The 143777-nt window shown below is 44.5% G+C and overlaps 4 protein-coding genes across 7 annotated transcripts in view; 1 reads left to right on the top strand and 3 right to left on the bottom strand.

The window, feature by feature from the left end:
* LOC117044439 (isovaleryl-CoA dehydrogenase, mitochondrial-like) overlaps nt 1-13007 on the bottom strand; it is a 21168-nt gene extending 8161 nt beyond the window's left edge. Inside the window, exons 1-5 of the mRNA XM_033145217.1 lie at nt 12846-13007; nt 9705-9794; nt 4185-4236; nt 2803-2972; nt 379-472 (exon numbers count right to left, since the gene is read on the bottom strand). Of these exons, the coding sequence (XP_033001108.1) occupies nt 379-472; nt 2803-2972; nt 4185-4236; nt 9705-9794; nt 12846-12992 (553 nt within the window). The 5' untranslated portion in view covers nt 12993-13007. The remainder of the gene's footprint in view (nt 1-378; nt 473-2802; nt 2973-4184; nt 4237-9704; nt 9795-12845) is intronic.
* Nucleotides 13008-14446: 1439 nt separating this feature from the next.
* Nucleotides 14447-22092, bottom strand: LOC117044431 (small kinetochore-associated protein-like). 2 transcript variants are annotated; one of them, XM_033145194.1, is made up of 9 exons: nt 22072-22092; nt 20599-20677; nt 19926-20043; nt 18225-18284; nt 17213-17312; nt 16515-16629; nt 15527-15588; nt 15155-15229; nt 14447-14736 (listed from the first exon to the last, which is right to left on the bottom strand). In XM_033145194.1, the coding sequence occupies exons 2-9, from the start codon at nt 20666-20668 to the stop codon at nt 14602-14604; spliced, it is 735 nt and encodes a 244-aa protein (XP_033001085.1). In that variant the 5' UTR covers nt 20669-20677; nt 22072-22092; the 3' UTR covers nt 14447-14601. The 2 variants fall into 2 exon arrangements, with proteins under 2 accessions (XP_033001085.1, XP_033001095.1); XM_033145204.1 differs by lacking the exon at nt 22072-22092 and adding an exon at nt 21758-21772.
* Nucleotides 22093-24457: 2365 nt separating this feature from the next.
* On the bottom strand, nt 24458-53034 carry LOC117044408 (protein dispatched homolog 2-like). 2 transcript variants are annotated; one of them, XM_033145151.1, is made up of 8 exons: nt 52760-53034; nt 41598-42050; nt 37951-37980; nt 34925-35048; nt 33640-33752; nt 30233-30351; nt 29530-29627; nt 24458-28545 (listed from the first exon to the last, which is right to left on the bottom strand). In XM_033145151.1, the coding sequence occupies exons 1-8, from the start codon at nt 52855-52857 to the stop codon at nt 25135-25137; spliced, it is 4446 nt and encodes a 1481-aa protein (XP_033001042.1). In that variant the 5' UTR covers nt 52858-53034; the 3' UTR covers nt 24458-25134. The 2 variants fall into 2 exon arrangements, with proteins under 2 accessions (XP_033001042.1, XP_033001050.1); XM_033145159.1 differs by lacking the exon at nt 37951-37980.
* A 23612-nt stretch (nt 53035-76646) lies between these two features.
* CCDC9B (coiled-coil domain containing 9B) lies at nt 76647-136655 on the top strand. Of its 2 annotated transcripts, none has more exons than XM_033145172.1 (13): nt 76647-76813; nt 84339-84452; nt 86063-86167; nt 87207-87371; nt 90250-90402; nt 108588-108662; nt 115856-116040; nt 117530-117585; nt 119165-119218; nt 120519-120624; nt 125772-125829; nt 128571-129329; nt 136559-136655. In XM_033145172.1, the coding sequence occupies exons 1-12, from the start codon at nt 76775-76777 to the stop codon at nt 129294-129296; spliced, it is 1836 nt and encodes a 611-aa protein (XP_033001063.1). In that variant the 5' UTR covers nt 76647-76774; the 3' UTR covers nt 129297-129329; nt 136559-136655. The 2 variants fall into 2 exon arrangements, with proteins under 2 accessions (XP_033001063.1, XP_033001073.1); XM_033145182.1 differs by having other exon boundaries at nt 76647-76795; nt 136559-136654.
* The last annotated feature ends 7122 nt before the right edge of the window (nt 136656-143777 follow it).

Here is a 143777-nt window from a genome sequence, read left to right as displayed (position 1 = left end):
CCATCTTGCACCTGGATTATCCCTTTCCATTTCCTGCTATTTAATTTATTGATTCATCACATTTTATATCCCATCTTTTTCTCCAGGGAGCTCAAGGTGGTGTACACAGTTTTCCCTCTCCTCACTTAATCCCCATACAACCCTGTGACATAGGTTAGACAGCGACTGGCCCAAAATGAGCTTCATGGCCATGTGGAGTTTTGAACCTTGGTCTCCATTAGACCACACTGGCTATTCTGTTTGGGAGGATGCAAACACACACACAGATTTGTGTTGGAAGTGAATGGACAAAACAAAATGCATAGAGGATCAGAAATTCTTAAATAGCAATGTCCAAAGGCCACTGTAGGTGGCAAATTCCAAATCGGTGGCATTTACCTTTTCTGTCTGCCCTCAGCCTCATAGAGACAACATCAGAACCAGCATTGGATTCACTCATTGCTAGTGCTCCAACATGCTCCCCGCTGATCAGCTGAAGGGACGAGAGGTGACAAGAAAGGTATAAAATGAATTGTTTCCCTGCAGTCGTTCCCACTCTTGCCTTAAAAAACAGATCACAATAAACCTGAAAGTGTTTTCATGCTATGGTGGGGACACTACCTTTGGCAGAATTCTCCAATGAGGTCTACTATTTAAGAAATGGCACAAAAATCAAGACATTGCTGTTTCACGAGGACGTGGCAAACTAAAACCTACAGTTTTAGTTGGATTCCTTAGGTAGGAGAGAATGCCAAGCAAACCGTGCTAGGGGACAGAGGTGTCCCTCTTAATTCCCTATCCTGTGCTGTCCTTTGAAAATGGATGACTGGACGGGGTAGACAGTTTGAAGACACTTGGAAAAAGGGCAATTCACAAAGAACAAGAATCTCCAGTGTATGGAATAAATCAGGGGAATGGGACGAGACGCCAGAATGGTAGGCAATAAACTAAAAGTCTTTGACCCTTGCAATGGAATAGCAGGTGGTGATCCTTCTTTTGGGCTCTCGTACGCCACCCTCTGGCACAGCAGCTGCTGCCTTCTCCCCCCACCCCATCAATTTCCTCCTGTCCACCTCTCTCCCCCCAAGTCTATTCCCTTTCAAACTTCTTTGGTTTACACGTGAAATAGATTTCATAACCAATCACTTGTGAGATAATGGCCAACTGCAACACCCCTCTACTAATATTGATTTATGATTTCAAATATATAATGGGATGTCGAATACAAGTGTCTCAGGTTACCGAGATTCAAACCACACAAGTTTCATCCTGCGCTCAGATGGGCAAAGGCTGTTTATAAGATATAGAAGTGGAAACTGTTCATTCATTTGGGTGATGGTAGTAGATTAAGAAAAAGGAATGTATTATAAAATAAAAAATCGGGTTCCATCGTAATTCACCCCAAACTAAATAAAAACCCTGTTTCAGGTGGCCCCTGTAGACACTTTATAAAGAACAACAGTTGGAGAACCCTACCTTTCCTAGTCATCAGTCTTCTTATACACATCCCCCTGGCAGGTGAAGACTGTTTATTCCAGCAGGCCTTTGGGAACTGACTGCTCTTAAGGAAAGGTCTTTTAATAGTGCTGTGCTGTTTTTAGTGTTTTTACTATCGCACTGGAAATTGATCATGGGGGGGGGGGCGGGGAGTTTTCTTGCGTGACAAACAGCAAGGAGAGATTGAGTTAGCCTTGAAGTTTTGGTTTGTTCTCAAGGGCACAACAGAGGATGATGCTGTCAGGGCCTTTTCCCAACCTGTTTTCTGCCAGCAGAAGCATCCTATGACTCTCGAGTGCTTCCTCTTCTTCCCGAAACTAGCCACAGACCATCCATGGCAGCAAAGGACAAGCTGCAGGACGAGCTGGTTAAATACCCTTGTGTGCAGAGCATGTCAGAACAGTCTGAAGTTTTGAATTTCTAGAAAGCAAATTAGGACTCACTACAGGGGACCAAAGTGCGTCTGGTGCTATATGACAGATATGACAACAGCTTCTCCTGCTCCCAATGAAACACATAAGGCAGTTTCGAACAGTGATGACTCAGAGCTGGGTACGTGAACCGACTCCACTGAAAAGCATCATGTTTGACAGGAGGACAGACAAGTTTATGAATATGAAACGTTCACAATGTTTGCTCTGTGACAGATCATCCACCAAGTGATCAACTTGCATGTGTTACTCAACCTTATGGAAATCCAGATGCCGTTCCTGCCTCTACTTAATAGCCTGTGTGTTAACTATTCTAAACTAAATTCTGAAAAAGGCAGAGGGATACCAAAGCCAAGAATGCAGACTTTTCCAGCTTGCACCTTCCAAGCCGAAGGTGGGAGGAGGATGCCAGTCTGGTTCAACAGAATGCAATTCTAAATATGTCCGATGAAACTCAGTGGAACTTGCTGTGGAGTAAATGAACTTAGGCTTTCATTGCACAATTGGATTTCAAACCAAAGATACGTGACTTTTATTTGCAGCAACAAAACAGAAGATTTCTTTTTTAAAAAGATATAGAGTTGTTTTTTTAAAAAATTGACTTTTCATTAATGTTTTAGATGGTTTTTATATATGTTTTCTTATTTTTAACTATATTATTTAATCTTTTTTATATCTGCCACCCCAGGGGAGGAAGGGCAAAATAGAAATTTAATAATAAATAAATAAAATGCTTGGAAATATAAAATTATATTTTAAATAAAATGATGGGGGCAAAGTGTCCAATTTTGGAGCATTATTTTTCTTTGCTCTAAGAAACATGTTCTGTAATTGAAGCTGTTACCCAGCATGCTTCCAGTTCCCTGGATACATCAAACCCCACAATTCCACATACCTTGGGCAAGTACTTCTCTTTCTGTGCTTCGTTGCCGTTCCTCACCATCTGATTGATGCAAAGGTTAGAGTGGGCGCCGTAGCTCAGCCCAACAGCTGCGGAAGCCCGAGAAATCTCTTCCATCACCAACACGTGGTCCAGGTATCCCATCGCAGAGCCACCATATTCAGCTGGTAAGGAGAAGAAAATATTTATAGATTTACCTAGACCACGGTCGAAAAGCAATGACAAACCTAGACAGCATCTTAAAAAGCAAAGACATCACCTTGCCAACAAAGGTCCGTATAGTTAAAGCTATGGTTTTCCCAGTAGTAATGTACGGAAGTGAGAGCTGGACCATCAAGAAGGCTGATCGCCGAAGAATTGATGCTTTTGAATTATGGTGCTGGAGGAGACTCTTGAGAGTCCCATGGACTGCAAGAAGATCAAACCTATCCATTCTTAAGAAATCAGCCCTGAGTGCTCACTAGAAGGACAGATCCTGAAGTTGAGGCTCCAGTAATTCGGCCACCTCATGAGAAGAGAAGACTCCCTAGATGTTGGGAAAGATGGAGGGCACAAGGAGAAGGGGATGGCAGAGGATGAGATGGTTGGACAGTGTTCTCGAAGCGACTGGCATGAGTTTGGCCAAACTGCGGGAGGCAGTGGAGGATAGGGGTGCCTGCCGTGCTCTGGTCCATGGGGTCACGAAGAGTCGGACATGACTGAATGACTGAACAACAACAGACCACGGTCAAAGAGCCTTGTGACACAGTTAAGATTTAAAATCTTAACTGTTTCCTGCTTGGCAGGGGGTTGGACTAGATGGCCCTTGTGGTCTCTTCCAACTCTATGATTCTATGAAAATGGCATAGGCTTCCTTGTACTACACTCCACTCATCAGATGCGTAAAGTGTAATCCCAAACTGGCAGGCATATATGCACATACCATCAGGAGGTGGGGCAGAAGTGAGGTCAGAGGGAAGCAAACAACAAAGAGCAGGCAGTGATGAATGAATTACACAGTTACAACTTTAGGAAATGGTGGGAGATATTTCATACGACTAACTCCTAGGGGCACACGCAACATGCGTCAACTAGGGCTCCCTGTGTGTGCATGCTCCATCATAGGCACGTATATGTTTGTCACATGTAACAAAAGTACACATTTCTTCCAAACAAAGGCAATATCCATATAGAAAACATGTCATACATAAGGTGTTCTTTTAGACCTCAACAGCCTTGGCCTTTGACAAACTGCCAGTGAGCTAATCGGGTCTGTTTTTCCCTCAAGCCCTTGCTCTCCAATTATTCATTCACACAGATTACTAACTGCAGCATTTCCCACTTAAATATACCATATTTCGTCAGAATGAGGAAGGCAGGGCTAGCTACACACTCACCTGGAGCAGTTATTCCTAGAACACCTAGATCACCCAGCTTCTTCCAGAATGCCTATAAAGAGCAGAGCAAAGCTGTTAGAGAGGCTCTGACCTTTCACAAGACCAGGAACCAGGTTTTTTATCATCTCCCTGAACATATCATTTTAATTTCTCCCCACAGAAGCAAAAAGCTGGGCAAAATATTGGTTGTCATGTATTCACAGCCACCTTGAATACTTCACATCCACTAAAGATTTGTTCCATAAAAATTAAGAAATACTAAAAAAACCAACAACGAACTTCTTCCATGCTGCTACCCAGCTAGAGCCACCAGAACGATGCACTCTGTAATCCTAAATAAATTAACGTATTAACTTGCATTACATGAATGCGATGAACATTATAAGCATTTATTTATATAGCACCATCAATGTACATGGCTCCAGACATCTGGCTCTTCTGCAACCCAATCTGATGGCATTTCTGGTGCAAGCTCAAAACAAGCACTCTGCCATCATTTTGCAGACAATCATTAGCTCACCAAGATCAAAGGAGTCTATACAACATTATTTTCCACAAGGTGATCCCAGGTAGTGAAAACATGTGTCACATATCCGCTATAAAAGTCTCTGTGGGATGGGGCACACAAGACACAGGAGGAGGAATGAAGGGACAGGATTATACAGTAAGCTCACAACTTATGTGGCAGACAGTTATGTTCCATGGATCACACCTAAAGTCAAAATTGCATGTAGTTAAAACCCACTGGGTTTATTATTATTATTATTATTATTATTTCCCCGCCCATCTGGCTGGGTTTCCCCAGCCACTCTAGGCAGCTCCCAACAGAATATTAAAAACATGATAAAACATCAAACATTATAAACTTCCCTAAACAGTTACAGGTAGTTAGCCGTGTTGGTCTGCCATAGTCAAAACTATGGTTTTGACTATGAGAAGGTTAAGGGGTGATATGATAGCCATGTTCAAATATATAAAAGGATGTCATATAGAGGAGGGAGAAAGGTGGTTTTCTGCTGCTCCAGAGAAGCGGACACGGAGCAATGGATTCAAACTACAAGAAAGAAGATTCCACCTAAACATTAGGAAGGACTTCCTGACATTAAGAGCTGTTCGACAGTGGAATTTGCTGCCAAGGAGTGTGGTGGATTCTCCTTTGGAGGTCTTTAAGCGGAGGCTTGACAGCCATCTGTCAGGAATGCTTTGATGATGTTTCCTGCTTGGCAGGGGGTTGGACTGGATGGCCCTTGTGGTCTCTTCCAACTCTATGATTCTATGAAAACAAAATAAAAAATAAAATCCTTCCAGTAGCACCTTAGAGACCAACTAAGTTTGTTCTTGGTATGAGCTTTTGTGTGCATGCACACAAAAGCTCATACCAAGAACAAACTTAGTTGGTCTCTATGGTGCTACTGGAATGATTTTTTTATTTTTTATTTTGTTTTTTTCCTAAACAGGGCAGCTAAGATTGCCAACAACATTTTTCCTGGAACCCTGCCCACTTTTTAATATATTCCCATGTGCATAAAGTTGAATGTACACCAAGGTAAATGGGCATAAGTTGTTGGCTTACTGTACAACACAGATAGCCAGAGGGGATGTAACTGTAGAAACCAAAACATTTGCAAACTTTGGAGCAAAGCAGATTTCTCCTCCTGCTCCCTTCCCTGGTTAGCTAACTGGTTTTAGAAAGGAATCTTGTGCTGCCCTATTATAATCTTCCTTTAATGCCAATGTTGGATCAATCCACACATCCTTCCTTGTGCAGCATTGAACCACAGACCTGTGGCTGCTAGAAGGAAGGATTTGGTGCATTTGCTGGCTGAAGAGGTGGCTCAGGGGTTTGGAGAAGCACAGTAGTTTTGTACAGAAGCAAGAGTTCAAAAAGTTTGATGAACATTATCTTTAGTGCATCTTGCTCCAAGCAGACGTGCCTACAGTCCAATAAAACCAGCACTATTTCCCCCCACTTAGTGTAGCTCTACATGCACATCACCATTTAGATCAACCTTTGCTTATGAGTCACCACCACCAATTAAATAGCAACGTTCATCTCCCAGAACTGACACACTGTCCGCCGAGCACTGTCTCTTCTGCAGTGATGCTTCATCTTCCCAAGACATTCCTGACACAATGGAAAATATGACAGGTTGCCAATCACCAGCAGGTTTTCCTCACTGGCAGGGTGACAGGGAATCATGGCAGTATTAAGCCGAACCATTTCAAATTAGGAGCCACCCACTTATAACCAGGAGATCAGCTCAGAAACAAGAACACTTTGTTTTTTTTTAGAAAAGCTTCTGGGATCTCTCAGTATTTGACACTCCTCTGTCACGTCAGCTCGAATCCAGGAAGAGTTTCTTCCACCTGCACATCTCACAATGATTTCCTCCTAGTTCTGCCTGTCCAGCCAGAATCTGAAACAGCAAAGGACAGGTCTTTTGGTAGTGTGGGATATGCCCAACTGAACTTCACACAAAGCTGCTGTTGGTCCACCCAGTCAAATAATGTTTACTCTGACTTCCGGCGGCGGACGCCATTGCGGGTGGTCGTGGGTTGCTTCGGCTGCGAAGCACCCAGTCCATCCCGGGGGTTAGGAGCCCTGCTACCGCAAAGCGGGGCTCCGGTTGGGGTGCGGGAAGAGCGTCCCGCACTCTGGGCTCCCCGGCTGTGCCCGTTGTGGCTCCGAACCCTTCCCCCGCTCCCCCTGTAAAGGGGGAGTGGGGGTGAAGGGACGACGGAGCCGGGCTACAGGGGAAATGCCCCAACCGGGATGCAAATGCGGCGGCTAAGCCTGTGATGAGCGTCTAAGTTCTACCTGTCATTAAGGAGCTGATAAGAACCCAGAGGCTGTGAGTAATTGATTGACTCTTTGTTTCTTTGGAATGCTCTGGGGGAAAGAAGAAAGGCAGCCCGCCTCCCTCCCTTCGGCTGGCGAAAGAAATTAACTCTTTAAGTGACTGCTGCCACAACAATCAACAGAAAGTATTTGGAATTTGAAAACTGAGTCTGTTGAGATCTCCCTTAGGGGGTTAATTGGGGGAAAAATATCTCCGCTTGAAGTTTTGGCCTTTATACTCCTGCTTCGGAGAAATGGCGGCGACTTGGTATGTCGTAGGAAAAATTTGAAACAAAGGAAGGAAGAGACAGGAACTGAAATCTGACACTCACCCTCTCTCTTAAAATGCTGGACTTCGCGCTTACACTGGCATCGAACTCATATTTAAAGGATGAGGAAAAGCTCACTATTTTGCAGATGGAACTGCTTGATCGGAAACTACAAGTCTTGAGTGGAATTATCCATAAAAAAGATCTATTTTCCACAGAGGAGGCTTTTCAAAAGTTCTACACAATGGAATCATGCCTTGGCATAGAGCTGGGAGGGGCGCTTGAAAGATGGTCTGAGATGGCTGGGCAAATCCGGGAAAAGCAACTGGAAATGGGAAAATTTACAATATCCAGACCCCGAGGTGGCAGCTCGGGGGCAAGGGACATGGAATCAGAATTTTTACAAGAAGAAGAAGCAAGAGAAACGGAGGTGCCCAGAATGCAGATGAGAAACGCCCTGAGGCTCGATGCGGGGTTTGCTGTGGATGCAGCCTGGATCTGTGGACACTTGGAGGAAGACAATGGGAGATTTGGCGCTGGAGAAAGACAGGGGAAGACAATGGACAGAGGGGGTGTGGGTTGAAGAATTAAATGTATAATCTAAATGGTCTGCCATGGTATCCGAAGTCGGAGTGTGAAGTCTGTTAATGATAAGTTTATTTTAAATAAGTAAGGAGATGTTGAATTTTAAGTTAAAAGCAGCATGATAAAGGACAGAAGAAACAAGTTTAGCTATAAGAATATTTGGTTACGATTTAAGGTATAATGCAAAGATTGAGATAAGTATGTTTTCTTTTTCTTTTTTAAGTAAAGTTAAATTTTCTACAGAGAAAAGTGGTTAAGGAAATAGTATATTGAATTAAAACCGAAGGTGAAAAGGCGGGGGAAGTCAAGCGTCAAGATTCAGAACTAGAATTTTTTTTTCTTTGTAAGGTTACAAATAAGAAGAAGAATCCTGACTTTATGTGTATTTGTATTTGTTTTTGTATTTGTAGGTGTGGGGTTGGGTTTGTGTTATATTATGAAAATGTTAATAAATTCTGTTTAAAAAAACAAAACAAAAACAAATAATGTTTACTCTGACTGGCAGCAGCTATACAAGATCACAGGTAAAGCTTTGTCCCAACCTTGGATGTTTTAGCAGCTGAAGCTTAGTGGGAGGCACCAGGGATTGAAACCAAGAGCTTCTGCATGAAAACATGTGCTCTGCCACTGAGTTACTGTCCTTCCCTTTGGAGGGACTCATTGGATGGCTTTTGCTTGTATATACAAGGCAAGGAAGGAATTGATGTCTCATAAATGTCCCAGCTGCCCTGGGAAGATGGAGGCACATGGAGAAGGGGAACTGACTTCCCCTGCCTTAAGATACGTTGACACTGCAGTAGTCCTCAAGTGGTTTTCTAGACGAACACTTTACTGCAGCACAGCTGCTCTCTGGGCCTGGAACATTGTCAGGACGGATGGCCCTGATTTCTGGAGGTGTCACCCTTTAATCTACGCTTTTCAAGTTTCTGTCTCCAGGAGAAGTTACATAATTATGTTAGAGGACAGATAGGAGACCTGCCCTTTCTCTGTGCCCAGACTAGAAGGCAAGTGGGCTGCCAGAAAACGGACAGAGCCATTTTCCAGACTCCAACAGCACATTACAATTCCCCTCCGGGGGGGGGGGGTTCCTAACTTTTGTGGGCTTAATTACAAAGTGACTTACTGGTAATGGTTATTTTGCATGACTGACCTTCTGGAAATGGTACAATTGCCAATAACTGTAGTCATTTTGTTTACTTTCTGTACTTCTGAGAACTGGTTACCTTTCCAAGCTATCCTGGTGAAGGACACCATATAATTCAACTGCAAGGTCCCACAGCACTCAAAAATCAGTTCCATAAAAGGCTATTGCAAACATTTTAAAGTAATTCTCTGTGAAGCACAGCAGGTATAAAAGTTCTAGTACATATGAACTTTCCAAGTACTGAAAGGCTTATAAAAGCAACAGTGAGAAGCAGGAAGTCCCATAAAAATATCTCTAGCTCATTAACAATTAACACAAGAAGGAATCTGTTAAATCCCACATTCTAGAAACCCAACATCTGGAACAGTTAACTCTTTACAACCTGAAGAAGGTTCCAAGAAAAGATTTATATGCTCAGGAGAGGCTACACACTCTTTTAGGTGACGGAGACAGAAAACTTTGAAAAATAAGACAGAAACAATACCAAACATGTATATTTTATTCATTCTTGCTGAATAGCATACATGTCCTTTTCCCTCATGGATTTAGTTGTTTATTCTTTCTAATGGGTAGGCATTTTGTAACTTTCTCAAACCCTTCATATTTGCATCCTTTAAATTATATTCACGCATCTCCCAAAGTCATGTTATATAATAAGTAGATCACAGTACTAAAGCACTTACCCTCATGCCTTCAAATTCATTCTGCTGATCAATTTCTTGGGCCTTTGGAGCCAAGTGCTCCTGACAGAATTTGAACATAGTTTGCCGAAGCTGTTAGAAATGAAAATGTAAAAGTGCACATTATAAATCACAATTGCTAAGTTCCTTCCTTTGAATGCTATCAAAAAGGTTCCCTAGCTGTTTTTCTTCGATATATCAAGCCCAGAATAGAATATTCTATTAAATTCCCACTTATGGTCAATAAAACCGTTTAGCGCTAACTATGGTGGCAGCTGAAACCTGTGAAGTTACTGACAAAGCACTTTCCATCTAGTCTACAATGTATATCTCTTGATAGTTTAAAACAGGTTTAATCTGGTTTTTAAACAGTTATCCCCTACCTAGTAACATGAAGAAGTTTGTTGGCTCTGTTTAAAATATTTTATACTAAAATATACCAAAAGAACTTGGGTGTGTGGATGGGTAGAAAAAAGTTCACACTAATTCCCAACTACCCGTGGGCCTATCTATGCATCATGCCAACACTGAAAAAGTAATGTTCAACTAAGCAAGCAACGTGACATTTCAAAGTCCCAAAGCCAGCAAAACCAAACCAAACCCACAGAGCCATTCTAAAGAATGCTGCATGCAATACATGGCCCAAGACTGCTGATTGAGCCGAACTGATGGATGGGATCCTGGGGTCTCTCAGGAAAATGGAGAGGCCTCAGAAGCAGAAGGCCTTGGCTGTCACTGGCCCTGAAACCCCGTTTTGAGGTCTTCCACGGAGGGGAGATTTACATTCATAAAGCCTTCTGCAAATATACTAGGGCCCGCTGATAGAGGAACATCTCAGCCTCTTTTTAACTGATGTGGGAGTTAGGACTTGCTCTGTAATACTACTATTGGATGAGATGCTTTAGCATGTACATAACAAGAATCTATCATTTGGGCACAACCAAGACTTCTTCTTTTTTAAAAAAAGTCTCACTTAAAAACCTGTATGATCAAGTATCATTAGCCCCACTTTTTACAGGAGAAACAAACCACTAAAATGGATGGACGCAGCATGAGAGGTTTACAGCCAAATCACTGCTTGATAAGCTATAAAAGGTTTCACTACATCACTGCTACACACACTGTATACTATAAAGATTACACTGGAGCTAGTACCGGTATATACTACATCACATCAGCTTTCTATCTTGCCCAAACCCGCCTCTCTGAACTGGTAGTGGCCCTCCAGATATAATTCCAGCACAGGAAACCGAAATCACAGATGGCACTCTGCACCCCGCAAAACGTACGTTCTACAACTGAGCAGTAATCCCAAAACGTAAGGGACAATCCACCTGATCTTAAAACACATCTGTGGAATTCCCTCCCCCACAAATTCAAGTCTGACTCACTTCTGCAGGCCTTCAAAACAGACCCTAAATGTTCCCCCTAACGAACTTTTTATTGATTTCATTGCCGAGTCCTTTTGTCTTTGTATCAGATGCTACTTTTGATCTATATTGTTTATTGTATTGGTTTTAAGTCATTGCAAACGTATTTACTTGGAAATCCTACTGGTTCCAGTACAATTTAATTTGCCAAGAAATCATTCTTAGAATTGCATCTGAAGAGAGCGGTGCCGCAAGAGCCTAACTGAAACTTAGACACTCCCTCCCTTGACTTGCCATTGTGTCACGAGGACAGTAAGCAGCTACCAGTTGCTGACTAAGATTTAGAAAACACCTTCTTTTCCAAGGCTAGCAGCACACTCTTTCAAAGAGACACAAAGGAAGAAAATGAACTGGTGGAAACTGACACCCACCCTTAAAGGCACTTTTATTTATTCTTTGGTGCTTTTGAAAGGATAGGGATAGTGGAAATATCCTCCTTTATATAGAAAATTACTGATAGAATGCTGGTAAGCTCTGTTATCTTATTCACTGACTGAAAAAACCTGGGAGAGCTATCTGGCTTACACCATCCTAGAAGAAAATCTAGTTCCCTGAGCCATTTTGAAATCTAGTAGCTTTAACAGGTTTCTCCAGATAGAGCTGAGCAAAACATATACCCCCTAACTTTTGAACTAAACTACATGTGACTTTGCCACCCAAAGGTATTTCATGTGTGAATCGACCTGCAATCTAAAGCAGAGGACTGTCACAAGGTGTGTGTGTGGGGTGTGTGTGTGTGTGTTGTTGACTCCTTCCTATCTGGTGGCTTTGTTATTGCTGTTGGTTGTTAACTGTCACCCCCTTAACCAAAGTTTGGGGGGGGCAGGAGAGAGAGAAAAGAGTGGGTGGGAAGCACTTGTTTTAACAGGAAACCCAGAAGAGGAGAAAAGCTCAATCACAACCTCCACAGCTGCATTTTTGGTATCTGAAGAAGTGTGCATGCACACGAAAGCTCATACCAGGAACAAACTCAGTTGGTCTCTAAGGTGCTACTAGAAAGAATTTTCGATTTTGTTTTAGCTGCATTTTTGTAAGAGAAAGAAAACCAATTCACTACATTTAGTCTGGTCATTAAAAGAGTGACCTTTTATGACCCTTCCTAGTACACTTAGGAGAGGAGTAGAGACATTAATCTGCAGTGGTGACTGTAACTAAGGAAGGGCAGCTACTCCGAATTAACTGCTGTGCTAAGGGTGCAAATCTGTGTCCACATCAAAATGAGATCTCACACTGGGACCCTTTCATTTGCTCCAGAGCCCAGGCCGACTTACAGCTGTGGAAATATAAAGGGCAGCCCTGCAAAATAACAGAAGGAAAGTTGCTGCGCTGGGAAGAAGAGGGGATCAGGGCTGCCTACGAGTTGCCCTTTCAAACTCGGAAGTCGTCCTCCACCGTATTAGAAATTTGGAGACACGATAACCCAATGCCGAGGCTAGAGGGGTGGAGTGGGCACTCTGCAGATGCTCAGAGGCGCTCGCGTCTTTCCGACCACTGCTCCCTATGGTCCAGAGCAAAGCTGTTATTGAGAACTGGCCGTCGCGGGAGAAGGCCCTGCGCGAGCACCCCAAGGGGCGGAACCCTTCGAGGCCAACAGGAGCGCAGCTCTGAAGCGCGACTCCTGCGCGGGGTCTGGGCGGAGCAGGCGCAGACGGGGCGTCGGGGAGAGAAAGGCTCCTGGCGAGCGACCTTCAGCCCAGCAAGGGCTCCGCTGTACCTGCTGCTGCTCCTCGCTCAACCCATTAACCGTATCATCCAGTGGGGCTCCGGCGCAGCCTCGCCGCCCCTGCGACAGTCCTCCCAAGAAGCGGCGCCGGGCCCAGCCGGCCACCCCTCGCCTCAGCGCTGCAGCCGCCGCCGCCATCTCTGTTCCTTGTGCGACTCGCCAGGCCCGTGGATCCTGGCTCCGCCCCAGAGGCCTTCTCTACCAACCAGCGCTAGCGGGTGGGGACTGGTTGCCCAATGAGAGGGGTGGGAGGGAGAAACAAGAGCCAATCGCTGCGAGGACGCTGCCTTTAATCAAAGCCAAGGAATCGGCTTTGGGTGGGCCCGTGGCAGGCGGCGGCAGCAGCTTCGCTCCCGCGCTATCCCACAACCCTTTTGATGTGAAATCTCAAAAGTACTTTCCCGGTGTGCGGGCAAAAAGGCAAATTCCATGGTGGGGATCGTTGGGAAGACGATCGAAAATAAAAGATGAAGCTCTGGACACCATGCCTCATGAAACGATATTATAGAGCTAGAGAAGCAGCAGGAAAGGGCAACCGAAATTACCAAGGAGACTGGAATAACTGCCCCTGCAAGTAAATGTTGTAACATTTCAGGCTTTTTAATTTAGAAAAATGGCAAGTCGGGGGGGGGGGGGTATGAGTATGCTAATTATTATTCCACAAAATGTGGAACTCATCTGGTATGGTTTTTATTTCATGTCGTGTGGATTGGTCGTGTACATGACAATTTTTTGCACAACCTTGTTTCCTTTCCTCTAGGCTTTGCCACCTGAGTCTTTCCTATTTTTAATTACTTTGCCAATAGCAAGTTTGCATCTTATACACCCACTGTACTTGATAGCTCATGAGCAGCTAAACTTGAGTACTTGAAATAAGGCTTGAAATAAGGACCCCTCCCCTTTAAAAAGTCAAGCATCAGGACGAGAATAAACAGGTGCAATTGTGTAAATTCGGTTTTTAAGGAAACAAGGCCTCACAAGTCTGCAGTTGCATTACTATTGTCTTTCATCGCCCTGATACTAAAGTGAAACCAAGTACAATCGTGCCTTGATTCTCGGCCGTTTTGGCTCCTGAACTTCGCAAACCTGGAAGTCAGTGTAACCCAAACATTCTTGCTGCAGCCAATCAGAAGCCGCACTTTGGTTTCTGAATGTTTTGGAAGTTGAACGGATTTCCCAAACAGATTCCGTTAGACTTCTAAGGTATGACTGTACAGTAATACTAGTGTTGTAAACAGTATTGAAATAAACAGGAATATTTTCATTTATTCCAAGCAGAAAGGAGTGAATTCATTGAATAGATACAGAATAAATCCTGTTTTTAATTTGACCAAAGTATTCCCCCTCCTAAAGGAGGGAACTACTGCACTGATTCCCAAACTTCCCCAAGAACTACTTGAAAACTGCTGATGGCCTTGACAGACCACTTAATGCTTTCTATATTTGATGTAGCAATTGTAATATGTTGTGCTAGATGCTGTGTTTTAAAATTGTATTTATATTGCTTCTTTCATTTATTTCATTGTAATACAAAAAAGAAATCCTACGTATGATTCTGATTTGCTTTTATTTTATTCAATTAATTACCCCCAAAAATTAATTACAAAAAAAGAGAAAAGGAAAAAAACCAAAGGGTTTCAAAGACAAACCTTATTAAAACTATAAAGTTCCAAGGGATACCCCTGCTCTATATATTGGAGTCCAATAAGGAAGCAGATCAGCACAAGATTACATGGCTCAGTTCTTGTTACGATGAATTAACAAGTTCCTCTGCCTGATCCAAGATGGCAAACAAATCTTCCATTTCTCTATGAAAACACTGCTCCTGCTCTAAGAAATGGGCCTGTTCCTCCTCCACCTGCTTCCATTTGATGTGTGTCTTCTACAAGGAAAGAAAATTAATAGTTAATGTACACACAACTTGTATTTTCAGTTTTCATAAAGGCAGCAAAAACGTTAAATACTGAAACCCATGAAGCTTATGCCATAATAAATTTGCTAGCCTTCAAGGTTTACATGGCTTGTATTCAGTTAGCAGGTACAAGATCACTCTGCAAAGTGACTTGCTTGCAGTGCGAAGTTGTCAGGTCTTTCCCCTCTTGCCAAACGGAAGTAAGAGGTTTGCATATATATATGGAGGTGTGGTTAGCGTCAAGTGAGCAGAGAAGAAAAAAACATTTAGAAGAAAGTAATTTGTGTGGTGTTGCTGTGTGTCTGGAGACCTAGCAGTGGTGGTGGTCAGGCTTAAATGCTCTGCATGTTGGCAGTAATGGAGAAGGAAGAAAATTCATATTTTATACCTGAAGATTCTCTTTTTGCTCTTTTGCCATCTGGGTGAATAGTTCAAGGTCACTAGTCAGCTTCTCCATCAAATCCTGAAAGAAAAGGCACAAGAAGGGATTGACAAGGTGGGGTCCAGCCAGCATGACCAATGGTCAGGGATGATTACAGTCGCCTAGCAACATGTAGTGGTCATCACACTGACTGCCATGCATCAGGGACAGCAGTTCTGTCAAATCCTGTCCAGGAGATATTCAGAAGGTATCTCCCTAGTTATTTAGGACCCATGACAGCTGGAACTCAGCAAAATGCATAGAAGAAACTTTGCAGGTGGAGGGAGAGAGACAGGCAAGCAGTTTCCTAGGGAAGAGGAAACAGGTTCATTCTCTCACCATTATTTCAGCCTGTGTCTTCTGGTTCTCCTCATCCTCTTCCAAAATTTTGTCACCTGTAGCTAATTGGCATGAAAAGAAACATTTACAAGTCAGAACCATACATTTGCCGTTAATTTACCAGAAGCATGGCCTCCAGTCCCATAGTTCTGGGACTACCCTTAATAAGCAACTCAAAATTTATTATTAAATTTATACACTGCCATTCATTCATAGATCTCAGGGCAGTTCATGACATAAAAATACAAGATAAAAGTAAGATACATAATAAAAACAAGAACACCTCCCCACACAAACCAATAACCCCCTCCTCCATCTAAAACACCAAATTAAGAATTTAAAAGATTCTGCAGATCACTGTGTGATCGCATGGGGAGGGACTATAAGTTCAGCAGTGAAACATATGCATTCCATGCACAAGATTCAAGCCCTGGTATCTCCACTTAAAGCCACACTACTGGGAAAGATTTTTGCTCTAGGCCTTGGAGTGTGGTTGCCCATCAGTAGATAAGCTTGTGCTCAATTGACCAATGGTCCAAATTAACCTTAAAACAGTTTCATACATTCACTCTGATTTTTAACCTGTACTGAAACCCAGCTCATAGTCCTTTTTGCACATTCCTCCATGAATACATGAAGGCAAATGTGGGGCACTGGGGTCCCAATATCAGCACATCCCCCTGACCCTGCTTCCAGCACTGCCACGCACTCAGTGGGATAACCAAAAAGAAGCCCCTAGAAGTGTACAGGTGTTCCTGTGTATGTGTTCCATGCAATCATGACCCCTGATCACAGGAGGCCCCAAAAGGCCCCGCAACCTCCTTGCATCCAGTGTAAGAAGAAAGAAAGAAGGAAAGATAGATAGATAGATATCACAGGGAACTTTATCCAAGGAATTTCAATTCCATTAAGACATTTGGGAAAGTGATGGTATACTGCAGATGTATACATACAGGAGAGCGAGCAGAGAAGCAACTTTATTTTATACCCGGGTCACAATTCCTAGCTGCCAAGATCAACATGCAGCTCTCCTGAAATTTCTTCAGCTTCTGGTTTTCTTTTTCCAGACTATCGCACTGCTCCTTCACATTCTTCAGATCTTTCTGCAAGTACAGATAACAAAACCAAACAGCAGAGCACCAGTTTTTATTAGGCCTTCAAGCATTTAAGATTTGCTTGCCTGGTGCAGGAGGGATGAAAAACTGCACACTAGAGGGAAGCAAGCCTGCCCTCCACCCTGCATAGACCGCTGGCATGAGCAGGCATTAACAATACTGTATTTCTACAAGCCAATTTCTTGGATGGCCTTTTCAAAACCTGTTTAAATCTGGTAACATATTTTTAAATTACCTCACACACACAGTGTGACCCACTGGGCAGGTACAGTCCAATGAGCCAATGCCGGGACAAGATTGCATCTGCTCAACCAGATTCCTATACAAAGTCCACAAAGAGGACATGAGTGCATCAGCCCTCTCCCACTGTTCTTCTCTAGTTACTAGTATGTAGAGGCAACATGCCTCTGATCTTGGGAGGTAGCATACAGTCACCATGGCTGGTAGCCATCCATGGCCTTATTCTCCATGAATTTGCCTAATCTTCTTAGAAGGGTGTTAGAAATCTGGGGGGAACCCAGCACAGAGTTGAGATCATTTTAGGATAATCAGAATCAAGTTTGCTTCCTACCTCTGCTTCCATCAGCTTTGAGCTCACTTCCCATTTAGCAGACTCCAACTGCTTGTTCTTGTTTCTGAGCTCAGCCTCCCGTCTGTATCTGCTCATAGGGCTATAGGATCAAAAACATATCACTGATGCATCGTGGATGAGCAGTTTGTCTGCATTTAACATTCAGACTAAGGTCACACACAACACCATAGATGGAAAGAGGTAAATATACATGAGTTGTCATTTAAGACATAGGCAGAGGGGAGAAAGGTAGATCCAGGTGTACCAGATCTTTGGGTAATGTACCCAGGTAAGGATTTCTGACTCCCAACTATTTATCAATAGCAGCAACAAAACGACTCCCTCCCAGCATCCCTGCCCTAAGTTACACAGCTGAAATGAAGAAAGCTTGGGTGTAATTAGGGGTGCATTTTTGCATGCAAGGACTGGGCTCCGAAATCTTTTTAACCTTTAAATGTATGAAAAATGAAGATCCAGCAAACCTGCAGTTCCTAGTTTAGAACCCTATGTGATGAATATTCTAACCAAGAAGCACTTTCTGACCAGCCTATGATAACAGCATTCACAGCTTTGCTATTTACTACTCTTGGACATTTCAGTGTTCACCGTGGATTCAGAAGTATATACAGTCGTACCTTGGAAGTCGAACGGAATCCGTTCCGGAAGTCCGTTTGACTTCCAAAACATCTGGAAACCAAAGTGCAGCTTCGGATTGGCTGCAGGAAGCTCTTGCAGCCAATCGGAAGCCCCGTCGGACATTTGGCTTCCAAAAATAGTTTGCAAACTGGAACAGTCACTTCCAGGTTTGCGGCGTTCAGGAGCTAAAATGTTCGAGAACTAAGCTGTCCGAAAACCAAGGTACGAATGTATATAGCTGCACACTGAAGCTGCAGGGTGACTTTAAAAAAAAATCACATAATACAAAACTATATACAGATATATTCATGTTGTGAACAAGTAGGAAGCAGAGAAAGAAAAAGCGTAAAAAACAGCTTTGCTTTGGGGCACTCACGTTCGAGCATTTGACGTTGCTGCTTTCTTAGGTGGTGGCTGTGTTGCCTTCTTCATGAACCTTAACAGAGTTAAATAATGATATTTGTAGCTTTTATTATTATTATTATTACAAAACCAAACCAACTAGCAGCTTGATCCTCTGAACATTTGCCGTTATTTAAATCCAAAAATCCTTCATACCATTTGGTACATTTCATCAAGTGTAGAAATTGCAAGGAAGTAGCTTTTGGCTAAACATTATGAGAAACCTATTATTACTGTATGATTATGATTATGATTATGTTTAATTAAACCTTCCAAACCACCATATCCAGTTGTTTTTACACATAAAATAATTTCAAACAATTCAGAACACAAAAAAGGAAATACATTTAAAACAAGGCTAATCATCCCAACAAGTGGGCATTCAGGGTACAGATCCATTATGAAGAGTTTGGATTTGATATCCCGCTTTATCACTACCCTAGGAGTCTCAAAGCGGCTAACATTCTCCTTTCCCTTCCTCCCCCACAACAAACACTCTGTGAGGTGAGTGGGGCTGAGAGACTTCAAAGAAGTGTGACTAGCCCAAGGTCACCCAGCAGCTGCATGTGGAGGAGTGGAGACACAAACCCGGTTCACCAGATTACGAGTCTACTGCTTTTAACCACTACACCACACTGGCTCTCCAGCAGCTGGTAAAGTATGTCAGAACATAACCTTCAACTGTTTCCAGAAAGTGCAGATAGAAATGCTGTTGACAGAAATGCTATTTCACAGAACAGGGGCAGCCACACTAAAAGTTTTGCTCCGAGCTATTATGGAGCAGGCTTCAGATATCTTTGGAACTTGCAGGAGAAACTTGCAGACTGCAACAATCTACTAGATGCATAAGGGATAAGGCAGTCTCTCAAGTAACCTGGTCCTGAGCTGTAAAAGAACTTAGAAAAATACAGGCTCCATCAGGTGATGGGCTCACATTCACTTAGGGCAGGCATTTCCAAAGTCCATTTTGGGGGTCCAATCCAGCTCGCCAGTTGGTGTAACCTGGCTCCTGTGGCAGTTTATTTCCTGGGGTAAAATCCTAAAAAAACCTCAACAACTTTGGGGGGGGGGAATCCTGAAAAAAGGTCAACCTTGGTCGGCCCCCACGGCCCTTCACTTCATCAAATCTGGCCCTCTTTGAAAAAAGTTTGGACACCACTGGGACATTAAACCAGAAGCTGGTTGGCAGAGGCTGCATAGCAATCTGTCAGGAATACTGTACTTGCAGCTTGCATCAAGCAGGGGATGGACAATGTGACCTCCAAGCTTCCTGTTAGTGCTGTTAGTTCTACTGATTCTAGGATAAAGCAGCACATTTGCTGAGAAATGTCAAGCAGTCAGGTTTGTTGTTAAATACCAATGATTACAAGCTTTGTTCGCTTTTTAAAAGGTATTTTACAACACCTTTGCATTAAAAGAAATGCTCAGATCACTCTGCACATCTAAATATGTTTTTTATAAAATAGCGGGGACAAGAAGGCAGGACTATCAATAATAAAATAGAGAAGAGACAATAATGTCAACAGATCAGCTGGTAGAAGAGAGGCCTTAATGGGTAAGGAGTTCCAAAAACTAGCCATGGCTTTGAAGAAAGCTGTCTATTTCTTCATATCCCAGTCAAGTGCAACTCAGGTGTCTAGGGCACGTTCAGTAGGTAGTATACACTTATACTTACCTTTGATTTGTGTCTTTGAGGGCAGCACGCACAGGAACATTTTCACCAAAAGTGAAATCAGGAGCTTTCAGGGGGCCCAGGTCAGGTTTGACAAAACAATGCTCTTTTGAATGTGGATCTGCAAATAAGGAATCCATTTAAAAACAAAAGGAAACTCAATAACTCACACTATTGACAGCACCTCCCTCAGTCTCCACATTTAAACAGCATTTGAAGACCCACTTTTTTTCTCCCTAAAAACTCACAACTACACCAGGCATTTAGAAAGGTAAATAGTTTGGCCCTTGTTTTACCTAGATGATATTTCAATGCAGATTCAGTGAAGGTCTGGGCACATGGTGCCAACTTAAGGTTTGATCACACGGTAGAGCTCAACTCAGGGCAAGCAGCTTATTAGAAAATTCTAGACAGGGCAGGGAACTTGTGGGCCTCTAAAAATTGCTGGACTCCAGCTCTCATCACTACTGACTATTGGCCAATGGGAGCTGGAGTGCTGCAACATCTGGAGGACCACAAGCTCTCCAGCCATCCTCTAGCCTGGGAGATTCATCCTGGCTGCCACAGCTGTTAGGATGAGCACTTGAAGATGAGCAACATGGGGACACACACACACACACACACACACACAGATATACAGTAACAATACAGTAGTTCTCTCAAGAGCCTAACAGACCTGTTGGCATACTGATCACTTTGGGCTGTTGGAAGCTGTAGATGGGAATCCTGGACATCTCATTCTGCATATTGAAAGCCTATGAGAACAGGAAAGAAGCATTCCATGTTTGTTAGTCAAACTGCTGCAACCTATAGGATGCATGAAGTGCAGGGACCACCTCAGGCACAAGGAATGAAACAAACCAGAGGAAAACAGCACTACAACATCTAGCAGTGGATGAAGAATAAAGAACCCAGCAGGAAGTCACCTCCCTTGTTTCAATCATGCTCCTTGCATACTACACAGAGGGCTGATTTGAAAAAAGGGCATGCCCATACAATATGGCATCTGTTTTGAATGTGCTGGCTCATCTCTCAAATTTGGAAACGTCAGTCCCATTTCAAGATGCACAAACACATCAACCCCATCACTAGGTTTTCACTGATAGCCTAGAATTTAAAGTCATCATTTCCCAACAAGTTTGATCCACAGCACCTCTTTTATAAGTTTTATCATGACTGACTGATTTTAATCATTTTATTTGCAGGCCAGCTTCATCTTCAAGAGCTGCATTATCAACCAGCTGACAGCATACGAATCAATCTGGCTAACCTGATCCAAAAATACACATACACTCACACACGAAAACAAATCTCACTACAGCCAACCAAAGACAACAAACCACATCCTAGGCCACCCCCAACCTCTCTCAACACCAAGGAAATACAACAAGCAAATAGTAAGAGAACCTATACAAGTGACGCTGACATATACACTAAGTACAATAGAAACATAACCACCTGACCCCATCCCACTCACCATTCCCTCCCTCCCTTTCCTTCCTAACCTAATACTGTACTGTACGCAACACTAATGTCTCACAACAAATGAAACATCTGTAGAAAACGCAACTTGAAAAAAGAGACGATGCATGGATTTTTGTAAACTAAGAAATCTTTAATAAAAATATAACAACAAACAACAACAACAACATTTTAAAAGAGCTGTGTTATCCAAGGCAGGGAAGCAGAGACACAGCAGGCTCGACCTTTCCAAATGTTGGGGAAAGCAACATGGACGAGGCCAGAACATATGTCTTGCCCACTTCCCCGCAAGGGAATAGCTCCGTACACATCACAGGCAAAGTGCAGCTTACAAGGAAAATACCCATACCGACCAGTATTGCAGCTGTGGGCAGCTGTGGGAGGCCGTCAACAAACTGGAAGGTGTCTAGAGGGGGAGACAAAAGATGTTGAGGAGCCTGGAGACCAGATCCTACGAGGAAAGGTTGAAGGAGCTGGTTATACCTTGCCTACAGAAGAGACAAAACAGCAGCCTACCAGCTCAATGCAAAGGTTGGGGTGGGGAAAAGCCCTGCTGGGGACAGAGCTGGTCTCCCCGAGGGTCAAGAGGGAGCCATGGCCTTTGCGGGGTAGTGTCGTTTAATGCTGCACCCCCAGCCACGTATTTGCAAATACAACGCACACATACCGTTAAGTCTCCGGAGGCCTCCAAACCACCAAGGAAGAGCAGCACCCCGGGAGCTTCCCACGGCTCAGTGGATAACAAGCGTCAATGAGGTTAAGTATTTCTCCTGGGCATGTACAGAGCGCACCGCGTATTAGCGGGCAAAGGCCGCAGCACAATAGTTCCCTCCGCCTAATTGGACAATGCCCTCTCAACACAACGGGACAACCGGCTCCCCTCCTCCTGCTGCGCTTTATCGGGACCGGCGCCGCCCAACTCCCGCCAGCGTTTGAACGGAAACCGACTCCAGTCACCGCGATATCACGCGAGAGTTCGAGCGAGCCGAAGAAGGAGCCCGCTGCGCAGGCGCCGAATTAATCGGCTTCTCCGGCTCCCCGCTGCTTTCTCCCCACCACACCAACCCGACGAAGCGGCGCCTGCGCAGGATGAAAAGTGAAGCCTCTTCCGACTCCGGCGCTGAAGGAGGATCTTGCCCTGCGCTGCTGTGGGAAGCGGTCGAGGAGAGGCTTAATAAAGGTTTTGCACGACAGGGCGTGTTATCGTTTAGGGGATGTTTTGGTTGCTGTTGCTCTGCTTTGAAGCGATGCGTAGTGAGGCTTATATCGGACAGATTTCCATGGGGCTTGCTCCGAAGGAAGTGCCCCTCGGGTTGCAGACTTGGGTGGACTACTCACTAGCCTATATATTTATTTCTAGGACACACCCGGCGTCGGGCGTTTTGTACCTTCAGCGCTGCTGAGAAAGCAGATGTGCCAGCAAGTGTCGCTTCTTCCGTCGCTGCCGGGCTTTAAGGTTAGGGGAATGCAGCCCTGCTGAGACGTGTCCTGCTTTGCAAAGGTGACAATACACGTGTCCCTCAGCTAGGATGACAAGTGGACAGAACAAGGCAGCCTGTAGTAGTGACTGACACTTAGCAATGCCGGCTACTCTCCACTCTACTCGCACCTTCCCGGTAGTTAGACAATGATCGTGTACACGCCATAAAATTAAAGCACGAACTACCTCCCACAAGAATCCAGGGATTTACCCCTTAAAGAGCTATAGTTTCCAGTTTAATAAAATATAGCTCCCTCCCGTGATTCTTTGGTGGAGCTAGGGGTTAAGTGTTTGGTGTATACTCCTGTCGTGCAGCTTTTTTTTTTTTAGCCGAGAAACAAAAAGTCAACAACCTGATTATTTCCTGCCTTGGTTTGGCTTGTTGCACTCTAGCCTGAGATTCATATATGGCCAGGCAGTGCATGCCCAACAGCTTCCTGGTGAAATCCTGTAACGTTTCATGCCACAGATGTTCTGTGGGGGTATGTCCTGCTTTTGTGCAAGTGTACCCCTTCAAACAGCCAGAGAGCAATATTGTGGCAACATTGGATTGTGTGAAGCCGACATCCCCTCTCTAGTGTACTCTAGATGTACTCTAGTGTACTCATAATCCCTGACTGTTGATCATGCTGTCTGGGGTTGATGGGAGTTGGAGTTCAAAGCATGTGGAGCACCAGCTTGTGGGAGGCTGGTGTCAAGGGAAACCTACAGCCTTGCCCCCTTTCTAATTTAATTCAGTAAGCAAAAATGTTTAGCAAGAGCTTCCTTTACATTTTTAGTACATCTGTTCAACTAATGCACACTTCTGTCTGCTTACAGGATAGGACTGGCCTGCTGAGAAAATGCATGTGAACCCTCAGGGAAGAGCACAGTGGTACTTAAATAGTGATGGAGGGACTGGGGTGTGTGTGTGAAAGTACAGAGAGCCCTGGATCTTGGTGTGGGTGGTGGGTGGAAGGAACTCTGTCCATGTATGAATAATATAAATCACACGATTAGCTGTGCAAACAAAAATAATTAAGATTCTGAGCCCAGTTTAGGAAACATGTTTATTTTTTACGCTGGGATATCACTTTGACAAGTAAATGTAAAAATATTGTGATGGTTGAGAGGGCCAGGGCAGGGTGTGACATGGCCAGTGGAGAGAGAGAGAAAGTAAATTGCAGGATTCCATAAATATGCAAACTTAGACATCTCTGTACAGCTTTGAATGAAATACTAGCAGCTAAGGTGAAACACAAATTACCCATATCAGAAAATGAAGAATTACAAGAAAAATGTCTGATGAACTTTAAGCACACTGTCAGTGGGAAAGAGAAAAATATGCTTAATTTCTGATTTAGGGATCTTATATGTTAGTAACAAACTTGTTCTCTGCGTGCCAGGTCTCTCCTGCAGCCAAAACTTCACCATCCACGCACAAGAGGAAGTTATCAGTAGGGGGACTAAGGTTTGCAGAAGGGCACAAAATAAGTAGGAGGAGCAGACTCAATGAGGACTGAGCATGCTCAGTGGCCACAGAATCCTGACTGGCAGGGAGGTGGAAAACTGGTGTGTGTGTGTGTGTGTAATGAAACAGTATATCTAGGGAAAGGCATGGCTGGCTGGACCCCAGAACAGAAATGTTCCACGCTGCAAAACAATTTCTTGCAGGTTCCACTTGTAAATTACATTGTAGGGGGAAATTGTAGGGGAGAGCAACCACCATTGTTTTTGAAGGGCTACTGGTTAGTCTTCTCTGAAAGAAAGTACCCCAGATAATATTACTTTCAGCTATCTGAATACAATTTCCCCAAGGAGATTTGTTTGACTGATGGTGAAAAGAGCGATGACTGAGCTAAAATACACTTTTTGTGTCACGCCATCAATATTCAGTCGGTTAGTAGCAATGATGTTTTAGAAAAGGGTTTTCCTTTGTCTTTAAAATATCCTTTGAGCCATTTACTTCACACTTATTCCACTCATCATCATGCCTCTCCGTTTACTCCAAAACGAATTGCACTGGAGAGAATGACAAAGAACTCTTGCTTAATAAACCTGCAGTATAATAGAGAATATGGCACTGTATTGAGCAGGCAGTTGAACAGCTGACACTGCAATAACATCTGCCTCTAATCCGCACCAGGTTTGCTGGCTTTGTAAAAATGCAGCCTGTTCTTGTTTTTGGAAAAGTTTTATACTCACTACTCAAAATGGAAATTAATTATCCTTGCCCCTGAAATAGCAATTATTTCCTCTGAGATGTTCATTTCAGTATCCAGAGTTTTGGGCGCCAGAACGCTTGATCCAAACATCAGGCATATCTGGTTTGCTGTTTGGCAAGACAACTGGATCCTCGCCCCCTACTCCTAACCTTTGAGTTTTCCTCAATCCGCTGTTTTGCTGGGATGCTGAAGCAGATGTGTCAAAGACAGTCTCCCTCAGGTCCAGCCTCAGGGTGTCTCTCTTTCCATTCAGGTGACCTCTTTGAGTTGGACAGCAAGAACCGGCTACATCTAAATGACCTGGGCAATAACTGGCGGATTCCATGAGTTTTACGCTTGGTTCAAAGTCACTCAGGGATGTCTCACTGGAGACATTCTGAGCACTGAAAGAGCTGCCAGTGGAATAAAGGCATCTGTGGAGTTCGTACATTTCAGTTTCTGGTACATTACTATTTTCTGAGGTATAATCTGATTTTTGTTGATCGGTGTTGCTTGAGGAGTGAGATTTATTCAGCAGTTTGTCATCAACTGTGCTGGCTGACTGAAGATGGTCCCAAGCTTTATGGCCATATTTTTTACATCTGCAGTCTCTGCAAGGCCTGTCCCTATGACTTTCTGCTTCATTTCCTGAGCTGCTTCCAGGTTTGTAAGGAGAAGATGTTTGCAGGGCTGGACATTGGCAAAGGGTTACATGACGCCCTGCACTCTGTTCCAGCTTCTGTCTGTCCTTTTCAGAGGAAGGATGAATTTCCATTCCAGAGCACTTGCTATCTTGGAGCTGAATGTCTTCAGATAAGACAGATGGACGATTGGACAACTTGCTTGTAGAGGTGCTGTTGTCAAAGCTGTCACTAAGCTTCCTGGCCAAAGGCTGGAGCTCGTACTGTTCATTTGCACTGTTGGATTCCTGACCTTTTTGTAACCTACTCTGCTTCTCATTTCCTCCACAGGTAAACGTTCTGTTGGAAGAGCTCGGGTCGTCCGAATAGTTTTTCAGAGCACGAGTGCAAGGCCAAATTATTTGTCCACAATTCTTCTCCGGGCCAAAGAAACAGCAGAGAGACTGGAAGAAGAAGCTCGCAAAGCCGCAACTGACACACTTGATCATCATCACAAAAATGCCCAGCTTCCTGTAGGCCAGCACGGTGGCAGGCAGCATGATGACACCTGCCGAAAACAAAGCCGAAGTCCCCATGACAGTGGCACAGCTCATCTGCTTCAGGGAGAAGGCTACACGGCTCAGGCGATCAGGATGCGGACACAAGTGGTAGGATATGCAGTAGTTGACCGTGAAGTCAACGGAGAGACCCACTGCTACCGAAATGAATAGAGACTCCACCGCGTTGAGCTGCCACTCCAGGAGGACCAACAGGCCGACAGTTACCAGAACGGTGCCTGTAATAGCTGCGGCGGAGAACAAGCTAAGAAGGACATTCCAAGTTGTGAGCAAAAGAACCATGAATGAGATGGCTATTGATAAGCCCAGCACTACCATACTCTCTGTGTCCACACTGTGCTGGAGATTGTAGAGCTCCAGCTTGCTGGTGAACCAGCCGTTCTGAAGCCCCATGGGGGCTGCCTTCATCTCTTCTCTTATCCAGAGGCCAATTTCATCATAGAAATGCTTGGCCTTGCTATAGTTGAAGCTGTAGTGGTAAATGGTTTGAAACTGTAGCACCAAAGCAACCAGGTTGCCTCTTTCATCAAATCTGAGGCCTAGGTCCTGAGTCTCAGCCTCGTCTCTGTTTTGTTCCATGATCATCATCTTGATGCAATGAAGGAAGACTTCTCTGCTGTATGGGAAGGAGAAGTGATTACAGCAGAGGTTGAAGCTGTGATCTCTCTTAGAGCACTGGCGGCTATCCATCCACCGGTGGAATTCTTCCATGAAGCAAACGGTGGGTTTTTGTTCCAGTTCAGAGTAGTAAAAAGTTTGGTTTTTAACTTTTTGGCAAAAGTCCAGCAGCCATAGCTGAGCTTCAGAATTTTCGATGGTAAATGCTGGGTCCATCACCAGAGTACCATTGCTCTTGGGGTTAAAGTGATCCCCATTGTCCACTGGGAGTACACCCCATATAATAGTGACGGGCATGTGCAGGTCTTCTCCTCTCTCCAGCCTTTCGAACATAAACTCGTTACAATATTCAGCATCATACCTCTCAAAGGGGTGGCTTAGCCTGAAAACCTGCACAGATGACATCTCTAGAGAAGGCAGTTTGAGCCTAGGGTTCAGACAGGAAATGTAGGCACCCCCTATAGCCAAGGCAGTAAACCAGCAGATCCATATATAGCGGAACTTTATCACCCCACAAGGAAGAACTTTCTCAAATAATAACTTGGCCGTTTCGTGCCAGGTTTTCTGGATATGCCTGAGAATGTGGTGGAGAGAGAGAATGACACTCTTGTGCCCACTGTTATTCCAATAGCCCTCTGGTTTATAGACACAGTTCCTTGCTAGGTAACGTTCATACAGCACAACGGTTGAAGGAAGCCAGGTCAGCATGAAGACCAAGTTCACCAGGACAGAGGTGCCCATGTAGATGGCAAAGCATCGAATGGCGGTTATGTAACTCATGTAGCTGGCGTAGAAAGCAGCACCAGTCGTCAGGCAAGATGCTAGCATGAGATACCCAAAGTGATGCATGGTTAGTCTTACCCACTGCAGTAGCCCAGCGGATGGGTTCTGGCTCTTGCTCAGGTTCCAGAGGTCGAAAAAGACAAAGGTGTGGTTGGCACAAAGACTGCTGAGAATGACTACCGCTGTTAGGTTTACAAAAGGGAAGTAGGAGAATCTGAAGGCCACCTTGTACAAGAAATAGGAAATCATCAAGGTACCAAAGACAATAATTAAGGTGATAAAAGTAATAAAGACCGAGCGCAAATAAAAAAATATGCTTAGAAATATGGCCAGTATCGCCAAGACTGCATACACGGTATCCAGTAATAGGTAGTGCTGGAATAATGTCTGCTTAAGGCCCAGGTCCATCCCAGTAATGGAGGTGTAATTATCAAACAAGTCCCACGACTCAAGGTTGTTCAGGTAGATGCCCATCATGGATGCTCCCTTCATCATAGGCAAGAACAGCAGGCTGTATTTCAGGGTTGGCACTTGGTATCCCACTGTCTGTGGACTGAGAAAATCTCGGTCGACGAGGAAATGAAGAAGCTGGTAAACAGCATGGAAGCGAGTGCATTTCTCAGGGATTTTGGAGCACTGGGCGTGCTTGTCTCTTTCAGTCTTGGGACCGATGCAAGGAGGGACGAGGACACCTTTGTGATAGTCGGGGGCACACGAACGAAGGAGCACGAGGGTGTGGGAAACATCAGCTTCGGTAACCTCTAAACAAGAAGACCGGTTGTACAGGGCTGCGATAAAGTTTCCAAGAGACCAACTTGGACAGCATTCGTTGGCTTCAGTACGCTGGCAGAGATTCCCAAACTCTGCATGAGAACGGATCTGGAAAAGCCAAAGGGGAAAAGAATGAATTAGACCTGCCCCACTGCCACATCCTTTTCTGTTTTATCCTTTTGACAAATGTCTTGTTCTGAGGATGGGGAGTTTTAAAGATTTTGTTCACACACGTCCCCTGTTTCAGTCATCTTTTAAAGCATAGTGTTGTGTTTCAGGATGTAGTGCTCTACGGAATTTGTGGGGAAGGCTTGTAGCTCAGTGGTAGAGCAGAAAGTCTCAGGTTCAATCCCCAAGATCTCCAGGTAGGGCTGGAATATCCCCAATCTGAAACCCTGGAGAGCCTCTGCCAGCCTATGGAGACAATATTGAGCGAGATGGGCCAATGGTCCGACTAAGGCACCTCCTATGTGCCTCTCTGTGTGTATGAGAGAGAGAGAGATAAACTATATCTGTAAGTAAGGATTTCACCAGGGCCGTCTCATAATAGGGGCTGAGTGGTGCGGTGCACCAGGGCGCCCCCGCGAGCCCGCCGGCATACCGGGCGCTCCCTCCCCAACCCGCGCCTGCCCGCCAGCGGGCAAGCTACAAGCCGGCTGCCCTCCGGAGCCCCAGCTGGAGTGCTGGGAAGGGCGCGTAAAGCCCCGCGCCGCTCCAGCGCACGCCCCTCACCCCCCGCTCGCCCACCTCCCTCCCGCGCTGGCCGCCCCTCGGGGGATGAGGGGCGTGGCACTGGAGCGGCGGGGCTTTGCGCACCCTTCCCAACGCTCCAGCTGGGGCTCCGGAGGGCGGGCGGCTTGCAGCGCCACGCCCCTCATCCCCCGCTCGGCCACCCCCCCTCCCGAGGGGCGGCCAGCGCAGGAGGGATGTGGGCGGAGAGGCGGCCCACCTGGGGCGCCGAGGGATCGTCGCACCAGGCCGCCCGATCCCTTTAAGACGGCGCTGGATTTCACCCTGATTCAATAGCATTAACCTGAAGTTGAAACAATCCAGGAGTATAAGTGTGTGCATATTCCTTACAGCAATACCAACCTTGTCCTGTTCCATTTGACACATGGATTGTATTGCTTTCAAGTTCCATAAGCTTCCAGCAGTTGTGGACATAAATACCAGCTGAGAATAACTTTTCCCTAAGGGCCAAAATAGTAGGTACAGTTATGTAACAGAAAAGATACCTGACAACCTACTTGGAACAAGCTCTAGACATGTGGGGTGGGGTGGGGGGATGATGCTATAGGCTGCTTCCACTGTCCTTGTATAACTCTGCTTTCCAAAGAAGTAGCCATACAAGACTTACCCTGTTTGCTAAACCATTGGTTTCTTCACTCACTTAAACTTGGTCTATGCCACAGCTATCTAGTCTTTATTTTATTTTCCTGTTAACTTGGCACCTGGTCATTTATTTAATTTATTTATTGTTTTATTTCATAAAATCTATACACTGCTTCATTTTATTTTATTTTAAAACTCTCAAAGCAGCAAATCATTCCAGTTTCTACCCATGTCCTTGGATTACCAGTGCTGTAACTTGTGGGTTTTTGAGGCTGGGGGATAAGAAGCATCTCTGAGTCCTTTCACTAATACTAATGCGCGCGCACACACACACACCACACAATATTGGCCAACTCTAAGCTGATTAAGATTCTGCAGCCTTTAAATGTGTCTGTGGGAAGTGGGGGGGGGGTTGTTTTCTTGCCTTGGTCAGTTCTGCGGGGCAATCTCAAACAAAACTTACCTGGGGGTCCACAAAAGAAGCCATCCTTTTCATAGTCTGGCTCCACCATCCTCCTTATTCTTGCTTCTCGTTCGCCTTGTATGGATCTCTGCCCTCTGTTCATGCCTATGTCCCCGTAGCTAGCAAAAAAAAAGAAAAGAAACGACATTGTCCTGAACTGAGCATTGTTCTGCAACTCATCTGCATGGCTTTTACGATACAGAGCTGTAAGAAAGGCTTCTCTTTCTCCCTCCTCTCTTGCCCTTGCCCTTTGCCAGGCTTGGATCCTACCAGGGCTGTCTTAAGCACATCCAGTGCCATGGTGCAAAACTCCCTCCGGCACCCCCCCCCATTTCCCAGAGTGTTTTATGGAGGATGGCGCTGCCGGCGGGGCTGGAGGAGGTGGGCAGCAGCTGGAGGGCAGCTCCCCCGGCAGGGAAGAGGCGGAGGCTGGACGTGGCGCCTCCCAGCTCAGCTGGCTGCTTCGTGCCGCGGTGGCCATGGCAGACGGAGACTCCAGACATGGCACGGCATGGCGGAGGCGGGTGAGGGCGGCGAGCTGATGCCGGGAGGTGCCATGTCCAGCCTCCGCCTCTTCCCTGGCACCCTCCAGAACTTGGTGCCCTGGTTCCCCGCGTCACTAGCCTCTATGGGTAAGACGCCCCTGGATCCTACAATATGTTTGGAGGGAACGTAAACAACAGTGTAACTTAAATAAGTTCCTGCCCCCTCCTTCTTCCTAGAAATATGTCACCTCACCCCACATTGTTCTTCCCCACAGAGAGGTTTTCTTTTTTGTGGCGAGGGGGGGGGGGAGGAAATTTCCTTCTGTGATGCTCCTTAATTTCACCTAAACCTATGCTCACCCAACTTCTTCAAGCAGCGGAAATTCCAGGGACGCAGCACTTACCGAGTGCCGACATTGTTTTATTTGGAAGCAGCCCATGGTGCGTCATGTTTTTATTTATTTACAAATATAAAGGCTGGCCGTAGGCGGTGGGATAGTCTGAGCACTCCAAGGCGCAGCCAAATCCACTGCCCCACATCAGAGAGAGGGTGGGGGTGAGAAGAGAGGTGTGTGGCATGGCCTGTACTGCACCCTTTAAACTCGCCTGTTTGTCTCAGGGGTGAAGGGCAGTGCCCCATTGCCAGTGATGAAGTAAGAGCTAACTACCACTGCGCAAGAAGGGTGGGTAACATGGGCATAGCCAGTGCTTTTTTCCCTGGGGGTACGCATACCCCTAAACATTTTGTGAATCTTAGTACTTTTCTCCATTTACTGTATTTATTTTCCCCGATTTGAATTATAAAATGGTGATTTTTTTTTTTTTATAGTCAAAATGAGAGTACCCCTAAACATATTTTTAAGGAGAAAAAAAAGCACTGGGCATAGCCCATGTGAAATCCTCATAAAATTTAAATCCTCAAAAATTATTGAAAAGCATTAAAAATAATTCACTGAGGTTCTGCACCCTCAACAGAAGCCTGTCCCCCGCAATGTCCTTTTATTGAGGGGATTTTTTACCTGTGGTCTCCCCCCCAAAAAGCTCAATAACCCCTCCCCCCGAAAAAAACAACTCCTGGCCATAATGTCTTGCTCTTTCCTCTAAATAAAATGCCTTAGGCCAGCCCTACAGACACCTTGATCACATCTATGTTTTATATATGCTGTAAGCTGCCCAGATAGGTGGGGTATAAACAATAAAATGGTGGTGGTGATGGTTAGCATCATCATCATCATCCTTGGGGGAGGGGAGGCCAGCTTTTGCACCATTCAGAAGACCTAAGGAAGACTGGCTAATGATTAGTTTCCATGGAAACACCTTGCCTGAATATCTGACTCACAGAAATATGGTAGGAAACCCATTACATTAACATCTAGGAGACAAGCCTCTGTGCCTCTTGTTTGTTATCCCTGTGCTTCCTGCCCCCCCATATTGTTGCCTCCTCCAGTGTGGAAATATAGAGTACAGTCTTTTTTCAGTTCCTATTTTATGCTGTTAAGCACCATGTATATTGATGGTTCCACAATACATAACATAATAAGAAATGGGCCATTGTTCTTTCTAGAGCAGGGATGTCAACAACTTTGGTTAATCCAATGGGTAGATCAGTGCCCGTGTTTTTATAGTTTTTATAGAAATCTATTTATGTATGCTACTACAGCAGCAAGAATGTTACTTGCCCCCAAATGGAAAGAAACAGAAGTCCCAGTAAAGGAAGAATGGATACAAAAACTTAAGGAATATGCAGAAATGGCAAAACTTACCAGAATACTAAGAAATCAAGATAACAAACTCTTTATAAAAGAATGGAAATGGTTTACTGAATATTTACAGATAAATTGTAAACAGATAAAAACATTAGCAGAGTTATTTTAATAACCTGCAGTTTTATAAGAGTATATACCGGTATTTACAATAGATAATTACATGGGTAAATTAAATGAATTTGGATATGCAGAAGATATGAAAAAATACATTTTAGGAACCACAGAAAGAGGGGGAAGGAAGTCCAATTTTGAAATGTTCAATGGATTGTAAAAATTAATGAAATGTATATATTTGAAAAGTATATTTAAAAAAGAGTTGTTAAGGGCTTGGTATACTAATAGTAACTTGAGCCTGTAGCAAATCAGCAACCAGTGCAGATCTCTGAGCACAGGTGCTATATGCTGACAAGGCCTTACTCCTGTCAGCAATCGGACTGCAGCATTATGCGCTAAATGCAGCTTCCGGATCCGGCATGAGCACCACTGCGGTAATCCAGTCTGGAAGTAACCAACCCATGAACTACTATGGCATGGCTTACAATAATTAACTATTTTTACAAACATGCTATAGACCACCTGAAGGAAGCCAGTGGCCCGTGGACCAGAGTTTGGGAGCCCCTTGATCTAGAGCAGGCGTGGGGAACCTTGGCTCCTCCAGATGTTGCTGAACTACAACTTCCATAATCTCAAGCCATTGGCTATGCTTGCTAGAGCTGATGGAAGTTGTAGTTCAGCAACCTCTGGAGGACCAAAGGTTCCACACTCCTGCTCTAGAGATGCTAATTATAATGGGCAGAATTGAAAGTCCTGCAAAGGCATTCCCTCTCTCCTTGCCCCACGCGCTGTTCTGGGGCATCTCTTGAACCTCTCAAGCAGATTTGGCAAAGGTGTGTGGAGGGAACAAAGAGGGGGAAATCCTATTGCTCGTGTTGGCTCCCACTAGTGAAACTATTTAGTTGAATTTGGCCCACTGTTTGTTAGGCTTTTCAGTTTTGGGGCAACTGGGTTTGGCTAGATCACAATGCAATAATACAATAGATTATATTAAATTCCCCAATGCTCTTTTTGATATTCAGCCATCTGTTTTTGCAGTAAAACAATCTCATTGTCGTAATCGAAGATCTGTAATCCATATCCCTGCCCCCAAAACATGTACCTGTTGTCATTGTGAGGGGAAAGAGAGAGAATCTTCTTATAGCCTGTGTGGCTTTTCATATTCTTCCAGACGGTGAGCTTTCTGCCTATGTCGGTGTCTCGTGGCTCAAATCCCTATTTATAAATATAAAAATGTACACATTTCAAGATGTTATACAAGGACATTTCTATTTACAATACACCATTGGCTGCAGCACTAATCTAACGTGTATGTTCAGATGAGTCCTTTTTTCTGAAACATGTACAAATTTAAGATTTCAAGACTGGATAACCAGAATTAATCCTGAGCAAACCAAGTCTGGACCCATTTTAATGAAGTGTTTCAATAGGTAAGATCTCCCATTAATTTCAATGGGATTGAAGAAATTCCAGTTCATTTCAATTCAATGCAAATCTCTTGTGCAGCTCCCATCCATGTCAATAGGACTTTTGCTACGAGGATTTTGCCAAATATGCAAAGTCTGGATTTAGCCTCCCCACACCAGAAAAGGCCATAATTTACACCAGGACTTTATTAAGGTTATTTAATGAGTTCTGAAAATCTACAAGAGTGGTTTAAAAAGACAACACTTATCATGTTCTCTTTGTAGTGGAAATTCTACTCAACATTGATCCAGAGCAGAACTCCAATGTAGAGTTAGCAGAGTAAAAACTTAAACACGTTGCAGGATTCCCAAAAAAATAGACCAGAGGCAATTAATATTTCATCCAGCAGAGCTTCACTGCTACTGAAGGCAAATGAGCATAATGGTGACAAATCCAGTATGTTCAGGATTGGCATTGTCCATAAGAAGTCCAGCTGCAGCAGACTTAACTGAAACTTACAATAACTTATAATAAGTCTAAACCTTAACACTATATACAGAATACCACACCAGAAGGAAGAGAGATAGAAAGAGAAAGTGAAACTCAGGCTCCTTCTGGCCTATTCTTATAGTCAGCATGATCTGGACAGAAGAGATAACAGAACCAGCTGTACTCAGCTTCTCTGAAGGAATAACCCAAACATCATGAACCTTCTGCTTGTTTCACACAGAGAAGCTTCCGGAACCTTCTTGAGCTAATTAGAATAGGAAAGATCTCTACACATCAGATCAATACTTTCTGTACGAAGAAATGCAAACTGACACTCTTTACATATTTTATTGGAAGTATGTGGGGAGAAGAAATCTCATTAGGCACCTACAAGTATTAGCCAGGGCAACTCTAAAGCATGGGAAAGGTAACCAACCTTTACATGGAAGGATACTGTATGTCCCTGAGGCAGATCATCTGCAGGAACTTACCATCAAGGGTTCAGAAAAATCAGGCAAATTTCCCACTAACACGCTCACCAGCGTACAGACCAACACGGTCACCGAACAGAGCACTAAGACAGCGACTGGCCACTCAGCAATCACTTGGGACAAACTGGAAAGGAGCAAAAGGAAAACAAGAAGCTGCCATTTCATTTCATTTGCTGTTTCATTCATTTCTCTCTCCCTCTCCCTCTCTCTCTTTCTCTCTCGTGGGTAAAGGGGGGGGGTTCTTTCTTTTGACGTTACCAGTGAAAACCCACACTGGTTACTGGTGTGATCTGGCACCAGGTTTCAGGGTGGGTGCTGGTGGGAGCGGGTCACTGGCTCATGCTCTGGGTTCACAAGTTATTGGTTCAGATTACCTAAGCGCATGGCGACATACTAAGCTGTACCTGTAACTATTCCCCAAGTCTTCATAGCTGGAGAACAGGCCACCTACCTGCCTCACTCTGTCCTGAAATTAGGCTCTTCCTTTAATCCCCCAAATAAATAAGTGGCTAAAATGTGCCTTATTTATCCCAGAATGGTTAGGGAAATGACATTAGCATGCATGCTTGGGGGGGCTCTTGTGGCACAGTCCTGCAGCTGGGGACCTGTATTCTTTGCTCCTTGGGGGTATCTTGTTTGTCATGTCCCCTCTCCATTTTCAAAGATGGAGAGGAGGTGTATACTGTGTGGTAATGGAGCTCAGTTTTTAGCACTATGCATGACCAAATTATTCCATTCCTCTTGGGGTGGAATAAGGAGAAGCTGAGAGGGAAACCCTATCAAGTTATTTTAGAGGAGAGGTCCAGCCAAACTAGCGGTTGCCTTGAAGTCTCAGCATTTAACCTCCAGACCAAAAAGGCCATACATATTAGACATCCCTGCTCCCTCTCTGATGTGAAAATGGGGCTTGAAATGCAGGGGGAAGGGGGTGACCTTGCTATGTTTCAAGCTACTAATGTGAACATACCCTAAGACAGCCTAATGGTTGGTCTTTCTCACTGCAGTAAGAGATAAAACAGAAGTCACCATCTCTCAGCTTCCTCTTTAAAGCAGGGGTGAAGCCTGCAATTTTGATTGGAGCAGTGGGGCTAGAGAAGGGGAGATGCTGTGCTATTTCTGGATTGAAATCTCTCTCTCTCTCTCTCTCTCTCTCTCTCTCTCTCTCTCACACACACACACACACACACACACACACACACACACACACACTGCATTTAGTCCTCTTGCTGGAAGGAAAGAGATGCATAATATAAGTAAGTACCTGCCTATTATTCACCAGCAGGACTAGTGTAACAACTTGGGAGTGATTTCTCTTTGGGAGAAATGACTCAGGAGGGAAACGTTAGACACTCCCTTCCCCAGCAGTACTGCTCCAATCAAAATTAGAACCTCCTCATTTTATAGTTCTGGGGTGGTCAAAAAGAATGTTATCAAATGTTTCTCGAAATTCTCTTCTGATAAATTTTGGCTCCATACACACCATCCATTTAAAGCAGGGGCTGTCAACCTTTTTATACCTACCGCCCACTAATGCATCTTTCTTGATGGTAAAAATTTCCTTACCGCCCACCAGTGCTCAATGGAAGGAGGATTCAGCTTGTGCCACAGAACCCCCTACCGCCCACCTAGAATCCTGAAATGCCCACTAGTGGGCGGTAGGGACCAGGATGACAACTCCTGATTTAAAGTATGTAGTTGCCATCAAAGAATCCCAGGAACTGTAGTTTACCCCTCACAAAGCTACAATTCCCAGCACCCTTAATGATCTACAGTGCCCCAGATTCTTCGGGGGCAAGTCATGGTTTGTACACAGCCTTTGGCTCAGGTAATACTGAACGGAGCTAGATTAGTGGATGAAAGAAGCAACGAGCTGAGAAGGTAAGACTGAAAGGGTCAGGTGCCAAGACTGCTGCTTCCTTCCCTACGATGAAAATGGTATTAGGCAGTTATTAAACTAGATCTACAGCTGCGCCAGTCAGCCCCCATTTTCATTCATGGCCAGAGACATTTGGGGTGGTTTTTCACTGAGTATTCTTTGGGCCAGGCTAACATTCTCCAATAGGTTGGCGGTGAAGCTCCCAAAAGGAAACATTTCAAAATCCGATCTGAAAATTCTTGTCAAAGAAATGTTGGCCCTCCATCCAGTCCCTCTACCTTTCCCTGAATTTCCCTATTAACATTTTATTTGCATTATGCTGCATCTGTCAGAGGAGCAGCTTGGTAGCAGATCTCTAGCTGAGGCAAATAAACAGTGTCATCACTTGGAAGATGAAGAGGCTGTAGCATGCAGAAGTGAAGAGATGAGACCGATATCATGCAGTGAGTCAAGATGCTCAACCCAGCATGCTCAGCTGAATGAAAGCACTTTTTTTTTTTTTTTTTGGAAGGCCAGTCCCTAGGTTCCTGTTTCCGAATGCCTTTAGCTACTAATGTTAGCTTCAGGGCACTAAATCCATTTCAGTATAGGCACAAATGAAGAAGTTAGCATACGCCTGCTTCACAACACAGAAAGTACTACATATCTTACACGCACACCATATTTACACGGTAGAAACACCACGGGGAGCCACTACTGTCTCCAACTACCTGATTATGTTCGTGTGAAACACTTGTGATGTGAAGGGGAAAAAATGTTGACACTTCACGTGTTATGTTGAGCATAATGGGGCATGCTAAATGTCGAACGTGCAAAACAGTGCAACGTGCAAAGGAAGGCCATACATGCAGAACAACACAGCAATACCTGGTTCGAGTGTGATATGGGGAAAGCTCTCTGGAAGGCTAGCTTTTCCTTAAAGCTGCGGAGTACATCTCTTGCAAAGAGGGTTGGGTTGGGTTGGGGGGAGTGGGGGACTCGAAACAGATGGGAAGCCCTTAATGAGGAGCTGTGAACCTACTAATGTAGCTGCAGCTCTTTGCCTGCCTGGGATGTCACCAGGAATAATACATTGCCTCGTTCCTAATAGCAGGGTGTGAGGAGGAGGAGAAGACATGATGATAGGGTAGAGAGATTGATTGTAACCTACCTCTTTGGCATCCTGAACACTTTGTCATGTCTGTAGGGAGAAAGATATTCATTGGCTTATTAATTTCAGCCCAGGCAGAAGTCTCCATTCATGAGAGTGTTAACCCTTCCAGGCAGGCAAAGGACAAAGGCAGAGGTCTTGGATGCAGTATGAGACAATGAACCCTAAATAGCATGGTTGGGGAGTGTTATGTACTGAGTTGAATAGGATCCAAAATGCAGCAGTCTGATTGGTCCTAGAACGATAGGATCCAGAATGCAGCAGTCTGACTGGTCCGCAGGAGCCACCCAATCCAGCTCCAGGTGGAAGTGAATCCGCAACCTGATTGGCCTACAGGAGAATCCCGGAATTAGCCAATCACGTGGGGCCCATTGTGTAAATAATGTATATAAAGCAGATGTTTTGGGGGAACTACCATTCCTCGCTACTATGAGCTGAATAAAGAGTATGAAATCCACATTTGACTCCAAATATATTTCAGGGAGGTTGGCAGTTTGGGTGATGATGGACTTGGCTGTCCCTGCAGCTTACAGGGGTCCTCTGTTGACTTGGTTTGTTAAACCAGCAACCAGGCTGAAGCATCTAATACAGCGGGAGGGAACCTATGGCTCTCCAGGCAGCTTCGGACAACAACTTCCACCAGGGTCAACCAGCACAGCAAGGGATGGTGGGAGTTTGTGTCCTTTGGCGAAAGACTTGGACTGTCAGCTGGGGAATCCCTGAAAGTTTCCTTGAGGAATTCAGGGCACAATCCCCACATCCGCTCGGAATATAGGTTATAAGTTTCAAAAGGCACAATGGCAGAATCTAGGAGTGAGAGCCTTTGTGGTGTAACTGCCTTGGTCGCGCTGGTTGATGACCTCCGGCGGGCTAGGGACAAAGGTGGAAGCTGTTTCCTAGTTCTGCTGGATCTCTCAGTGGCTTTTGATACAATCGATCATAACATCCTTCTGGATCATCTAGAGGAGCTGGGGGCACTGTTATACAGTGGTTCCGCTCCTTCCTCCTGGGCCGTGTCCAGAAAATGGTGTTGGGGGATGAGTGTTCAGACTCCTGGGCCTTCACTTGTGGGGTGCCTCAGGGTTCTGTCCTCTCCCACATGCTTTATAACAGCTACATGAAGCCACTGAGAAAGATCATCAGGGGGTTTGGGCTAGGTGTCCATCAATATGCAGATGATACCCAGCTCTACCTCTCTTTTAAATCAGAACCAGTGAAGGCAGTGAAGGTCCTATGTGAGTGTCTGGAGGCAGTTGGGCTGTTGTGGGATTTAAACGAGGAAGGGGGGAATTGTGTTCGCTGCCTTGAGCTCCATGGAAGAAAGGTGGGGTATAAATGTAATAAAATAAGTAAATAAGCAAAGAGGTTGTACACACCCCTCCCACTGTACTTTTAAAGATGCAGGGAAGGGCCCATCATTCACGCACTTGCCATCCTAAGTGAGAAGACGCTGCTCGCAATCAAGTTCTCCTATAAGTTCAGTGTCATGCCTCCGCTGACACTGGCACAACCTCGGTGATGCTACCCAATTCCAACCCATATAGATCAGGTGAAGTACGACAAGGTTGTTGTACAGGTGAGTGAGCTTGTACTGCCAAGGAGACCTCTCATAATGGTGGGAGAGAGGCACGATCAGGAAGGGCAAAGAATTTGCAAAGCCAGACTACAGCCATTAAGCTAGAGCAGGAATGAATTTGTTCAGCCATTTAGAATTCAAATGCAACTTAATTTTAAATGATCACATTTTGCTTTTGATCTTAAAGTGCAGAGCGCAAATCAGTCCATACCCGCTGCGGAGCAATGCACTAGGAACAGAGCTCTTGCACAAATGCCGCTCTAAGTGTAGGAGAAGGACCTATGGGAAGCAAAGGTCAATGGCAGAGGACACATGCGGAACAGAGCATGCGGGAGGAAAAGCAAAAGAAGCTGCAAGGCGCTGGATTGTCATCTTAGGTCCTAACTTTCCTTGAGGATGAATTTTAAGGCGAGAATGCTAAGTACAGTCATACCTCGGGTTGCTATTTTTCGGGTTACGAACTGTAACCTGGAACCAATTATGTACGCAACCCGGGGTACCACTGTATTCTTGGTAGCACCAAGGGGAGGGAGTAAATAAATAAATAAATATTACTTTTCCAGATATGATTTCCAGTACAGACTAAGAGCAACAACCAAAACCAAATCCGATAGTATCCAAAACTTGAGAATAGTGAAAACAAGATTCAAATCGGGAGGCTCATTCATTAGAAATTGAGCAAGTAAATTTGAATTGGAAGAATTTGCTTCAGAATTTTGTTAAGGAACACACATGGATGCACACACACAGGAATAGCAAAATCCATTCAATGAAATTTAAAAGCAGAATCCTGCTGTTTGAGGACTGGGTGGGGGGGGGGAATGTATTAGGCTCTAGAGTGGCCACTTGCACATTACCCAAAAAGGAGGAAATGCAAAATGCATCACTACAGAATTATAAGAGAATGTATGGATCTACCTATGCTACTTTATATGTAGAGATTCAAATTCAGGCATAATTACTATAATTTATATGGAAATGTAACACACCCCACTATTGTGAGGAAGGCTGCCACCAGGTGATCTCAGGTGACTCAGTCCTCAGTTCAGGTGCTGATCGTTGCTGCTCTTCCTTCTTTTAAGTTGGACTAGGACTGGGCAGCCCTTCAGAGAGAGGAGTTCTTCCAACTGAGAGCTTCCCTGTGCAAACCATCACACATGCCTACCCTAAGACTCGCATTTCACACCATGTCTGAAAAACCAGGGCGAACTTTCTGGAGTTGTTTCTGCCTCTGCAACGTTATGAAAAAATTAATTGTTAAACTAAAACACAATGGCTTGTCTGTTTGTTTTCTTGAAGGAAAAAAAAACACACAAAGTGCAAAACCGCAGAAACAGCTCACAAGAGAGAGAGAGCTGCATAAATTTATAATAGAAGCACGACATTTTCATGGCGATTTAGAGGGAGGTTTAACTCCCAAGAGCGTCTTCAGATCTTAAAAGTAAGGCAGCAAACAGCCCTTAGACTGGCCTGGAGCCAGAACGAAGATCGTTAAGTTTCAGCTTGTAAAGGAGTATTAGCATCAAAATTAAGTGACTATTGCTTTTATGTTACTAGGTGCCTCCGAGAAATGAGCAAAGGGTGAAGTGTTTTAAAAACATGGGAGTAAGGCAAGCCCACAAACCCACTTTACCCCCTCCCCAAAACTATGCTCGGGTTTGCCACTGAATCTGCACCCAACTAGGGAGCCATAACCAATCCTGGTTGCCTAATGAGTGTACCTGTAAAACTGAGGCGTGTTTGTTGCATTCACTGTTCTAGGTACACATAGAAATAAATGAAGCTGCTTTGCATTTGTCCATCTAGGCTAGCATTGTCTGTTCTGGCTGGCAGAAACTTTCTGGGCTTTTCCTTCACCTGCTACCTAGTCCTTTTGTGAGCTGAAGATACAGGAGGGCCGGGGGGGGGGGGTTTGCATGCAAAGCACATGCTCCACTGCTAAGAAGATGGCCTAAAGTGCCCACTGAAAAACAAAATGCTTGAAGAGAATTTCAGAGGCACATAGTGCTCTCCATCTCCTTATCCCTTGATGAAGGAGGCAGTGTAACCCGTTACAGTCATCCGTCCTCACCTGACCGTGACGACATGGTGTTGCACTGGCCGTAACTGCTGCTGGTCGTGGGGCCACTGTTTCCATCTCATGTCCGCAGCCTCGTGCTGGGGAGTTGACGACGAATCCCCACTGGAGTGATGGGAGCACAAGGTCGCCCTCTCCCCGTGCCCTGGCAGGGGAGGCAAGGCGTAGCTGTTTCTGGCTTCTTGCTGGTTGCAGTGGTAATACAGGTGAGGCTGGAAGGAGTCCTGGGAGCCAGAGGGCACCTGCCCGTTGGATCGAGTGGAGATTGGGGCGTGCATATGGCTGGAAGAGGCCTGATGGTATCTCGCTGAGCTGGGAGAAGCATCAATCGGGCAGTGATGGACAGGGCATCTCCGTTCCCAGGAGCCTCCATTGGAGCTCGGCTCCGTCTTTCTGATCTCCGGCACATTATGACAACTTTGACAAAGCTTTGGCTTTACTTTTTCCCTGTGAGAAGAAATGGGTTTGCTTTTCTTTATTGCATTCCTATGTAAAATGTATGCCAAGAGGCATTCATTGTCTCGGCAATCACAGAGAGGAAGTTCCTTACGTGAACAGTAACCAATAAAACACTGAAATGGCAACAGAAGAACAGAAGGAGCATAAAAGATTTTTAACACCAGCAAAAAGATTATCCCTCAAAACGACTGCCTGTATCGGAAGGTTTTACGCCGACGATATTGTGGCATGCCACCCCAATCTCTGAGCAGTGCGAGATCCCGGTGGCTCCCGGCGCTTACCCAAGGCCTGTGTTTTCTTTTGGAATTAGGCACAGTAGAGACTGTGATGTCTTTAGGATATATGGGTTATTTACACATAATATACAACCTGAACCTACGATGGAGGGGTTCAGAGCATTAACACCCCAAAAGGGTCTTGTTTCTTCCATAGCCACAAACCTTGGATTCAAACAGAAATCAAACATGACCCCATCTCTGTTTGCTGCTTCGCTTCTGGCCCACATCACCATAATTCAACTCTAAACTCTGCTTCATCTATCTAATTATTTGCCCCACCTATAAAGGAGTCCCACCCATTTGCCATCTCACACAGAGCCCCTTTCCTTTGTTTCTCTTAATGGCCCATCACCCAGTGATCACCTCAACACAAAAAGCTAGCCTGGCATATATGTTAACAGTTGCTGGATCCAGGAATTAGAAGGATTACACATACAACCTACTTCCCCCCCAACACCCCCCCCCCCTTATAACAATATGCAGTTAAGAGATGGTACAAAGAAAATAGGAAATTTTATGACCACTGAGCAGGGACATCTTAGCCATTGAGGCTACTGGCGCAAGGCACCATGGCGCCACAGCCTGAGGAGAGCGCCTGTGCCCTCCAGCCCCGCCAGCAGCGCCGCTCTCGCCCACCTCTTTTTGGGATGCAGACGCGGGGAGGCCTTCGGCGAGTTTGGCGTCCCCGCCCGCCGCGCCGCACCCTCCGTCTGCCCGCTGTGCCTGGCCCTGCCCGGCGGAGCGCGAGGGGCGCCGGAGAGATCTTTGTGCCAGGGTGCCGGATTTATTTAAGACAGCCCTGACACTGAGTATTATCTACAGATTAGATGGAGAATGGACAGAGGTTGGCTATTCATCACTACAATCCATTACAATGAATATAAAAGAGAGAACTGTAACACACTGATAGGAGTAGGCATCTTGCAGATTAATGAATTTGTAGGCACTTTTTAAAGCCCTTTATTGCACTTTAGAATAATTGAGAGGAAGTGTACACATGGCTGTGCGTAAGTTTTTACTATGTACTCAGTGGCGAACGGAGCCACTTGGCTGCCCAGGGCACCAAATGCGGAGGCACCCCCCGGGGGCAGGGCGCCGCTCCACAGCGTGCATGCGTTGTGACCTCACGACACACGGGCATGACGCCCCTTGCTGGCCCGCCCCTTGCCTTCGCGACTCCGCCCAGGGCCCGCCAGCAGCAGGAAGGGAGAACTTCGCAAAGCGCCGACCGAGCAAGTGAGCGAGCCCGGCCGCGCCGACCGAGGTTTTTGCCGGGCGGAGGGGCTCAGCTTGGGAGTCGCCAGTCGCTGGGTCGGGGCCCCAAGTGTCACCCCCTCCAGGGTGTAAAACAGGGCGAACTGCCCCCAACGCCCCACCCTTGCTCCATCCCTGTATGTACTGTACTTACTGTTAGATTGTCTAAATTATTGTTAGCTTTTCTTAAAATAAATTGAAGATGCTTTGACAGCAATGGGCCAAAGAACAGGGCTTCCCAGGCTGATTATAAAGCTTGGGCATTTTCATAAAGTGGGGAATGAACCTTAAGGAAGCCTCCTTGTCAGGGGTGGCAGTCCTGCTTTACCACCTGAGGAATGGTGCCCCCTCTCTATGCTATCCCCCACATTTGCTGCCACTGGGATGCCTCCCCTCTCTCTGAACTTGGCGAGAGCAGGGGCAGCAATGCTGCATAACAGAACGCCTCCCTCTTTAAAACCTGACTGGTTGTTTAAACCAACAATAGGTAAAGGTAAAGGGACCCCTGACAGTTAAATACAGTCGCAAATGACTCTAGGATTGCGGTGCTCATCTCGCTTTACTAACCGAGGGAGGTAGCATTTGTCCACAGACAGCTTCCGGGTCATGTGGGCAGCATGACTAAGCTGCTTCTGGCGAACCAGAGCAGCGCACAGAAACACCGTTTACCTTCCCGCCAGAGCGGTACCTATTTATCTACTTGCACTTTGACGTGCTTTCGAACTGCTAGGTTGGCAGGAGCAGGGACTGAGCAACGGGAGCTCACCCCGTCGTGGGAATTTGAACCGCCGACCTTCTGATCAGCAAGCCCTAGGCTCTGTGGTTTAACCAACAGTGCCACCAGCGTCCCAAAACCAACAATAACCGCTAGTTATTTTCAGACAAAAAAAATCCTGCATTTCATTCTGGGTGCGAGGCAGGAGAGGGACCACAACCCCTCCTGATCATGCAGGGGTCCTGGTTGCATGGGTCACCTATATACCTGCAGCTGCTTGGGTGCAGCCCCACCCCCCTTTGCTGATGTCTATACTCAACAGGTGAAAATCAGGAGTGGGGCATTGGGGCACTCAACATTGTGGCAAGGTTGCCCCACTTTCAGATCACCTTTTGAGAAAATGTGAGCTCTTTGCCTGGAAATCTGCATATAAGCCTTGAAGCATTTTTAGTGATTTTTCAGGGCCTATTTTTGTTTCCTTAATGCAAGTTTCTAGTTCCCACGGTGGCACAGCAATGCTAAGTTATTTTGGTATGTAAAAAGTAGCCCAAATGCTTTTAAATGTCAGGGTATCAGTTCTTTTAAGAGTCCACATGTGAGTGTAAACGTTTAAGAATAAAAACATTATAGAGTAAGTGAAAAGTCCACATTTACTAACAGTACTCCCACACCTGCCTGATGGAAAATGGCAAGCCAATTTTCTTAACTGTGTGCTAAGGAAACTCACAGACTCATAAACATTTTTTGCTGTGTCCTTCAATGATGAACAGGAAGGCCAGCACTATTTGTTAACAGGGATCCAAGTTATCCCTTCATTTGGACGGCACATCAAGATGATGCCAGACATATTTAATCAAGAGAAATTGGTATTTTCGTTACACTGCGATACTGTCAAATTTATGGTCATCCATCAATTCACTGATGGTGATCCAAGGACAAAGCAACAAAAGGAGAGATCTGGATGGGCAGTGAGATTCCCAGTCATGGTACAAATGTATATTCAGAACTGTTGAGGCTACAGTGGGAGCAGAAATGTTCTCCCATCCACGGAACAGTAAAAGCCTGCAGCTTCAAAGTTATGGTCTGACAGCTCCGTTTTTGTCTAGACCAGCTGGATGCAACAAAGAAAGAAACAAAAGAGATATTCAGCAAAGCAGACAGCAAGGAAGAAAAGGTGGGAGCCAACAGCTCTAATTGTGTATCACAGCTGCTTGACTGCCACCCCTTATTTGTCTCTCCTATCCCTTTCATAAGCCATTGTAGAGAAGATACCTGAACTTGACCATAATCCAGCAGTGATAATTGGAGAGGGGAGAAGAAAAGGGATGCAATCAAACATACAATAATCAGAGTAGTGGGGCTGATGTGGAAGCATTCGCTTGTTATTTGTTCTTCTTCCGAGGATTGAGCTCAAGGCAAACCAGTGGCCGACTGTGCAAAGCACTGATTGGCTGCCACCTGTGACATCATAAGCCCCCCAGTCTTCCAAAGTACAGAATATCAAAGCACCTGATCATGACAATATATTAGACATGACTGGGATGAACATTCCATAAAGTATGCACCTCTGCTGAGATCGTCCTCCTTCCCCATCAACTTCCTTACTTCAGAAAAAACATTTTTTTTTTAGGATCTTTGTGTACCAGTCTGTGAGTGCATGTGGAGGGCACTCACCCAGAAGAATGTATGGTATGCAGCCTGTTTAGACTTTTTGGTTTTTAAAGGTTAGGGCCAACACTTAAACAGTGCCCTAAACAAACTGGAAAAGAATGCATTTCCCCCCACGTCACTTGGGAAGGCAGGCGAACTAATATCAGTGTACTGGAAGAAGCAAAGATCACCAGTGTTGAAGCAATGATTCTTCAACATCATCTTTGTTGGACTGGTCATGTTGTGTGGATGCCTGATTATTGTCTTCCAAAGCAACTACTCTATTCTGAACTTAAAAATGGAAAGCGTAATGTTGGTGGTCGACAAAAGAGGTTTAAAGACTCCCTCAAGGCAAATCTAAAAAAAAAAGTAGTATAAACACTGACAACTGGGAAACACTGACCTGTAAGCACTCCAATTGGAGAACAACCTTTACCAATTACAGGTAGGTAGCCGTGTTGGTCTGCCATAGTCAAAACAAAATAAAAAATAAAAAAATTCCTTCCAGTAGCACCTTAGAGACAAACTAAATTTGTTCTTGGGATGAGCTTTCGTGTGCATGAAGAAGTGTGCATGCACACGAAAGCTCATACCAAGAACAAACTTAGTTGGTCTCTAAGTTGCTACTGGAAGGAATTTTTTTATTTTTTATTTTGTATTTTGTGCTAACCTTTACCAAAGCAGTGGCGGAGCTTCATGCTCCGGCACCGGGGTCGAGGGGGTGGAGAGCAGGCGGGGGCAGGACTGGCGCGCGTCCTGGGGACGTGGTAACCGCGATGGCACCCCACCGGGACCACGCTGCTGAGGCGGTGCACTCCCCCCCCCACACTCCTCTTCCTCCGCCAGTGTACCAAAGGTGTCACAGGCTTTGAAGACACTCCAACTCAGGACTAAAGGGAGAAACCTGCTAAGAGGAAGACATGCTTGGCAAACCTTCACCATGATCAACTCCCACCTGGAAACCTATGTTCCCACTGTGGAAGGTTGTGTGGATCCAGAATTGGCCTCCATAGTCACTTACGGACTCACTGTTAAGACTGTGTTCATGGAAGACAATCTTACTCAGCTATGAGTGATCACAGAAGAAGAAGAAGAAGAGAAGAAGAAGAAGAAGAAGAAGAAGAAGAGAGAAGAAGAAGGTGTCCCCCACCCCTGCCAGATGGCCAGGAGGCCTCAATAACTAAAGATAGCAAAAACATCAGAAAGGTTCAGGAGAATGAACAGGTTCTCACTCTCCTGCCAATCAACCAGTCTAGGTCATCCACCCAAACTAGGCTTAAAGGCGGCCTAATAAGAACCAAGGTAACTGTCATCCAGGGGTTTCTAGATCTGTACCACCATGGGCTGCTCAGTCACATGACCAAGAAATGGTAAACTAGAGACTGGCACCGCAATAGTAAATTGTTCAGTTTTAGGGGTTCCAGTGATTGCATTTGTTTGTTCATTTCACACGAGTATTTGTTTGTCTCATAAAATGTATGTTGAAAAAAACAATTGGAAGCAGTTTAAAATCAAAAGTCTGACAAAACACCCCACAGGGAAATAGGTTCCTCATCCAGTATCTGCCTATCTCACCCAGGTATTATGATTTTAATTATGATCATGATTAATTTCAATTTTTTACCCAGCCTCCACCACAAGGCCCCACACAATATTACACAGTTTGCTTTCTTTATTAGATTTATATGCCGCCCTTCATCATAAAATCTCAAGGCGGTTCACAGCATTTTAAATCACAGCCACAATAATAGGGTGTGTCCTAAATGTATATATCCCAGGCCACAGCAAAGAGCTGCATCTTCAGCATTTTTGATTGTAGAAGCTCAAAAAGGGTGAAACCTCTGGCTCATTCCTGAACCCCTTGATTAGCATTTGCTTGCAGCCCACAAAGCTGCTATTATAACCAGAAAGGGGGTGGGTGGGGGGCTAGAATCATGCCAGCCAGTAATACAAAGGGATCCTGTGGCTATATTGTAAGACAACACTAAAAGGTGGCAAACTTTTTATGCCACAACAGCAGCAAGAATTTTATTAGCAAAAAACTGGAAGACAGAGGAGATACCAACGATCGAAGAATGGCAGATGAAAGTAATAGACTACCGGTATATGGAGCTTGCTGAACTGACCGGGAAACCCCGAGACCAGAGGGAAGATATGGTGGAGAAAGATTGGAAAAAAAATTAAACTATATTTGAAGAAGTATGCTAAAATTAGTATATAAAACAAACAGGAGGAAATAGTCAGGTTTCAGATTACGAAGATAGATAAAATGGAGATTAGAGGAAGCAATGTTAAGATTATTAATAAGATAAGAGGATTAGAGTGTTAATATGAGAATAGAAAAAGGTAAAGAAATTACTAAAGATGATTTACAAGGAAAGCAGACGGAGAGGACGAGAGGAAGTCAATCTACAATGTTATAAAGAAGGATAGATAGGTTTAAATACCAGAAGTGTTTCTGTTTTGTATTTTGTTATATTGTTTTTTATTGTATGTAGTGTTCTGTAGTGTTTTGTTTGTGTTACACTAAAATCAATTTAAAAAAAAATGGGGGGGGGGGAATAAAAGCTTGCAAACCTTTTTGACTAGTTTTTCCTTTTCCTTCAAACTGGCTTCCCTCTGCAGTGAGACTCTAAATCAAATATTAAGGTTAGCAATTATTTCCTCTAAACAAACAAACAAACACCCTCTCTCTGCTGATCGATGATTTTGCATTGTTTGCAAAGTTTCTAAATAGGCTTTACATATTTTATTTCATTTTTTTAAAAAAAGAAAAACTGGGATTCACAGTAAAAGCTTTCTTAATGGAATCTTGCAATGGGATTTTAATAAAAGGTTAGACTTCTGGAGTCAAGAGAGTACAATGCCTAAGACAGGAAGGGTAGAACATGGATTGAGAAAATGTGATTTCTTTCCATTCACACACTCAAGATACGGTGGCTATAGTTTTGATAAAGAATTCCAGGCTGCATCTGTTCTGGAAGAGACATAAGCAGGAAGTCACTGCATCTTTAAAATGCGTCTGCCACCCACAAAAAAGCTGATCATTCTCATTTTCTATATAAACAGATGCTTCAAATGTACGAAATACCATAGTAAAGCAGCTAAAGACATAGTATAAGATAGTTATAGTACAATGCTAAACTATGGTACATGTATTTTTATCCCCCCACAACTCTTGTCAATAATGCCTCTTTGTGAGGGACCATTTTCATCTCGCACAGAGACCTGTCAGTATGCAAATAATGGTGAGATCAGGCAGGACCCAACTAAGTCACTGAGGAAAGGTGAGTGTCAGAAAACCTCTGAATTTTGTTTTTGCTGAGCATTCCACAAACAAGTCTGTAGCTGTAAATCAGCAAGCAGAAAATCTGAGGAGAGTGCTGGAGGCTGAGCCAGCAATGACATCATTTTGGAATGAGTTCACAATGACATAGCTTTGGACATGTTGAGATTTAGGGTTCTATACTGGCCAGCCATAAATGCGTAGTTCAGAGGCAATGTGTTTTATTGAACCTATTTGTACAGAGTGAGAATGAAGCAAATGTTTGTGTTCCACAAAACTCTTTACTAGGCTACAAAGTTATATATAAAGACAGCAATAGAATATAGAACCCAGTTTGAGGGAAGTGGATAGCAAAAAGGCCATGGGCACAATCTTATTTGACTAGAAAATTACTTAAATAGTCAATGAGATATGCAGAAAGCAAATTCTGGAGCCTTACTTTTGTTTTGTTGTCCGTTATCCTTTATCCTTCATCGATTATTGTAGGTTTGTTGCTTTGAATCAATTGGTGTTAAAACCTTCATTGTAAACCACTTAAAAACCACTTTGTTATTGCAATTGGGAGTTAGAAACCATTGCTGAGCTGATGCAAATCACCAAGAGATCTACCGGTGGAGCCTGATCCATCTTCTGCCCACCTGCCAACTGCTTAAGCCTATCTACTCAACTAGGTGTATGATCTCTAATGCTCCAGAGAGAGGAAAATAGTTTTTGAGAAGTTATGGAACATAGTTTGGGAATCCTTCCTGTTTCCAGCTAGTTGAAGTACCAGTCTAAAAACGTAAAATGCCTTTAGCATGTTTTGCTGACAACCCCGTGTATATGCAAATTCCATTAGGCTATAACGTCCTCTCACTAGAGCTCTCAACTAATTGCACTGGTTTTCAAACAAGCCACCCATCCATTAACTTTAAATACAGTTGTGAGTTGCAAAACCACAATGCAGGTGCTTTCATGGGCATCCTGAAAGAACAGGTGTTTCTCTTCACTGTGGTTTGACCAAGAAGAGCTGCTAGGCTTTGTTAAAGCAAAAGCCGCCTTTAATTACTGTATTTTCCCATGTATAAGATGCCCTCTATTTTGGGGAACTCAGAATTAAGAAAATGAGGGGAGATTGCCCCTGTGAATAAGACTACCCCCCTTTTAACATTTTTTTTAGTAAAAAAAAAAAAGCTAGTTTGATACACGGAAAAGTATGGTATGTCTTTTTCAACCAATGTGGGAATGCCTTGAAAAACAACAAGTTCAAGGGCTATTAGTGTTGCAGAAGATCCACATATATGGCTACTGAACACAAGAAGGGCCCTGCTGGGCCAAACCAAAAGTCATCTGGTCCATCCAACATGCCGTTTCCATATCTGGGTAGGAGTTTTTTCCCCAGCCCAGCCTAGCAATGTCAAGAATTTAACCTGGGACCTTCTGCAAGCAAAGCAGATGCTCTACCACTGAGCTGTGACCCTTCCCCATTAGATAATTTTCAGTTGGAGAAATAGAATTTGAATGACTAAGAGTCATCACTTGATCCATCCTTCCTGAATTTTGAGATCACACTGAGCTCAGCTCAAATGCTGTAATGGGCATGGGTGGCATCAGCTGCCCATGGTTCATACCGTTAGAAGGAAAGCCATTATTGCTCCACTTGGAAGACCAGTTTGGGTTGCAAGCCAGTTAATTCCTCTGCATGCTTTCATTTCATTAAATCCATTGTGGAAAGCTGGGTGTAGAACATCTGCTTTACAGATGGGTGTAGCCAAGGGAAGGCAGCTGCTCCCCCAATAAAGTAAATCAACACAAAATACTTGATTAACTGAAGTTCTGCCACCCAAACATAAATCCTGGCTACGCCCATGGCTTTACATCCAAAAGGTTACACCCAGGTTCAACCTCCTGCATCTCCCAGTAGAGCCAGGAAAGGCTCCAGTCTAAAACCCTGGAGAGCTGCTGCCAGTCCTTGTAGTCAACACTAGGCTAGATGGACCAGTGCTCTAGCTCAGTAGAAGGCATCTTCCTATGTTCCTAAATAATGGAGGGAGCAGGCTGGTCAGGCCCTACCTGCCTTCAGACCTTTGATTAATTGGGGTGGGGCGAAGTTAATCTGCAATTCAGACTGTTTCAGTCCATGAAGGAATTGATCAGAGTTTGCATCCCTCCCTTCGAGTGTAAACCTATCCGTGTTGATTATAAACACACACCTACCTCCATGGCCCGTGAAGGGAATCCAAGACGAAGCTCTCCTTAAAGAGAGCTTCCTTAAAGCAATGTTTCCTGAACCCACGTCCCAGCACCCTACTGATTTCTCCCTCTAAGGCTGTAGTTAGGACCTCTTCTTAAGGCTGTAGTTAGGACCTCTTCTTCTGATAGCGCTTGGTTTCATTCCATTGCACCCTGCGGGGGTGGCGGCAACTTGAATAAAATATTTGGGGACCCCAGGCAAGTCCCGCCCCGCATAATCGATCACAAGACACGGTACACACACACTATTTGAATGGCATTGCCCATCAACTTTGGGGCGGGGGTTTGGCCCTAGGAGTTGGCTCCAATTTCAAAGACACCCCCCCCTTACGCGGCAGATATATTTCTAGATCACAGCATTTGCCATTGTTACATATCCGGCACCCTCTGATCAGCCGGTTATCAAAGACACAATGTATTTTAGAGAGGGCGAGAGATCGAAGGCAGCCCAGCCCAGCCTTGGCTCCGCCTTCTTGGAAACTGCGGAGCGAGGAAAGCTGGGCGAAATCTTGCCCTGTCGTCCCTTTTGTTCGTGGCGCCCCAGCAGAGGGCTCCTCGTAGTCGTTGCTTTCCCTCGATCCCGGGCTGCTGGGCGGAGGAATCCTCTCCCGGACAGAAACGACAGCTCCTCTTCGCGGATCGAGGGCGACACGAATCGAGGATCAATAGGCGCCCCGCAGCGTGGCGATATTTGCGCCGACGGGGATCCTTTGCCTGCGCGGGCATAGCAGGCAGACAGGCGCGTCAGCCCCCCTGGCCCAGTGTGAAGGCGCCTGGCTCGGGTGGGTATGGTTTCTCGGAGCATCGCGAGGGAGATTCGAGGGAACCGCCAAGCCGTCGCAGAGCAACGCCTTCCCGCGGCGGATCCCAGAACAATAGGGTTGGACCTCGGGGACACTGCCGCGCGCCTTCCACCACCCCTCGCTCTGCAAGGCCAACTTTTCGAGGAAGGAGGACCAGGGGCAATGTGGCCTGCGGCGGCGATGCAAACCGAGTGGGGTCGGGTGCTGGAAAAGCAGAAAGTCCCTCTCTCGTCTCTCCCTACCCCCCCCCCCACCGCTCCACTCCGCCGCCCTTCTCCCACCTCCCATCGCCCAGGGGAAATCGGCTCCATTGTCTGGGAAAGCAGCGGGAGGTGCGGGGGACGGAGCGTGTGGTGGTGGTGTGGCGGCGGGGAAATTAGCGATGCACCTCAAGGACACCCCCGAAGGGTCAGGGAAGGAGGAGATGGGCATGCGGCGTTTCCCCGGCCGATGGGCAGCCCCCTGGAGGCTCGCCTTACCTGGAGGTGCAGCCCGCTGTCTCCGGGCGCCTCGCCTCTGCTCTCTGGCCGGCAGCCGCCTCCCCGTCCAGCGACTGGGAGCCCGCCGCGCCCTCCATGGTCTTCGTCGGCGTCGTGGCCTCCTGACCGCAAAAGCGCCGCCTTGGTGGGGAGGGCGGAAGGCGCTGTCCGCAGTTCCGCGGTGCTGAAAGCGGCTGTTCCCTCGGCCGAGAAAGCGCGTGCGCTAATCCTGGGAGAATCGGCTGGGGAGGGGACCGGGCCGAGCCGGACACGTGGTCCAATAGCAGCGAAGGGAGAGGGGAGGGGAGACATGCTTTGGAGCGGGGGCTGGGGCTGCTGGCCAGTTGGGCTGGTCGACCTCATTATGGCCGAGATCATATCCACGAAGGTGATAATGGGCCTATGGTCCTCGGTGCTTTCGAAGTATCGGTGCCTTTCCAGTCTGGATTTATTTCCACAAATTCTGTAACTTTGTAGACCTCAAATCCATCCAGAAAAGAAAAGCAACTTGCATTTGAATAAATGTAGTTTCTGAGCCAAACTTCTTGACCAGATGTTCCGATAATGGAGCAGGAGCAGTAAACATTACCTGAGCTTGACATGCCAGTCACTTCTTAATTTCTGCTTTAAACATTAATTCCTGGTTTTTGAGAAGGGGTCGGGGTTCCTACCTATGATTAAAAAGTTGTGTGTTCAAAATAAATAAGTTCCCATCTTGGTTAAAAAGACCTGTCCCTTCACAGGCTTAACACTCGATTCCGTGTGAATGATGTGACAAGGAAGATTTAAGTGGAAATTGACTTTAAAAGAAAACCAATTTCAGGTGTTGTGCATTCAGTGATGATTATTGTTTGAATGTTTTTAATTTAAGTTGGATGGATTTGTTTTGTTTTTTGCATGTTGGAAGCTGCAATAAAAATCAGGGAATGAAGATAAACAAAACGTAATACAATCCAAGCTGAGGTCTGGCCACAAAACAGTGATTTTACATTAAAGGGAGTTAAATTTAGCTTACACAATTGCAAGCAGTTTCCTCACAACGCAATTTATATCCTTTCAGGAATGAATAGCAGAATTGTCTGTGATTGTAGTGGCTTTGGGCTAACCTCTGACACTGACTCTTGTATCATTGGCCTTTTCAATATAATGACATCTTCTTTGTGTCACCCTCATTGAAAACTGAGGACAATAAATAAATAATAGGAATCGTTAAGAGTGGTGGAAACTCAGTAATCCACCTTCTGTTTAGAATACTGTAAGCCCTTCCTCTTTTAATGCCATAGCAGTCTTAAGACAGCATAAAGACCATATAAGCTGTTCCATGATACAAGTTTGGAGAGACCTTCTCTTAGCCAGAGATAATGAGATTTAGAAGCCTAGAAGAGTCCTAAGAACAGGATATGGGGAAACAGAATGGTCTCTGTAATAATGGCAGTCTCAACCAACAGTGTGAAAGATGCTGAGTGAGGAAGCAGCCCCTCTTCCTGAATTCAGGCAACAGAAGTTGTCTGATTCATTTAAGCAGTAGGCTTGATGATTAACACTACAGCGATGGCAGCTGACAGATCCAAGATTGTTTATGTGTCCCAGCAAAACGAAATGAACTGCTCGACAAAAAGATAGTACAGGATTTATTTGAAGTTGAAAAGCTCTGCTTACCAATTCTTCTTCTCCCCCAGCCTTCTGATGCTTAAAAAAAGTTAGCAAGAATTAAGAAAGCAACTGAAATGTATAGATGAATTGACTTGACAGGCTTTTGTAAACATGTCACTACATTTTCCACTTAGCAGTTTTATGGAGGCTGCAATCTAGCAGGATGGCTTTATTCCAAAGGATGATGCTGGACTTTGTCACTTCCTGATTCGGAGTTCTTAATTGGTGCAGTGCAGCTCTTTAACACTCTAGCTGAAAGGAGGGACGGTGCTGTGGCCAAAGCAATGGTTGGAAATCCCCGAGTTTATATCTGCAACATCTCCTAGGCCAGTCTCCTCCAAGCTGGTGCTTTCCAGATTCTTTGAACCACAACTCTCATCCGGTCTCAGGAAGAGGCATTTTCACACGGTGCTGCTTGAGATCATTTCACTGGAGATGGCAGGAGCTGAACCTGGACTTTTTGCATGCTCTGGGCTCTGCACTCCTCCCATAGGGTGGTATATGGGTGGAATTTAAATTTATGGTGCCTAGTTTATTTTAATAAATGCAAATCAAATGCATCATATTGATTTGCTGAGCTCTCAGGATAGGGAAGGGGTAAAATAAATTCCATGGCCATGTTGGTTGCAACCGATGGGGGTTGAAGTCCAAAACATCTGGAAGGCATCAGGTTAGAGAAGGAAGTTCTTGTTGTTGTTCAGTCGTTCAGTCGTGTCCGACTCTTCGTGACCCCATGGACCAGAGCACGCCAGGCACGCCTATCCTCCACTGCCTCCCGCAGTTTGGCCAAACTCATGCCAGTCGCTTCGAGAACACTGTCCAACCATCTCATCCTCTGTCGTCCCCTTCTCCTTGTGCCCTCCATCTTTCCCAGCATCAGGGTCTTTTCTAGGGAGTCTTCTCTTCTCATGAGGTGGCCAAAGTACTGGAGCCTCAGCTTCAGGATCTGTCCTTCTAGTGAGCACTCAGGGCTGATTTCTTTGAGAATGGATAGGTTTGATCTTCTTGCAGTCCATGGGACTCTCAAGAGTCTCCTCCAGCACCATAATTCAAAAGCATCAATTCTTCGGCGATCAGCCTTCTTGATGGTCCAGCTCTCACTTCCGTACATTACTACTGGGAAAACCATAGCTTTAACTATACGGACCTTTGTCGGCAAGGTGATGTCTTTGCTTTTTAGATGCTGTCTAGGTTTGTCATTGCTTTTCTCCCAAGAAGCAGGCGTCTTCTAATTTCGTGACTGCTGTCACCATCTGCAGTGATCATGGAACCCAAGAAAGTGAAATCCTCACTGCCTCCATTTCTTCCCCCTTCTATTTGCCAGGAGGTGATGGGACCAGTGGCCATTGATCTTAGTTTTTTTTGATGTTGAGCTTCAAACCTATTTTGCGCTCTCCTCTTTCACCCTCATTAAAGGTTCTTTAATTCCTCCTCACTTTCGGCCATCAAGGTAGTATCATCAGCGTATCTGAGGTTGTTGATATTTTTTCCGGCAATCTTAATTCCTGTTGGGATTCATCCAGTCCAGCCTTTTCGCATTATGAATTCTGCATCTAAGTTAAATAGCAGGGAGGGAGACAATATACAGCCTGCATACTCCTTTCCAATTTTGAACCAATCAGTTGTTCCATATCCAGTTCTAACTGTAGCTTCTTGTCCCACTAGAGATTTCTCAGGAGACAAATGAGGTGATCCGGCACTCCCATTTCTTTAAGAACTTGCCATAATTTTTCTGTGGTCGAAACAGTCAAATGCTTTGGCATAGTCAATGAAGCAGAAGTAGATGTTTTCTGGAACTCTCTAGCTTTCTCCATAATCCAGCGCCATGTTTGCAATTGGTCTCTGGTTCCTCTGCCCCTTCGAAATCCAGCTTGCACTTCTGGGAGTTCTCGGTCCACATATGCTTAAGCCTGCCTTGTAGAATTTTAAGCATAACCTTGCTAGCGTTTGAAATGAGTGCAATTGTGCGGTAGTTGGAGCATTCTTTGGCACTGCCCTTCTTTGCGATTGGGATGTAGACTGATCTTCTCCACTCCTCTGGCCATTGCTGAGTTTCCAAACTTGCTGGCATATTGAGTGTAGCACCTTAACCGCATCATCTTTTAAAATTTTAAATAGTTCAGCTGGAATATCATCACTTCCACTGGCCTGTTGTTAGCAAGGGCTTTCTAAGGAAGTTCTAGGCCTTCAATAATCAAGATGAAGGCTTACAGAGAATGGAGTTACATTGCTTCCAAGTAAACCCTATGCTACAAGGTGGAGGAATGCAAGGCATTCTCCTTCACACATTTTATCAATCCAGTGGCAGCCACAAGCATAATGTTATAAGTTTTGGGTGCCCAAGTTTAATCTAGATTTAGTAGCTGCTAGAATTAAATCAAGGTTTGGGGAATGAAACAACAATAAGTGAACTCCCAGATCCAGCAGCGATTCAAGATGAAAATAATACAGGCCAGTTTCCTAATGAGGTAATCACCTTATGATGGCCGAGTCATTAACCTGACACAAGATGAGCCCTCAAGTCATTCATTGCCAACAGCAAGAGGGGTGGAGCCCCTCCTCCAGCTGTGTGTTAGTGGGCAGAGACAAAAAAGGTTTAGGATTTCAGTTTGGATGATGTAGGCTGGGGGGAAATTCTTTTCAGTCTGTTAGCAGCAACAAGAAAGAGGAAGAGAGTGAGGAAGCGCAATGTGGGCTGATTGTGACAGACTGTAGCAAAGAGACAGAAACCATGGCAGATTTCTCTGTTCTTAAACCCAAGCCTACTGTGCCAGTGGGAGAAGCAAGAGGCTCTCCTGGAATAAATTGCTTTGAACCTGTGTCCAGTTCTGGGCACTACAGTTCAAGAAGGATACTGACAAGCTGGAACGTGTCCAGAAGAGGGCAACCAAAATGGTCAAAGGCCTGGAAACGATGCCTTATGAGGAACGGCTTAGGGAGCTGGGTATATTAGCCTGGAGAAGAGAAGGTTAAGGGTGATATGATAGCCATGTTCAAATATATAAAAGGATGTCATATAGAGGAGGGTGAAAGGTTGTTTTCTGCTGCTCCAGAGAAGCGGACACGGGGCAATGGATTCAAACTACAAGAAAGAAGATTCCACCTAAACATTAGGAAGAACTTCCTGACAGTGAGAGCTGTTCGGCAGTGGAATTTGCTACCAAGGAGTGTGGTGGAGTCTCCTTCTTTGGAGGTCTTTTAAGCCGGAGGCTTGACAGCCATCTATCAGGAATGCTTTGATGGTGTTTCCTGCTTGGCAGGGGGTTGGACTGGATGGCCCTTGTGGTCTCTTCCAGCTCTATGATTCTATGATTCTATGAACCCCTCCATCTAGACTCAGATTGTATATATGTGGAAACAGACCACCGTGACAGAAGCCATAGGGCATGGAAATGGCAGAAGCAGTTTAGTCATGCTTGCCACATGACCCAGAAAGCTATCTGTGGACAAACGCTGGCTCCCTTGGCCTGCAAAGCGAGATGAGCACCACACCCCATAGTTGCCTTCAACTGGACTTAACCATCCAGGGGTCCTTTACCAAATAGACCATAATATATCATAAAGACACCATGGTCTCAGCTGTGTCTCATTTCCGAAAGGAAACATGAACCCTGGCTAAGAGCCTAGGACCCCTGGAATTTCACACACTGTTGGTTACTGTTATGCATTTTTGTGCTTTTATATCGCAATCCACCCTCTGATCCTTGGAAGAAGGGTGGTATAGAAATTTAATACATGTAAATATAATTTTGAAAAATAAACATGGCTAGGATTGCACGGGAAGCCCTGCTCACAAGAGAGATTTGGGCATAGGCAATCTATCCTAACAGGAAGTAGATTCCAACTGACATTAGGCAGGCAGCCTCACTATATTGCCTTAGATGCCTGCTGAAAACTTTTTAATGTTGGGAAACCTACCCAGACATATGACTTAGTCATGCACTGAGTATTTTAATTCACCAGTATTTTAAACTTTTGTTTTAATGCTTCTGTTGTGATAGCTTATGGGTTGTTTTCAATATAGCATAGAATTATAGAATCTTAGAGTTGGAAGGACCCAAGGGTCATCTAGTCCAACACCCTACCAATGCAGAAACCTCTGCTTAAAAAACTCCAAGTAAGGAGAGTCCACCTCCTCTTGTGGAAGTCTGTTCCACTGCTGAACAGCTCTTACTCTCAGAAAGTTTTTCCGAATGTTTAGCCGGAATCTCCTTTCCTGCAACTTGAAGCCATTGAGTCCTGCCTTCCAGAACAGGAGGAAACAAGCATGCTCCCTTCTCCATGTGACAGTCCTTAAGATATTTGAAGATGGCTATCATATCTCCTCTCTGGCTCCTCTTTTCCAGGCTAAACATACCCAGCTCCTTCAAGCACTCCTCATAAGGCAGTGGTGTCCAAACTTTTTTCAAAGAGGGCCAGATTTGATTACGTGAAGGGCTGTGAGGGCTGGCCAAAGGGCCAACCGTAGTTGGTGAGCTTTTTAAAAATGATTTTACCCCCAAAGTTGTTGAACTTTTTTTAGGGTTGAAGTTGTTGAGCTTTTCTTAGGATTGAAGTTCTTGATTTTTTATATATATATTTTTTTAGTATTTTACCCCATGAAATAAACTGCCGCAGGGGCTGGATTAAACTGACTGGTGGGCTGGATTAGGCCCCTGAAATAGACTATGGACATGCCTGTCATAAGGCTTAGTTTCCATACCCTTGATCATCTTGGTTGCCCTCCTCTCCACACGTCCCAGCTTGTCAACATCCTTCTTAAACTGTGGTGCCCAGAATTGGACACAGTATTCCAAGTGTGGTCTGACTAAGGCAGAATAGAATGGTACTATTACTCCCCTTGATCTCAACACTATACTTCTCTTGATGCAGCCTACAATAGCGTTAGCCTTTTTTGCTGCTGCATCACACTGTTGACTCATGTTAAGCTTGTGGTCCACCAAGACCCCTAGATCCTTTTCACATGTACTGCTGGTAAGCCAGGTGTTCCCCCATCCTATATTTGTGCACCTGGTTCTTCCTGCCTAAGTGCAGAAGCTTACATTTGTCCCCTTTGAAATTAATTTTGTTAGCTTGTACCCAGTTCTCCCATCTGTTAAGGTCATTTTGAATTCTGATTCTGTCTTTAGCGGCATTAGCTACCATTCCCAGTTTGGTGTCATCGGCAAATTTGATGAGCACTATGTCCCCCCAGCCCGCCCCGCTGTGCACTGCCTTGACTCTGGATTGAGTGGGATAAGCAAACAACCAGGTATATACAGAAAAAGCACAGTGCATTATGCATATTTCTAGGCCAGTTTGCTTTATTACTTACAATAATGCCTCCTCTCATACTAGCACTGCTCAGCAAGCTCTTCTCCTTTCAATCCATTAGGGCTGGCTCAGGGAAGCATATTCCCTATAAGAGCATTGCAGCCTAATCCAGCTTGATACATCAAGGACCAGAATGCTGCTGCTGAGTCCAGTTTTTGAATCTCAGCACACATCCCATTTGGCTCAAGCTCAGGACTTTCCACGATAGGATTTAATTTGTCTCAGTAGCCCAACCTAATACATTCTCTGCTGCTTAAACTGCTGAATAATTCAGCAAAATGGAGCTATTAAGGGAGCTGGAATGAGCAAGACACAGTTAATTCCCATTTCCCAGTGCAACTAGGGATGGGACAATGACATCACTATAGTTTGCAACGGAGCATTATCCCTTAGGATTAAGATATCGAAAAAGAAGAAAGCTCAAATAGGGGGCAGGAGATGAGTATCCAGTCATCCAGCACAATCCATTGCACATTTACCCGAAAGTAACTCACTGTGTTCCACGGGGCTTATGATCAGGTTAGGGTGCAAAAGGTTGCTTTCTGCCTTAAGCAAGGCAAATAAGCATTGGAGGCTTGTCCATTAGGGCAAATGGGGCACTGCCCCACCAATCACAAACCCAGTAAATGGGAGGTTGTTTTGTCTGGCAGGTGGAAATGCTTGTCTGGAAGGAACAATTGTTTTAGCAGAGGGCTCTCTCGGTAGTGGCGCCTGCCCTGTGGAATGCCCTCCCATCAGATGTCAAGGAAATAAACAACTATCTGACTTTTAAAAGACATCTGAAGGCAGCCCTCTTTAGGGAAGTTTTTAATGTTTGATCTTTTATTGCTTTCTTCTTCTTCTTCTTCTTCTTCTTCTTCTTCTTCTTCTTCTTCTTCTTCTTCTTCTTCTGTTGGGAGCTGCCCAGAGTGGCTGGGGAAACCAAGCCAGAGGGGCAGGGTATAAATAATAAATTCTTATTCTTATTAACACTGAGTTCTGCTCTACATGTCACTCCTTCCCCTCTCCCTCTCCCCCAGTTACTAATCAAAAAGTTTCAGTAGCCTTAGGCTCTTTCCCAAAGAGTCCCAAATATATGTGAATCTATTTTCTCCTCTCCACACAGGCTGTTCTGGGGGTTCCCGTGATTCTCCAGAGTGATTGGTTTTTTGGGGGGAAGCCCCCTTCCACTAATGTGAGACCTTGCACAGGGTTCCTGTTTTCAGGATAGGCTAATTGAGTCCTGCACCATATCTTGGTTGAATACTGTTGCACACCACTCCAAGCTCCAAGCGGTGAGATTCCATGGATTCCAGTCGCTTACCCAGGATTTGGTCTTCTGAGAATGAGGGGCAGTGGAGACTGTGGTGTTTTTATGATATATGGTTTATTTGCACATCTATACAACCTGAGTCTATTATGGAGGGATTCACAGCATCTACAAACGAAGAGGGCCTTGCTTGCCCCATAAGCACAGCCTTGGATTCAAACAGAAAACAGGCATTGCTCTGACTCTCTGGCTTCCCAGCCTGCTGCTTCCAGCTTCCAGCTTTTGCTCACATCATGCCATTCTCCACTCTGGCCTTCATCTTTCTAAATGCTAGCAGATTTGTGCCATTTTCTCTCTGGCACAGAGTCACTCCCTTTGTTTCCTTAGTGACCCATTACCTCACCAGGAAGCTAGTCTGGCTATTGCAGGAATTTGAATCCTTGAGTAGATTTTAACAGTTGCTGGATGTAGGGATTGGAAGGGTCTTGGCATACAGCCTGCCTCCCACCTCCACCCCACCGCAAACTCATAACAATACTTTTAGAAACAGTCTGATGTTCTTTTGTTTACTATTAAATTTGCAAATGATAAAGGAGGGATGGCAATGGAAGGGGACAATAAATTTACCAGATGCTCTGTCAACTCAGCTTGCTTGGAACACGTAATCCTGGGTTTCCAAAATAGCGTCCCTCTGGAAGTCTCTCCAGGTGAAAACTGAAACTTCCTTCTGAAACGCAGGCTATCGTAGCTGGATATTTTTAGGGGTGCTTGCTAACAGGACCATTGCAGCCTATCCCTTAGTTAAACAGAAGTCATTGAGTTTGCTCGTTGTGGTGCCTAGTAACTGGTATTGAAGGTAGCTAAATTTGTGAAGGAGATAAATTTGTAAAATTACTCAGTTAATTAAATAAACCAAACGCGGCTTTATTTATGGAACAGTCAATACCTATCCAGCCAGTATGTCCACAGTGGAAATGTGCAGCATTTCTTATGGTCACACAATAGAATTAAGATGTCAGAAGAGATGCAAAGCTACTGGTAATTTAGACACAGGACCCTTTGGTTATATTTTTGTGTGTTTTGCACAGTTTCTCAAATAATATGGAATGCTCTGCCAAGTACAGAGCTATTTTGTAATTTACAGACAAGTTCTTTAATGTCTGTTTTTCTGGGAGGGGGGTTAAATGTATGCAATGTAAGTACAGCTGTATACAATCCCTATTATCCTTATACTCAGCAATTATTTATACTCACAGAGATATCGCTTATCCAAAGCAGCAGCAAAAGGCAACCTCTGAGAAGAGAGTCTTGCTTATGCTTCTGTGCAATTGCACATTGCTGAATAACTCAACCATACCCATAGTTTATGTTTGAAAAATATGTGATCACCAGGTGCAGGGGCATAATATTGCAGCCTTGGGGGAAAGTGGTAGAAGCAGAAAGCAGTGTGGAAGGGAAACTTAATTAGATTACACCCAAACCTAGTCGTTATGATTAGAGTAGGTCTACTGAAATCAATGGAACTTGATTTCAGTCCCATGGATTTTGGTATGTGTCTACTCTAAGCACAACTGCATCTGGCTCTAACCCATCAAGTACAATGGGCAACTAAGTTTGTGTCACTTATATAGTCTATTCTAGCTTTCATCAACCTAGTGCCATCCAGTAGTTTGGACTACAACTCCCATCAGCCCTCGCCAGCATGGAAGCAAAGAAGCAAAGGCTGGTCTATTACAAAGCAGTCAGCTGAATTTGTCAATAGGCATATTATTCAGGTGCCTAGGGCCCCTAGTGTCTGAGAGCTTCAAAGTATCTCAAGGGTGTGGGGAGAGAGAGATCTTTGGACCATCCATGTCAACCAAGGTGCCCCCTCTTTAACAAATGAATACTTACAATAATGCCATTTATAATAATATGGATTGGGTATTGTATATAGTTTGGGAGGAGGAATACTGCCTGGCAAATGAGGCATAGGTTGAGTTCCAACACACAGTGAAGTCGCCATGTGATCTATTGTACCTTTGCAATACCACTGTAGAGGGGATGCTGATGGTGTCATGTGCTTTGAGCTGTAAAATGGGCATGTAGTGAAGCCATCCCAAAGTCATTTCACTTACAAAAGTGCAACACAGACTAAACTATGCAGCACAGCTTTTGGGGGGAGGTGGGGTCATTTTAGCCTGGGGGGGGGGAGAACTGTAGTTCTGAATATCCCCGTCCCCCCCATCCAAAGTTTCTGTGCAGGGAAAATGATCACTGCTAGAACCCACTTTCTCCATGACATCACACTTCTGTTCAGAAAAGCCAAAGTCTCGCAGACCACGACTGGACCATGCTGACTGCTTCTTTCTCTATCTCATCCTCGCACAAACCCTGCCCTATAAACCACAACCTTCACATTTGTAAATAATACATTTGTGGACAGGTGGCAGCAGCAATGACTCTTCATTAAACGATGCCACCCCAAACTGCTTCTACCTGAAAGAGGCTCAGTGAGGCCAGAGGGGAACTGAAGGGACAGAGCCTTTCTGCAGGTGATGGCTTTCCCACCTGCCTTGCCCTCCCATCCAGTTCCGGGAGCCTTTCCTTTCCCCTTGATAGGTTCAGTCCACATGGTCAGCTGCTTACATAGGCTATGGAGCAGTTTTCAACAGCAAATACACCGCCTGTGCAATATACAAAGAAAGCCACATAATAATGTGCAAGAGGCTCTTTTCTTGGGGCTCGGTAGCAGAGCTGGGACTTGAAGCAAAGTTTTCCCCAAACTGAAACTTAAATCTGCTATTGTGCGCTCATTACTCAATGGTAAGGGCATGTGGGGCAAAGTGCAGAGTGAAGCTTATTCTGGTTCCCATTTGCATGGCTTTTGGGTCTTATGAAGGTTTTGGTTTGTCGTTAGTAAGAACAGGAAGCTCCATTTCCAGTTTTAGGAAGAGTCTCTTAACTGCTAATCACTTATTACCGTATATACCCGAATATAAGCCGACCCGAATATAAACCGAGGCACCTAATTTTCCCACAAAAACCTGGGAAAGCTTATTGACTCGAGTATAAGCCGGTTCACCTTTGCTGCTGTGGAGGAGGAGGAGGAACGAGCAGCCTGAAAGCAGCCCTTTGGGCTGCTCCTTCCTCTTCCTCCTTTGCCAAGTTTGCATTTATGCGAGCAGTTCAGGAATGGAACAAGCTGCCTGGGGAGAGTAAAGAACCGCTGTTCTTGTACGCTTCTTAAGGAATGGTTGACTGGGGAGAGCGGGTGGCGGCACAAGCAGAGAGAAAGGGCTTCTTTCTCGCCGCCCCCACCGCCCGCCTCACTCAAGTATAAGCCGAGGGCAGCTTTTTCAGCACAAAAAATGTGCTGAAAAACTAGGCTTATACTCAAGTATATACAGTAATACACTTGAATACTGCAATTTGCTATACTTCATGAATGCACAAATAGTCCAAGGTGATTAATCTGCCTTGCTTAAAACCAAGCATGGAGTGCTGTTCCACATTTTTCAGAGGGCATAGGTTGAGGAAGGCAGAGTATAAGTGACTTCTTATCAACATAGAAACAGACAAATACACACATACACACAACCCCAACTGATTGCACGAAGAGTCTTTTATCAGGTTTCTTTGGGCTGGGTGTTCAAGCAGAAGAGAGCTGGCAAATTGCAGCCCACATCAAACAATCTGAATGGCAGAGCCTTGTTTAGAGGCCCATTTGTATTGATTAAATGGAAGTGCATAATTGCTTATCTGTAAAGATTAATGCACGAGCAGAGCGAGTCAAGATCCTGGCACTCTCTGCCAGCCCCAGGGACAGCATTTTCCGTGTATAACACGCAACGTGTAATGAACCACTGGTTTAAATGCATTTATTTATTCATGGCCATGAGGGTGCAGTGGAACCTGAGGCAGCTCTGGCTCAGATCTTGCTGGGAACCGTTTTGAGACCTTGCTGCCAGACCTCACCCCAGAAAACTGGCTATTGCCTCTAACATTAATGATGCAGCCATGAGACTGGGCCTCTCCTGGGCCTTCCACCACTGGACTGTTTCTGAGTCATTTTACTCACCTCAAAATTGGCTGCTTTCTTTCAGTTATACTGTTAGGCTAATATTTTCACATATGAAAATGCCTAAAGGATAGCAGATATGGAGCCAGATTATTATTTCTGGTACATTAATGAAATCAACAGTCCTATTTGCTATTCGGCATCAATGAATCCATCACCAATCGATATTCTAGTTCCATTTAGTCAGAGATGTGTCTCCTGGGATGTTCCAGTTGTTATCTGCAGCTCCCATCAGCCCCAGCCAGCATGGCCTGTGATCAGGGATCATGGGAGTTGTAGTCCAGGAACATCTGCAGGGCCAAATTTTAACCACCCCTGCATTAAGTTCTTAAAGGTAAAGGTAAAGGGACCCCTGACCATTAGGTCCAGTCGCGGACGACTCTGGGGTTGCGGTGCTCATCTTCGTTTACTGGCCGAGGGAGCCGGCGTACAGCTTCTGGGTCATGTGGGCAGCATGAGTAAGCTGCTTCTGGCGAACCAGAGCAGCACATGGAAACGCCCTTTACCTTCCCACCGGAGCGGTACCTATTTTATCTAATTGCACTTTGACGTGCTTTCAAACTACTAGGTTGGCAGGAGCTGGGACAGAGCAATGGGAGCTCACCCCACCGCAGGGATTCGAACCGCCGACCTTCTGATCGGCAAGCCCTAGGCTCTGTGGTTTAGACCACAGCGCCACCCGCGTCCCCATTAAGTTATTAGAGCACAGCATTTTTGTTTTTCATTTATCAGAAACTGTCCCGAGAACACTTTGTTATTGAGCAGCCTAGGAATGTGGTAAATAATTTTTTAAAAAAGTTTGTCTGAATTTTTGTCTGTTCTATCGTGCAATAGTGTGCAAGGAGGCAAAATGGCTTGGGCTGGTCCTGGGTCCTTCCACATGCACCGTCATTTCCATACAGTAGATTATTATTTTTATAATCTTCTTTTTCTGTTATTTGCTTTCTGTTTTAAACCTCAAGGAAGTACCTTGCTTGGAATATGCTGGGAAGGTTGGAAGCCCGTTTTTGGTTTTACCTTTTCTGCATCCTGCTCCATTTCTGCTGCATTCCCCCTTGGTGCCTGTCTCCAGAAGAGACAGAGGGAAAGTCTAACCCGGCAATTTCCGCTTCTACCCTTTATCGCAACAGGAGAGAAGTGAGTGGCTTCTCCTCTATGGCCTGCGTCTGCTGATTCTGCCATGAGCCCCAGCTACTCCAGGTATGGAGCATCTTGCTCTGTCACCGCAGCCAGCAGAGTGCCTTGCCTTCTCCAGGAACAGCCTGCCTGCTTGCTTTGCATCCATCACTGTCAACAAGTCTCCGCTCAGCTGCCGCTCTAGGCAGCCTTCCAAAAAAGCAGCCGCTGCCAAAGGTGCAAGGAACAGGCTGATGCATATGGACAGCCCTTCCCCTCAGCCTTCTGTGCCTACAGTTATGTCACTCTCCTGCTCTCTGAGTTTGACGGATGCCAAGGCTGTGCAATCTAATAAATGTCACATTACTCACTCTCTCCTGGCAAGCTCTGTGTCTGTGGCCTGTTACTCATTCCTCTCTCATGATTCACCTGCCAAAGCCCTGGCGGTTGGCCACTTGATGATTGTCGGTAGACAATAGACCACAGGCTTCTCCCTCGTTCTCTACCTGTGGTCATTTCTGTTGCCCTTTCGGGTTCCTGAGCAGCTTCGGAAGCTCCCTGCCATCACTTCCTGCTAAGCCGAGGTAATTTACACCAACCCCCACATTTTCCCTCTAAGGCAAGCTTTACTGCTCACCCCCAATCTTGCATTTTGGATTTTATTTTCAGGGTGGATATGTAGGCCTGATCATGCGGTGCTGAGGAAGACACAAAGCTGGGAGGAAAGTGTGGGGCAGTCACGGGACCGACTATACCCACCGGTCAGCAACCTTTTGAGGTCCATGGGCATGCTTGGATTTTTGAGCAAGCCCTGTGAGTGCCACTCCCTCTGGCTACTTCCGGTGGAATTAATCCAAGTCTTGAAAAGTACATAGAGTTGACAGAGGAAGTTGGAAAGAGTGTAACTTCTCCAGCTTCCTCCTTCAATTGTATGTACAGTACTGTACTTTTCAAGGATAAAAAAGGCAACCACTCCATGACTAGGGGGCAGTGAGTATGGGAGAGGAGACTCAGATGTTTTGTGGGACCAGGGAAAGACTATGAGGGCAACATTGTGCCCAGAGGGGCCACAATGGCAATCCCTAAGCTATGCAGCGAAGCTGAAACACAGCACATGGTTTACAGTTGTTGTTTTAAAAGGAAAGAAAAAACTGATCCCCCCCCTTTTAAATTGGCTTTTCAAATTAAAGTTTTTCAAGCACATATCCAACATACAACACAACAAGATTCCAAATAATCTCCTGGACTTCCCTCCTCCCCTTTGTGGGTCCTATTGTGAGTCATTTGCTGCATCTTTTACAATAATCCAAACATTTTACATCTCCATTATATCCAAAATTCACCGTTAAACTACAAGTGTTATTCCAATCCTACTAACGATTTTAACTGTTTGCAATGATTTTTAAGATAAATTATATATAAACTTCCCCCATTCCTTGTTAAAATTTTGGTCTTCCTGATTTCTGATTCCTCTGTTCATTTTTGGCCTTTCGGCATAGTCCATCAACTTAATCTGCCATTCTTCTCTGGTCGGGACTTTTATCTTCTTTTCATCTCTGGGCCAATAACATCTGCGCAGCTGTGGTCGCATACACAAACAATCTTTTCTGCTCCATTGGGATTTTCTGGTCTAAGAACTATCTTGGAGAGTTTGGAATGACCACCACACAGAGAATTCTTGTAATAACATCTTTCCATGGTCAGAAGGGTCCCCTGCTGGAAAAGGTCTGCAGTGTGTCTACCCTATCAATCTGCTCTCATCTTCTGTGCCCTTTCTCTGTCCCTCCAATAGTACCATTGTCTACCCCTTTGCTTACCAGCCATAGTTCTGCTACCTCCCTACTCCTCCTGCTGCGGAATACAGATTTTAGCCAGCAGAGTCCTGAAAAAATGCTTGGTCAGAATAGAGATGAACACTCTTCAAGTTTGGAGACTGAAACTTAAGAATATAAGTAGAGCCCTGATGGCTCACCTAGTCCAGCATCTTGTTCTCATAGTGACCAACCACATGCCCACAGAAAGTTCACAAGCAGGACTTGAGAACGCAAGAATGTACTTTTTCAGGATTCTGAAGTTCAGGCTAGCCCATAAAATTAATTTCCCCCCCTGCATTGGATCTGATTTTAATAAAAAATCTTCCTTGCAGATGTACTCTGAAGTAATGAAATGCAATAGGCTCAGATCTGGAAGCAGGAATAAATTGTGTGGCTTTATCTATGCTGGGCAAATGCAGTATGTCCAGAACAGTTTGATCTTTGCAAGATGCTTTGCATACATATGCAAAACCAATCTATTTCTGTTAAAACCTATACAGTGTCTACACATTCATCTGGAACCATTTTAGTCTCCTGTGAAAGTCTTCAGTGGAATTATTTACTATGAATTCTCCCTTTATTGTGCTCTGCAGCACAAAGGCAAATTTGCAAAATGTCCCTGAGCCACATGGATTCTGGAGAAAGAACTGCAGAAATTATGGAATGGAATATCCAGAGGGTAATGCAAGAGAAATGATTTTATAGTTGTGTGTATAGTGGCAAATTCAGTTTCTGTGCCAAGAACTCCCCATATTGCGTAGTAAACAACAGATTCACCAGTGCACGGATCTGTTGGAAGTTCTGATGCACACAGATGCTGAATCCAGCTTTTTTCCAGGTGTGCTTTTGGCAATTGTTTATGTTGGGATTATTTCTTCTGCAGGCCTCTGAAGGTTAGCTTATGGCAGGGCCCTCTCTAAATATGTTGCTGCTTGAAGTGGTAGCTGATGGGTGGGTGGATGGGGACTGCCACTTCCCTGACCTCTGGTCGGTTGTGTTGCTGCTATTTTCCAGGGGGCAGAAAGGTTGGGGAGAAGCAGCTGCAAAGTCGGCATAGTGCAAATGTACCAGCAGGAGTGCTGAATTGGAACCGCCTGTGCATTTACACTACCCCAATCTTGCCAATGTCTCCTCACCCCTACCCACCTACCTCTTTGTAAGCAGCAGCAACACAACTAACCGGAGGTCAGTGGGGCATTAGTGCCCCACCAAGGCTTTATGAAATGGTCACCCCAGCCCAAACTCCTGTATTGGACATACAGAAGTTGATTGGATAGGCAGTGGGATATTATTCCAACACTGATTACAGCACAGCAGCCTAGCTTTGGACAGGCTATGCAAGGCACAAACAGCTGTAGTGTCTAACATCTTGTCCCCCTCCCACTTCCCAGCATCTGCCACCTGAAGTCAGGGCCATCCCTAGGAGAACATAAGGCTTGGGACAAATTGTATAGCTTGGGTGACTTAGATTGAAGTAACAGGTAGGTAGCCGTGTTGGTCTGCCATAGTCAAAACAAAATAAAAAATAAAAAAATCCTTCCAGTAGCACCTTAGAGACCAACTAAGTTTGTTCTTGGTATGAGCTTTCGTGTGCATGCACACTTCTTCAGATACACAGATTTCAGTGTATCTGAAGAAGTGCCTGGTGGCTTCTATTTCAGTGTATCTGAAGAAGTGTGCATGCACACAAAAGCTCATACCAAGAACAAATTTAGTTGGTCTCTAAGGTGCTACTGGAAGGATTTTTTTTATTTTTTATTTTGTTTAGGTTGAAGTAATCCCTTAAAGTTTTTGGACTTCAAAGGCTTTATTCATGTAGGAACTATTTACAGGGTAAGTGGAGATGAGACAGAGAAAATAGCAGACAACTATACTTTCCCCAGAATTGTGCCCTTTGTGGTTTCATCCTATGGGAAATTCTGATAGACTTGTGACAATGCTTTAATCTGAACGTTATAGCATCCCTCCTGCCAGATGTTAGTAACCTTGTGTACTGAGATCAGGAAGGAACATTATGATACTAATGCTGTATCACATGGTTTCACATAACTCCTATCTTTGGACATAGAAAGCTATCTTACACCAGGTCAGGCTACTGGGTAGGGATGGAGGAGCAAATTGATTCTGTTCACATTTAAATGTGAACCTACTGAACTTGAATTTTCTGAAACAATATGTGAACCAAAACACAGCCATTCTTTGAAATTTGAACTTCTCTGAATTTTGCAATGCAGATATCCAGTCAAGTTATATGTAAAATTTTTTGCATATTAGGTTAAAGCATGGATGAAGGGGCATATAATAGTGGAAACAACATGAAAAAATGCATAACATAAAGCATATGCTCTACAGCTGAGCTATAAGCCTCTGATATACTGTATCAGACTCTCCATCTCCTCCCAACATCCATTAATATGATAGCTCTCCCACTTAACCATACAGGAGCAGAGTATTAATCATGATCATACTGGATCCAATATAAAAATGCAACCAGTGCAGTTTGTGATGAGAATTTGATGCTAAGGATGGGGAACGGCGCTGCCACTGTCTCTGTGCTGTGCCAGGGCCTGGAAGACAGTCCATTTTAGGACTCTGCTGTCCCTTAACCCACCCCAGATGTCTCCAATAACATCCTGCAGAAACCAAACTATTTGACATGCAGATAAATCAAGTCAGAAAGGGCAGATTCTGTAGACAGGCAGTCACTGGGACCTGAGAGAAATCAGAGGTATGAAGAGTTTAGATAATGTTATGCTGGAATTTTAAGCATGTGGGAGGTAGGAAATGTGATCTTTGATTATTCCATTTTAAATTTCCTACAGCTTTGGTTCCCTCTGGTGGCTGTGGGATGTGATTTCATGCAACAGAAATGTAAGCAAGGGGCTGGCTGCTTTCAAATATTGTGACTTCCCTACACAGGGTGCAAATTGCCCAGGCTGCACAGGTCACAACAATCCCAATCAGCCACATAGACTGGTGAAGGACAATATAGGCTGGAGTTCTGACATTTTGTGTGAATTGAAGTTTCTGAAACATTGCATTCACAACAGGGACATCTGTGGAGGCATCCCTGACACCTGCAGAGCCCTTTGCCCTGAAATTAGTCTTCAAAGACACATTCTGTATGTTGTAGCCAGTATAACATCTTGCCATGTGTACTTGGTTGCACTATGCGTGTGGTGCCCACAACAGCTTCTCCAGTTTGCAAATGTGTCCACAGGCTCCAAAAAGGTTGATCACTCCTGATGTACCACCTACATCAGGATCATAGCTGTCAACTTTCCCCCCTTTTAAAGGGAAATTCCCTTATTCCGAATAGGATTCCTCGCAAGAAAAGGGAAAAGTTGAAAGCTATGATCAGGATCATATGTCCTTACCAGCATTATTCCCCCCCCCCAAATCAAACCAATTATTAAAACTATTACTAATCAATCAGTTATCAAATAGGTATAATTGTTTAATCACAGGACTTTTAAATACATCAAATCTAAATCTATGCAAATCTAAATCTATGTTTCCATGTTTTTGCAACCATGATTTTGCACCATAAGGGAAGATGAGGTAAAGCATTGGTTCCCAAACCTATTTGGCCTTGGCTGCAGTTGAAGACAACATGCGTGTCTGAATGCAGCCAGAGCTCCCCTACTCTCCCCCCTTTTCCCTGCAGCATTTCCAACAACTGATGAAAAGACAAGCCACCATTGTGTATAAAAAGGAGTGTGGGCTTATCCACACTTACCTTTCCTTCACTCTATCCGAGTGCCTTTCTTTCTTTCTTTCTTTCTTTCTTTCTTTCTTTCTTTCTTTCTTTCTTTCTTTCTTTCTTTCTTTCTTTCTTTCCAGAGCTTTCCCTGTGAAAACCTGCTCTTTAAAGCTCAATCGGAGCAAACAGCAATCCGCAGAAAACTCCAAGTTGACATTTGCTCATGTTGAGTGCTAAAGAGGGAAAGCTTTGGGGCAAAAAAACCCCCAACGCTCAGGCTCAGAGCTTCGGACCTGTGCCTGGAAAGAGCGGGGCAAAAGTTAAGTGTGGATAAGCCCTGTGTCTGGTGCTGGAGCAACAAAACTGTCAAAGAGCAGATCTGGTTCTTTCCATGACTCAACCAGTCTTTGGACCTCAGCCCTTCTCTTTAGCTCCCCTTTCCCACTTGAAGCAAAGGGCAACAATGCAAAGCATTGGGTTGGCTGACAGTGGTGATGATTTAGATCCCTGCTTGCTGTATCCACCCAAACTGGTCTGGTCGCCTGTGATTGTACAGTATTGCTAGCTTTCATTTCAGTAGCATTTTCTGTGGGGAAACCTGTCTACATAGAAGCCAACTCCAGGGGGGCATGGGTGTCTGGGCACCCACCATATTATGATTGTGGGGGCTGGGCACCTACAAAGTCAATGAAAAAAGCCTGCAGGAGGCAACAGTGCTGCCTCTGAGAGAGAAGCAGTTCAGCTCCACCCTCTGCTGCCCGGCAGCGAGGAACCCTTGGCGGCAGGGGCGGGGCGGGGGGGGGGGCTTGAACGTGGAGGCAGAGTCTCTTTGTCTCTGAGTCTTCTGAGCCCCTCCCTGTGGAAAAGGGTGCCTCTCTGGCTGCAAAGAGGAGGAGCCGCTGCTGCTGCCACCGGCCACCCCAGTGCAAACGTTGCACATCTGCGTTGCAGTGGCCGGCGCCCACAATCATGAAGGCGAGATGACACCCCTGCCTCCCCAAATTTCATGTGCTGCTTATGCATATTTGTTCAGGAGTGCCACTGGATTCAATGGAGATTACTCTCGGAAAAGTGTGCATCAGATTGCAGCCTCCGTCTAATGAAAACATTGTCAAAGGTTATGCTAACAGGCTCAGGCCTAGCCAGAGTTCTATGTGGATAATCGGCAGCTTGTGCTCCTAGGTCTCCAAATGTGCATGAGGACAAATGGCCTGACTCAGTATAGGACCCTTGCTATGTTTATCACAACACATTTTTAGAACTGAATTTGGCTCCCTTGAGTGCATTCCCACAGGGGGTCCTGCATTTTTCTTCTGTGGATGAGAAAGCAGAGTAGAGAGGACGGGGGGCGGGGCGGGCGGGCAGATTGTTTTTGTTTTGGCAGCTCCCAAACCACTATTTCACTATAAAAGAAATAAATTTTAAAATCAGACAATTGGTCAGTGACCTCCTGGCTTGAGGAAGCTCAAAGGTTCAAAAACTAAATAAAATGCAATGAGTTCTAGTGAGTGACATTACCTACAAATAACTAATAAAACCATCTAATGGAAATAACAACAAAAAAAATCAATTACAAAATGTCAGAGGAAGCCATGAAATGGAACTGAAGGGGTGGGGGTGTGGGGGTGGTAGATGGTGGAGTTTCTCTTAGAAACAGCACCACAGCCTGCTAATGATATTGGTGCAAACAGAATGTACCACATCTCTGTGTGTGAAAGGCTAGAAACGCGCTCTTTGCGTGCTGCATTTTGCAGATTGCTGTCCAGCCTCTTGAAAAGTGCTGCATTCCTAGAATGAAAGCTCAAAAGTAAAAAGGAAAAGAAAGGAAAAAGAATTCGGGGAAATAGGAAACTAATGTGAAATATGGGCGGTGAAACATCGCCATCACAAACATGAGAGCTGTCTCTTGCAACCTCGTCAGTGAAAGAGGAATGGTGGGGATGATGAAAGAGTAAAAATAAATAAATACATAAAATCTCAGGTGTGGAGATGCATTTGGGGACAACAAGCTGAACTATTCTTTTGAATCTCAGCGCAAAAGGGGAAGAGGCGTATTCTTCCAAATGCATGCACTGAACTGCTTGTAATACAAGCCCAGCATATAGCCCTTACAGGATTGGAGAACCAACTAGCTGAATCCATGCACCTGCTTCTGCCAATATACAAGTGGAGAAGTTGTAAGAATTTCCCATCATTAGCACAGCGCTTCTGAACCTAGCTCTCGATAACAAGAGCTGAAAACCACAATGTCTGTTCCCATCATAGATTCATCATGGTGCGTGGTTTGGCTATATGTTGTTGTTGTTGTTGTTGTTCTTTTACTATTATACAAAATTTTAAAAAATAAAATAAAAAGGAAACAAACAGCTAATATGCCTATAACAGGATCTTTTTAATGGACTGGAAATCAAAAGAAAAACTGAGAAGAAACCAAAGTAAGTGTACTTTGGCGGGAGTTTTATTGCAGGAGTATTCTGTAACATGTTCTTGACACAATAGTAGTGCCTTAGTGGTGGATTTATTCTGCTTTATTAATTAGTTGTTGTGCTTCCCCTGGAGGAGAAATAGCACAACTAAAATGAAACAATTGTCCCCTCCGCTACAAAAAATATACAATTTGGGAGTATGAGCAGGTTTAGGATTTTAGAAGGATGCTACGGGGAAATGCACTGAATGCAAATGAAGCAATACGACAGCCCCAAAACCTTTGCAGGTACAAACAGTATTCTGTCATAGCAATGTTCCATAATCAACAGAGCCGTGTCTCAAATTGAAGTTTGCCAGCCAGCTTCCAGTTTGATCCTTAGCTTATTGATGGAGAACAGGGCTGTCCCTATCATGAGGCAAGGTGAGGCAACTGCCTCAGGTGGAAGGATCCATAGGGGCAGTAGATCTGGTCTCCAAGGCTGTATTACCTCTTGCTGCTGCTGCTGCTGCTGCAGTGGCAGTGGCAGTGGCAGCTGTAGCACACTCCTTAGAAGGTGGATCTGCCGCTGCCTCTTGGCAGATAGGAGGTACTGCTGTTCTTCCCCCCCCCCCAGGGTCTCCTCCTTTGGGGTCTCCTGCACTGGGCACCCACCTTGCGCAATTCAGAGGTGGGCCTCCCCCACCCGCCTGGCCGCCTTTGATTCCCACTTCAACCATTGGGTAAGGTTGATTTGATTCCTCCCCCTTGTTCCCTATCTAGACCTTCTTGTTCCCTATCTAGACCTTCACTCACCCTTCTTCCGGTGAGCCAGTGTGGTGTAGTGGGTAAGAGCGGTAGACTCGTAATCTGGTGAACCGGGTTCACGTCTCCGCTCCTCCACATACAGCTGCTGGGTGACCTTGGGCTAGTCACACCTCTCTGAAGTCTCTCAGCCTCACTCACCTCACAGAGTGTTTGTTGTGGGGAAGGAAGGGAAAGGAGAATGTTAGCTGCTTTGAGACTCCTTCGGGTAGTGATAAAGCGGGATATCAAATCCAAACTCCTCTTCTTCCCTGACTGGAGGGGGGCACCATTTTGTGGTTCACCTGAGGAGCCGAAATGTCTTGGCCCAGCCCTGATGCAGAATGAATATGAAGGGGAAATAAGTCATAAAAATAAGTGGAACAAGCATGAGTTTTACAACTGGATAAGGAGAGAAATGATACACTGCGTCCACTGTTCAACTTTGAAGGGAAGACCTTGACAGATGGTTTTGTTTTCAGAAAAACTGAACTACGCAGCATCTGCTTTGACAAAGAAGGAAAGCTGTAATGAGGCATTTAGTGGCGGTGACAGGATCAAAGGAGGCAGGTCCCATCTAGGGTAACAAACGAGCATGTCAAAGACTATTTGGTCAATCTGCATGAATTCAAGTCAGCAGAGCCTGATGATGGTCACACACACACACACACACACACACACACGAGAAATCAAGAAGAAATGGCAGAAACCAATGCATAAGCCAATGGAAGACCTGTTTGCCTGTGTCTAGCAGATCTTAGAAGACCTTAGAACAAAACAATCCATAGAGTTACAAGCATGTGGCAGAAAATGATTGGCAGGGAATACAGGTGACATATCCACCAGTTGTTGACTTCTGCTCCTCAGGATATCTTTTATTTGCAAAAGCTGAGGAGGAGGAGTTTCATTCTGTCTGGAGCTGGTAAGACCATCTGGCATCATGTGTTCCGTTTGGGCAACAAAGTTCAAGAAGGCGATTGCTGACGCAGTTGCAACCTCATCTGCGGGGAACAATTTTTTATTTTTTATTTAAAACCCAATCCCTTCAGAATAGGACAAAATAAATGGTTGTAATAATTTAATTAGATCTTAGGAATAGCTTTGCAGATTGCCTATTTTTTTCTTACCCTAATGCTATCATATGGAAGGGTACATGGGAGACTTATGCATTAACCCTCAATATCTGCACTTGTCTGCAGACAATGCCGCCAGGACCCAATGAATTCATGCACAGGGGAGAATTGTGCACACAGCTGGAGTTTCTGCGAAGTTTATTTCCAGTGAATCAGCTTGCACAGCAGAAGAGGCAAGCTGCTTTTCTGAGTAGTTTAAGAATGCCTCTTCCTCTATGTCTCTGTCTTTCCAGCATCTTCCCATTTTATTTATTTATGATCACATAGGAATGTGTCCCCAGAACTAGCAGCGATCCCTTGACCATAGAAGAACCACTGCTTTAAATATAGGATGGGGTGGATTGATTGGCCCAGTATGAGTCTGTAGTTATAAGACCTTTGCCCACACTGCTACATACGAACAAACAGCTGCACATGAAGTCCAGCTGTTGAGATGCAGATTTGCCCTTTCTGTGTCCCTCAAGATGTGTACTTTTGGGGTAGGGGTGGGTTGTGGCACCGAGGAGTGCTCAGAAGTCACAGGGAGTAGCAAGAGGTACGTTCCCCCTGCAAGGCGAGCGAAGAGTGGAGAGGAGGACAGACCAGCGCTCTGATTGCTTGCCTCTGCTTTCGTATATTAGGCAGCCAGTGCTTTTGGCTGGGAGCCCAGACAGGGCTTTTGTAATCAAAACATGATCTTGTATGCTGTGCAGCCAGTACTGAGAAAGGCCGTCTGATGGCTCTCCTCTTTTAGCTCTGCTGTGGAATCCGCCGAGCTTCACCTCTGATGTCCAAAATGCACCGATCTGTGAGTGCTGCCTTTGTTGTAACTGGGAGGGATGTGGGGGAGTCAGCCTTGCATTCAGCAAAGCCAAGAAATGACTTCTTCTTCTTCTTGCCTTTCCCCTTTTGCATTGTGTTGTCATTTTGGGGTGCTTCGCTTTCGGCCAGCAGATGTGTATCTGAGAGATGTGGGAGGGCAGAAAGGTGCTTTTTTTGTACAGCAGGTTAGGATGTGACCAGGTTAGGATGTGAACATCCTTCAGGAGGATATCAGCTCCCACCCCCCACCCCCCGCCGCCATAAAGGAGGGGAAGGAGAATTTAAAACAACAAGTCAGAATGTTGGGTAATGATGGACACTTCCCATCCCAAAGACTGGGAGATTGGCGCTGCCTTGAGCAGCACAAAGGCCAGGCATGTTTACGAGAGCACTTGTGCATTGGCTAAGATGACAAAATGCTGGGTTGAGAGAGGCCCTCTCTTTCCCCATCCCCCAGGCTTTCTTTATCTCCTGAGCCCTGCTTCTCATCTGAGTCTTTCATATCATAAATAGCTGACTTTGAAAGCGGCGGGTGGGGGGTGGAATCCTGTAGCCAGAGCCAAGATCTGCGAGAAAATCCCATCCACCCAGAACTGACAGTGAGTGGGTGAACTTGAAATGTTGGATACAATGCCAACACACACACACACACACCCCGCCGCCACCCTCCATGGAGCTTCACTATCCTACCCCCCTTGCTTTGCTTAGCCCCTCCTTTTCTGTTGCATTTTGATAGAGAAAGGTATCCATGCATGTCTGATTCTCCCTCCCCTTCTCCTCTCCCATTGGGCTCTCTGTTTTCCAAGCAAGCGGGAATGCCTTCTGATTCACAGCCACTGCACGTTTCTTCTGCTAAAGCCATTTATAACACACACACCCGAACTAGTCACTGTGGCATACGGGTACCTCACTCCCCAGAAGAGCTTTTATGCTGGAGAGAGGGCGTAAGGGGTGTCCCTTTCCATCCAAAGTTGCAGTGGAGTTGACATTCTTTCCAGTAGCTTGGCAGCGGAAATATACCCTCTTGTTACTGACTGGCTGCAACTCAGCAGCAAACAGCCAGGAAGAAAATCGCTGACCACGCTGCAATGTGTTGGTCCGTTTTCACCAGTGAATCAGTGTGTGTGCCAGCCATCAGTCAGGCCTCAAAGTGCTGCTTTGCAGTTTTGGGGTCATTCAGCTAGGCTTATGTTGCTGCTGTGCTACTGCTGTGTGTGTGTGTGTGTGTGCGCGCGTGTGAAAGGAAAGGAATCTGTTCTTCAGCCCCAAATCTTGGAGATAATTGAAAAAGAACAGCAAGTGGGGCCTGCAACAAAATGTTGCAGCAAATGCTCATCCTGCACTCCAACACTGATGATAGGAGTTGTGGTCCTACAACATACAGATGGCACCACTTTGGCTCCCTCTGCTTAAGACTTTCTTGCTTGGCAACCCTTTATTTGACTACTATTCACTATTCTGGGTGTTCTGGTGACCAAGAAAGTGGTTAACATATACACACACACACAAAAAGAACCAAAGCATTATGTTAAGTCCCAGCCACATTTCACCATGAATGTTATCTCCACTGGGGTGGAATCTAGACACATATAAGAAAAAGTTGTGAAAATGCTTTTTAAAATAAAAGTTTTGAAAAAATATATTGAATTTGCCGTAGCTCACTATCACCATCTAGTGTCCCATATGTATAATGTACTTTACAACACACTTAAAAACGTTTTATTTGCAGCTGTGTAGCTGAATCATGGAAATGAAAGGGGGGCTGGTGGGAAATCTTATACCAATCAGAGAAATAATAATAATAATAATAATAATAATAATAATAATAATAATAATAATTTATTTATACCCTGCCCATCTGGCTGGGTTTCCCCAGCCACTCTTCCCATTTGAAAAGTCTTTCAAATAATGTAGATAAACCAAGGTGACATACGGTATATGAGATTCTCAGGCAGTCACCAAGACCTACTTTGTAGCTTCAGCACAGTGGTGGCATAGTGTATCTTTTAATTATTTTACTAATAGCTCCATAACCTGGCTCTTTTTGAAGTAGACTTTGATGCCCTGCATTCTTTGCCAGATTGAGCACTGTTGTATCTTCATATTTTCACCAAAAGGTGTATTGCAAGGGCATAAAATTGGCCCTGCCTGCACCATACATTTAAGGCAGCATCATACCACTTCAAACAATCATTGCTTCCCTGAAAGAATCCTGGCAACTGTAATTTGTTAAAGGTGTTGTTAAGAGACCCCTCTTTCCTTTCACAGAGATGGAGCTCTCAGAGTGGTTTAACAATCAGTGGTCTAAAGTTAACCACTGAGCCTAGGGCTTGCCAATCGGAAGGTCGGTGGTTCAAATCCCCGCAACAGAGTGAGCTCCTGTTGCTCGGTCGCAGCTCCAGCCAACCTAGCAGTTCGAAAGCACATCAAAGTGCAAGTAGATAAATAGGTACCACTTTGGCAGGAAGGTAAACGGTGTTTCCACATGCTGCTCTGGTTTCGCCAGAAGCGGCTTAGTCATGCTGGCCACATGACCCGGAAAAACTGTCTGTGGACAAACATCGGCTCCCTCGGCCAGTAAAGCGAGATGAGCACCGCAACCCCACAGTTGTTTGTGACTGGACTTAACTGTCAGGGGTCCCTTTACCTTTACCAAATCTCAGCACCCTTTACAAACTACAGCTCCCAGGATTCTTGTTGGGGGTGGGGAGTACAAGATAGGGTCCTCGTTTATTGTTATTATTATACATGCTGTATTATGTCTACCTGGTTTTTATCCCAATGTGGCTCTTGGAAGGTTGCCCATGAGGGAATATGACCCTTGGGCTGAAAATGCCCCCACTGGAGAAATGGTCTGACTCCACTTATTACATTCCTAGCATATGTTGCTATTATATGGCTTTATTAAATGGCTTGAATAACCAACCTCTGCACAGTTTAGCAAAGGATTCTATGGAATGTGGCTTGGTCACTGCACATTTTTGTAACATACACAATTAAAGGAGTGTATTTCAGAATCCACATTGCTCTGATTCCAGGGCTGGCCCACCCATGAGGCAACGTGAGGTGACTGCCTCAGGTGCCAGGATCCACCAGGGCAGCAGATCCTGATGTTGATCTCCCCCCCCCCATTTAATCCTGATGTTGATCTCCCCTCCCCCCTTCTTCCCTGGTTGGGAGGGAAATTCCATTTTGGAGTCCGCCTCAGGTACCAAAATGGCAGCACTGTCTGATTTCATTATGCCTATCTAGCCCCTAGCTTCCCTCCTGATTATGTATGGAACTCACTCGTCCACACAAAGGTGACATACCAGTCATTAGGAACCCAGAAAATTCTGGCCAGGTTGGATCCAAATCTAATTTAAACAATTTTGCAAAAGTGTAACACCCTTGCCTCTCTCCACTGAATTTCCAAAGCTACCCACCCACTCTCTTTCTCTCTTTGCCAAGACATTTGATGATGATAAAAGAACCCAATATTTTCCTCACCTCAGGGGGTGGGGGTGGAGATATTTCTCATAAGGAAAATTTGCATATTAGGCTTAAACTGAGTCAGCATCCATTCATCCAGTTTCATTATAAAAGTCCTATTGCTGTACTATTAGAAGCTAGGCCTGTAATTAAATAATGGATTGGCATGTGAAATTTGGCCCTTATCCCAGAGTTTGCTCACCCTAAAGATGCCTTTTCCAAACTGCTGCTCTCTAAATCAGTGGTTCCCAAACTTTCCCCCCTCCACAGATCATTTGAAAATGGTTGAGGGTCTTGGAAGACCACGTGATGCTTTTCCTGCCAGTTGCAGCAATTGTAATTCCATAGAATTCAAATTGTTATTCAATAAAATAAAACATAAGCAAAAAAGTAGCCAAAAAAACACAATTAAAAAATCAATATGAATATTCAATGTGATGGTTGTGCCATCTTCCACCTTCAACCATAACTTCACTGACACTCAGTAGACCACCTGAATGAAGCCTGGGGACCACTGGTGATACATAGACCACAATTTGGGCACCACTGCTCTAGATGTTTTGAACTAGAGCTGTGAACATCCCTGACATTTGCTGGATCTGATAGGAATTCTGGTGCGAAATATGGAGCACACCAGGTTGGAGGAGGCTATGCTACAGACTTCTCATGGTTGCCAAACTACAGTGCTTCAAACTATGTAAGAAGACAGACCTAATGTCCCTAAGCCTTAGGGTATTGGAACACTCTCAGAATGAAGGCCTGGCAATCCTATGCTCTTTTCTTTCACAGGCCCATTGTCTTTTCAAGGCCTACTCCCTTGTTGTCAAGAGTGAATAGCCTCTCCTGTCTGTCAGCCCTGCATTCAAGTTCTCCACAAACCCAGTTCTTTCTTAGCACCTCCTTTCTTCAGCTGAACCCACTGCTAACTCTCTTTTATTTTCTTCATCAACCAGGACTTGCCATGGCATCCTCTGTGCCCGCTCAGCAGTCTTGTCCCTCTCACCACCACCACCCCAGCCAAAATATGTAGCTAGACTTGCCTTTAGGTTCTGTGTTTGACCCCGGTTCATTTATTCATCACTCATTTCCCAAAAACAATTGGCTTTGTGAACAGCCCATGACATCACAGTTGTTGGCATAGTTAGGTAGTCATCACCAAGAAACCCTTAGTGCATAAAAAAAAAAAAAAGAATGTAGGTATCGAGGGATCTCATGGCTAGACAATAAGCTGACGTTTTAGCAACTCCTAAAATTATAGGGTATTACAAGTGCCACCATCTGTTTATGCAAACTTCTAGTTCCACAGGTGCAGCATGCCTTACTTGCTACTGCACAGTTCCTAGTTCCATAGGGATATGGGTGGTGCTGTGGGTTAAACCACAGAGCCTAGGGCTTGCTGATCAGAAGGTCGGCGGTTCGAATCCCCGTGATGGTGTGAGCTCCCGTTCCTCGGTCTCCGCTCCTGCCAACCTAGCAGTTTGAAAGCATGTCGAAGTGCAAGTAGATAAATAGGTACCTCTCTGGCGGGAAGGTAAACGGTATTCCCGTGTGCTGCTCTGGTTCGCCAGAAGCAGCTTAGTCATGCTGGCCACATGACCCAGAAGCTGTATGCCGGCTCCCTCGGCCAGTAAAGCGAGATGAGCGCTGCAACCCCAGAGTCGTCCACGACTGGACCTAATGGTCAGGGGTCCCTTTGTTGTTGTTGTTCAGGGGTCCCTTTACCTTTACCTAGTTCCTAAAAGGAGCAGGGGATGGTCCTTATGCTTTAAATGATGAGAGTTGACTCTGCTGGCTAAGGTGATAGGAATTGTCGTCCAAAGTATCTGGAAAGGAGCAGGTTCAAGAAGGCTGAGTTACTAGGGATGGTGGATAGAGGAGAAATTAGGTTCTGTTCACATTTAAAGGCAAATGTACCTAATTCATACAATCTGAAACAATATGCCGACTGAATCGCAACCATTCTTCAGAATTCGCACTTCTCCAGTATTTGCAATGCAGTTCTTCAACCACATAATGTGTACAAAAATGCATATATCAAGGAAGATAACATAATATGCATTGTATTAACAGAGATTACTTTTCAAAATTGCATACAAAACTGTGAAGAAGAGGAGAACTTAACACAAATATGCTGGTGAATTTTCATTGAGACTTTGAAACAAAAATGCAAACTGATGTGGAAACGTGGAGGACTGACCTTCAGGATGGGAAAAATTAGAAACTGAGAGAAACCAGTGTCTGCATATTTACCCATCCCTGTGTGTTACACCCTAAAATGAAGGCTGGCTCAGCTCCTGAAGAGAGATGGGAAGGAGCAGAACAGAAGAAATTTGCACTCAATATATCTGGCTCAGAATCTGCCAGGCCAGATTACAAAACTTGATATTCACAGGAGGATACCTAGGGTCAGATAGCCCTGTCAAAATGTGAACACTAACTTCAGACTTGATATTTAACACCTAAATTGAATTTGTAACTTAGGAAATTGTGATTTACCATGAACTTTTTGGGGGGCTGGAAAATATTTGGGGAGGAGAAATGTTTTCGATTGAGTGCCAAAATATACACAAGCTCACAGATACCAGCTATTACTTCTCTAATCCTCAACCCATTTTGCAGAGAAAAATAGTGCTTGAAAAGCCACGCCACCCACTTAATACAGATTCTTCATTTATCCAGATTTCACTGATTCCTTCTGCAAGGAAATCAAATTTTGCCTGAAAAATCCAGTATTACTTTTTAAGAAGAGGTCTGCTGGATCATACTAAGGGCCCATTGAGTTTGTCATCTTCTTTCCAGGAATGGCCACTGTTATGTATTGGTTTAATATGCATACATGAGTTTCACTGCTAGTTCTGTAACTACCTTTCCCGCTCCAGGGTGATTCAAATGGGTGCGGTGACAGTTGCTATTGGTTAACTTGTTGGCACAATTTGGATCCTTACTCTGATTGGGTCCCGCCAAAATCTAAATGTATCCTTTCCCCAACTCCTGTTCCTGAAAGTATAAAAGGAGCTCGCCCTTTCCCTGCAGTCAGTCAAGTTCCTACTGCAATAAAGGAGATTGTTCTTGTTAGACTTGACTCCTAGCATATCCTTGCTAGCATGCTGAATCACTACCCAGAGCTGATTACACGAAGAGCTGAAATCGTATAGACACTGCACATGACAGCCACCAAGATGCTTAGATGTTTATGATCAGAGCCAGCATCAGTAACCTTGCATATTATTGTCCCAGGGCATTGTGGCAAATTTCAGTGGCAGCTGGAGTCAGCCATCCAATGCTATTCAGTGTTGCTTTTGCCTACCTGCCCACCCCAACAGTGCCAGGGCTCACCAACAGAGGAAGTGGTTGACTGATGGAAGTATTTACTCAGGATTTCCTCAAACCTGCAGCTGGCTCGGCTGTTGATCCTCCCTTCATTTAGAAGTGCTGCTCTTTCTGGTGGATATATTTGGATTTTGATCTTGTTAATGCTTCAGTAAACTACCCTTATTGTAGCATGCCTTATATCTTGCATGAAATCTCTGCTTTGGCCTACAGATCTTAGCAGAGCACACACACACACACACACGTACACGTTTGTCAGTGTCAATATTACAGTATAAATATACAATTGCATATAGTCAGCCACATACTTATCCAAATTTATATTTTTTCATTACAATTTTAAGTTAAAATACTATCTGGCTACGTTTATTCGAAATAGGACACTGGGTACCTATCTTCTGTGACTTTAAAACATAGTGGTAAATGTTTGATTGCTGTGGGTGATGAAGACCTTTGTCTTCCATCTTCTTCTTGGTTGAAAGAGAGAAGACAAAGAGATCCCATGGTATGGCCAAAATTCCTTCCTTGGGAGGAACAGCTAGAAATGAATTTCAATAAATAACAAGGCTACCACCTTGCTGAAACTAAGACAAAATGGGTCCCATGATGGAAGAATCATGGAATATCAATGTAAAAAAGTAAAATCTGTACTATTAACCATATGTGTATCTGTTATCTGTTTTACTGACCATATGTGGAAATCCCCTAAAGCTCTTTCGTTTCATTAGGATGCCACTGTGGACGATGCAGTGTTGCGGAAAAAAGAACAAAAAGATGTCGAACTGGATAAGAAAATCATAGCTTTGCGGAAAAAGAACGAAGCCCTTATGCGAAGATATCATGTATGTTTGACTTCTTAGCTCAGTTTCGGGGCCTAATTGGTGAATGTTCGAAGCCCTATATGCTGATAACTCTTTTTAAAAATTCAGTTTGTTGCATTCTTTGTTCAGCTGACACCAGTAGCTTGATGTGGCCTAAGTAACTTGAAGTAGGTGACATAGAAATCAGCATTTACTCCCACCGGGACTGGAATTATTATTCTGCATAACAGATCAGGCTGCCAGAATTGTAAGGAGCCTAAACCAAGGAACCTAAGGAACAGCAATCATGTTGGGGAATGGGGAAGAAGCCTATGGCTAGATAACTTCTGCTTGGGCACTGCTGCAAGATGCCTCCTCAGTTAAATAGACTTGAGGCCTATTCATACTTTGTCTCATGATTTCTAGTCACGGGTCCTATACTTTTTTTTTGTTCCACCACTTTACCTGAGAACACCAGCTGTTCACTGCTGAATGTCAATTGGGTTTTCTGTGGATTGGTACTTGTTCTGAATAGCAGTAAACATTAGGTTTTCCTGGGGAAAGTGGGGGCAGGACAAAGAAAACCCCTCTTGGACCCATGACTAGAATTGGCGGGACAAACCAAGTGTGGAAGGGCCTTCAAGGTGCCCCATAGGAGTCAGAATACTGTATGGTTTACCATCCATTGACATTTCTGGTTCAGATTAACCTGAGCTTTGGAGCGTGTTGTCATCAGTATGCTAATACCAGCTCTATATTTCATTCAGGAAGTGTGCAATAGCAGTCTGCCCTGAATCAATGTATTGAGACTGTGTTTGGGCACGCAGAATTTAAGAGATTGAAAATGAGACTGGAAACAGGCAATAGTCTTTGCAAGAGTGGAGGCTATTTTAGAGATGTATCGCTTCCCATGGTGTTCACTTCTTTATTTTGAGGCCTCTTGGTCAATCAGATGATGCCAGAATATAAAACCTGTGAAACCTGTTTACCAGAGGTGAAAATAGTGTCTACTTACCATATTATTATTATTATTATTATTATTATTATTATTATTATTATTATTATTATTATCCCCATAGATCTCAGGGCGGTTCACAACATAAAATCACCAAATCACAATATGAGAAACACAAAATACATAATAAAAACAAAAACAAAGAAAACACAAGGCACTAGATGTCGATCAGCCAAAGGTCTAGTTAAAGAGGAATGTTTTCTCCTGGCGACTAATGAAGGCGCCAGCTGAACCTCCCTGAGTAGAGCATCCCACAAACAAGGAGCCACTGCAGAAAAGGCCCTTTCTTATGTTGCCACCCTCCAGACCTCTCATGGAGGAGGCACATAAAGAAAGGCCTCAGATAATGATCTTGGGGGTCCAGGTAGGTTCATACGGACAGAGGTGGTCTTCAAAACTATCTTCAACTCTCTGAAGGAGAAGAAGAAATCACATGTCTCAGTAAAGCTTTGGTAAATATAGTCATCACCTGGATGCTGCTATTGTCAAATACAGTGGCAGCGGCAAATGTCTGCTGATGAATGTACAGTTTCTCATAGCTTCCCTATGTTTCTCCCTTTGTTTGAGATTGCTTTGTTTCTAGCTTTCCGCTTGTTGTAAGCTGATCTGATAGAGAAGCTGGCTGTCATTTTTGCAGGAAATAGAAGAGGACAGGAAGCGAGCAGAGCAGGAGGGTATGGCTGTCACGTCAAGGAAAGCCAGGCCAGATGGCCTCACCATCACCATCACCAAAGCCCATAACGTAAGCATTATCTCCCCTTCCTGCTAAGGAAGGATTTTTATACATTCCATTCTTGCAAGGTTAGAGAGGACTTACCGGTGATGGATTATGAAATCAATATGTAATAAATATAGAGACCATCAGGCTTCAGGCTCTATCAGCTCTCAGAATGATTTACAGGTTCCTAAATGTAACAGTGGGATGCGGGTGGCGCTGTGGTCTAAACCACTGAGCCTAGGGCTTGCCAATTGGAAGGTCAGTGGTTCGAATCCCTGCGACGGGGTGAGATCCCGTTGTTTGGTCCCAGCTTCTGCCAACCTAGCAGTTCGGAAGCACATCAAAGTGCAAGTAGATAAATAGGTACCGCTCCAGCGGGAAGGTAAACAGTGTTTCCGTGCGCTGCTCTGGTTTCGCCAGAAGCGGCTTAGTCATGCTGGCCACATGACCCAGAAAATCTGTCTGCAGACAAACGTCGGCTCCCTTGGCCAGTAAAGCTAGATGAGTGCCACAACCCCAGAGTCATTTGCGACTGGACTTAACTGTCAGGGTTCCTTTACCTTTACCAAAATGTAACAGTAATACGGTATGTGCAAGTACATGTGTTTGGGGATGGCTCTCCATTGAGGAGTAAATTTAAACACCTCTGTGAACTATGGTTTAAAAATAATAATAGAAGAGAATAGATGATGAAAGACTGGAGTGAGCCCAGCACACACTATTGCACCATCTATTTCTCATGAATAAAGATCCACACCATGATGACTCTATTGTTTTCCTAAACCTTTGACATTTCAGCCAAATGTCAGATTCATAAGTGAAGAGATGCTTTTTCCCCTCGCCAGATTTATAGGTTGCCTGGCAAATTGGACAAAAGGACCAGCTATTTCTTTAGAAAGAATTTCTCAGTATTTGTATCACTGGCAAAAAGTGTGCAGTCATAGAGCCCTTCTGACATTTTCATAGCTTCTTCTCCCCAGCTGTTAAGGCAAAAGAGAAAGGGGGGAGGTTAATATGGCAACATCCTGACCATTTCCTAGCTAAGTGTTTGTCCTATTGGCAGGAGAAAAGAGTCGTGAGTGAGAAATGGGGAAGCAGCGGCCCTCCTGCCTCCAGTTTTGGGATTGGAAGTGAGGAGGAGGAAGATGACGAAGAATCTGATCACTTGTTTACATTCAGGATGGGGAAGAGGGTTCAGTTGGCTGTTACCATGGACAACAAAGCCAAGGTGAGTCCCCAGCCCGTTTTTTAAAAGTGCTGAATCTCTAGAGATGCCAGCAAATTCAGGTTGCAATGATGAAATACAAGTAAAAGCATTCCAGTTTAAACAAAGCAACTTACATTCAGCAAAAAGGGGGGGTCCCACATTGTTTGCCCAAAAAATATTCCAATAAACTTAATGTGCAAGCAGGGTTTGAATGTGGTTCTCTAATATCCCAACCTGCAGGGGCGTAGCAAGGGGGGTGGGGGTGGCCCGCCCCGGGCAGCGCCCTGCTGGGGGTGACACTTTGGCCGGCGGCCCTGGCCCCGGCTTTTTTTTAAAGGCTATTTTCAGCACTGCTGGGGTCACACACCCTCTTGCTGGCCGCCCCTGCGGCTCTGCCCCAGCAGTGCCGAAAATAGCCCCCCTTCCAGCGGCTTTTTTCGCCGGGGCGTGGAGGCAAGGGGCAGGCCAGCAAGGAGGGGTGCCACCCCCTCCTCGCTGGCCCGCCCCTTGCCTCTATGCTGCGCTCTGGCTGGCTTGCGGAGCCGGGGAATGGAGAGGGGCGAGCCAGTGAGGAGGGGTGACACCCCTCCTCGCTGGCCCACCCCTCTCCACTGCCCCAACTTGAGCTCCACCAAAGAGCCCGGGCGGCGGCTTCAGGAGGCTCTGCGGGCTGCAGAGACTCCCGAAGCCACCACCCGGCACCCCTTTGTGCCGCAGCTGCTCGCATAGGTATGAACAGCCGCAGCAGGAAGGGGTGCCGGGCGGTGGCTTCGGGAGTCTCTGCAGCCCGCAGAGACTCCTGAAGCCGCCGCCCGGCATCCCCGGGGATGGGGTGTAGCGCTGTGCGTGTGCGTCGTGACGTCATGACGCATGCACATACCGCGATGCCCCGCCCCCAGGGGTGCCTCTTGGCTTCCCGCCCTGGGCAGCCAAGGTGCTAGAAACGTCCCTGCCAACCCAGCATGATCCACAAGGCCACCCAATAAGAGTCATGGTAGGGCAGGTTTTGAATCTGGTTCACCAACATTCCAGTCCAGCAAGGCCACCCAGTGAGCTTCATCTGCGAGCAAATGTATTTACAATCCACACAGGATACTTATTCAGGACTAATCAAACTTTTAATGAAGTCCATATTATTGCTTACTGAGTAAGTCAGCATTTGGGTGGTAATCTTTGTGAGAATGTTCCTACTATACAACATATAGGCTTTAGCCAATTTGGAATCATTGTCGCAAATAGTAAATCAATATAGCATTAAAAAAAAAAAAAAAGCAGCTTGCACTCAGATTGTAAGTGACCCTTCAGTCTTTTACTGCCTGATAGGATTGTAAATTCATTTCCACCACTTCAGAAAAGCTCTCTAGACATCTTTGGGGACAGCTCGGTGACGACATCTGTTTCGTTCGCAGTGGCAGTCAAAACAACACATCACATTAGGCTGTGTTGACATACAAGCAGAGTGTAATATGAATCTCTTACAGTAACATTAAAGAAGGCAATGGCAGATCCTTGACTTGAGCAACATGTTTGGATTCAACTACATACTGTCAGAATAAAGACCTCAAAGGCAGGAAGAAGACCTAGAAGGGGTTGATGCTTCAAAGCCCCAGTAGTAGGGCTTTTTTTTTTTTCAGCTGGAACGTGCCGGAACTCAGTTTTGGCACCTCTCAGGTAGGCTCCATTGCCATTATAAGAGAATGAGGGAGGTGTTCATGGTGAGTTCTGGCACCTCTTTTTCTAGAAAAATAGCCCTGCCCAGCAGTATGAAAGCTTGAAATACAAGTCTTTTCTGTTCTTAGGCATTTCTAAAAAGAATATTTCCATGAGTGCTAATACAGGTTGAAGATGTCAGAAGCAATGAGGGTTGGGGGCAGTATTTTACTAACAAGTCCCATCAGTGCAAAAAATTCTACTTGCACAACAGGACCGACCCCCCCCCCTTTCCCACTATTCACCTGAAATCTCTTCCAGAGGGTTGGGGAAACTCCTAGAACAGATTAAGGGGGTGTATGGGAAAGGAAAACGTTCTGTTGCAGAAGCATAAATTCTTTTAAAAAAAAAAAAGCCTTAACACTACATTGGATTCCACCCTTCGTGTTTAGTCAGATTTTTTCTTGCAGTTCGAATCCTGTTATTAATGTTGCATGTGGTATATTTTGGTATGAAAATGTGTTTCAGTCATTTCTCTCATTCATTTTCATAAATTACTGTGAAGTGGGCCGGGTGGAATGATTCTCCTTTCGTGCCCTGGCATACTGTTCTGAGGGTTCTCCCAACTCCCCTTGAACCAATTTTGGGGTGCATGAGGGAGGAGGGGGCAGAAAGCCCTGTTGTGCTAGCAGAAGGTCCTTGACGTCATTAGTTGATTCTGTTACTCTGAGTCTATGCGCTCTAAGTAATCTGTGTGCTACCCTCAAAACATAGTGATATTTTCAATTACACGGAATAAAAGTTATATCATCTCTGCTATATTTTGCTTAGTCGTGCTGGTTTTCATCCAGGAAAACAATTCCCATGATGAGAATTTTTTGGCTCGGAAGCTAAGAAAATTCATCAACCCCGAAGGGAGTTAGCTGATCTTTACACAGTCCTCCTAAACGCTGACAAAAAAATTAAGGGAACACTTGTTACTTCAGTCTTGATTAGTTTAGAGCAACAAAATTATAATTCTAACATATCTTATATGTTATCCACAAAGGTTCATTATACTGAATTTCTGGCTGAAATATTTCTTTTCGGAATTAGATTGATTACAACTGGTAGCTATCAATGAATGGAATTTGCTATTTATTATACTTGTTTTTTCAGCACCAAACAGGCATACTTACTCTAAATATGCACCTTTCTATACATACTGTACAGGGCAAGAAACAGCATACTCTGATTCTGCCTTTTCTAGGGAAAGCGGGTTGTGAGTGAAAAACGGGGATCAGAGTGTCTTGTGAGCCCAGGGGAGGCCCCAGACATCAGTGAAGAAGAGATTGATCAGTTGGTTGCTTTCCGCAGGGGAAGAAGGATGCAGATTGCTATTACAATGGACAACAAAGGCAGGGTGAGTATTTTCCCAAATGGCTCCCTTTGGTTCCAGTTCTCTGCTTGCACTCAACCCCGTCCCCCAGCCCCAGTGTTAAATACATGTTGCCAAGGATGCTAGCTCCTGATGCAGAGGTGCTGCTGCTGCTGCTTTAACAGATTTTGGGAAGCTGAAAATTATTTGGAAACTTGCTTTCTGCTCCAATGCTGCAACAATCCACTTACGCAGCTACCTCTCTGATGTCTTGTGGGGCAAACATTGAAATCTTGCATACAGCAGCAGACTGAAAAGGGAAGGGGTGATGGAAAGGCTATAGTATGCAAACGCTCCCTCAGTCTATCTCTGGGGTCTCTCTCCCAGTGCAGTTGGGAAAAACTCTTTCCTGGCATGCTAGAGAGCTATTGCCCATCAGAGATGACACTACTAAGCTAGTTGGGCCAGTGGTCTGACTTGGTATAACTTAAGGCAGCTTCCCAAGGCCCTTCCAAACTGATTATTTTTTTTTGCAAGTGTCATCTGCACCATGTCATTGATGAAATAATAGTGCATTCGTGGTTTATTCATCCTGGACCGTCCATGCTATGTTAGTTTTTCAGTGATGCTTCCTCTACTGTGACATCTTGAGATAGCATGCAGTAACTGCACTAGGGGAACTCAAGCAAGCGCTTCAGGTGTCAGTTACTGATACTTATTGTGCCACACCTTCAACGCTTACAGCTACAGCACCCAAACCACTCTGTCCGCTATGACTCTGAGTCCTATACCAAGTGCACATTTAAGTAGCCAGTGAAGCAGTTAGGTCCCTTGAAATGGCTCTGGGAAACAGCCCCATCTTTGCCCTTCCCTAGGATGTCATCATGGCACTGCCCGTGGCCTCCTTAGGCAAACCAAGAGGAGTCACATCCTAAAGTTTATTTGTACTGACCACAGTGGGTGACACTGAGATCTAAACCACTGAGCCTCTTGGGCTTGCTGATTGGAAGGTCCGCGGTTCGAATCTGCGTGACGGGGTGAGCTCTTGTTGCTCTGTCCCAGCTTCTTCCAACACTTATCTGCAAACAATTTTCGTTTTTTCCAATGGGAGGTTTATTTTTAATTCTAATTGTCACACTGTGGGGAAGGGACACAGTTCATCAGGATGGCAACTGTGGAAGGGCTTCTGTCCTCATGCACTGTGAGAGCAAACGGGATGTCGGGCAGAGAAAGAAGACTTTGGCCCTCCCAATCCTTGGTATGTGGCCCCCAAGAAATTACTCCTGAGGGAATGGCAGCTCTTGACACGAAAACATCGCTGTTACTATTGGAATTCTTTGTAACTTTTCACTTTTAAGTAAGAATATCTTAAGATCTTGAGGACAAAATCCTGATATTTATAAACAATACAAATCTCTTTTTTTAATGTTGCTACCTCTACACCACCAACAATTATTTTTTATCAAGCTGCTGTTAGGCACAGGAACAGGACTAATAATAATAATAATAATAATAATAATAATAATAATAATAATAATACTAGCATCCCTGGTTAGAAATTGAGCAACTAAGTAGGCCTACAGGGGAAAGTGACATAGGATTAAAAGGTGCAGAATCCAGTTTTTCAGAATGCCACTGATTCTAGCCAAGAGGCATGACTGTCTCCCTCAGAATGACACTATCCAACCACTGTCTGAGGGCCCACTTCCTTTTGGCATCTTCTGAAGCGTGTGCTTCTGCGCTTTCTGGGCCAAGGTTTTTAAAAGCAGACTTCAGAGCCGAACTCCAGCTGCCTCAAATTGATGGTGCCTGGGTAACATTCTGCTGACGGAGAAGAGGATTAGCCCAAGAACAGCACAAGCTGTGCGTCCTATTCAGCCTTCAGGCTTTAACTCAGCTGCCGGGCCTACACTCTGCCCCGCTGCCTGCGAGGAGAGGGGGGGGGGAAGCCTGTTGACATGGTGAGGGGGGGGCATGCGAGAGTTTTACAGCCCCAGATGGGCAAGGCTGTTTTCTCAGGCAAGATGGATGACAGGCCTGCAGGGAGCACATGGACACATTGAAACAGAGAGTGTAAATCACGCTGAGAGAGGCGGCCGGCGCAGCCAGCTCAAGCCTCTCTCTCTCATGGTCTGCACTTTCCCAGAAACAGTGCACCATTGTCCTCAGGCCCAGGCCCTGCGACGCCTCCCAGCATGAAGTACACGCAGATTTGGGCCTGGAGTTTAAAGAGCTTTTAAACAGTACATTTGGCAGTAAATGCCTTTTTGTGTAAGGCTGCGAGTGACTCAGGGCTTTACAGACTTCGCCATACGGTCGAGGCATGTTAGATAAACACAGAGATGGCAAAGAATGAAGAGGGGAGGAGGCACAAAAAGTCGTTGGGAACGGGGAAAAGAGGGGGAGCTTTTTGTGAAACGTGCTCCGCTACTGAATAGCCTAAAGGTGATTTATGTGGAAACTGTATCTTGCAGTGCTGTGGGCTCTTGGGAAATACAATGGCAGATCCTCCAAGTGCCCTTATTTTCCAGGGATTTACAGAAGCCGTCCCTGCATGCCTCTGATGGGCCAGGTTTACATTATAAATATACAGACATGTGGGGAATTTGGTCATGTGCAATGTAGCATGATGTTACTAGGATGTAAACTGCAGTTGGCTTTCCATTCACTGAATATTTACACAGCTCTTTTCCCCAAGTGCTGACAACATTTCCCAAATGGAACTTTTCCATCTGCCTTAGTGATGGGAGAGTTCGAAATACGAACGCCCCCAGTGAGAAAAAGGGCTGCAGCTCAGCGAGAGAGCTTCTGCTTTGTGTGCGGAAGGTCCCATGTTGAATCTCTGGGATCTTCAGGTAGCATTGGGAGATATCTCAGGCTGAAATCCTGGGCAGCTGCTACCAGTCAGTGTGGACAATGCTATGCTAGCGAGAGTATGGCAGAGGTGGCTAACCTGTAGCTAGGGATTTTGGAGAATTCTGTCAGGAACAGAAACCCGGAGTGGAAACTGCCACAATTTGCATGTTCATTGAATGTTAGTGGGACAATATTCACTATCACACCTACTCAAATTTAATTAAACAAACAAACCACAGTCCCTGACGTTCAGACGTTACAGGGCACTGTAGCTTGTTTAAAAGTGGAAATGTATGCTTCTCATCGGATACTGTTTTGCACGCCAGAAAGCTGGGAGAATGGGAGAGCTTGTAACCTGGAGCTCAGGAAAACTTGTTCACACAGCAAGAAACAACGTTTTGCATTATGTTGATCTGACCCATTGTCAAAGTATCTGGCTACGGAGGAAAGTCCATTTCCCCAACAACACAACATTGTATGCCTGGATCCTCACAATGAATGAATTGCAAACCAAGCAATTCTTATGTGAAAACCTGATTGCCTGGAAGGGCCCCAAGGCTTACTGTTCCTTCGATGTGCTATACCATGCTATAACCCCGAGAGGGAGCTAAAGGAGTAGAACTGAAACCAGTATTTGCACATTCAGTCTTCTAAAAGAAAGAGCTCTGCCCATCCAATTTTTGAAAATCCAGAGAGATGACAAAGAGCAGGACTAGAGTAAGAGAGGGTGAATGTAAGCACATGTAGTTACATATAGCTTGAGTTAAGTGCAAGGACTAATGGACAGAGCTAAACGTTTCCAGGAAATTGCATGTTTTGAGGAGCGATATGATAGACGTGAGAAAAGTGGTACCACATAAATACTGAGAGGCGTTGGAATTCAGAGTAGGGTTTTTTGAAGATATATTCTGTCCAGCCATTCTGTAAAAAAAAAAATCAAAAATCAAAGTTGGTCTGTTTTATTAGCTATAGAAAATATACCAAAATCGAAACAATGTATTCAAAATCACATTCATCCTTCAAAGTAAAAATTGATTTAAAAATCAGAATCCCTTTTAAGAGCCAATGCCTGATAGGGGGAGGGGTTGGAGTCTTGACTGCTCAGCATAAAGCAGGGATGGCCAACTCCCAAGAGACTGTGATCTACTCACAGAGTTAAAAACTGGCAGTGATCTACCCCCTTTTTGGGGTTCAGGTCAAAGTTGTTGAGCTTCTTTTAGGGAGAAGGAAAGCCCCGTTTTTTGGGGGGGTGCAGGGAAAGTATGTTGAGCTTTTTTTAGGGGAGCCAAAGTTGTTGAGCTTCTTTGGGGGGGGGAGCCAGTGATCTACCAGTGATCTACCACAGACGTTCAGTGATCTACTAGTAGATCACAATCTACCTGTTGGACATGCCTGGTGTAAAGCAAGCAAGCAGTGTGGAGCTTCACCTTGGGCAGAGTGCCCTGGCATCTTAATGCCACCACAGAAAAGGTTCTCACCTTGTTGCCTACCTGCCATGCTTTGGAAGGGCATCAAATGAAGGTCTAGCGCAGGAATGGGAAACCTCAGACCTGGGAGCCAAATGCTGCCCTCCAAGCCTCTCTGTCTGCCCTTGGGATTCTCCCCAGGCCATACCCACCTCCCACTCAGCAACACCCATCACTGGCTCTGCTTTGCATTCTCCTCGAGTGTTTCTGGCCTGGCTGGAATGTGTCCTTGAACTCTGATAGTGCTTCCTTATTGGTTGCCTAGATGGGGGATTGAGAGGGCTGGGTATGTAGAAATGAGCCTACCCTCTCTTCCCTGTGACCCTGCCTGCCAGTGACATGTGGCATCCAGAAGATTGGCCTGAAGGAAATACAGCCCTCAGGTTGAAAATAGCTTCCCATCCCTTGCCTAGGCTAGGGTTTGGGCTAATTCATATGTGTGGAGGCTTCTTGCGATACTCTTAAGATTCCAGTTCATCTTCACAGCAACACTTTAGGGTAGCTTACTACTCAGGCTACTGGGTTGTCCGTGTCCAAGGGCATTTACTGATGGCTGGGGAGGATTCTGGCTCACCAAGAGCAAGTGTATGTGGGGTTTAGTGCTACTTCCCTTAAAATATATCCCTTGCCAGTGTGGTGTAGTGGTTAAGAGCGGTAGAACGTAATCTGGGGAACTGGGTTCGCGTCTCCGCTCCTCCACATGCAGCTGCTGGGTGACCTTGGGCTACTCACACTTCTTTGAAGTCTCTCAGCCCCACTCACCTCACAGAGTGTTTGTTGAATGTTAGCTGCTTTGAGACTCCTTTGGGTAGTGATAAAGCAGGATATCAAATCCAAACTCTTCTTCTTGTTGTTGTGATTGCCAACTGATAACATGTACCCTCTTCAAACCAGTGCCTGTTTCTGCTTCAGTGGAGACTAAATGGAATTGCAATCTCATTGTCCTCTCCCATAGATGACAGTAAAGCAAATCCCCATGGTCTAAGAAGGAGAAACCTTATTACTATCATAGCCTGCCCTCCTGCCCAGTGCCCAAGATTTTCCCTGGCACCAATATCCCAGTTGTCAGCAGAGAGTTGAGTAATCTCTCTCTCTCTCTCTCTCTCTCTCTCTCTCTCTCTCTCTCTCTCTCTCAGTCTTTTAGTATCGGGTTTCCTCAGAGACCTCTCTGTACTCTGCCCCCTCTTTCATTTTGGTAATAGCTGCATTTAACATACTGCTGTTTTATGCAACAGTGCATTTAAGCTTCAGAGTGGTGTATCCAGATCCAGTGAAGCATAATGGTTAATTAGTATGCAGCAAATCATCTCTAAATTGGACGTCTATGGTTTGTGGACTGTTTGAATTGCTTTTTTATTAACAGTGTATAGAGAGATAATATATCATGAGTTAATACGCTTCCTGTCTAAAGAGGTAAGTGCCACATGATTGTAGGAATGAAATGAAATTGGGGTCAGATGACAAATGGAGTAAATGAAGGTGAGTCCTTCTGAGCCACCCAATATTTTCAGAAAAATAATAATCAAGGGGGGGATGGAGGGGTGAAGGACAAAGAGATAATTAAGCAAACTTTTTACTAGCTCAGTAGTAGGGGAAGGGATATAACTCAGTGACAGAGCATATACTTTGCATGCAGAATATCTCTGGCTCAGTTTCTGGCATCTGCAGGTAAGGGTGGCAAAAATTATTGTCTGAAATCATGGAGACTCATTGCTAGACAGTGTAGTGTAGAGACAATAAAGAAGCAGAGGTGCTTTTAGACAGTCACTATTTTGGAGTGGGATTCAGTCACATACTGGCAAATTCAAGTTGTGTAATAATGAACAAGAGGCCTTGAGCAACATACCTGCTTCCCCAAAAGATCAGACTTTTGTGACAAGGGAAGTTATGGGGAAATACATGGGAAAGTGTGAGAGAACATTGTGACACAACAACCATCTAACCTATGTAACAAAAATGATTGCCTTGTGGGAAGCAACTCATAAGTGAAAATAATAATAATGAAATTCGATGACCATTCATTCTGATACGTTTGCAGGGTGGTTAGATGATGTTGCCTCAAGGTAAGGTTATCCCACCCTTCAGCTGCGTTTTCCTATCATTTCCCCTTTCACCAAAAATCTACTCTTTTGGGGAAGCAGGTTTGTTGCACAAGAACTCCCAGTCAGCTACAATTGCAGAACCTGAAGTTGCTGATATTTGAGTGAAGCCCATGTCTATGGAGATTCAGCACTTAAAGGAAGGTCACCTTGGCTTTATTGCCCATGGTAGCAGCCTACTGTCCAGCCTTTCATCATGCAAAAGGCTGGACTGGATGAATCCCAAGCCGGAATTAAGATTGCCGGAAGAAATATCAACAACCTCAGATATGCTGATGATACAATCTTGATGGCAGAAAGTGAGGAGGAATTAAGGAACCTTTTAATGAGGGTGAAAGAGGAGAGCGCAAAATATGGTCTGAAGCTCAGCATCAAAAAAACTAAGATCATGGTCACTGGTCCCATCACCTCCTGGTAAATAGAAGGGGAAGAAATGGAGGCAGTGAGAGATTTTACTTGCTTGGGTTCCATGATCACTGCAGATGGTGACAGCAGTCATGAAATTAAAAGACACCTGCTTCTTGGGGAAAAAGCAATGACAAACCTAGACAGTATCTTAAAAAGCAAAGACATCACCTTGCCGACAAAGGTCCGTATAGTTAAAGCTATGGTTTTCTCAGTAGTGATGTATGGAAGTGAGAGCTGGACCATAAAGAAGGCTGATCACCAAAGAATTGATGCTTTTGAATTATGGTGCTGGAGGAGACACTTGAGAGTCCCATGGACTGCAAGAAGATCAATCCTATCCATTCTTAAGGAAATCAGCCCTGAGTGCTCACTGGAAGGACAGATCCTGAAGCTGAGGCTCCAATAGTTTGGCCACCTCATTAGAAGACTCCCTGGAAAAAACCCTGATGTTGGGAAAGATTGAGGGCACAAGGAGAAGGGGACGACAGAGGATGAGATGGTTGGACAGTGTTCTCGAAGCTACCAACATGAGTTTGACCAAACTGCAGGAGGCAGTGAAGGATAGGCGTGCCTGGCGTGCTCTGGTCCATGGGGTCACGAAGAGTCGGACACAACTAAATGACTAAACAACAACAGCAGCAGCCTACTGAATCCTGTTCCCCATCCTGGATGTAAACAAGTGACTGGCTTTCTCAGCCTCTTCTTCCTCTTCACTTCCAGTCTCACAACTGGAGGCAGGAGAACTCTTCACCATCTCTTTTTGTTTTAATGACCCTGAACTATTTTGTATAATCAGCAAACCTGGCCACCTCACTGCTCACCCCTAACTCGATATTGTTTATGAACAAGTTAAAAACACAGGTCCCAATACTGATCCTTCACTTTCTGCACCTCTCCATTTATCCAACTATCCATTTATTCCTACTCTCTCCTTCCTGCTATGTTACCAGTTCCATATATCTCCAGATCACTCTGCTGTTAAAGGCACAGGAGGAGAAACAGATAAAAAGTTGGCAACCTTCAGTGCTGGATAGAGATGGGGAACAATTCCTCCCCTTAAATCACAGCATTTGTGTGCGTATTCTATTGCAAATTCTATTGCACTTCATGGGTGTTTTCATGTATTTCTGCTGTAAAAAAATACGGTAGACAAATTCTGCAATAAAATGGACAAGCATGTAACGTAAACTATCTTTGGTGAAATGTGCTCTTTTGAGACATAGACAGAAAAGAGGAATGTTAGATGCGACTGAAATGGGGTTTCTGCCTTGTTATTACTGTGCCTGTCTCTGTGAGAGTTTGATGTTCAACTAAAAAAAGGCCCCAAGCAATTAGCAGGAATAAAGGTTGTTCATTCAAGCTCAGACTTGCCTTCTCAGCATCCTCTGTTTCTTTGAACTGCTCCAGGGAATTGTCTTCTTTGTATTTTACTCTTCTCTTCATGTTTAAAGCTCAGGAGAACTACTGACTCTGTACTCTCATGTAGCTTTCAAAAGCTGCCACTTTCAGATGTTGCAAAATCAGCTCAGTAATACTTTTATATCAGGAGCCTTGAATCAGCCCAATATTATTTCACTAGGCACAGGGCAGGAAGCATGGTGCTGTATTTCTCCATGGGATGAGCTTTACTTTCCACAGTCATTCATCTTTTCTGTGAACATATCCAGAATTAAATCATGCCCGACAGCTGTCTGTCATGTTTGGGAGGATATTACATGATATCTAGAATAGGGTAACCAACCAGCTTTGCTCGTTGGTCTTTACCGCTACAGAGAAATTGAAGGAGGAATTTCGCCATCTTGTATTTACTGAAATAACAGGATTGCAGGGGTGGACCCTTGCAGGGAAACTTAGATAAACTGGATGTAAATTCTTTCCTTCAAATCCCCTGGGAAGTGGCTGTAGCTCAGTGGCAGGGCATTTGCTTTGCACATAGATGGTGTTAAGTTCAAACCCTGCATCTTCAGGCAGGACCGGGATACCCAACTGAAAAGCTAGAGACAAATCAACACACCAGCGTTTTCTCAATCTCATGTGCCCAGATGTTGTGGGACTACAACTCCCACCATCCCTAGCTAGCAGGACCAGTGGTCAAGGAGGATGGGAGTTGTAGTCCCACAATATCTGGGGACCCAAGGTTGAGAAAGGCTGCAGTAGACAATACTGAGCTAGATGGAGCAATGGTCTGACTCAGTAGAAGACAGCTTACTATGTTCCCCAAACTGTTCTAGAGCCCCCACTGGTGGGGGTAATTCTAAGATGAAGAGGGGACTTCCATTTTTGGGAAACTTTAAAACACACACACACACAACTCTTTGCTTATAAAGTGCTGCTTTGCCTCTGAAAGTTGGGCTATATTTACATCTGCATCCATAAATCAGCATATGCAAATTTTATGCAAATTTCTGTCATGGGCCTCCCTGAACGTGAACAAAATGTACAAAACCCCATTTAAATAAAATAAATAAACCAGGATGGGGAAGACAAACGGGCTTTATCCTCTTTTTTCCTACAACTGTTGCCGTATAGTTGTGTGTGTGTTTAAACCCAACCAGTCACTTTCTATCACTCAGGATGCTTCCAGATGGGATGAATTGTGGGATGAATGCTTCTCATGCATGCAGGGTTGTGGTTTGTTTTTTTTTGTAGCATCTGCACAATGTTGTTCTTAACAAAATGCAAGCCCATATCTCCCACCCCCACATTTTCTTTGGATTTTCCCTTTCTGGGAAAAATTTGAAACTGTTGGCAATGTCCCTTTTCTGATACCTCAAAGATCTGTTTACAGCATTAAATCCCTGTCTGAAAACACTCCAACCATGGTACTTTTAACTGGAGTTCATACTTGCTCTCCTGTGTGCATGATGATGTACTTACCGTAGTGTCAGCTCATCTTGCATTGGTGTGTCCCATCTGCACAGCCAGTCTGGGTCAATTTTGTGATGTTTGGCCATGCACTATACAGTGTTGAATGTTATCTGTTAACTCTGTTCCATCCTGTTTCCCCTTTGTTTTTGTTATTTTTTAAACCAATTCACAAACCAATAACATATACATTGACCACTAATAATGAACCATATGTTGCAGACATTGCTGCAGATATATTATTCTGTTTTTGTGATATACAAATGACGTGAAGACTTGGTCTATTAATTTGTATCATTTATGATCCTTGTTTATAAAACCCAATAAAAAGTTATGTTAAAAAAGAAGAAGAAGGTAGGATTCAGGTAGGGATGGATGACGATTTGGAGATCTTGAGTGCGCTTTTGCTATTCACTCCTTCAGAAAGTGGTGGTTGGAGGTTGTTAACCTTCCTTGGAGGTTGTTAAGCAGAGGTTGGATGGCCATGTGTCATAGATACTTTAGCCGAGATTCCTGCATTGCCGCAGGTTGGACTAGATGACCCTCAGGAACCCCTTCCAACTCTACAATTCTATGATTGTCTGATTCTATCACTCCTAATGGGGCTGCCTGTTTCCACCCTGCACAGCTGTTGCAAAGTCAGGCAATTGTTCCTGCAGCTGCCATGTATGGTTACGAAACTCAGACCAACCAAAGTAATAAATACCAGTAGTGAGAGCTTTTTGGCAGCAGAAGACCTAGAGGTTGACAGGATTCTGCATGAATTGGTAGGCAGCTGCACCAGCTAGGCAGGAGACAAAGCAGCCCTGTGTGCTGTACGCAAAGCATGTCTGGCTGCTGTTAGGAAGCCGGCTGTCAGAAGAGAGAGCAGGATTCATGCTAGTACCAGTCTTTCTCCCATTCAGGAGAGTGGAAATAAGGAGAGCTGAATTTTCATGGAAACTGTCCATCCCAGACATCAGGATATTCTTCATTTTGGATAATCTGCCTGTTGCTCAGTTGTGACAACACAAACATTTATAAAGTGCCTGGAGCTGTTCAAACAGACTATTAATGTGCCTACAATTGGTGCTTATTTAAATTGTTAGCAATTGGGACCTAAACCAAAAAAAAATCCAAAAATTCTGTTCCTGACTTGCAAGACTAAGAAAGAGATTTGATGGCTGGTTTCTTTTAGAACATAGTATCATTTCTAAGCTGAAACTATTTATTTTCTTTATAAAACATGCTCCTTGAAACATACATTTCTCCCTGTTATCCATATCTTTGATTTGGAGAAAGGCAGTGCTTTTTTCTTTTTAAAAAAATGTTTAGGGGTACTCTCATTTTGACTCAAGAAAATCACCATTTTTTGGTTCAAATCAGGAAAAATAAATACAGTAAATGGACAAAAGTACAAAGATTCACAAAAATGTTTAGGGGTATGCATCCCCCTGCATCCCCCCAGAAAAAAGCACTGGAGAAAGGGCTATAAAAATCACCATGTCAGAAATTGCCACAAGGGTAGTACAAACCCCTAGAAGTTTGTTTACAACCCCCAGTCTGCATGAATGCATGTTGATTGGTGGGAGAACGTGGAATGAAAGCTTTTGGCCTCAGTCTGTATAGAGTTGTTGGCCTCTATGTTGTCCTGGAAGATAATAGTGTCCTGAAGGCCCCTCTCCACTACCCCAGGAGAGAGCTGGGGTGGGTTCCCTGGATGTTTGAAGTTGAGTCTTGGATCCAAACTATGAGAGATAGATGCATCTGGAGCATGTGGAAGTTTTGCATACTACTTTTTATTTCTGTGTTGGGCATTATTCTCTCCCCCCTGTTTAGTTTCAAGCTGTCAGATTAGGTTGCTTTGTTCACATTGTTTCAAACAAACTTGTACAGATTTTTTTTGGTGCATTTATTTAGTGATGGTATTATTTCTCATTGTGTGTTTGTTATATATTGTTCTATATCAGATGTCAAAGAAATTAACAAATATCCGACTTTTAGAAAACATCTGAAGGCAGCCCTGTTTAGGGAAGCTTTTAATATCTGATAAATTATTGTATTTTAATGTTTTGTTGGAAGCCACCCAGAGTGACTGGGGAAACCCACCCAGATGGGTAGGGAATAATAATAATAATAATAATAATAATAATAATAATAATAATAATAATTTAATTATTCACTTGATGTGTTGCGAGCCACTTGGGGCACAGTTTTGTGGGAAAGTGTCATAAAAATAAATAGATGAGGCTGATCATGAAAATCTTGCAGTACGGAAGCCTCTGTTCAGGGTTTCAGCTACCCCATTTCACCCCTGCCCCCAGTTTTCTGCCCCCTCCAAGAGCCAGCCATGATTCTCAATGGACTGTTATGAGGGCCTCACTCTTTAGGGATTTCCACCCCCAGAATATTTTTGCACTTCTGTAAGCTTCAAGACCCCTTCATGGATCACTGCCTTGTCGTGGCGAAGGGGCTTGAATTACTCAGGCAAGCTATGGACAGGTCAAGATGGACAGGTCATAGCGGAGAGTTTGGACCAAACGTGATCCACCTGGAGAAGGAACTGGCAAGCCGCTCCAGTATCCCTGCCAAGAAAACTCCATGGACAAAGACAACAGGCATATAAAAGATATGACGCTGGAAGATGAGCCCCTCAGGTCGGAAGGCGTCCAACTTGCTACTGGGGAAGAGCGGAGGACAAGTACAAGTAGATCCAGAGCTGATGAAGCAGCTGGGCCAAAGCCGAAAGGACGCTCAGTTGCGGATATGCCTGGAAGCGAAAGGAAAGTCCAATGCTGTAAAGAAAAGTATTGCATAGGAACCTGGAATGTAAGAACCATGAACCTTGGTAAGCTGGATGTGGTAAAAAATGAGATGGCAAGAATAAACATTGACATCCTAGGCATCAGTGAACTAAAATGGACAGGAATGGGCGAATTCAGTTCGGATGACTATCATATCTACTACTGTGGGCAGGAATCCCGTAAAAGAAATGGAGTGGCCCTCATAGTCAACAAAAGAGTGGCGAAAGCTGTACTGGGATGCAACTTCAAAAATGATAGAATGATCTCGATACGAATCCAAGGCAGTCCTTTTAACATCACAGTAATCCAAGTTTATGCACCAACTACCAGTGCTGAAGAAACCGAAATTGATCAATTCTATGAAGACTTACAACACCTTATAGAAATGACACCAAAGAAGGATGTTCTTCTCATTATAGGGGATTAGAATGCTAAAGTAGGGAGTCAAGAGATAAAAGGAACAACTGGCAAGTTTGGTCTTGGAGATCAAAATGAAGCAGGGCAAAGGCTAATAGAGTTCTGTCAAGAGAACAAGCTGGTCATCACAAACACTCTTTTCCAACAACACAAGAGACGACTCTACACATGGACATCACCAGATGGGCAACATCGAAATCAGATTGATTATATTCTCTGCAGCCAAAGATGGAGAAGCTCTATACACTCAGCAAAAACAAGACCTGGAGCTGACTGTGGCTCAGATCATCAGCTTCTTATAGCAAAATTCCAGCTTAAACTGAAGAAAATAGGAAAAACCACTGGGCCAGTAAGATTCAATCTAAATCAAATTCCTTATGAATACACAGTTGAAGTGAAGAACAGGTTCAAGGATTTAGATTTGGTGGATAGAGTACCTGAAGAACTGTGGGTGGAGGCTCGTAACATTATACAGGAGACAGCAACGAAAACCATCCCAATGAAAAAGAAATGCAAGAAAGCAAAGTGGCTGTCCAATGAGGCCTTACAAATAGCGGGGGAGAGAAGACAAGCAAAATGCGAAGGAGATCGTGAAAGATACAGGAAATTGAATGCAGATTTCCAAAGAATAGCAAGGAGAGACAAGAGGGCCTTTCTAAACGAGCAATGCAAAGAAATAGAGGAAAATAACAGAATGGGAAAAACCAGTGATTTATTCAAGAAAATTGGAGATATGAAAGGAACATTTCGTACAAAGATTACCACAATTAAGGACAAAAGGGGAAAGGACCTAACAGAAGCAGAAGACATCAAGAAGAGGTGGCAAGAATACACAGAGGAATTATACCAGAAAGATATGGAGGTCTCATACCCCCCAGGCAATGTGGTTGCTGACCTTGAGCCAGACATCCTGGAGAGTGAAGTCAAATGGGCCTTAGAAAGCCTTGCTAACAACAAGGCCAGTGGAAGTGATGATATTCCAGCTGAACTATTTAAAATTTTAAAAGAGGATGCTGTTAAGGTGCTGCACTCAATATGCCAGCAAGTTTGGAAAACTCAGCAGTGGCCAGAGGATTGGAGAAGATCAGTCTACATCCCAATCCCAAAGAAGGGCAGTGTCAAAGAATGCTCCAACTACCGCACAATTGCACTCATTTCACACGCTAGCAAGGTTATGCTTAAAATTCTACAAGGCAGGCTTAAGCAGTATGTGGACCGAGAACTCCCAGAAGTGCAAGCTGGATTTCGAAGGGGCAGAGGAACCAGAGACCAAATTGCAAACATGCGCTGGATTATGGAGAAAGCCAGAGAGTTCCAGAAAAACATCTACTTCTGCTTCATTGATTATGCAAAAGCATTTGACTGTGTCGACCACAGCAAACTATGGCAAGTTCTTAAAGAAATGGGAGTGCCGGATCACCTCATTTGCCTCCTGAGAAATCTCTATGTGGGACAAGAAGCTACAGTTAGAACTGGATATGGAACAACTGATTGGTTCAAAATTGGGAAAGGAGTACGACAAGGCTGTATATTGTCTCCCTGCTTATTTAACTTATATGCAGAATACATCATGCGAAAGGCTGGACTGGATGAATCCCCAACCGGAATTAAGATTGCCGGAAAAAATATCAACAACCTCAGATATGCTGATGATACTACCTTGATGGCAGAAAGTGAGGAAGAATTGAAAAACCATTTAATGAGGGTGAAAGAAGAGAGCGCAAAATATGGTCTGAAGCTCAACATCAAAAAAACTAAGATCATGGCCACTGGTCCCATCACCTCCTGGCAAATAGAAGGGGAAGAAATGGAGGCAGTGAGAGATTTCACTTTCTTGGGTTCTATGATCACTGCAGATGGTGACAGCAGTCACGAAATTAGAAGACGCCTGCTTCTTGGGAGAAAAGCAATGACAAACCTAGACAGCATCTTAAAAAGCAAAGACATCACCTTGCCGACAAAGGTCCGTATAGTTAAAGCTATGGTTTTCCCAGTAGTAATGTACGGAAGTGAGAGCTGGACCATAAAGAAGGCTGATCGCCGTAGAATTGATGCTTTTGAATTATGGTGCTGGAGGAGACTCTTGAGAGTCCCATGGACTGCAAGAAGATCAAACCTATCCATTCTCAAAGAAATCAGCCCTGAGTACTCACTAGAAGGACAGATCCTGAAGTTGAGGCTCCAGTACTTTGGCCACCTCATGAGAAGAGAAGAATCCCTAGAAAAGACCCTGATGTTGGGAAAGATGGAGGGCACAAGGAGAAGGGGACGACAGAGGATGAGATGGTTGGACAGTGTTCTCGAAGCTACTAACATGAGTTTGGCCAAACTGCGAGAGGCAGTGAAGGATAGGCGTGCCTGGCGTGCTCTGGTCCATGGGGTCACGAAGAGTCGGACACGACTGAACGACTGAACAACAACAACAAAGCTTCAAGATTCCTCCAAGACTCCTTCCCTCTTGCATACTGGGATGTGGGGTGCCTTTTGGACTACATAGCAGGATAATATCTGCTGATGTGAACTCCAACCCTAGTGGAACATGAAGTTGTTGCTGTTGTTGTTTAGTCGTGTCCGACTCTTCATGACCCCATGGACCAGAGCACGCCAGGCACTCCTGTCTTCCACTGCCTCCCGCAGTTTGGTCAGACTCATGTTGGTAACTTCGCCATGAGTAACATGAAGTTACTGATTTACAAATGGTGCCATTTGCTAAAAGCCTTTATTGTTGCTCAGTGGCTATTGGGGAACTTGGATAAATCAAGTGGATTATGTGTATACATGATGCTGGGCTTTGAAACTGGCTGCCAGCAGAGAGATATGTATTGTGGGTTCCTCCTCATATTAGTTCAGATGAACTGCTGTTCTCTGATTAATAATGTAAATATTACAAAACTCCAATAAGTCTCCAGTGACTGCTTTCCAAGAGAAACTAAATCTGATCAAGCATTGCTTTCCTGGAACTTCTCATTGCTCTGGGAAGTGGAGTGAGTGTAGCACGATAAATTCCAAGCATTGTTATATACTCCTCACTTTCCCTGAGTGGTGGTAAGTCCCAGGAATAGCATTTCTGAGTCATTTCCTTTGGCTGAGAATGTACCAGAGATTTATGGTGCCTTGGTAATATCTCTTTGTTTACAAATAAGCAAGCAGAGATATTGCTTGCAAGCAGACAACACAAGTGCTAACCTCACACGACCGAGCTCCTAATGAAGCTACAGCTGTACCTCTGCTTCAGCCAACTGCAGCTAGGAATATAGCAAGCTGCCGTATATGAGGGTCAGGCTATTTGCCTATTTAGCCTAGTACTGTCAACTCTGATTAGCAGTGACTCTCCAGGTCTCAAACAGAGAGGGCTTTCCCATCACCTGTTGTGGGGCCTTCAAAATGATAGGATGTGTTCTGCCACTGAACAATAGTCACTTGCCAAAGTTTCATCTTTCTGTCTCTGTGGCAATTCTGATGCTTCCACTCCAGATGTCCTCCAGCTGCATGCCAAGACCCCGCAATGCAGTTGCTCCCTATGTAATGAGCAACCATACAAGACAGCAGCAAATAGATTTTGAGTTCAAATAGGCCACAACTTTATTGGTTACAGATGCAAAAGGTTTGGCATTGGGTGACGCCATTTCTTTAAATCCAGCCCACCTGCTGTGAGTGTATCTAAGGGTAAATCACAACATGGAGGAGGCCCTATGACCTACATCAAATAGGGGTACCCCCCGGGGGTCCCCTCTGGAGGAGTTCTATGGCCTTGGCCCCCATCTGGGCATTGGGCAGAAGCAACTCTTCATGGATCCCCTTAACAGAATACCCTTAACCACGGAGGGGCAGGCAGAGGCTACATCACCTCCAGACCAGACTAAGGCTTACCCAATGCCTAACCTCACAAAGTTGTGACAATTACTATGAGGTAGATGAAAACCAAGTACCGGTAGCCAATGCCAATTGGCCAAGTGGAAAAATTCCTGCCCAGCCCTGAATAATGGTGACTGATATGGGAGATCCGATGAAAAGATTGTGGAGGAATGCTGGCCTGGCCACAATTTATTCCCTTAGGGGCAGGCCCAAACGACGTCCATTGGCTGGCTGGACCCTCCCCCTGGAGAATCCCCAGATTCATGCTTGTCTACCATTGGCCAATCTGCAGGCAAGCCTGCAGTCTTCCCCAGCGATCACTGATGTTAAAGGAAAGCGGAATGTCCCTATTACTGCATATTCATTTGTGCTCATGATTGGGGTGGTCATGGGAGATTCCTCTCAATACTATTTGCCCTGAAGAAGTTTTGAGGCAGTCATACTGCTTCTAAACAGCATGTAAGGTCCTGCTAAAATCCTGAAACTTTTCATGCCACTAATGCTCTGGGTTTTTTTTTATTGTCTTGCTTTTGTTGTGTTAGACTCCCTCGAGATAGTAATAATGTAGAAGCATTGGAGAAGAATCAAAGAACGATTAATAAAGCAAAATTAAATTTACCACCAATGCACTATTACTGGGTCAAGAACATGTTTCAAAATACACCTGCAATATTACATGCAGTCTGGAGAGGTCCTTTGTCAAGAGTTTTTGCAAACTTGTGTACAAGCAGAAGCGCTTCTTTTCTTGTTTATGTTGATTTATCACAATGCATCAAACAGCCCTTCTGTGAGTGGAAGGTGCTTTCTGCATGCAAAAGGGTATCTTTGGGGCCAACCCACAACCAATGTGATATTTTCCCTCTATGAAATGAGAACAACAACCTGCATCACAAGATTGTGGTGAGGGCCTGCACGATAACTGAGAATGATCTAGCAAAAGTTAAGCACCTTGCAGTCCCACTGAGAATGAAGATTTTGCTTAAATCATTCCCATGGACAACCAGATGGCTTCAGAGTGTTTAGCTCTAGCTGAATCATGCCCAGAATTTGTAAAGCACTTTTCAGATCAAAAGTGCTATAGAAATAGCAAGGATTAACTAACTAACTAACTAACTAACTAACTAACTAACTAGAGAAATGTTCAGATGCTATTTGTGTGTGCTAGTTTTGGTTGGAAGTGCTCATATTGATGGTAAAGACAAGCCTTTTAACTACAGATCTGCTTTTCCTTTCTGGCAGCAGTTTGGAATAGAAAGGATTTGGTAAGAATTTTGCTCTTGTCCTTCTTCCACATCTTGTTTCCCAATCTTTTCCTCTGTTCCATTGTCTGGACCTGACAATCCTTGGTTTCTTCTGTATTGTCTGTCCTTAAAAAATAAAGAAAAAATAAAGAAAAAATCCTGGCAGGAGAATCTGATCTTCTTAGCTTGTGCTGATGCTTCTTTGCTCCTGAATAAATATTCCCTTTTGTGTCCTTGTAGGTGGATGAAAAGAGAACGGTGGAGAGGAGGTGGTCAGAGGGTGACAAGCATTCAGAGAATGTGCTTGTCAGAAAGGTGAGAGCTGTCTTTAATGATGATTTCCGTGAATGGAGCAGGGTTGGCTGGCTTAATTCACTAACCATCAGTGGCTGGATGTTGACAACATAAAACACCGATTCACAAGTTAGTTCTGACTGAATGCACAAGAAGATTCTGACTAAACCTAAGGAAGAACTTTCTGACAGTAAGAGTGGTTTGACAGTAGAACAGACTACCTTGGGAGGCAGTGGACTTGCCTTTATTGTTGGTTTGCTAAAAAAAAACCACAACATTTTGTGGTTTGCCTCAGGTGCCAAAATGCCTTAGGCCAGCCCTGACAGTGGCTAGCAAAACCCCAGCTACAACAAGCACAGCTGAACTACTTAAATAAGTTGGCTTTGTGCCCTGATTTGCTACAGAGAGCATCCGGAGATGGCCCTAGCGCTCATGCGTTGGCTGCAGTATTACAGTACCACCAGTACTGCATGGTCAATGACAGCAGTGAATGTAGGGGGAACTACAGGGAATTCTGCTTAAGGTCTTTAGAAAGACTTCTTCCCCATCAGTGAATAAGGCAGTTTTGCTTGCCACTATGTTTATCTCACACTTGTGGGCACAAGACACGTGACCTCACTGTAAACAGAGATGTGTCAGACTCTAAAGTGGGAGGAAAGCAAGCAGGCTTGGTCCAGCCAATCTGTTTCCAGTATGGTGCAATGCTAAGTACTGTAATGCCGTTTTGTGTACTGTAATGCCGTTTTGTGGAATGCCATCACAGTGCTGTTCAGCACACAGACCACCAGAGGGTGCCAGAAGCACAGCACAGCTTTAGCCATCCTCACCTCAATATTACATTTCCTTTTTCCCCCTTTTTCTTTTGTTGTTGTTGAATATTTTATTAGTTGAATATAAGAACAACCTATAATCAAACAGCAAAGGAATGGGGGGGGGGGACTTGTTTGCCAAGTCCACTGCTTTAATTTGACAAGGACTGCAGCCAAGGTGGCGGGAGGGACGTGCTTTACTTGGAGTGCAAAATGAAGCCATGGTTGCTTTGCTTGAGGTTGAAAAGGTTTGTGGCAGGAGAATGCTCAGGCTGGGCATGCAACGCCTGTTCTGTTCCTGCGCCATCCTTGCACCACCATGCAAATTCTTTCACTGCTCCATCAAGCCATATGACTAAGACCTGTCACACACAATTCATTCTTGCAGCTGTAGTAAGCTCTTTGGGAGAGGCTGCTAGCTGCCGGCGTTAACAACGAAAAACACGTCACTCTCAGTCAGAACACAAGGGGGTGACTCTTTTTTTGCGATAGATTTGGCCCTGCTCACTGTTCAGCGCAGACCCAGAAGGAAGCCTTGGCTCCCTTGAGCCGACGAATGCTCGTAATTAACGGAGCACAAATTGAATAAGCCTCCCTTTCCCGGTGAAGTGATTCATTAGCCTGAGCTCCAGCTGCAGCCCAGGGAGCACGGTGAGCTGATCGGATCTGTGTCACTCCCTTATGGCCCAGGAAGCACAGCTGTGGCCAAGCTGAGCTGAGGTCCTGGTCAGCATGGTAAACAGCTCTCTGCCCTTGCCCTGAGCTGGCTGCTGACAGTGAATATCTGCTGCTCACTTCCTTAATTTATATTCCAAGTCATCCTTGGAAAAGCTGGGTTGCTCCTTACATCTCATATTGCCCAGAAGATACGTGATTCAGCAGGCAAATCTGTAAACATGAGCTGCCTCCCCCTCCCACTTCAAGCCACACTTTCAGTTAGAGTTGGCTATATTCTACAAAGCAGTTCATCATCCCTTCTGACCCCTCTTTTAGACTGAGGGGGTGTCGATATTTGGGGATCTATCACTCTTTTTTGAGCTATTAAAAATAAATGTATTCTGTCTAAATCCAGAGTCTCTCACTTGAGCTCATAAGTCAACAAATAGTGGACACCAGCTGGGATTCTTGCTGATCGATTTGCCAGGTTTCGTTCCAATGCACCTGCACAGTAATCTCCCAGATTTCCTGGATCCCGCCCCCCCCCCCATTCATAGATTTCATTCACATGCTATTCCAGTGCTCCAGCAGGCTCTCTGATATAGAAATATATCCCTTATTTCTCATTTCCTCCTCCCAAGCAGGTGAGGCGCAGCAGGTATGGTCATGGGAAGCAATTTTTGAGGAGGCCAGAAATGGAAGTGGCTGGAGGGTGTCCTGAGCCTCTGAGGTGCTTTTCTATTGCTCACAGTAGAGATCCTAACTTCTTGCTTCTCCACCCACATGTGGGATGGGCTTGTCAGGCCCCTAAATTCCCTTTGGGTAGAGAAGTAAAGTGTTGCTGTTCTTTCTCTCCTTTGCCCACCCACATAGGTGTGTCTCCTTGGCAACAGGTTCCCCAGTCTCTAATTTTCCTCACTTCTATTTTGATCTACAATGAAATGCCAAGGATGTTAATTCTTGTTCAGGGTGTGCGTGTGTGCGTGTGGCCGCCTTTGAAGGTGAGAAATATGGAATATTGATTTATCCACAGACAATGAATGTCACAGGACGTGTATATTCAGCAATATGCTCTGGGTCCTCCCTTCAGTTCAGAGAGCTGCTGGTTGGCTCCCACATCTGGTGAGGTACACTAAACTCTTGCTGCGTTGATGGCTTTTCTTTCAAATTCATTCCTTCTTGTTCTGAGCAGCCACTTTTAGTTAAGGTCTCAAGCATTCGAGCAAGACCAGCATTCAGCTGCTACAACCCCGAATGGAACAATAAATCATGAGGCCTCAGGCAGCGCAAAGCAAACAAATTTCCTGCTCAAAGTACATTGTTCTGACTTGTATACTGGAGGCTCATTATCCAGCATGCTCTGAGCTCCCTGTCCTTCTGGGACCAACTATACAGGTACAAACATTTATACTTAGTGCAGCACTATAGCACTTTTCCCCAACATAGTGCCCGCCAGATATGTTGGACCACAATCCCCTTCAGCCCACATCAACATGGCAATGCTGGCTGGGGCTGATGGGAGTTGTAGTCCAAAATATCTGGAGGGCACCAGTTGACGAAGGCTGCTCTATAGTGTGGCATAGTGGCTCGTTCATGAGGTGTTAACTAGGAAGGCCCAGTCTCAGGTGTCATCTCACTAGGCGGCCAGAGTTGAGCCACTCACCCTCAATCTCACAATCCCATCTGCGGTGTGAAATACATATAGTGGCCTGTCTAACAATAGGACTGTCCTTTTCTTTAGGTATAAGTGGCTGTCCCAGGCAGCTGATTTGGGTCATGAAAAGGCAGTCAGCTGTTTGTTATTTAGTTTACATTATTGTATTTTTCCTGCAAGAGAGAAGGAGAGAAGCTTTTGTGTTTTGTTTTGTTTTGTTTTGTTTTGTTTTGTTTTGTTTTGTTTGCCTCAAGGTCCAAAATAACCTATTCAGCCTTGGGTACCAGGCCCCTTGATTTGAGGAGGGCACTGTTTACTGCTCCAGCTCAGGTAGTGAGCATCTGTTTTAACAAATCTTGTGAACAATGAGCTGAGCCACCCATTTGCCACCTCAGGAGTGTGTGGTGTCAACTGTTCGTTAATCGGCATTAGGTGCCTGTGCAGAATTATCTGTTCTGACAAAGCATTTTGTCAAGTGTTGAATCCTGGAGTGCTTCTTGGAAGAGCATCAACACAAACGTGTGCATGGGTCGTTTGGAAGCCCACACAGAGGAGATAGTTCCTTTGTTCTTTAGGGTCCCCAAACATTGGCACCTAGATGCCTCCATTGCAGAGCATCCCTTGACATTCTGCAGCTCAGTGGGATATAGGAAATAAAGAGCATTTTAGGTACCCAAGACCCTCACATTACTCAAGCAGGGGATTTTGATTGGGGTGATGTGCAACAATTTATTCCTAGCCACAATCTCCAAATGATACAAGTTTCCAGGGGTTCCAGGTGCTTACCCAGGGTTTGTGTTTCCTTTGGAATGAGGCACAGCAGAGACTGTGCTGTCTTTAGGTTATATGGCTTATTTACACATAATATACAACCTGAGCCTATGATGGAGGGGTTGACTCAGGCTTTGTCTTTCGAACTATCGAAGAGCTGAAGGAGGGGCCCCACCCATTTGCTGTCTGGCACAGAGCCCCCTTTCCTTTGTTCTCTTAATGGCCCATCCCCCAGGTAATCACCTCATGAGGAAGCTAGCCTGTTTTGTATTTTAGCACTTGCTGGATTAAGGGGTTAAAGGATTCCGGCACCCACAAACTCATAACAATATAAAGAAGAAAGTTGTTGTTGTTCAGTCGTTCAGTCATGTCCGACTCTTCGTGACCCCATGGACCAGAGCACGTCAGGCACGCCTATCCTTCACTGCCTCCCGCAGTTTGGCCAAACTCATGTTAGTAGCTTCGAGAACACTGTCCAACCATCTCATCCTCTGTCGTCCCCTTCTCCTTGTGCCCTCCATCTTTCCCAACATCAGGGTCTTTTCCAGGGAGTCTTCTCTTCTCTTGAGGTGGCCAAAGTACTGGAGCCTCAACTTCAGGATCTGTCCTTCTAGTGAGCACTCAGGGCCGATTTCCTTGAGAATGGATAGGTTTGATCTTCTTGAGAAAGAGGAAAGAGGGCAGGTCAATACATTGCTTTTCTTTTAGGTTGGCCATTTATAATTAGTATTTTATTCTTCCCTTTTAATGTTCTGCTGTGCTTTTTTTGTTACTTTGTTGCATTTTAGTTGTTTGATTATTTTAGGGTTTTTTTGTTTTGTTTTTTTAGTTTTTTAAACCACTGTAATATCTCCATGAATTCTGGTATATAAATACTTTAAATAAATATATATATAAATAATAAGCTAAGTAGTATTTTTACCTGTTTTTTAAAGCATAATTATACTGCCTTTTGACTATACAGTCTTTGATGGGGCAGGACACAAGTGGTGCTGTGGTCTGAACCACTGAGCCTTTGGGGCTTGCTAATTGGAAGGTCGGCAGTTCGAATCTGTGCAGTGGGGAGAGCTCCCATTACTCTGTCCCAGCTTCTGCCAACCCTGCAGTTCGAAAACACACCAGTGCAAGTAGATAAATAGGTACCACTGTGGTGGGAAGGCAAACAGTGTTTCTGTGCGCTCTGGCACTCGTCACAGTGTTCTGTTGTGCCAGAAGCGGTTTAGTCATGCTGGCCACATGACCCGGAAAGCTCTCTGCAGACAAATGCCAACTCCTTCGGCCTGAAAAGCAAGATGAGTGCTGCAACCCCATAGTCACATTTGATTGGCCTTAATCCAGAGGTCATTTACCTTTACCTTTGAGATGGCTTAAAATATTAATAACCAAAAGGCTCAGTTTGCAATAAAATCCAATTAAAACAGCACAAAACAGTGGGATATCGGGTCCTCCCTTAAAGAGGGCACGTATTGCAGTGAGACCTGGAAACTGATACCCTGTGTTGTGGGTAGGTTCGATTGGTCAGCCACAATACCCGATTGGAAGGTCCCTCGATTCTGGATTCAATCTGGCCAATGGGGCACAGTCTAAACGGATCGAGGGACCTATGTATGCCCATGCATGTGTCCCAGAGCTTCCTCTTTCGGTGCGTGCATTCGGAACACCCACCCACCTCTCCCTACTTTTAGGGCTTTTGCGCTTGACCTTGCTATGCCGCCGTGTGCCGTCTGTCATTGGGACAGGGGCACGGCAGGAATTTCCCCCACTTGGCTGATTGGCTGTTGCCATTTGGGTTTCGCCTGCCGTGTAGCAAATCATCACAACTTGTAAGGTTGCGGATAGGCTCTGGTTCAGGTGATAGGGATGGGTGAATGCTCTCGCCATACCTATGTGAAGGGTATTCTGTTAAAGGAATCCAGGGACTCAATGGTTTGGTCAACCCCTGAGAGGGGGTTGTGCCCATGCCTGAGTCCAGGGGGACATTTGGGTGGCGGAGATAGCGTGCTTCCAGCTTTCCGCTTATCCAGGTGTTCACCCTTGGCTGACCTATGCTGGAACCCTGGGTCAGCGCTACCTGCATGGCAGGGAGCTAGTCGAACCAGAGCCTATGAAACTACTCACTTGCTGTAATCAATAAAGTTGTGGCCTAAATTCTGCCAAAAACCAAACCAAATATTTGAGTCATGTGTGAATTCTTTAGGGGGAGGTTTCTGGGTCTGAACACGCAAATGTAAGCAAAACAACAAAAATAGCAGCAGATAAAAATAGCTTCCCAAACTGGAGCAGGAGCCGAGAAATGGAACCGCAAGAGAATAGCAGCTCAGCCATTCAATACATAGGTGTAAAAAAACCTGCCTTCATTTAGTCCCTAAAAGCCAATTATAGCTTAGCACCTTATGATTCCGGGGTGGGGGTGGGGGTGGGGCTTCTGTAAATTTGACACCACTACAGAGATGACTTTCTTCCCTGTCAGCACCTACCTTATTTCTGAAGGTGAGGGCGCCTGGAGCAGGACTTCCAAAAAAAGACAGCTTCACAGGGTCAAGCAGCACAAAAGCCCCCGACAATCTTTATAAAAGCCCTCCAAACATCGTTTTCATTCTGTGTTCGTGATTATGGTGCTATTGGAAGTGGCCGTGTACAATCCAAGTTTCAATGCTAGTTGTACCTGCAAACATTTCAGGGTGGCCAGACTGCTTCGTTTTTTAATCGGTGTATATCCTGTAGCCTGAAATCCCATAACTTTTCACATCACAAATGTTCTGGGTTGTTGTTTTTTTATTGCCCTTATTTTTGTTGCAGCTGAGCCCCTCTGGGCAGCAATAATGTGGTGACACTAGGAAAGCAGCCCAGAGCAACTAATAAAGCAAAATAAATCCACCGCTAAGGCAATTCTTATTATGTCAAGAACATGCTACAGAATATGCCCCCAATAAAACACTTTGCTTGCAACACTACTTTTGAGAGCTGATCAAACTAGGCCTAAATAGTAGCTTCCTGACTGGCAAGCGTGATGGAAAAGTGAAACTTGTGCAAGCCTAGCGACACCTACTTCCTCCTTCGCATTACAGTACTTCTCCTTTCACTACCCTTTCTGAAGCTAGGATAGCTGTGTCCAAGTGCTGAAGGCGCTGAGTTGTCGTTGAGAAGCCCCTCAAGCAGCCACCCATATACAAATTGGGTTGGCCATAAAGCAAGAAGGTGAGATGGTCAGCCAAAGGACCAGCAGATCGAAACAGCCTATGAGATTCATAATTGCTGCGGTGATCATCAGGATGCCCAGGAAGTCCTTCCACATTAATCATATATTGTTTTGTTTCAATTAGGAGAGAGGAAAATCTCCCCAGAAGAGCCCAGGGGATAAGGGCTCTACCCTGACCGGGAGAGAGCGGTCGGAATACATGCGGTGGAAGAAGGAACGGGATCAGATTGACCTGGAGCGACTGGCACGCCACAAGAACGCAAGGGGGGAATGGCGGCGGGCTTGGGACACAGAAAAATCAGAGCACATGTAAGTTGTCTCCCAGTCAACACACACTCTGCATGCTGTAGGTCAGGCATGGCCAAACTTGGCCCTCCAGCTTTTTTGGGACTACAATTACCACCATCCCTGACCACTGGGCCCTGTGGGGGGCGAATTAATGCGACGAACCTCCACTTCAGACTCTCCCCTCGTTACTAAGTGAATTTTTAATCAGGTGTTCTGGGTCAAATTACAATGCACCCCACCTGTCCCTCTGAGGTCCGTCTGTTATTTCAATCCCCTTTTATCTATAATCTGGGGATCCCTTAGTAACGGGGGTTTTCCTGTCCAGCGGCCGTGGCCGGTTATATCCTCTGCTCAGGGCTTCAGGGTTAACCTCTCCTTTGTCTACAGTTCGGGGCCTCTCCTTATTAGATCCCCTCACTATATCAGTTAGCTACGCCCTCTTAGCAACTCTGTGGCAATACCAGGGTTTCCGCCCGCTAGCCCCTCCTGAGGGAACTCCAAGACACAAACTTATACTTCAAACATTTCGGACCAGGGCTTTTTCAGCCAGAACTCACCGGAGCTCAGTTCTGGCACCTCTCAGGTGGGTGCCATTGCCATTCAAAGAGAACAAGGGAAGTGTTCATGGCGAGTTCCGGCATCTATTTTCTAAAAAAAATAGAACTGTTTTCGACTACAACCCCCATCAGCCTCCCTGTGCTTGCGCTTGATGGGGCTGGTGGGAATTGCAGTCCCAAAACATCTAGAGGGTACCAGGCTGGCCAAGGCAGATTGTAGCCTGCAAAGAGGTCAGTGATAGGAAAAATATCCTAGTGGGAGCTAGAAAGCTGATGGGAAGTAATATGCTTCATGCTACTCTTGGGGCTTTGTGGGCTTTATGGGGCTTGTGATTGCTAGAGAAAGAGGGTAGTATATCAATGTCTCTGCCTAAATAGATGGCTCAGAGTCAACTACCCACAGAGGATCCATTATAAGATGGATTCTCCTTCCTTGGAGGTTTTAAAGCAGAGGTTGGATAGCTATATGCCATGGATGTTTTAGCTGAGATTCCTGCATTGCAGGGGTTGGACTAGATGACCATCGGGGTCCCTTCCAATGCTATAATTCTATGAACATCAGGGCATGTGCAAGTTAAGGAGAAGAAGGCAACTTATGTTCATAAGAAAAGGGCCCCTTGTAAAGGAGGACATCACAATTTATATTCGTTTAACTAAAAGCCAGTCTAATTTATTAGTGAATGCCCTCCACACAGTCCAAAGGGATTCTGAAGGGAGATACTGGTTATTTTGTATTTTAAAACTGACCTAAAAACACAGAATTTGCAGCCAGCCACTTGGCAAAACTGTTTGGCAGCAGTTTTCAGGGCAGGCAAAAGCAAGGACTGTTTCATAACAAGGGGTAGGTTCACACAGTCCTTTGTTAATGTGTTAAATTTAACATGAGCAGCCTTTTTGGAAGATTCTTCTCTGCTCCTAGCTTCATACCTGAACGATTTTTCTTTCATTTGCAGGTTTGAGGATACTAAAGATGGAGAGCCAGCTTTGGATTGTGTCCACAACAAGAAAGGTGAGCAAAGGACTGGGCATGTATTTACCGGCAACTGCTTTTCCGACAGCTTTTAACTGTTCTAGAATTGCTTTTCTTTTCCTTTTTGTGCTTAAATTGTGGATCTGTTTGCCCCCGCTCCCCAGACTCCTTCACGAGGAAGGACAGAATAGACATTCAATAAGTGAATAAATAAGTTGATGTCAGGTTAAAAAAAAATGCAACTCTTGGATATCTCGCTTGCTTTGTCTCAGATATCCAGGCCTCTCCCAATGTGGCTCCAAGTCTGAAGGCTACTTCTTTCATACCCTTTTAAAGTCATGCCTCTGTCAGAAGATGCTGGGCCCTTGTCACTCCCATCCCAGTTTTTCATGTGTTCATTTTGAGGTGTGACCCACAGTAGATGATTTATGTCGTTGAAGTGGATGGTTGAAGACACCCCTAAATCTGGTGTGCAAACTTTCAGGAGCAGTTGCTAAGCCAATCCTGTTTCTGTGTGTCTCTTTAGGTGGGGGGAAAGCATGTGTGTGGGAATAGCAATGTTAAGCAGTGTGTCCAGTGTTTTGGAATGGGGGTTGGGGTTGGGGAATCATGGACAACTCTCAAAGATTCTTGCACTGCGTTCTTTCTTTGCTCATGTGAGTTCTTTATTTCTGTACCGGTTGGGGATATGAGACAGCTCCAGCGTTAAAGTGCAAATAAAACAATAATTTTTGTTCTGCACCATAAAGGAAAAGTCAGAGCACAGCTTGCTTCTTAGGGCTCTCGTGTGCGCTGCATAGTATTCTCTTGAGACGATCCCCAGAACTCCATCCCTGAACTCTGCATTCACCTGAAGGGACACTCCAATTGCCTAAATTGACTAGGTCAAAATCCACTGTTTGCTTTTGTAATATGATGAACCATCGACTCTGGACTACTGTGAAAATGGGAAAGTTTCTGTTTTGGGGGTGGGGGTTAGAAAAGAGACTGAAGACAATGTCGAAACAAAATAGAAAATTCTTTCCAGTAGCACCTTAGAGACCAACTGAGTTTGTTCTTGGTATGAGCTTTCGTGTGCATGCACACTTCTTCAGACACTTCTTCAGGTATCTGAAGAAGTGTGCATGCACACGAAAGCTCATACCAAGAACAAACTCAGTTGGTCTCTAAGGTGCTACTGGAAAGAATTTTCTATTTTGTTTCGACTATGGCAGACCAACACGGCTACCCACCTGTAACTGAAGACAATGTGCAATGCCTCTAAATGAGGCAGATAGAAATCAAATTCCATGTTCCGATGATTCACAAAACAAAAGATATTTGGAAGCAATTTTCCAATAAATATTGAAGATTTCAACCTGCACATAGATTTCTTTTAAAAAAATGTTCACTTTTTTTGCTCACCGCTGTTATAGTAGCTGCTTTTTTGGTTCCCTTTTCACCAATGTACAGATTTTTATATTAGCTGATGAATCACCTGATCCTCCCTTTCCTAGATGTGCAAACTGTTTTTACGTCAAATTAGGCAATCTGTGCTCTGCTGCTGCTGCTGCTGCTGCTGGGGGATGGAATTTGTTGTTACATGATCCTGCTCTGTTACATGCTTTGTCCTTTCAAGGAGGAAGAAATGCCAGGAAGTCCCAGCACCGATCCTTGCCTTCTGAAGGAAAAAGTGAGTCTCAGGAACAGGGTAGAGTTCAGTTCAGCCGTAATGTAAATGCTGGCTTTCTTTTCCATGTCAGAAGTATCACAAAAACATTTCCTAGAGAGGAAGATTTTGCCCCCATCTTGCCATTACTCCAGGCCCAGAGTTAATGTTGCATTTGTAGAGGCCCTGGATATCATGCAACTTTCCCTGACCTTCAGATGCTAATTGCGAATATTTCTGTGGGTTTATGCTTCCTTGCATTGCTATACTGCTGCTGCTGTTTCTTGCACCTTTCTGTGACATCACAGCTCGATGGGAATATTTGGGACACTGAAGTAAAGGAGAACTGAAATCGAAATCCCCCTCCCCCAAAAGCAGGATTCATCGACCCTATACTGGTTCTTTCCTTGCAAAGAGGGCACACTGCTGGCTAACAGCCAAGGACAAAGCTGACGAGAAGCAGAGCAAAAATGCTGTATGCTAGGAGGCAGGCTGGGAATGATTCCATATAGGACAATCGGAGTGGGCATGTCGCAGGGGTTATAGTTTCCAGACATGTGAGACAAAGCTTTGCAACCAGGGAGCATTCTGGGAATAGTTGAAGAGGACTGCACCAGGAAGTTCCATGGACTTTATGGCTGAATAGCATACAGAGATGGCACAAGGGGTCAGGGAAAGAGTGGTATTTGGATAACCAAAGAAGCAAGCAAGGAAATAACTGAATCAGGATAGGGAGGATCACAAAAAACACTCCCACTGTTGGGATTTTGGAAGTTTGCTTAGACTTTTCTAGCCAGCCTGCCCCCCCTCTCCCCACTATGAAGAGCCAGGCAATCTCCCACCTATACACTGACCAGATCCAGACCTGCTTAGCTTCAGCAAGCTTGCTGAGTGGCACACGCCTTCAGACCAAAATTCTGGAACCCCATGAAAGTGGACACTTCAATCTTTCTCGGCGCAATCCCCTCGTCCCTGGCTAACTGCATGGGTGACATCCAACTAAACAGGCCAGTGCAGTGACGTTCAGCTGCACAATGTTAACTTCTTGACCTTCTCCTCATCCCATGCTCCCCCCTCAATCTGATGCAGAGAGTAGGGGGAACCCCTGGAACAGAGGTGCACAGGGAGAGAAAAAGGTGGGGAGGTTACACTAGAGCAAAATGCTTTAGCTGTGCAATGTAACTGTTTCATTGGATACCATCCAAGGATTCTGTAGTACTTCCACTTCCAGTCCTCATGGACCTTAGCCATGGAGGTCAGAACTGTGGCGTATTGTGGCCTGGTGCTAGGCAGGCTAGCCTTGGCTCATGGCACTTTTTTTTAGGTGGAGGTCAGCACAGAAGAAGCACCAGTGAGTCTGCTGCCAGAACACTGCCAGTAGTGAGCAGTAAAGCCAGAGGGAAGGACAGACTAACAGGCAGAGCCAGAAGGTAAGGGAGCAGCTTTCAATGGGACTTCACTGCCTCTGGTGGGAGGCCTGCTCAGCCAAAATGAGCATCTCCACTCAGGCCTTATCCACACTTAGGGTTACCATATTTCAAAAAGTAAAAACCAGGATCTCAGAGCTCTTGCCATCCGTTCAAAAAATTGACTTTCAATGGACAAGCACTTCCCCCCCCCCTTTAAAACTTACCAATTACAGTCCCTGTCTGGGGGGGGGGGCAGTATCATGAATAAACTGTTTCAAGAATAGATTGTATCACTAAAGGAAATGCACATAAAAACCCAAAGGCAAGGACTCCAGGAAGATAATTGTAACAAATCATATTTTCTTTTTCCAGACTATACTGAAAATGAGTTCAATTGCATGAGTAATTCTTTGTTAGTCTGTCCCAAATCTGGGGTGGGGGCTAGAATAGTGCCAATGGGAGGTTTTCCCCCCTAGCTGCATAATTTCCGTCAGGATTGTGGCTGGGTAGGAAAGTGTTCAACTTTCTTTCTCCAGTACACTACAGTACTGTGATCTCAGTGAAAATCTTCCTGCACCTATAATTAAATAAAGCCTGCCGGGGGCCCCCTCGACCCACCCCACAAACAAACATATCCTTAGTCAAGGAGTGGCAAGACAAGACGCTAGAATTTGACTTACTCTTTTTGGAATTGTCTAGCTATTAGACCACAACATTGATAGAAGCAGTTTCTGTTTATTTGGTCTATAGATGTACATCAAAGATAGTGTGGCATTATCAGGGGGATTACACTAGGGAGGGAAAGACGACAATATACATATGCACAAATTGTGCCTTTTTAAAATGAGACTATAACAGAATCCGCAAATGAACAGAAATTCCATGCAAGTATGATTAGATTCCTCCTAACCTAAATTCCATTAAAATCTAGTCCAGAACATCAGAATTGCTCTTAAAAGTGCCCTTGGCACATTGCCATTTGTCTCCTATGATTTTTTGTCTCAGAATGGTCCACATATGGACAGTAACACAACTGCAAAGCAGCACAGTATTGCCACATTGGGAATATGCCGCTCATATTAGGCAAGCAGTTGTTATGCATGAGAAGGGAAACTTATTCCAGGAGAAAGATGTTGTTGTTGGGCTTTTATGGCCCATTAAATATTGTCTGCTTATTCAACTTTATGTGTGTATCACAAATCACACTTGTTTTTTTATTCCTTGCTGGTGTTTGCCTTTATAAATGAGATTGTTCCTGAGACTTAGCCCTTGCCCGTACAGCAAATCTCTTGCTTCTTCCAATATGTAGCATTGCTTCTGTCTGTAATTAGGTGAGCTCCCGTTGCTCGGTCCCAGCTCCTGCCAACCTAGCAGTTCAAAAGCACATCAAAGTGCAAGTAGATAAATAGGTACTGCTCGATGGGAAGGTAAACAGCGTTTTCATGTGCTGCTCTGATTCGCCAGAAGCGGCTTAGTCATGCTGGCCATATGACCCGGAAGCTGTCTGTGGACAAACGCCAGCTCCCTCAGCCAGTAAAGCGAGATGAGCACTGCAACCCCAGAGTCGTCTGCAACTGGACTTAATGGTCAGGGGTCCCTTTACCTTTACCTTTATGCCGTTTTCATTTCTCGCAGCGTAAAAATGCTTTAGGAAAAGGGTGAAAATACGGCTACATTTGTGTTTTAAAGCTCCACTGGAGTGGTAAAACAAAGCAAGCCTGTAAGACCAACCACTCCAGCACAGGCAAACCAAAAAATATAGATACGGTTTGTTAAATCAGGGGTAATGAATGGCTTATTCTTTTATCAGCTTTGACTTGAGCTCCCCCACCCTGAAACCTGATAAACTAGATCAGGGGTCAGCAACCTTGCAGCCGTGGGCTGGTCCACCATCCCTCAGACCATGTTTGGGGGCTGGACTATATTTTGGGGGGAAAACTAATTCCTATGCCCTAAAAATAACCCAGAGATGCTTTTTAAATAAAAGGACACATTCTACTCATGAAAAACACGCTGATTCCTGGACCATCCACAGGCTGGATTGAGAAGGCGATTGGGCCGCATCTGGCCCCCGGGCCTTAGGTTGCCTACCCCTGAACTAGATAACACCATAGCAGTACTTGGAAAGCAGTTCTTCTCCACTTGCAATCATCAGGGCAGAAGCTGAGGCTGGGAGGCAAGAAGTGACCATTGAGTCTGGTAATAAAGTACCGGTAAACAGTGGGGAACAAGAGAAGAGTGGTAACTCTGATCACAGTGCCCATTGAACAACCACCTTCAGTGACACCATAAGATTATAGCCACATTCATAAAATACTACTGTCCCCCTCTCATGAAAGTGTATTGAAGTCATTGGGATCCAGTTCCTGGGACAGTCCCTTGCTGGAGACACAATTCCCAGCTCAGAGAGTGTAATTTCAGCAGCAGAATCAGGTCATTTGCAAACCCAACGTCTCCAAGCACACCAAGGTGGAGCTCGCCCTCCAGCAGAAGATTGCGAGTGCCCCATCTTACACTGCTTCGCCAAGAGCAGGTGTTGTCCAGCAGTGGCAGTGGTGAAATTGCATTTATTTCAGAAAGGCAGTTCCCCACTCACCTTCTAGAGTGGTACGAATAGCAATTCCCCATAGGAGTTCAGAGTAGTGGCAACAGTGCTGCTCAGTATCCAACAGTGCCGCTGCTTCCGCCACCAACCTCTGCTGATGAGGTGTATTTAATTTCCACCTATCTGCTGACACACCTGAAGTGGCGGCATGGTGATGCAAACACTAATGACTGAAGTCCGTAGCACGGACTGGGTACCAACAGTGCTAGAACTCATATAAAAAGAGTAATGCACATGTGACCTGAAAACAGGTACAAAAGAACAGCTGCCAGTGGAACAAATGAGCAGGAAAAATCTCAGCTTCATATTCATTAATCTCTTTTTCTAAAGAGCATTAGCAACGCCCTCGTTCTGTGTTAATACAGTACTGTAAGATTGGGATTTAAACAGAAGGGGTTTAATGAATCCAGGAGTAGTGCTAGAGATTCACAACAGTCCTAGCAAAGTTGCCAAGTAACAACTCCCCCCTATAGTTTGGGAAATTGGCTGATAGTTCTAAACTGCTGCTGTTCACAATGGCTAGGAAATATCTGAAGGGGAAATAACTGTTATGAGTTGGGGGTGGGGGTGGGTGGGGAGGGGGGCTGTACGCCCTTCTAATTCCTGGATCCAGCAAGTGTTAAAATCTGGGCAAAGATTCAAATTCTTGGAATAGCCAGGCTAGTTTCCTGGTGAGGTAATGGGTCATTAAAGAAACAAAGGGAGTGACTCTGTGCCAGATACCAAACGGCACAAACTTGCTGTTAGTTAGAAAGACAAAAGCCAGAGTGGAGAGTGGCATGATGTGAGCTAGAAGCTGGAAGCTGGAAGCAGCAAGCTGGGAAGCCAGGGAGTCAGAGCAATGCCTTTTGCTGGTGGAATCCAAGGCTGTGGCTATGGGAGAAGGAAGACCCTCTTAGGGTGTTAATGCTGCGAGCCCCTCCATCACAGGTTCAGGTTGTATATATGTGTAAATAAACCACATATCCTAAAGACACCACAGTCTCTACTGTGTCTCATTCCAAGAAAACTGAACCCTGGATAAGCACCTGGAACCCCTGGAAAATTGCACCACTTGGAGATTGGGGTGGCATGCAACATAATTATTGCATGCACCCCCAGCTAAGAATGAGGTGGTTTCCCTGTGAAGAGAAATTGCCTTGACAGTGACAAAGTCTGACACAGAAACAGAGATTCCTTCCAAAGCTGTCCATTGAGCATTCATCCCAATTTGGTTGCACAACATTTGTGGGAAGGTTCAAAGAGGCCCATTTAGTGAGTATTCCCAGGGAGGCGATGTAATATTGTGTCAAGCAAGTGGTATTCCACATTTCCTACTGCATTTTATTGTCACTTTCCTTATTGCACAATTCAGCTTTAATTGTGCAACCTGAATTTGTCGGTATGAACTAAGAAATCCCTAGCTTGGATTTTAGAGCTGCCTAATCACTAATGGTCCTTTTAAGCAAAGCACTACATATGAACCTGAGACCCCCATCTGCAATGGGGTGTGTGCAGTAATAATGTGACCTGCTTTCCCATGTAACAACAACAATAATTATTAATAATATATGTCAAATACTTTGAACATTTTAAAAAAAGTTATGTATCAGTTATCCTGATCATCAGAGTTCCTGTGCCTTGAGGAGCGACATGATAGACAGAAATTCAACTAGTGAACTTTCCCCTATCACTCCATCTGCGCACTGGGGGAAACTGAGTCACTTGGATTTCTACTTTCCTGGAAAAAGTGCTCCAATTAGTTGTATTTTCCCTTGCATACTGAAGAATATAACCTCCCTGTAAATATACTGTATATACATTGCTTTGCTAAATTTTGTACTATTTTAATAGAAACTTTAATAGAGTCTGTGTCAGGAAAAGAGGCAGCAACTCACCTGTCACTTTCTCTCTGTGTGTGAAATAGAAGATACTCTGGAATCCATTCCTTCTCTTGGTGTTCGCAAACTGTGGCAGACAGCTCCATAAATCACTGGTACATGCTGTTAGTCTAATGACAAATGTCTGGGAATAGAAATTTTATTTTATGGTTTTTATTATATTACAGTTTTAACAACCAGCTTGTGAAAGATTAATGGCCCCTGATGAACCTTTGGAATTAAGATGAATATGCTCTTTAGATGCGGCGAGTGCAAATGTTGTGATGAATCTGGACAATCTGAGCATCTTTATAAGAAGGATTGCCTCAAGAGCTAACATGGTTTATAGGCAGTTTCCAAAAACAGAGGCAAGCATGAGCAAGAGCGGACCTCCTGTGCTCTCACTCCCTGGTTTTTGAGGACTGCTTAAAGAAACAATAACAAGGAACACAGACTTAATCCCAACTCATACTCCTCATCCTCTGATATCATAGTTAGTAGATAGTCAGTGGTTACATGCTTCACCGTTTCTTCTTAATGACTGCTTGTTACTGGTGGAAAACTTGGACTCTTGTCTAGGGTTGTGTTCAAGACCCTCTGCTCTGCAAGGAGACGGAGCTCCCAGATTAGGCAAAACAGCTATTATCCAAAAGGGAGTCCTATCACCATTTGACAATCCTCATTTTTTGCTTGCTGTTTTACAGATGGGATGCCAAGGAAGGTGAAGAAATGCCCTTTGTAAAGGATGAACCTGATAAGCAGGTGAGTCTACTCTATTGAGTGTTGCTTAGATCAGGAGTGGGGAACCTTTTTTGGTTCTGTGGGTGTAGCGTTTGTGCAAGCCCTCGCCCCTCAGCGTTTCCCGCTGCTGGCGTCCCGGGCGCACAAAACACTCTCTTTTGTCTTGGCTCAGCTCTCCAGCTGAGTCAAGACCGGTCTTTTTGCTGCCACCACCCCCTGGAAGTTTGGAAACCCAGCTGAAGCCACAGAGCAGAACACGGGGGCCGCTCCACCTGCACACCGGCTCACAGCCTTCCCAGGCTCAAACAGAGCCCCAAATGATTATCCTTTTAAAGTAACGCGCCAAGCGGCAGACCTGGATTTAGCCAAGCAAACGTAGGAATGAACAGAAAACTAGAACAAAAGTTCTTTTAAACCTTTTATTCAAAAGTTACTAAAAATACACAAAGTATATTCCCAACACAAGTTACATGCATAAAACAAAAACATTCTTACTAGGCTAGCCTCAAAGACTTTTCTAATTCCCTCTCCCTAAATTGGCAGGGACTGATACTTAGCTGCATTTGCATGCGAAAGACTGGCAATTCTTCAGGCGGCTGGTTGACAAAAGGCCGCCCTCCTAAGTTCCCTTAGGACCCCATCTCTCTGGATGATCCTCGACACCACAGCAGTCTGAGTCAGGTGTAACTAAGCTCTCTTGCATTTCCCAGCCTGGGGCAGATAAGGCATTCATCCCACGTGGAGTTCCGAGAATCCACAAATAAGAATTAGGTTCTTAATCCCGTTAGCCAATCAGCGCCCCTAGGTCATCACTCTCACCTGTCAAGGATGAGAGGCAGCTGCAGGTCTTTTGAAGTGTACCTCCCTAATTTCCCACCAGCTTGATAATTGCCAGCTGGCCTCCTCAGACCTTATCGGACATCAGAGCAACTCGCTACAGTTGTGAATCCTAACACCCCCAGCGGATCTGCTGGGTCATAAAAACTTACAGATAACATTAGGCCAGGGCATCCATCGGTCAACTTCCCACAGCATAGCACAATACCCATGATTCTATTTTCCCAGAAATCCCTGCTCAAGAACCAAGGATTTTTGGTCCGACACTACAGTGGGCCAGATCCTTATCGGCATCTATCCTCGCAGGCCAACTGTGATGGGTGGGTGGGGCCACCCACCTGTCCCCTTGGAGCTCTTTGCAACCCATTTTTGTTTTAACAACCCTGGACAATTTGGTTTCATCAGCAAGCTTTGCCACCTCAGGTGGGCATGCTTTGAGGGAAACAGCCTCCTGAGAGAGGTTGGCAACCCTGGCAAGCTAGGTTTGGTCCACTGAGCAGAAGTGCCTTACCAAACAAAATAACACCAAGCCTTGTGCTTTGCATTAATTCAGAAGAACTACAGTCCTTGGTTCTTAACTCATCAAAGTAGGGTAGAGTCTTCCATTAACTGGGGGCCAAGCTGGATGAGATTCCCACTAATGCCTGACCAGGTTCCTGGAGGTTTATGTTTCTTGAACTGAAATGCATCTAACAGGGGTTGCAGATCTGATTGGAGTAAGGCGGTGGAGGAGAGAAAGATGCTTAACTCTTTCCCCTCACACTGCTTTAGTTTAGATACACACACAGAAACACATCTAGTTGCTTTCCCTCCCATGCTGGGAAAGAAATGATCCTGTATCCTCCCTGCCCACCCTCAAGGATTGGGTTGTAACTATGATGTCTGCTGTCACTGCTCCCAGATTTTCAGCTTCATATAGCTACATTTCAGTTAAAAGAAGCAGCAGCAGATTGATCAAACAGCTCCGAGCATCCCCTCTACTTTGGCACGCAGAAGCTTGAACTGGGAAGGTGAGAAAAGCTACCAGTAATCCTTTAACCAATGCTTATGAGTATGAGGGAAGATCCCTGTGTTACCAGAGTGGCCTGGGAATTTCCTCAATGTTGCCTAGTCCCAGGTCACTCCTGGGCCGTTGCATAATTCTTTATTACAATAAAACAATTGTCTTATATTGTATATATAATATATGCTGTCTCTCCAATAATAAATCATTAATAGGCTAAATCCTATGCATTGTATTTCAAAATATGCCAAATTGATTTTGAAGGCTTTTGCCTAATATGGAGATATTTGTGTAAATGATAAATTATTTCATTGCAATAAAGAACTGCATATTTTAAAATACTGTACATTTTCCCACTCTGGTTGCTAGGTGCTATTTTTAAGGGCCATTTGTGCCTCAGTTGTTTGCATCCCCCAGCACTGCTTATAAACAGGAATTATGTGAGCCCGGCAAATCATTTCCTGCATCAAGTGTGGTGTAGTGGTTAGAGTGCTGGGCTAGGATCAGGTCCAAATCCCAACTAAGGCTGCAATCCTTAATAACCCCATGTTCCCTTTGAATTCAACAGGGTATAGTTCTGAGTAGGAATGATTAGGATTATGTTGTAAACCATGAAGCTCACAGAAGGAGGAGGAGAAGGAGAAGGAGAAGAAGGAGGAGGAGAAGGAGAAGGAGGAGAAGGAGAAGGAGAAGGAGAAGGAGAAGGAGAAGGAGAAGGAATAGAAGGAGAAGGAGAAGCAGAAGGAGTTGTATACTGCCCTATACCTGCAAGTCTTAGTAGCTGTGCTTTAGTGAAAGGGAGACTTTAGTCACCTCTGGTAGCCAGCTACTGATTCCAACAGCTTTGTATGGGTAACCTGTTGTTTCTTTAAGTCAATTGTGTAATAAGTACTAAGCAGAGTTTTGTCTTCTGTCATTCTAGAGATCCTCAAGCAACGAGCAACTGAAAAAGCAAGCTCTGGCTAGTGAAGCAGTCAAGGAGCATAACTTCCCAGCAGGCCTAGAGAATAATATAAAGCCCCCGGAACACAGTGCTCCCTTGCCTCAAGCCCAAAGAGATGAATGGAACCAAACTGCAGGTGAAGAGCAGGGTGCAAATGAAAAAGCCAGGAGGTGCCTAACCCAGGGCATGTCTCCCGCAATCAGTGCGGATGAGACCGGGGCAGATCTCAAACTCAGTAAGTCTGTAACTGGGACTGATTTGTCTCCCAAGGGCAACTATATGAACAGCAGCTCTTGTCAGGGAATGCCTGGGAATGTGGTGCAGACTTCTGGGCGCGACCTTCAAGAAATCAATTCCATAGTCTATGAAGGTGGCTTAGACAAAAGTGTGTATTGTGAACGGAACCCTTGTGGGGGGCAGGCAGGAAACCGTAGTGAGCTGTTGAACAAGGAAGAAGGAGGTGGTGAAGGCCAAGGGCTGATAACAGTAGGACAAGAAGAAGAGAACCAAGTTGGTGGCCTCCAGAAGGAGATAATCCCTGTGAAAGAAAGTGACGCTGCAGCCTGCCTTCTTCGAACGGAGGAGTCCAGGCCTCCATGTAAAGGAATTTCAGACCCGATGAATGAATCTGTACAGGGAGGGGCACAAATGAGGAACAAGGCAGAAGACCAACCTCCGTCGTGCAGTAACAAAGCACAGGATTAAGACTGAACATACAGGCCTCCGTAGAGGCCAAAGGTGAGTGCAATGCTAGCCCCTCCACTTGGCGTTTTAAGTATATTTCTAGCCTGCTCTGTCTCAAGAACTCAAGCCTGGTAGCTCAGTTACACCTAAAAAGATGGGACGCCACCATCCAGGAAGTTCTCCTGCCCATCCCCTACTGAAATGAATCATACTTGGCTCTTGCACTGGTAGGACTGTTTTCAATCATTACACTGAGGTTTAAACAGGAGAACCGCCCTTGTAGATTCAGTCCTTGTCCTTTAGGAGCACAGCTCACAATATTTAAGCTGCATTTTCTATAGGTTGGTCAATTCCCACTTACTAGGCACAGATCCTAATATTACATGGATGAATCTGCCATTACGCTGCTAAATGGTTCACAGCAGAAGATGGTAAGCAACAACTAGCTTCCAAATGATTACAAGCTGTAATGAGAATGCAGCTCTCTTCTTCAAAGCTGCAAGTCTTAATCTTGGGCAAGCCTGCTGTGATCCTACTAAAAGATAATCAAGACCATTCATTCATTTGTTCAGATTATCTAGTTGGGGGTGAAAAGGAAAACCCCTGCAGAAGCAGAATGCTCTTCTCCAGCAGTGCATGCAGTAAGGTAGGTCTTTTCTTCCAGATTACACTTTCCAGACTTTTAGGTTTCAAACAAACATATTCAACTGCCATTCCCAACCTTGTTCCAAGCTGTTTCCTTCCCAGAAAACCACCAATATCCACAGAGCAAAGCTGAGAAATGTTGAGTAAAACTAAGATTTCCCTGGCAAGTGCATAACTTACAAACACAGTATTTTAACAGCAGCAGCAAGCTGTGACTTTGGGAGTTAAAATTCTTATTATCTTGCTCCTTTCTTTGCACACAGTCTCTCAGACAATTCAGTAAACTTCCTCCAAAGTGAAGAAATTGTGCCAGCTTCCTAACGAAAGCCAAATATTACATGAACTGGTAGTATCTCATGTGACATATTGGGAGACATGTTTGTTCTTTTAATAACAAAATACTGAACAGTACAGAAGATCAACAATTTGAAATCTGTTTGTGGCTAGTTATTGTTGTTGTTGTTCAGTCGTTCAGTCGTGTCCGACTCTTCGTGACCCCATGGACCAGAGCACGCCAGGCACGCCTGCCTAGTTATTGGCTACTTTAAAAAAAATGTCATTGGTCATTCTTTTAATAATTCAAGCGTCAACATGCTATGTAGTTCTGTACACAGATCCAGCAATGTCATACATGCATTCAGAATTCCCTTTGCCCCTGCCCAATGTCGACCCCATTTCTTTCAGTGGGGGCAACTGATTTTTTCATGCTTTCTTTCACACACACTAATCTCCTCCCTCCAGTGAAATGAATGGGGCAGCCAAAGTGCAGTAGAGCTCCATGCACAAAACAATGCTGTGAGATTACTCTAGTGTTAGGGCAAGGGCCTGAGGCAACATGGAGACGACAAGCTGCCTAAGGCTGTCCCAAGGAGCCAAATGTCAAGTTAGAATTTGATTTCCTTTTCAAAAACTAAATAAATAAATTGAATTTACCATTTAATTTTAAAGATTTTAATTTTTTTAACTTTCAGTTTACACCCACTAGAAGACTATTCAGCATCTAAGTAAATAACACAGAAACTGAAGTCTCAGATTTTGAACTGGATCATATGATATTTCAGACATAGGTAAACCTATGAAGAGCCAAATAATCATGCTTTTGAAATGTTAAAGCTGTTTAGTGTGCTTACAACCCATGTTAAAACAATGTTGGTGCAAATTGTTAAAACACACACACATACATATGTGGCTTTGCAGAATTCTTTTTGTATTTTATAATTTATTTTATTTTATATTAGTCCTGGTCTTCTGATCTGCAGATGCAAGAGATGGTGCTAAGAGGAACCATACATAAGAAACTATAGCAAAACCCTTTGCTTGTAACATGCAGTTTCTTTCTTATCATCATCACCATCCATCACTATTACTTTATTAATAAGACTTGTCTAACTTGATGATCTGAAATTGCCTTAGGTTAAAAAAAAATTACAACTTGGTAGAATGTTGAGGTTCCTGCTCGTCCCACACATTTCATGTCAAGTTGTAAGACCCATCTTTCTTCATATTGCCATCCATCAGTGGAGCCCTTATGTCGTTGACATATTTCACACATAGAGCTGTTAGCTGTGACCCATTTCTCCAAGGAAACAGCTCAGGAACATGTGACTTTAACTCTTTGCAGCCAGTATCTTATCCATTGATGCAATTTCTGTCAGAGAACAAGGAAATGCTGCTTTTTTATTCAGAATAAAGATTGCCTCCAAAAGCTGCCTAAGCATTTCCCACAGGTCTAAAGAACATTACCTCCAACCCTTAGCACCATTTATACATGCCATTGTATAAAATAATATGCACAGACTAACAGATAATACATAATGGGTGAAGCAGACAAAACAGAGGTAGGGAAGAGCCTTTTTTGCCCTCATCTTCTACCAACCCATCCCTCAACTGCTTGCTAGAATCTGTCCCTGGTAGCTGCCTCCATGGGCATGGCCAGGATTTTTGTTTTGGGGGGGCAGAACAGACGTGATTGGTCAGTTAAGTATTTCTATTGTTTTACTTGATCGGGCGGGGGGGGAGCTGCCCCCCTGCCCTCCCCTTGGCTATGCCCATGGTGAGAGAGCCAGTGTCCGCCACTGCCAGAGCAATCACACTGAACCCAGGAAATCTCAAGGGTCAGTGTGGGGTATTGCAAGTGTCAAACTAGAATTCCGCAGATCCTTACTCGTTGAGCTCAAACTCCCACTCAGCCATGACACTCACTGGCTGACATTTGTGGAAGGGACATAACTCAGCAGAAGGCCTTAGGTTGAATCTCTGCCATCTTCAGGTAGGGCTGGGAAAGACTCTGAAATTCATCTGTGTTCATTTCACTCTGCCCCAGCTGGCACCAGAATCCTAATGGAAATGTTTTCGAAAGGCATGTTTGTTTTTTAAAATGCAGCAGAATAATATATAGATTATCATCATGTCCAAGAAGGGGCATAAGAAATATCCTGGGTGTACACACATCATTTATCCCTTGCCCCCAGCAGACAAATTGAGAAGTGCTCATTTTTCACTCTCAGGCATATGCACAGAAGGAGGGAAGAGCTGGGGCACAGGGATCCTTTCCTTGCAAGGGATAGCCCAGTCAGTACTGCATGATACTCTTCATTGCAGGGTCATTGGTTCAAGCCCCATGGTGGGCAAAGGATTCCCGGATTGTAGCAGGTTTGACTAGATGATTCTCGGGGTCCCTTTCCAACTCTATGATTCTATGAAATAAACAGATTACTGTAGATAAATGGTGGGTTTTCCTTTCTTGTGGTGTCCGGCTCCTCCCCAAATAATTGCTTCAAAAGATTTACATGTAAAGCCACCAAAAAGATGTTGCAGTGTGGAGTGCTGCTGTTCACAATTCCAGCCACTCCATTCCATTTCCCATTTTGCCATGGTTTTCCTTCCCATGAGAAGAGCCTGCTGGATCAGGCCAATAGCCCATCTAAGTCCAGCATCCTGTTCCCTCAGTGGGCAACCAGGTGTCGGTGGGAAGCCCTCTCCCCAACAGACAGACAGACAACCTTCCATGGCCAACGGAGTCAGTTTGAAAATCCCGCTGGAGGCTGAGTGCAGCCAGTACCTCTAGCCTTTCTTCACATGACATGAGTTGCTGTCTTAAAACTTGATCGTCCTCATAGCTGCTCTCATCTTCTGCTTCAAAATGACAATAACCCAAAGCACAAGCCCAGAATCCCCTGCAGAACTCCCCCCTCCCCCCTCCATTTTTAAGTAAGAGTGCCAGGGAAATCAACAAAGGAAACAAACTACAAAATCTTTTCATTCAGTTATATCGAGACAATTAATTTCATAATCTCCAGAGAAAATACAGCTGGGGTAAACTTCCAAAGCACAGTGGGATGCTGACGTCAGCGTTCTCCCCTGACGTAAACAAGAGCAGTACAGCCAAAGTCTTGCAAGCTGCGGAGGTCAGTCTTAGAATGCAAGGCAATGCTGAAGGAGTTGGCATGATTGAGCAGTACACGGAATTCCTCTCCTGATTAAAAGGAACTTAGGCAAAAGAAATGTTAACTCTCCCCCCCCCTCCATTCCTCCCTTATACAGTATCTGAAAGGATGTGGGTATAATATAATAGCTAGAAACTGAGGTTCTTAGAATTTGCACAGAAAGATCATGGAATAGAAATGACAGCTACATGGCCCATTTCTTAATACCTCTTGATGCTAATCCATTTGTAGTATAATCTGTAGTGCTTACAGCAGAATGGACTGTACTGCAAGGTATAGGACTGCAGCCTTACTCAGAAATATTTATTGGGGGGGGGTCTTGACAGATTTTGGGGGAAGGCTTTTCCTTACATGCCAACACCCATTTTGTATAAGAGTTACCCCAAAAGAATTATAATAGGCTGCCACATCCTTGTTGTTGTTGTTCAGTCGTTCAGTCGTGTCCGACTCTTCGTGACCCCATGGACCAGAGCACGCCAGGCACGCCTATCCTTCACTGCCTCTCGCAGTTTGGCCAAACTCATGTTAGTAGTTTCAAGAACACTGTCCAACCATCTCATCCTCTGCCGTCCCCTTCTCCTTGTGCCCTCCATCTTTCCCAACATCAGGGTCTTTTCCAGGGAGTCTTCTCTTCTCATAAGGTGGCCAAAGTACTGGAGCCTCAACATCCTAGTCACATCCACATCCTAGTCAGTCCAATTGCTTGGGGAAATCCTGAGCCCTGCTGCCAGGAACTTCTCCCTTCAGCCAGCTTCAGGAAAAAATAAACAAGGAGATGAGCTTTGTATTTACTTCCCTGAAGCCCAGAGGAAACCACTTAACAAAGAACCTTTTGAAATGTCCTTATGATGCAAGGGATAAAGTGTGTCCTAGTGGAGGAGGAAGATAATAATAATAATTTATTATTTATATCCCACCCATCTGGCTGAGTTTCCTCAGCCACTCTGGGCGGCTCCCAACAGAATATTAAAAACACAATAAAACATACATCAAACATTAAAAAATTCCCTAAACAGCCAGGACCACCTACTGAACTGGCTCTAAGCAAGAAAGCAGGTGAGTGGGGCTGGCTGGTGTTGGTGGGGCTGTGCCCCATTTACCCTAATAGGCTAGCCTCCACTAACTAGCTCCCAGAGGGGACTTCCGGCGAGGCGCCATGGCCGGCGGCAGGGAGCTGTCTTCGCTGTGAGACAGCTCCGGTTTTGTCGGGGGCTAGGAGACCCGCAACCGCACTGCGGGCTCCGGCAAGCCGCGGGAGGGGCGTCCCGCGGACTGGGCTCTCCAGCGGGCCCCTTAGTGTTGCCCCATTCTCGAGCCTCCCTTGTAAAAGGGGGGTTCGAGTGAATGGATAGCGGCACGGGGCTGTGGAGACTGTCCCCATCCGGCAAAACCAAGCGGCGGCCGCCGCTGGCTTATGAGCGTTCCCGTTCTTCCTTATTTGGCTTGGAAACATGAAGAAACCCGTAAGCTGTAAGTACGGGGCTAAATTGGACTTTAAAATTGCTAATTCGGCTTTCGGGGAGAAGCTTGAAAAAGGGAGTCCGTTTCTCTCCTGTCTGACAAAGAACTGTAACATTGACTTTGACTGTTGCTATTTTAACTGATACAAAAGTTTCTGTTCTGGTGGATTGACAAAGAAACCCCGTCAAGGGGGGGGGATTTAAGAACGTTGAAGTATTTCTTCTGACTGTGGATTTTAAATTGAAGAACCTTTGCTCTTTGAGCAGGGAAAATGGTGGCTGCAATCTGACACTGGAAGGTGGAAAAGTACTGAGCTTTGTTATTCTTTGCCTGCCCTGCTGGTTTCGCTTTTACCATGTATCCGGACTTAACAATGACTTCTGGACAAAGGGAAATACTTTTGAGACTAGAACTTTTGCAACAGAATGTCACCGAGATTGGAGCTGACTTTAAGGATTTGGCCAAGGAACTCAGAGAATTAAAAGAAGTATTTAGAGAGAGAAGTACTGCAAGATTTCCTGAAGAAGAGAAGATGCAACTCCAAAAAGAACAAGAACCTTTCTGTCGACGTGAGAGGTCTAGGAAAGGACTTTGGGACATTGGAACTGTGTTCTGGGGTGGGAGCCCAGAACTACGGAAACAACAGCTTTGGAAATTACAAATACAATTTGACTTGAAGAGTGATTTGGAGATGCTTCCTTTGAAGAGACTTGCAAAGACATTTTGGGATAACTCTCTGGATCCCTGGCATTATGGAAAAGGAGACATTCTGAACAATAGTTTTGGAAAAGGCTGTGGGGAAGCCTGGTGGGAAAAGGTTGTGGAAGGAAAGAAGATGGCGAGAAGAGGGGTAGGGTGAAAAAATGTATATGATTGTTAGGAAGGCTCATCATGGTACCCTGACGTCAGAGAGTGAAAATGGTTTTTGATTAGAGAAGTAATACATAGGTTTTGAGGTTTAATATTGGTTTAAAAGGTTTGATTTAGAAGTAACAAAGCAGCAGTTTTATGGAAATAAGAAAGGTAAAGATTATAAGAAATTAAGATCTGTAATATGAAGTGATTGTTTATTTTTTATGTTAAATTTAAATGATGTTTGAATTTAAGAAAAAGGAGAAGAATGATGGTGAATGAATTGTTTAACCTAATTAGATAAGTTACTAAAGTTAAATTTGAACTGAAAGCAAGAGGGAGATTGGGGGAAGTCCTCTTTTAATTAGGATTTGAACAAGATTTGATTTAATAGATCCAGTGTTTAGGTGTTCAAGGTATGTATTTGTTTTATTTTTTATTTTTTGTGGATGTTGTTTGTAGTGTTTGTTTTTGGTTGTTATGGTTATTGTTATTATGTGTTGTTGTCTGGTTGTATTTGTCTTAAAACTAATAAATTTTTGTTTAAAAAAAAATAACTAGCTCCCAGAGGTACTAAGCTTCTATACACAGGATCACAGCAAGTACATAAAACTAGCTCCTTGGTGACTGACTCAGCCTATGCCAAGTAATTGACTTTTTGCGGGTGTGGGGATAGGAGATGAGAAAGGTTCAAGTTGTCCATTAGGGGGTGTTTACAGCATGCTCATCCTCACAGCATCTGAACCTCTCAGTGATCAGCAACTTGTGCTGGACAGACTCTCAGCTGGGTGAGTAGCTCACACAAGAGGCCTGCTGCAGCTTTAATTTGCCACACAGCACTTCCTGATCATCCTGATGTTGCTTTTGTTTGTTTTCCAGGACAACGTGCTAAAGCAAATCTGGTTGCAAAGGAAGAGGAGCACAATCTCCCCCTCTGACACTGACCTACAGCACTTGGCCTTCAGCTCCCAGCGGTGCCTCCCCCTACAGATGACGTTTGCCTGTCTAGAAGCCACTTGCGACCTGAAATTGTCTACTCAGTGCTGAAGGACAGAAAAGGCCTACTTAAAGCAGCCTCCTGAGGAGAAAGGAAAGGAAATCATGGCACTTGTATTTTGTACCTAACTCCCCCCAACCCTTTATATTGTGGGCATGTGATGGGCCATGAGTTGTCTACTGTATGCACTTTATTTTACTGAATAACTAATGATATTTATAAGTTGGGTTTGCTTTGAAGATAACTCCCCTTATTTTTCTCCTCAACACTGGCCAACGGATTTACTCTTTTGTTGCTTCCAAAAGCAAGTGGCAAACTTTACAGAGCCTCTGGCTGGGCTTGAGTTTTATGGATGTTCGGCCAGTTAGAGACAATTAAGAAGAAACCATTTTCTTAACAATAAAGGTGGCTGAGGAGATAGTAGATCCAGCAGCCAGGAAGATTGTGTTGTGGCTTTGCACAAGTGTGGCAGAATGATGAGAAGGGACCAGTGGTGTCACAGGTTCCACATAATTTATGGCTACAAGTTCATTGAGGTTTCTCTAGAATACTTTCTCTCTTTAACCTTCCTGGTTTTGAACCTGTGACTATCGTTAACTTCCTCATTTAATACAGGAAACAGTATTCCCTTCCTAGGTATTTTGGCTCTAAGAGGAGGCAGCTCCTCCTCACTGCATCCTGTTCCCTTGGCCTCTCCCTCTGAGAATAGAGGGAAAGTTATGGTCACGTGTGTATGAAGGAAACAGGAAAATCGTTATCATTCCCAATAGCAAAACATCCAGACTGAACTCCTTGATTTTGATTTCACTCCCAAATCAAAACATGGTGGAAGAGAAACCAGATGTGCAAAAACATATGTTTGTTTGTTTGTTTGTTTGTTTTTTCTATGTGGTTATGTTGCAAATGGCTGTGATGTTAGAGCAGAGATGAACGGAATCCAAAAAGTAATTTTGGCACCTCCTGTGAAAGCACCCAAAGGTTTGGTGGATTGCAAACAGAAGTACTAGGTGCCGAGATATGACCATGCCGGTTTTGGTTTTCCCACTTACTCAAATGGAAAGCACTAATATGGCTTCTATTCTGGAGAATTCACAATCTGTTCTGGGGGGGTGGGGTTTGCAGTCTCCATAGGCAGCCTGTTAGCAAGAAAGCAGAGAGTATTGTGCAATTGGCATGTGCTTCCATAGTTTGAATTTGTGAGAGCCGACACTGGCCTTCTTTGGAAACAAACAGATCGAATGAGTAATGATAAATAATTGTTAGGTTTGGAAGTTCGTAACATGAATAGATTTGATTCCTATGTCCCATAACACTCAGCATTGATTGATTTGTGAATATATATAGATACATTACCAGATTATGAACTAGAAACGTTACACACACACACACACACACACACACACATTTTTTTACCATGTAAGAAAAATAAGCACAATCCTCATTGATTTTCAGTGGGACTGCAACACACATAAATGCTTTTGGTATATATCGGTTATTAGTAAATGAATTTGTTTATATATCACTTAACATAATTTTGAGCAGGATTTCCACCAGTTGTTCTTCCAGCATAATTGTGAGTCATCTTAATAGTGCAGTGTGGAAAAATTGAATTGCTAGGTTGCCTCATTGGCATAAACAAACAAACAAACAAACAAACAAATAATAGAGAGCTATTCTCAAACCTAGTAATAAGCTCCATTAAGTTCCACTTAAGTTCACTTATGGAAGAGGAACTGTTAGTCAGCCTTTTGTCCCAGAAGACCAAAATCATGTAAAATCCAGCAAAACAGTAAGAAGCATATGGGCAGGAGAAAACAATGAAATGTATGAAAAGGCCTTATTAAAAACACTGGTCCTTCCCAAGTATAGAATCTTTATGCATATCTGCACAGTTTTATAACAGTCTGTTGAGGCTTTGCCTGAGAATTGTCTTAGAGATCCTTTCTCTCTGCCCCTGCCACCAGCCCTACCATTTAAAAATTAGCATTCCCTTTGAAGAGAGAATTGATATTAAATCAATTTAAGGCTATGTACACATTAGTGGCTTAACACAGCAAGGCTATTTCTACCCACTCACCCAAGTTGTGTTTTTATATTGCTGTATACAGCAGAGAGCGGGCAGGGATGTCTTCACTTGAAGTGCAATACTTGTTTGTTGCCCTGCACCTGCAACCCCCCTGAACGTCTCATGTGCAACAGCCGCCTCAAACAGACACACCTCAGCTTACATTTTCAAGTTGGATGGAAGCTGGTTTGAAGGAACAGACATTAAACAGCAGTATTTCTCAATAAACTACAGGATACCTATGGATTGTGGCTAACAGCATGTGTACTCTGCTCCAGACACCATTGGTGGGAGCTCACTGGAGTAAATGGAAATGTTTCCACAGTCTACGACAGCACTGTTAATAGTACCGATTGAAGGGTCTGCATTAACTCTGCTTATTGACATTTTTAAAATATAAAAAACCTTGATACTGATTCTTGTTTTCCAGAATTTATATGTGATGTTTGAGAGGCGAGTGAAATGATTAAGAAATACCATGATTATTTTTATTAAATAAATGTTCAAGGTAAAGAAAAGTTTTGTGGCTGAAAAAAATGCTTAGGGGGAGTTTTGAGAGATTAACAACTGCTACATTGTTAGGAACAAATAAAAGATTCCGCTAAAATGCAGGTAAACAACTGTTTTCAACACAATGATTGACCCTTCTTGACGTTTACGGATCTGTGTTCTCCATTCCCAGAAATAGTTGTGGCTGTACAAAACACCACCCAGAACATCTTTTCAGCAAAACAAAATGAGTGGCTCCCTCCCCAGGAGTCTCAGAGCCAATTCACATTATCCTCGTAATGAGGGAACCTGGGACCTTGTGCATACAAAGCTGATGTTGCTCTGCCACTGAGCTAAAGCGCTTCCCTTGTAACATTGTATGGTAAAAAGCCCCTGCATAGCTGCATAATAACCTATATGTGAATATCTAGAATACTTGGAGGTGGTCGAAAAAGGAGTTAGCTAGACTGGCACACTCTGGCCACCTCAGAGCTAGCCAGTGCAGGTCTTCAGTGGTCTGGATGTGCCACTCCACCTGGCACCTTCCTCCTCCTTGCCAGCCTTCTGGTTATTGGCATGTAACCATTGGAAACCCCCCTTGACATTTCCCAGGATCCTTTATCAGATTCCTGTGTCTGCTTGATGTGTCAAGCATGACGATCCAGATGAGTGGGGTTGGACAAATTGCAGCAGGTATGTCAGACTCAATGGTGTGGAGAACAAGACCGAGGAGGACAGGTTGAAGGAACTGGGTATCTTCAGCCAGGAGAGGCAGGCTGAATGGCAGAATCATTCAAATACTTGAAAGGCTCTCATATAGAAGAGGGCAAAGACTCTTTCTCTTCTTCCCCGGAGGGCAGAAACAGATTTAATGGGCTTAGGTGACAAAAGGGTAGGCTTTGGGTGAGAACCAGGAGCAATCATTTGACGATAACAGCCAATTCCCTAAAGGGGCTCTTCCATGCTGGAGATCTCCAAGCAGAGGCTGGACAGCCATCTGTTAGGGATGCTCACACTCTGGATTTCTGGCACAGAGTAGAAAGATGGATTACAAAAGTCCACCTCCAGCTCTGATTCTGTGGGTGTTCCTGGGCCGTGCTTTAGGCAGAGGGCATAGTTATTGCACTGATTTGGCTATGGCACAGATTTCTCACCCTCACACATGCACCCTCAAAGATGGATGAAGCAACACATTGGCCTCAGCTTTCAAAGTTGTTGTTTCAAAGGAAAAGTAGCCTACGTACATAAAAAAAAACATGCAACTGCATGCATATTGTGCTATAAACTGATAATCCCGACCAGAACTCTTCTGTGGAGACGGCAAAGCTGTCTTGGAGATAAATGGAACTCAAATGGAGCAATGAAAATTGGTTCCACCCAGGCACCCACTCAAAGCCATTCTCTCCAAGAGGTAGCTGTTTCCTCTCACAATATTGGCTGGCAGCCATAGGTTCCTGTTCCTCACTCTTTGAAGCTTTCTGCAAGGAGGGGGAAGCTGCAGGGAGTACCCTGGATGCAGCAAACACTTACAGTACCAGCCAGGAAACCTACCTTACTGGCGTGGGTTGCTCAGAAATGGTGAGATTTATGATCAGCTCCCAACAAATCATTACAGTAGGTCAATACTTACCTTGCGAAAGGAATCAATATTGCAGGCTGGAAAATTCTTAAGTCCCCGTAAGAACAGATTTGTAGATAAACAACAACATATATATTTTTTAACATAAAAAGCATTCCACTGAATCCAGACTGCAAGTGGGTGGATTGGAAATTCCAGAAAGATAACAGTTCTGGGTCACTCAACTTGGATTTGTTATCCTGCACTTTCCCCCTTTCATTGATGTGGCTAAAGCAAAATAATCCCAAGGTTCCTTTAGAGCTTACCAGGCGTTCCTCAACAAGATCAGCGATGCCAGACAAGTTCCTCACTTTCCTCTGTTGATCTTGCCCTAGAATACACCATTGCAGGATAGTACAAAGTGCATTTGGTGCAAAGATTCTCAAAATATGGTTTGCGAGCTCTGTTCAGGTGGTTCACAGCAACGTTGCAGAACAGCCAAAACTACCCTGCACTTGGTTTATTATTATTGAACAATCTAACAGTGCTGTGGCCTTGGGTCTTTGACTGTCTTAATATAGTACCGGTGAATATTACAACTGTACTGGATGGGTCTCATTAGGGTTGTAGTCCCAAACATCTAGAGAGCTCCATTCTGGGAAATGCTATTCTATGCCTTCAAAGATGACAAGCAGAAATCCAACTGGTGCTCAGGATCATGGGAAGGAACACAGGAAGCTGATTTATACCAAAGAAGACCATTGGTGCAACTAGCTCAGAACACTGGCTGGCAGCAGCTCTCCGAAGTTTCAGATAGAGGACGATCCTAGCAATACCTTGAGATGCCAGGGATTGACCGTGGGACCTTTTGACATGGAAAAATGCAACTTCTGCCAGCATGATTCAAGTTACAGGAAAGGAGATTATACAACAGGAGAACTTTCTGATGGCAAGAGCTATTTGACAGTGGAACAGACTCTGTTGGGAAGATGTGGACTCTCCTTTCTTAAGAGGTTTTTCAGCAGAGGTTGGATGGAGATCTGTCATGTATGATATAGCTGAGATTCCTAGAGGATGGACTAGATGAACCTTGGGATCTCTTCCAACTCTACAATGCTATGATAAATGGTGGGTTTTCCTTTCCTATGGCGCCCAGCTCCTTCCCAAATAATCACTTCAAAATATTTACAAGTAAAACCTGCCAACAAGGTGTTGCAGTGTGGAGTGCTGCTGTTGGTTCACAATTCCAGCCACTCCATTCTGTGAACATGCTGTAATGGGAACACAGAGAGTTCACAGTATGGGCTTGAACAAGCCACTGGAGTCAAGTCCTATAGAAATTTGCAACTGGGGGTTCTTGAAAGATTCGATTTCAAAATTTCTCTATGGTCCAGAAAGTTCATTTTCACATGTATTTTTTTAAAGGTATGCTTTAATTATCAAACAGCATCTTCCAACATAACGAACAACATTTCAGAAGTTGGAAAATCACAATAATAAAGTTCTGAAATCCTCCATGAAATGACCAGCAGAAAACAATGCTGTTTCTATTATTAAAGTTAAACAGGTTTCACCCTGGACAGTGTCTGATGGCCCTACTAGAAGCTTCAGGTAACTTTCTCCAAAATCCTTGAAGGAAGAGGGAGACAGAAGTATAATAAAATAAATGCATACCCTTGTCAAAAAGCTCCAGTATTTGTTGGGAGTATTTCATCTTAAGAGACACTTTGGATTTGAGCCTCTGGTCTGCAAACCCCACCCGATAACCCTTGATATATCAGGACTTGCTACAGTAAATCACTGGTGAAAAATAATTTGTATATGCTCAGAGGACTCCATCATTGCTTCATTAGAACAAGGCTGAGTACAAGCATTAAACAAAGAAGTCTGGATTCCAGTTCTGATAAGCTAAAAAGTAAAGGTGATATTAGGAGCTCATCCAAAGAGGAAGATGATGGGTATTGTATCATTTAAATAAATACAGTTGATGGGCACTGGAGGAGAAGTCAGCTGCTGCTGAATCTACTATTCAGTCCATCTTACATACGAAGGGCCCCAGCAAAACCAAATACTTCCTATTTCCAGTCAAAATGCTAGGTCCTTGCTAACTCTTATGCTGCATTATGCTGCTGTTATATTTTGAAACTGCTATTCCATTGCAAGTGTTTCATTGGAAAGGAGATCTTAAACTTATTCTCCATACTGATTCGTCCCTGGACCCAACTGACTGTAATTGGCTTGCAAGCCTGAAGGAAGCTATAAAGACTTTTAATTAAGGGAATTTAAATTACAGAATACGAAGCTTAAATAAAACATTTAAATCTGGCTATCCGGCACAAAGCTTCTGTAAGGCATCATCATCGTACACCATTTGTCATGTAGCCTTCAAGAAAAGGAGACACTTGGCAGCAATTCACACCGGCAGCTACTCCATCCTGGTCCCAGAGGCACTTGATATTCAGGGCTGATTCTCCATTTACCTTTTGTAGGCTACTGGTACACATAACCGAGTACCCAAATGCACGCATGCCCCATCAAACCCAATGTGTGCATGCATAAAGCGAAAGAAGCAGCAACCAGGAATGGATCGGGCCACAATTTCTGAGTTTCTTATACCCTGCACACACCTGATGGAGAGCATCTGTATTTGTCATGTGTGGACCCATGAAAGATGGCCATTAGAACTCTGGGTACCATTAAAGGAACGTTAGTATTGTCATACAGTTGCTCCATAATAGCAGGGTCTGGAGGGAAGTTGCTAAATAATGATTATGATAAAAGGTATCCCTAAATAATTTGAGAGGTGATTGGACTTGAAACATCTGCTGGAATGCTAGTTCAAAAGTGACTCCGCACAAATAAATACGGTACATACAGCCACACCTCTGCAGTAATTTTGCCCGAAATATCTAAATACAGAAACATTTCTGCAAGGTTTGAGTCAAAGCCCAGGTGGTGGAAAGGCATGTTCTGGAAAAGGGCATAGATG

This window comes from Lacerta agilis, chromosome 1, assembly GCF_009819535.1.
Source record: "Lacerta agilis isolate rLacAgi1 chromosome 1, rLacAgi1.pri, whole genome shotgun sequence".
NCBI classification, from domain to species: Eukaryota; Metazoa; Chordata; class Lepidosauria; order Squamata; family Lacertidae; genus Lacerta; species Lacerta agilis.
Note: the sequence above shows the minus strand (reverse complement) of the source record. Positions and strands in the feature narration are given on the sequence as shown.

Coding starts and splice junctions, on each gene's coding strand:
- LOC117044431 (XM_033145194.1), bottom strand. CDS start 20,668: ATGCAGAATGAGATGTCCAGGATTCCCATCTACAGCTTCCAACAGCCC. Junction 18,285..19,925: donor CTCAAAGACACAAATCAAAG/GTAAGTATAAGT, acceptor AACTCTGTTAAG/GTTCATGAAGAAGGCAACAC. Junction 15,589..16,514: donor AGCTAGGAATTGTGACCCGG/GTATAAAATAAA, acceptor CATGCCAATTAG/CTACAGGTGACAAAATTTTG.
- LOC117044408 (XM_033145151.1), bottom strand. CDS start 52,857: ATGGAGGGCGCGGCGGGCTCCCAGTCGCTGGACGGGGAGGCGGCTGCC. Junction 42,051..52,759: donor ACAGCGGGCTGCACCTCCAG/GTAAGGCGAGCC, acceptor TTCTTCTCACAG/GGAAAAAGTAAAGCCAAAGC. Junction 37,981..41,597: donor CACCATGTCGTCACGGTCAG/GTGAGGACGGAT, acceptor TTCTCCCTACAG/ACATGACAAAGTGTTCAGGA.
- CCDC9B (XM_033145172.1), top strand. CDS start 76,775: ATGTCCAAAATGCACCGATCTGTGAGTGCTGCCTTTGTT. Junction 84,453..86,062: donor CCCTTATGCGAAGATATCAT/GTATGTTTGACT, acceptor TCATTTTTGCAG/GAAATAGAAGAGGACAGGAA. Junction 119,219..120,518: donor CTTGCCTTCTGAAGGAAAAA/GTGAGTCTCAGG, acceptor ACTTTTTTTTAG/GTGGAGGTCAGCACAGAAGA.